This window comes from Dasypus novemcinctus, chromosome 3 (genome assembly GCF_030445035.2).
Source record: "Dasypus novemcinctus isolate mDasNov1 chromosome 3, mDasNov1.1.hap2, whole genome shotgun sequence".
NCBI lineage: Eukaryota > Metazoa > Chordata > Mammalia > Cingulata > Dasypodidae > Dasypus > Dasypus novemcinctus.
The window spans coordinates 156609511-156753689 of record NC_080675.1 but is presented as its reverse complement, the minus strand read 5'-3'; the positions used below and the strand labels follow the sequence as shown (position 1 = coordinate 156753689).

At 38.3% G+C, this 144179-nt stretch overlaps 2 protein-coding genes across 13 annotated transcripts; one reads left to right on the top strand and one right to left on the bottom strand.

Annotated features, from left to right (window-relative positions):
• Window positions 1-39318: 39318 nt before the first annotated feature.
• On the bottom strand, window positions 39319-68277 carry LINS1 (lines homolog 1). Of its 10 annotated transcripts, none has more exons than XM_058294622.2 (8): window positions 68050-68277; window positions 56875-58351; window positions 47343-47848; window positions 47164-47253; window positions 46139-46280; window positions 45120-45710; window positions 43755-43926; window positions 39319-41546 (listed from the first exon to the last, which is right to left on the bottom strand). In XM_058294622.2, exons 3-8 carry the CDS (start codon window positions 47739-47741, stop codon window positions 40667-40669), a joined length of 2274 nt encoding a protein of 757 aa, XP_058150605.1. In that variant the 5' UTR covers window positions 47742-47848; window positions 56875-58351; window positions 68050-68277; the 3' UTR covers window positions 39319-40666. The 10 variants fall into 10 exon arrangements, with proteins under 10 accessions (XP_058150605.1, XP_071070430.1, XP_071070431.1 ...); XM_071214329.1 differs by having other exon boundaries at window positions 47343-47629; window positions 68050-68132; XM_071214330.1 differs by having other exon boundaries at window positions 47343-47465; window positions 68050-68132.
• A 55-nt stretch (window positions 68278-68332) lies between these two features.
• On the top strand, window positions 68333-127699 carry ASB7 (ankyrin repeat and SOCS box containing 7). 3 transcript variants are annotated; one of them, XM_058294621.2, is made up of 8 exons: window positions 68368-68987; window positions 69170-69261; window positions 70463-70592; window positions 73883-73982; window positions 76707-76828; window positions 78652-78913; window positions 107176-107781; window positions 124342-127699. In XM_058294621.2, exons 6-8 carry the CDS (start codon window positions 78703-78705, stop codon window positions 124479-124481), a joined length of 957 nt encoding a protein of 318 aa, XP_058150604.1. In that variant the 5' UTR covers window positions 68368-68987; window positions 69170-69261; window positions 70463-70592; window positions 73883-73982; window positions 76707-76828; window positions 78652-78702; the 3' UTR covers window positions 124482-127699. The 3 variants fall into 3 exon arrangements, with proteins under 3 accessions (XP_058150603.1, XP_058150602.1, XP_058150604.1); XM_058294620.2 differs by lacking the exon at window positions 70463-70592 and having other exon boundaries at window positions 68333-68987; XM_058294619.2 differs by lacking the exons at window positions 70463-70592; window positions 73883-73982 and having other exon boundaries at window positions 68361-68987.
• Window positions 127700-144179: the final 16480 nt, after the last annotated feature.

Below are 144179 nucleotides of genomic sequence, written 5' to 3'. Positions count from 1 at the left end.
AAGGTCCCTCTGGTTTCTCAACTTCCCTCACTGAAGTCTATTTTCACATGGTGGAGCAAGATGGCTGCCGAAGTTTGCAAGGCTTCCTGGGTTACTCTGGGCTCAGCTCCTCTGTTTTCTCCACAAGGTCAGCTGTAGTCTATGAGGGTCTCTAAGCTTTGCCTCACTCCACAAGGTCAGCTGTAGACTATCAGGTGAACGGCTCTGTCTGTCTCTCTGGGGTTTCTGCTGTGTCTAAGGAGCTGTCTCTATTCCTCTGTATTCTTCTCCTGGCTAAGGTCCTCTCTTCCTGAGGCTTGCTTCTCTTTCCTCTGCATGCATTTTATTTATTTATTTTATTTTTAGGAGGTACCAGGGATTGAACATGGGAAACAGAAGCTCAACCACTGAGCTAAATCACTTCCCTCCCCTTCTCTTACTAAAGATGAATGCATATACATCTTCTGCTGCTGCCTTTCCTCATTTCAGTCATTCAATAACTATTTATTGGACAGCTCCTATGAGCCTGAAGTTAAGGATATCACAGTGAACAAAGCAGATATGGTCCCTCTTTTCAGCTATTTAGAGCCTGGAGCTTTGGCTGTGGCTAGAGAAAGCAAGCACATTCCTTAAATGTCAAGAGCTGCTGACTCTCCCTCTGTGGGAGACTATCAAAGAAAAATGAACTAAACAGCAAGTACTAGGTGTCCCATTCCTTGGATGGTTCAAAAGGGATATGAGTAAAACACCACACACCACATTGATTATAAAGTGTCCCTCACTGGCTTTTACAGAGATCTCAATTCAGGAAAAAAAAATCCTCCTCCCCCCCCACCCCCACACACCTCTGTTACATTATGCTAAGTTGTTTGTTTTTTCCTTTGGTTGTGCTTTGAATTAGAAATTCAGATATCACATAGCCCTTTTTACCATTGGGTGCTGTTTAAAGTATTATAAAGGACAGGATTATTTCCATTCTTATCTCTTTTCAGACAAATGCCACATAGCTTCTAAAAGTCAGCTGCTCATAAAAGAAGCCAGATGTAAAAAATAAGTTTCACTAAAAACTAATACATACCACTAATGTTTAAATATCTTATAACCTTCATTCAAACATTTATTAAGCTCCTATTATAGCAGTTATAAGAAAGTATGTTTAAAATAAAAATAGTTTAATTGATTACATTAAACTGTCTTCAAGGCCTATTTGCAAACTGGGAGGCTAACCATTCACAGACTAAATGTTTGACCTAGAAGTTGGAAGAGAAATGTTTGACCTAAAGAGTGGAAGATAAATAGTATGCTGGGAAATTATCTTCTAGAAATATAGTCCGCACTTCTACCTATTTAAATCCTTAAAATTAAAACCAACCAACCAACCAACAAATAAAAATATAAAATATTACAATTAGTGTTAAAAGCTTCAGATTTTATTTAAATTGATTTTCAGTCTTTTGTCAGACCCAAAATGAAAATTATCAGAACACAAATAATAAAACCCCTCCTGCCTTGGGAATTTTTTTTTTAAGGTAATAAAATTTCTGAGAAAATAACATAACTGGAACACACCACAGAACTCTCAGACTGTTAAACTTCTTAACCAGTATCAGAAGGAACAATGTAAAGCAAAGATCCTCAAATGGTCACACATGGCACTAGCAGCAGTAACCTATAAATCTTGCATATTTTCATGGTAACAACAATGGCTCATGGCTTCCACAATCAGCCACCACCAGAGTGACTGATCCCACATATTGGAACAATTCTGCTGTTCATTCCTCACACGTCAGCAATGGTCTATATTTAATGTGACGTGTCAGACACCCAAACCCATAATACTACGTAAAATAAATGTAAAACATGAAGCTAATTAGGGCAAAAATTCCATTCGACTCTTGTACAGCTCTAATCATGGAAACAATTAGTACTCAAGATAGATTATTTCTATTACAAGGGCACTTTCTATATACATAATATCCTGGTTCAAATCAGTGACTCATTTTTAAAATGTAATCCATAATAAATACATTTTACATCAAAACCCAACATATATATAAATATATATAACTGAAACCAAAGTTCCACAGAACAATACTTATCCTTTCTACTTATTATGTTCTCTATCATCTATTCTAGTCTAAACTAGACTATTTAATTTTTAAAATGCTGGTCTGGACCCACTAAATTGGTTTCTGGGCCCTTTAATGGATGGTGATGCACAATTTAAACATTACCCAATCCAACCTAATTGTATTTCTTTACATTCCCTACAACTTCACATATAACTTAGATTCTAGAGCCAAATCATTTTAGTGGATTTAGACATTTTCTGATGGGATAAAAGAAAAACGTGAGCAAGTATCAAGTATCAGGATGATTTAGGGCTCCAAACTATGACCTACAAAGAAAAAAGTCAGTGCCTTTTTCATCTTTGAAGTCTTAGCACCTCAAAGGGTTCTATGCAAATATTGAGACTTTGGTAATTTTTGTTGAATTTCAGGGAAAATAAAGTGGGTATTTTTGGTGTTTGTTTAAAATCATGGCATAGGGACAATAACTTTCAGGTGAGAAAAAACAAAGTCCACTCTAGGAGACTTTTTGGTTTAAATACGGCGTTGGTGGCATTTGGATTGAAGTCCAGGCCCTCAGCCAACTTGAAGACAGTCTGCAGGGCCGACCTCAGAACCCAGTGGAAATCTGGGCTAGATCTCTATTTACCAGGGTTAATATATTACCAGGTTAATGTCCAGAGAAGATGGAGCCAACACAGGAACCCTCTTGTCAATTCCAACCACAGACAAACATAAGGCAAAGGCCAAGATGGAAAACCTTCTGACCTGGGAGAATTATGCTACGGGGAGCCTCAAGACACTCCTAAAGATGTTGCAGGTTCGAGGGCACAGGGGGATGCCGTGAGATGGGGCGGCAATCCAGATTTAACCTGTGCCGGGACAGGGAGTGGCTTCAGCTTACTGCACTTATAGGGGAAGGTTGTGGTCTCCGTGGGGACAGACAAAGGGCCTCGGCCTGAGCTGGGACCAGCTCTCGGTCTGCGCGGGGACGGGGCCTAGGTGTGCGCGCGGACAGGGGAAAGGGAGCAGGGCCTTGGCCTGCGCGGGGACAGGGGACCGGGCTCGGCCTGCTTGGCGCGCACTTGGGCGGCGGAACCAGCCCGTGGCGCTCCCACCCAGCCCCCAGCCGGCGGCGGCGTCCTCCCCACGTACCTCCTTCCGCTCGGTCGTGAGGTCGGGAGCGCGTGGACGCCGGGGCGGCGGTGCATGCTGGGACCGGCTCTGGAGGCCGCGCGCGGCCGCAGCCCAACAGGCCCTCCGCGCGCAGCGCCCGGGCAGCAGCCCCTGGGGTGCGGTTTTCCGGCCCACGCTCTGCCTGCGCTACGCCTCTCTTAATGGGCACGTGGACCTTGTAACTCAGCGGTCACTAGCAGTTCAGAGGAACTAAGTATTTTGCCCAAGCTACATGCTAGTAAACGGCGCTGCTGGGATTTAAATCTGGGTCTTTTATGATTACAAATCCAGGGCTGGTTACTCCCGAAGACAACCTCTCCAGAGAGTAAATAACATTGTAACTGCTCTGTTACCATAGACTGTTCACAACCTCCGGTGGTTTAGGAGAGGAAGGGGAAACTGCTTCAAAAATAATTCCATATGTATCCCTGGGCTCTCAGTGGGCAAACCCAAGTCGTCAGTGATCTCTCATTTCAAGGATGATTAACAGGGATAGGTCCATAAATACAAGATAGAGGGAAACGGACTTTGGCCCAGTGGTTAGGGCGTCCGTCTACCACATGGGAGGTCCGCGGTTCAAACCCCGGGCCTCCTTGACCCGTGTGGAGCTGGCCATGCGCAGTGCTGATGCGCGCAAGGAGTGCCGTGCCACGCAAGGGTGTCCCCCGCGTGCGGGAGCCCCACGCGCAAAGGAGTGCGCCCGTGAGGAAAGCCGCCCAGCGTGAAAAGAAAGAGCAGCCTGCCCAGGAATGGCACCGCCCACACTTCCTGTGCCGCTGACGACAACAGAAGCGGACAAAGAAACAAGACGCAGCCAATAGACACCAAGAACAGACAACCAGGGGAGGGGGGGAAATTAAATAAATAAATAAATCTTTAAAAAAAAAAAAAAAAAAAATACAAGATAGATAAAACGAGGCAATGATAAACATCTCCAGCAAAAGAGAAAGTGGAGCATTATTTCTCTGAATACTTGATTGAAATATAAATCATTGAAAATCATTTATAAAGGAGATACTATAGCACAGTAGTAAGGGATATAGGCATTGGAGCCAGAAAGCCCTGGGTTTAACCTCTTTGCCCTTCCGTTTACTTACTTTGGCATTTGAGACCTATGGCTTTTTAATGTTTTTTAATAAGCCTTTTAAATGCTAATTTCCTCATAAGAAAATGAGGATAATTCCTCTTTGAAGGATGTCATGAGGATTATGAGATAATATTTATAATGTATTTAGCACAATACCTTATCAGATTAAGGGCTCAAAAAATATAACTATTTTTACTATTAAGAGTGTACAAAAATTTAGAAATTATCTGCTTCATATTCTTAATTATAAACAACTTAATAAGTATTAGGTCTTAATAACTTCTCAATAAAATAAGAACAAAAGACATTAAGAAGAGTTTGGGATGAGACAAAGAGATAAGGATTTAGGATATAGGTTGATATGGAAATACAGGCTGCTGAAAGGAGATTGCGAGGAAGTGGAAAATAATCAGATTTAAAGTCTCCTTTGGAGGTAATAATGAGTTGATTTGACATTGGAGAAAATCACATCAGGTATGAAGAAAGAAGTTCAGCTGTTCTCAGAATATACAGGAGAAAGAACAAAAAGATGAAAGTAAGTCATAACAGAATAAGCATGGAAAGTAGACAGCAGAAACTTCATCTACCAAGACTGTCTTAAATAATTGAAACAGATAATATTGAAGGAATGCAAAAGAAAACTTATAGAAAAAAAATGATACAGCATATAAAAGACTAATCATGCTCTAGGCAAGAATACTCAAAAGAGAACCAAATCTAGATATACATAATAAACTCAGGACATTTTTGATTTTCAAGGATGAGAAATTATTTTGGAAGTACCCAGCAGAAAACACAGTTAACCTAAAAATAATGAAGTGACAATGGTCTTAGCCTTCTCCTCCAAGGCAGCCAAGGCTCAGAAAACAATGGAAGCAAGCACCAGCTGGTGATATAAATAGAAAAAGACCTTGAATAAAAGGGTCAACTCACACCAGCAGACTATCTCAGCCCACATGTAGGATCGTCTGTTAAAAACTGCTTTTTGACCTTGAATAAAAGGGGAAATGGCAAAGTAAAAAAAAAAAAAAGAAAAAAAAAAACAATGGGGCAAAATGGAAGAATTTTGAAGAAGTAAAGGTTATGTTACAAAAAAATGATTCTCAGATAAGTTGTCATTCATATCAACACAATGAATGACAACCAAAAGACACACACTCTGATATACAAAGTATGGGAAACTTATCCCTCTTCCTAGGAAATTTGCTGCAAGGCATATCTTACTGAGCTATCTTTGGAAATATTACCTAAGAGAGGAGATAAAATTAAGACTAGGGCAGTAGGCAAATCATGAAACAGTTAAACAGAGTTAAGACTAAATAATAAATGCAATGATGATAGCAAAATGGAGTGTAAAAGGCAAAAATAAAATTTGAAGAGAAGCTATAGAATAGAAAAATGTACAGAAAATAACAATTTGGTTTGTAAGGCCACATGCAATTAACAATGGCCAGGGCTTCTGGGCAGATGGCAGACTAGAAAGACACAGAACTTTCTTCTCTCCCAGAAAAATAAGTAAAGGACAGGCAGAAATGACCTGGAAAAAAATCTTTTAGGGTTTAGGACACCAGGGGAAGGCTGAATACCTCTCAGAAGAGAGAGGGACAAAGGAAAAGAACCACGACTGCAAAACTGTGAGTTAAAAGCAGCAGCTGATGGAGACACACAGGTTCTATGATCATGACAGATGGCTCTGGAGTTCATTGCCTTGCCAGTGGGCCCTACTTTGGAATTTGTGCTCCTGAGTGTGATGGAGTTGGACTCAGATGTGACCTCTCTACACATGCCTCTTCTGTCACTTTTACTGAACCTGTGACTGGTGCTGGGGTTTGTGTATGCGCAGGAGACTTGAAAATCTGGACTGTCCATGTGCCAGCTGAACCCTGAGCCTCAGTGGAATTGCAACACCTACTCTCCAGTTCATTGGACTTAACCCAGGCCAGCTGACAGGGAGGTGAAAAGGTCAACCACCACACCAGGAATGGAAAGTGTCTACAACTGCAAGCAGGAGAATCACATCCATCAGTCATGTGGGATCTAAGCCCCTCTCAATTTAGAGGTGGAGTGGATGTTGCCATCCCAGGGTCCACAGGATGGAGGAATATAATATGGATTGGAGTGGATTTGCTGGTATTCTACTATAGAACTGTTGTGACTCTAGCAATGGAAGAAATTGTATCATTGATGTGGAGACAGTGGCCATGGGAGTTGCTGAGGGCAGGGAGAGGGAAGAAGAGATGTGATATGGGGGCATTTTCCAAACTTGGAGTTGTCCTGAATCATATTACAGGGACAGATGCAGGATATTGTATATCCTGCCATAACCCACTGGATGGACTGGGGGAGAGTTTGAACTACAATGTAAACTATGGTCCATGTGGTGTGGCAGTGCTCCAGTGTGTATTCACCAAATGCAACAAATGTGCTTTATTGATGAAAGTGGATGTTGATGTGGGAGGAATGGGGTGGGGAGTGGGGTACATGGGAACCTCTTGTTTTTTAATGTAACATTTTATGTGATCCATTTTTCTTTTTAAAAAGACAATTAAAAACAAACAAAAAAGCAGCAGCTGCTACCATTAACAATCTCCCCCACACTAAAAACACTTTTGAATACTCAGGCCTCAGGACCAGTGGCTACAGACAAAGGGGGCCCCAAGGACCTACCTCCTCAGGAAAGGGGAGAGAGAGGGACACAGCCAAAGGCTGACTCAGCATTCGACTTACAAATTTGATCTGCTGTGTCCCAGGAATGCTTCCAGGATGGGTGGGACCACACCATTGTTTACCGCAGGAGCCAGCAAGGGACCAGAGATCCGGAACTAAAGAGATCCAACCCTCTCCCTCTCCCTCTCCCTCTCTACTAACTGGGATTGTTTGTTGAGCACACAGAGGGGAATGGAATTATTTCCTATTGGGGAAAAGGGAGAGAGCTGCCACCAAAGGTTGGAGAACTGCCTCAGAGGAACTTGGAAATCAAGGTTTTTAGCCTCCAGGCAGGAACATCTATCACATCCATCTGGTCCACTGGCAGCAAACACACACTGACTAGGCATTGAATTGAGAGGGCTGCCAAAGATTGCCATCTACTGGCAGACCAAGGAAGTGCATGTGAGAAAATTAAAAGTAAGTTGGGAAGTGGCTGTGGCTCAATCAGTTGGGCTCCCATCTACCATATGGGAGGCCCTGGGTTTGCATCCTGGGGCCTCCTTGTGAAGGCAGGCTCACCTGCACACTGCGGAGATCTGCCAGCCCAGGTGCCATGGAGTGCCACTGGCCTGCAAGCACCATGGAGAGCCAACTTAGCAAGGTGATGCAACAAAAAGGGAGACAAACAAAAACAAAAAACAGAAGAGCATGCAGCAAATGGACACAGAGAACAGACAAGCAAGCTGCAAGGGGGGTATAAATAAATATAGACACAGAAGATGCACAGTGAATGGACATAGCCGACAGCAAGCAAAAAGCCATGGGGTGGGGGATAAGAAAAAAGTAAATAAGTTAAGAGAGGCTTTTTCTGGCCTTTACAGCCTCCCTCCCAAAGGCCCTAGGAAGTGGGTCTGCAACCCATTACTGGGTCCAGAGCCCAGTTTTGAGCAACTAACAAAACCAATCCTAAAGACCTAGAACAGGTTGAATGAAAAAGAAGAGCAGTAATACACAGCCTAAGGCTATTAAATCACTACAAAAGAGAGAGAAATAAGCATCTGAGCAAACACACCAACCTAATCAGATGCCTAAATAACAGCAAAAAATTACAAGTCATACTAAGAAAATGGAAGACATGGCCCAAGAAAAGGAGTGCGCCCGTGAGGAAAGCCGCCCAGCATGAAAAGAAAGTGCAGCCTGCCCAGGAATGGTGATGCCCACACTTCCCGTGCCGCTGACGACAACAGAAGCGGACAAAGAAACAAGAAGCAGCAAATAGACACCAAGAACAGACAACCAGGGGAGGGGGGAAATTAAATAAATAAATAAATCTTAAAAAAAAAAAAAACATTTAGAGGCATAAAAAAGCAGATGCAAAATGATATGAGAAAGAATAAGTGATACAGAAGATAAATCTGAAAATGAAGTAAAAGAAGAACAGAGAAAGAAAATAATGGAAAAAACTGAGCAAGTACTCAGGGAGTTGAATGACAACATGAAGTGCAACAACATACTTTGTTATGTCATATGAGTTCCAGAAGGAAAAGAGAAGGGAAAAGGGATAGAAAGAGTATTTGAGGAAATAATGACTGAAAATTTCTTGCCTCTTATGAAGGAAATAAAATTACATGTCCAAGAAGCACAGCATACTCCAGAATAAATCTGAACAGACCAACTTCAAGATGCATGCTACTCAGAATGTCAAATGTCATATATAAAGAGAAAATTCTGAGGGCAGCAAGGAAGAAAGAAACCATCACATAAAGCAACACCCAATAAGATTTAGTACAGATTTCACATCAGAAACCATAGAAGCAAGAAGACAGTGGCATGATACAATTAGGATACTGAAAGGAAAAACTGCCAGTCCAGAATTCTTTATCCAGCAAAACCATCATTCAGACATAAAGGTGAGTTTAAAAGAGTCACAAACAAAGAGAAACTAAGAGATTTGTGGAATATTATCTGACTTTGCAGGAAATAATTAAGAGAGCATTACAACCTGAAAGGAAAAGACAGGAGAGAGGGGCTTGGAGGTGAGTGTAGAAGGCAAGAATAGCAGAAAGGATAACAAAAAAAGTAAAAAGATAAACAAAAATAAGATATGACGTATGAAAACCAAAAAAATAAAATGGTGGAAGCAAATAATGTACTTACAGTAATACCATTGAGTTTGAATGGACTAAACTTCTCAATCAAAAGATAAAGGCTGACAGAATGGATTAAAAAACAGAAAACAACAAGTGCCTACAAGATATTGATACTGCCTACAAGAGACTCACCTTAGACCCAGTGATACAAACTGGCTGAAAGCGAAAGGTTGGAAAAAGATACTCCACACAAACAGTAACCAAAAAGAGCAGAAGTAGATACATTAATACCAGACAAAAAACAGACTTTAAATGCAAAAAAAGTTGTAAGAGATACAGAAGACCATTATATATTAATAAAAGGGATAATCCTCCAGAAAGAAATGACAGTCATAAATACCTATGCACCTAATTAGAGGCCCCAAAATACATGAGGCAAACTCTGGAAAAATTGAAGGGAGAAATAGACATCTCTACAAAAATAGTTGGAGACTTCAACACACCACTCACATCATATTAGATAGAACTAGACAGAAGATGAACAAGGAAACAGAGAAGTTGGACAAAATGATAAATGAGTTAGACATTACAGACTATATAGAATGTTGCATTCCAAATCAGTGGGCTATATACATTCTTCTCAAGTGCTCATGTATCTTTCTCCAGGATAGACCACAAGTTAGGTCACAAGGCAATAAATATAAAAAGATTGAAATTATACAAAGAACCTTCTCAGATCATAATAGAATGAAACTGGATATCAATTAATAGACAGGAAAGAAGTAAATTTGCAAATGTGTGGAGGCTAACATGCTCCTAAATAATCAGTGGATCAGAGAAGAAATTGCAAGTGAAATTAGTAAATATATTGAGTAGAATGAAAACAAGAACACAACTTACCAAAACTTATGGGATACAGTGAAGGCAGTCCTAGAGGGAAATTTATAGCCCTAAATGCCTATATTAAAAAATGAGCTAATTCAAATCTCTAGCTGAACAACTGGAGAGCATAGAAAAAGGACAGCAAACCACAACCAAGCAAGCAGAAGGGAAGAAATAATAAAGATTAGAGCAGAAATGAATGAGTTTGAGAACAGTAACAATAACAACAACAACAACAAAAACAATAGAGAAAATCAACAAAACCAAAGCTGGTTCTTTGAGAAATCAATAAAATTGACAAATCCCTAGCTAGACTAACAAAGAAAAAATGGAAATAAAATCAGAAATGAAAGGAGTAACGTTATGAATGACCACACAGAAATAAAAAGGATCATAAGATGATATTATATGACATGTATACCAACAAACTAGACAACCTAGATGAAGTAGGCAAGTTCCTAGAACTACACTGATGCTACAAGAAATACAAGAACTTAACAAACGAACTACATTTAAAGAGATTGAATCAGCCATCAAAAATCTCTCAACAAAGAAAAGTTCAGGACTGGACGGCTTCACAGGTGAATTCTACCAAGCATTTTGAGAAGAATTAACACCAATCCTGTTTAAACTCTTCCAAAAAATTGAAGAGAAGGGAAAATTACAAAAGCCAGTGTCTTTACACTATAAGAAAAGAAAATTATAGACCAATCTATCTAATGAACATGGATGCAAAAATTCTCAACAAAATATTTGCAAATGGAATCCAACAGCAGAGCAAAAGGTTTATACATCACAACAAAGTGGGATTTATTCCTGGCATGCAAGACTGGTTCAAGAGAGGAAAATAAATTAACATAATATACCACATTAGCAAATTGAAGGAAAAACACACATGATCATCTTGACTGATACAGAAAAGGCATTCAAGAAAATCCAGCATCCTTTCTTGATAAAAAACACTTTGAAAGATAAGAATAGAAGGAAAATACTTCAATATGATAAATGGCATATGTGAAAAATGCACAGTCAACATCATGCTTAATGGGGAAAGACTAGAAGATTTCTCTCTAAGATAGAGAACAAGACAAAGCTGCCCACTATCACCACCATTATTCAACATTGTGCTAGAAGTTCTAGCTAGAGCAATTAGACTAGAAAATAAACAAACAATAGGCATCCAAAAGAAAAAGAAGAGGTAACATTCTCACTATTCGTGGACGGCATGATTCTATACTTAGAAAATTCTGAAATGTCTATGACAAAACTACTTATGCTAATAAATGAGTTCAGCAAAGTGGAAGGATACAAGATCAACACCAAAAATCAGTAATGTTTCTGTACACTACTATTGAACAATCCGAGGATGAAGTAAGGGGAAAAATGCATTTACAAGAAGAACAAAAAGACTCAAATACCTAGGAATCAATTTAACCAAAGAAATACAGGACCTATATTTAGAAAACAACAAAAAAATGCTAAAAGAAATTTTAAAAGGAATTAAGCAAATGGAAAGACATTCCTTGTTCATGGAATTGAAGACTAAATATCATTAAGATGTCAGGTCTACCCAAACTGATTTATAAATTCAATGTGATACCTATCAAAATTCCAACGACCTATTTCAAAGAAATAGAAAAGGCAATTATAAAATTCATTTGGAAGGAAAAGTGCACCCAAATAGCCAAAAGCATTCTTAAAACAAGAAGAGCAACATGGGAGGACATTCCCTGCTTAACCTTAAAACATATGACAAAGCTACAGTGGTCAAAACAGAATGGTATTGGCATAAAGACAGACGCATTGATCACTGGAATAGAATTGAGAGTCCAGAAATAAACCTTCACCTCTACAGCCAATTGGTTTTCAATAAACCTACCAAAGCCATGTTAATGGGACAAAATAGTCTCTACAACAAATGGTGCTGGGAGAACTGGATACCCATAGCCAAAAGAATGAAAGAGTATCTCTATCTCACTCCTTATACAAGAATCAAAATGGACCAAAGACATATACATAAAAGCAAGGACTATAAAACTACTAGAAGAAAATGTAGGGAATCATCTTCGAGATCTTGTGATCGGTGGCAGTTTTTGGACTTTACACCCAAAGCATGAACAACAAAAGAAACAAAAGCTAAATGGGACCTCCTCAAAATTAAACACTTTTGTATCTCAAAAGACTTTGTCAAAAGGGAGAAAAGGTAGCTGACTCAATGGGAGAAAATATTTTGAAATTCTATATCTGATAAGGGTTTAATTTCCATTATCTATAAAGAGTTGCTACAACTGAACAATAAAAGGACAGACAACCCAATTAAAAAATGGGCAAATAGACATTTGTCCAAAGAAGAAATACAAATGCCAAAAACAATCTGAAAAAAGTTCAGCATCTCTAGCGATTAGGAAAATGCAAATCAAAACTACAATGAGATAGCATTTTGCACCTATTAGAATGGCCACTATGAAAATGATAGAGAACTACAAGTGCTAGAGAGGATGTGGAGAGATAGAAATACTTATTCACTGTTAGTGGGAATGTAGACTTGTACAGCCACTGTGGAGGACTGTTTGGTAGTTCCTAAGGAAGTTTAATACAGACTTGCCATATGACCCAGCAGTACCACTACTAGGTATATACCCAGAATAACTGAGAGGAGAGACATGAACAGACACCTACACACCAATGTTTACAGCAGTGTATTCACAATTGCCAAAAGATGGAAACAACCAGGTGTTCATCAGACAATGAATGGATAAGCAAATTGTGGTGTATACACATGATGGAATATTATGCAGTTCTGAGAATTGAAGTCATGAAGCATATGATGACATGGATGATCTGGAGAACATTATGTTGACTGAAGCAAGCCAGACACAAAAGCAATTCTGTATGGTTCTGCTACTATGAAATAAATATATTGCATAATCTCATGGAGTTAATAACTTGAATATGGGTCACTAGAAAATAGAATGAGGTTAGAGAATGGTTAAGTTGTGTTACCTTGTGCAGAATTGGTAAAAAGGATGTGTGTTAATCTTTGGAGCTTCACCTACCATATAGGAGGTCCAGGGTTTGATACGCAGGGCCTCCTGGCCCATGTGGTGAGCTGGCCCATGTGGCGTGCTGCTGTGCACAAGGAGTGTTGCCCCACACAGGGGTGCCCCCTGTGCAAGGAGTGGCCCCTACACAGGGAGTACAGCCCTGCACAGGAGGGCAAGACCACCCAGGAGTGGAGCCACCCACATGGAGAGCTGACGCAGCAAGATGACACAACACAAAAGAGACACAGAGAAGAGACAATATGATGCAGCAAACTAGGGAGCTGAGGTGGAGCAACAGAATGATTACCTCTCTCCCACTCCAGAAGGTCCCAGGATGGGTTCCCGGAACTGCCTAATGAGAATACAACAGACACAGAAGAACACAGAGCAAATGGACACAGAGGGCAGACAATGGGGCGGGGGGAAGAAATAAGGAAAAAAAAAAATGAATAGAAAAGCTGAAAGCCCAACATAATGTCTGAAATTAGCAGAGCTATTATGTGAATATGAAAGGGGTTTAAAAGTAATGTCTAAGGTCATGTATATTACTAAAAGGAAAGATAAAAAATATAACATGGAACAGTTTAGCAAAGTAAAACAAGATGTGAAATATGAATATGGGTAAAATTGCATATATAATAAGACTGTTTTTCTTTGAAATTGAAGAAATGTATGTTGGCAATATAAGATGTTACTACAGACAAAAAAAAAAATCATGCTAAATGAAAGAAACCAGCCACAAAGCACTATGTATTGTATGATTCCATTTATATAAAAAGCAAATATAAATCTATTTATAAAGATGAAGTTAGATTAGTGGTTATATACATACATCTAGGAAAGGATTGCTAAGGGGTGTGGAACATTTCTTTTTGGAGTAATGAAATTGTTCTAAAATCTTTTTTGGTGATGAATTGTGATTATGCTAAAAGCCATTGATTATACACTTTGGATCGAACATATGGTATATGACTATATCTCAATAAAACTGCTTAATAAATTAAAAACCAACAAACCAACCAAACAAAACAATAATAGCCAGGAAACTGGAGGGGGGAAGGCAGTGAAAGTGATCTAAATTCTACATATTGTGTAATCTATAGTTACCATTCAGTCTTGGCTTTGTTGACTAGAAAAAAGAATTTTCAAGCATGAATTTTTTTGTAATGCATAAAAAGGTAATGACTCCACCTGTATGATATTGTGGAAAAGGCAAAATAGAGACAGTAAAAAGATCAGGGGTTGCCAAGGGTTCAAGGAGAAGAGGTGACAGATGACTAGGTGGAACACAGAGCATTTAGAGCAGTGAAACTATTCTGTATGATATTGTAGATATATGACATTATGTATTCACCAAAACCCATAGAACTATACAACACAGTGAACCCTAACTGGACTTTAGTTCCTAATAATGTATCAATATTTATTTCCTCAATTATAACAAATATAACATATCAATACAAGATGCTAATAATAGGAAAAAACTTGATATGTGTGGGGTGGGGGTGCAGTATTAATTTGTAATACAACTCACCTGTATAATGAAAAACTGTTATGAATTGATTTTATTTTCCACTTCACTACTCATTGTCCTTTCCATGTAAATGTCAAATCATTTATTGTACGTATTAAAAGTAATGCGAACCACCAAGATGGTGGCAGGGTAAGGAGCTCCTAGAGTCAGCTCCTGCTACAGGGCAGTTAGCAAACACCCAGAGCTATCTGGAGCTAGCTGAAGCACCTGTCTGGGGGCTCCAGGAGACCAAAAGACCATCCCGCAACATCCTTGAAGGAATGGAAGGAGACTGCCCATCTGCAGAGAAGATTCATAAGTAGAGTGCTCCACACCATGGAGGCCATTGCCCATCCCCCACTGGAGGCACAGGCCAACTCGGGAGCTGTTCTGCAGCTGGAATTGAAAGTTCCACTTCCCAAAAATAGAGGAGGAAGAGACGGTTGGGTACCACCCTCAGCTACCAATGAGTAAACCCGGGGGGGCTAAAGTATAATCCTAAGAACAGCTAAAGTTTGAACCTATCCAAGTCAGAAAGAGGCTGGTAGCCACCATCTTAACTCTGAGCCTCGCACAAGGGGAAGTGGGTGGACTGAAAATCACAGTGCTGGTGGGGACCGGCTTCTTTCCATCCAGATCAGATTGCAGCTCTAGCCTAGGCCCCAGCCCCATCTCCAGCAGGGAGGAAGCTGTGGGGATCTATGCCAGCCCTTCTGGGAAATTACCATCCAAGCTGTGGAGGCTGATGAATGTCCTACATTGGCAGCACAGGCCACCCCAGTAGTTATTCTGTGGCTGGGACTAGAGGCTCCATTCCAAAAAACAGGGGAGGAAGAGATGGTTGGCCACCAATTTCAGCTACTGATTAGTAAATTCAGCTGGCTTAAGTATAACCCTAAGAACAGCTAAAATTTGAAACTGTCCAGGTCAGAAAGAGACTGGTACTCACCATTTTGACTGCCCCCGGCATGAGGGGAAGATTGGCTGACCAAAAACCACAGTAATGATAGGAACTGCTTTCTTTCACCCAGATGGGCCTGAAGCCCCAGCCTAGGCTTCAGCTCCACCTCTAGCAGGGAAGAGGCTAGCAAGACCTGCACTAGCCTATCCAGGTTACTGAAGGTACATTTGGCTGGCACAGACTGAATAATCGGAAGTCTACTGGCGCAACTGCAGTCATCTTGGACCTGCACTGCATAGATTGCTGCCCACACCTGGAGCTCCATCCCTACCCCAGGCAGGGGAGAAAGGGGCATGAAGTTTCATCAGTCTCTCTGGGCAACTACAGTCTAGGCCTGCACAACTTGGATTATCCACACAGCTGTGACTCTGTCCCTACTCCTGGCAAAGGAGAAAGTTGGAAGAAGCTTCATCAGTCTCTGGGGCAATGAGGGCAGCTTGAGCCTCCACAGCTTATAGCACCAACTACATCCTGGGCTCCTACTGCACAAACAGCAAAGAAGAAAGGGAACGAGGCCCTAAATTAAAGAGAGAAACGGCACCCAGAATAAATACTCTAGTAAGCCAGAACCAGGACACCAACAAAAAATTACAGTCCACACCAAGAAATAGGAAGATATGGCCCAGTTAAAGGAGAAAGATAAGCCTCCAGATGACATAAAAGAGTTGAGAAAACAAAGCATAGATGTTCAAACAAATCTCATTAATAAATTCAATGAGATGGCTAAAGAGATTAAGGATATTAAGAAGATATTGGATGAGCGCAAAGGAGAATTTGAAAGCAAACAGAGAAAAACATCTTATAGGAATGAAAGATGCAATAAATGAAATCTTAGAAACATTGCAATCAATATAATAGCAGATTTGAGAAGGCAGAAAAAAGGACTGGTGAGATTGAAGAAATGGCCTCTGAAAGGAAACATACAAAAGAAGAGATGAAGAAAAGAATGAAAAAATTTGAACAAGGGCTCAGGGAACTAAATGACAGCAAAAGACATGCAAACATATGTGTCATGGGTGTCACAGAAGGAGAAGAGAAAGGAAAAGTGGCAGAAGGAATATTTGAAGAAATAATGGTAGAAAATTTCCCAACCCTATTGCAGGACATAAATACCCATATCCAAGAAGCACAATGTACTCTATCCAAAAAAATACGAATAGACCAACTCCAAGACACATACTGTAAATCAGAATGTCAGATGCCAAAGAAAGAATTCTGAAAACAACAAGAGAAATGCAATATATAACATATAAAGACCCAGGAAGTGGATTTGGCTCAATGGATAGAGCATCTGCCTACCACATGGGAGGTCCAGGGTTCAAACCCAGGGCCTCCTGACCCATGTGATGAGCTTGCCAACTTGCAGTGCTGATGCGCACAAGGAGTGCTGTGCCATGCAGGGGTGTCCCCGCATAGGGGAGCCCCATGCACGAGAAGGGTGCCCCATAAGGAGAGCTGCCCAGGATGAAAAAAGTGCAGCCTGCCCAGGAGTGGCACTGCATACATGGAGAGCTGATGCAGCAAGATGACACAACAAAAAAAGGGACACAGATTCCTGGTGCCACTGACAAGAATATAAATGGACACAGAAGAACACACAGCAAATGGACCCAGAAAGCAGACAACTGGGGGAGGGGGGAGAGCAGGGAAGGGGAGAAAAAGGAATAAAAAATAAATAAATCTTAAAAAAAAAAGAGACTACCCAATAATATTAAGTGCTAATTTCTCACCAAAACCATGGAGGCAAGAAGACAGTGGTATGATATATTTAAGATGCTATGAGACAAAAACTTCCAGCCAAGAATCTTATATCTGGCAAGACTGACCTTCAAAAATGAGGGCAAGTTTAGAATATTCACAAATAAACAGAAACTAAGAAAATTTCTAACCAAGAGACCAGATTTTCAGGAACTACTAAAGGGTGTACTAGAGCCTGAAAAGAAAAGACAGGAGAGAGAGGCCTGCAAAAGAGTCTAGAAATGAAGATTTTATCAATAAAAGTAACTAAAAGTGTCAAAAGAGTGATGAAAATAAAATGACAGATGAAACTCAAATAGTCAGGAATAAACTTAACCAATGATGTAAAGCACTTGTATTCAGAAAACTGCAACTCAATGTTAAAAGAAATCAAAAAGGCCTAAAATAGTGGAAGAACATTTCATGCTCATGGATTGGAAGACTCAATATTATTAAGATGTCAGTTTTGCTCAAATTGATATACAGATTCAATGCAATCCTGAGAAACATTCCACCAGCATTTTTTAAATAAATTGAAAACACAATTATCAAATTTAGTTGGAAGGGTAAGGGGTCCTAAATAGCCAGAAACATCTTAAAAAGGAAAAGCAAAGTTGGAGGATTCTCATCTCCAGACTTTAAATCCTATTACCTGGCTACTGTGGTAAAAACAGCATGGTATTGGCACAAATACAGACACATAAACCAATGGAACCAAACTAATGGTTCAGAAACAGACATGTATGGTCAAGTGATTTTTGACTAGCCTGTCAAACCCACACAGCTTGGGCAGAACAGTCCATTCAAGAAATGGTGCTGAAAGAACTGGTTATCCATAACCAAGAGAAAATTAAAAAAAAAAAAAAAAAAAAAAAGGTAATGCACCCTTAAGAGGGCATATGCCATATTCAAGCAATAAATGCTACAAGACATCAACAATGATTTACTAGTCAAACAACCTAGTGGGGGAGACTTTTCCTTTTATTGTAGGGGAAAAAATCAGAAAAAAAGAAACCTAAAAAGACAAATTACAGAATAATTGACAAACCAAAATCTATTTCTGTTTTACACTAGTAAGTTATACCTTTCTTTTATGCTAGATGGGGGAAAAAAGTGAAAAATGCCATTGATTTAGAAATGGAAAATATACTTTTCTCTTCTTAGCAAATAATGTAGGTATGGGGAAACCTGCCCTTTCTGGTTATAATTTACTGAATAACTTACAAAATAAAGTCATATGCAATCAAAAAAGCATTGCTAGTGTGTTCCTCTATAGGTCTTAAGGAAGAAATGTACCTGACAGGAGATCTAAACTATTTGAAAACACACACACAGTCAGTATGCAGATGATTGCTATAGCCACTCCTATAAACTATTTTTTAATGTAAACCTATGTTTCTAAATTCTACAACACTCAATGATTATGTCAACTCTTGTCTCAAACCAGACCTAAAAATACTTGAACCTTTCTCACCGGAAATGAAATCTTGCCTTGATCGCATTCCATTTCTACATTTTTCCAAATATCAGAGAATTGTATTTTACAAAGCAAAAATCCTGAAAAGGAAAAACACAAGTGATGTAGGCTATGCACAAACATGCATTTTACTCAATGCAGTAAATAGCTGGACTCTGGTTTAGTAAAACTTGAGAAAGCTCAATGTCAACTGCAAATTTCAAAAGGGATCACTGTTTGCTTTTCTTCTGTATTAAAAACTATACTGGGGAAGCGGCTGTGGCTCAATCAGTTGGGCTCCTGTCTACCATATGGGAAGGCCTGAGTTTGTGTCCCAGGGCCTCCTTGTGAAGGCAGGCTCTCCCACAAGTGCCACCCAGCCCGCAAGCACCACGGAGAGCCAACTCAGCAAGGTGACACAATCAAAAAGAAAAAAGGGAGACACGCAAAAACACAGAAGAGCATGCAGTAAATGGACACAGAGTGCAGGTAGAAGCAAGCCACAAGGAGGAGGGGAAATAAAATAAATACAGACACAGAAGAACACAAAGTAAATGGACACAGAGAGCAGACCACACACAAAAGCCACAAGGTGGGGGGGGGGAACTATACTGGTGATATCTGCAACTAGGAGAGGCCACATGGCATTAACTATAAAGACATTGATCCAAGTTCAGTTCCACCTTCCTGAAAGTGAGCAGAAAAACTTAGAAAACATAAGCCAAAAAACTGCAAATGTAGTCAGAAAAGGCATTTTATCAACTCAAATTTCAATGGGCATTTTAATAAAGCAAGACACCTTTCTACACTTGTACAAATGACAATCAAGTCCAGTTAAAGTTTAATATTTAGGCCAAGTTTCCAAACATATGGGCAGTCCAAATGTGCTGAGTGAAATTTGAGTGGGCTGTGATATGCAGGGCAAGTGGGAGCTGGAAGGAGGAGGTAGGAGTAACAGCAGATTGAGCCTCATCTCCCATGAACACATGGTCCAATGAAAATTACCCTCTCAAACATCACTAACAACCTTCTAATGGTCAAAACACTCAGTTGTAACTTCTCAGATCTCATCCTTCTATTCCTCTCAGAGATAAATAACTCCATATACATTTTTCTTTTCAAAGCCCTATGGTATTTCTTATTATCCTACTTCTGGAATTTATTTCCCTCTTTTTCCTCTTCTATTCAGGCCTTTTTTTCTCTGTCCCCACTTTAATGGTAATTATATCTTCTCCCATAATTTTCATTAATATCTTTATGCAAATGTCTGCTATATTATGCCTTAAATCTGTCCTTTTAATTTCCAATACAGAATTTCCTGCTGTATGCTGGATGTCACTATGTGCTGATGATAGTGCCTAAAGTTACTCAAGTGAAAACTGAACTAATTTTCTTCCTCAATGACTTTCTAGCTCCCTATTTCAGTAAATAGCAGTAGTCATGCACGTGAAAAGAACTAAGCCTCTCAGGTTGATCCTCTTTCCCCTTTTTAAAATTGTTTCAGTTATACATTCACATATTGTTTAAAGTCTTTCAGTTCTGGGAATTTTATGTAAGTTTATTTACTACTTTCTCCTATTTCCTTTTTTCTCTTTCTGGAGTTTCTGTTAGTCAGTTTTTGAATCTTGTGAACTGATCCTTAAATTTTCTTATCATTTGTCTCTCCTATTTTCCAACTTCTTTGTCCCACAAGTATATTTACTAGGAAATTTTTTCAACTTAATTTTACTATGTTTCTGTTGAAGTTTTCATTTCTGCTAGCATATTATTGATTTTTAAGTGATCTTTTTTCCTCCAACTGAATTTTTTTTCTTTTTATGTAGTATTCTGTTCTTATTTCATAGATGTGCAATATATTCTCTTCTCTGGGGATAAAATTTTAATTCCAGATTAAAATTTTAATTCCTCCCTGCTTACATCATTTCTTTTTTGTTTTGGTCTCTGTTGTTCATGTTAGACTTTCCCCAAATGTCTGGTAATCCTTGGCTGTTCTCTCATATTTAAAAATGTGCACTTACATCCTAATGAACAGAGTGTCTGCAACCACAAGCAAGATAGTTCCATCCCTCTGCCCCATGGGCTTTAAGCCCCCTCTCAATTAATAACAAAATGGGCATCACAATCACAAACCTTCAATATTGGGAAATGAACAGTGTGGACTAAAATAGACTTATTATTATTCTATTACAGACATTATTAATCTAGCAATGGAAGAGCTTTTATCTGGTGGCAGTGGCCACTGGAGATTCTATGGGGAGAGAGCGGGAAGAATAGGTGTAATATGGGGGCATTTTTAGGACATTGAAATTGTCATGCATGACATTGCAATGATGGCTACAGGCCATTATACATTTTGTCATAACCTATAAAATTTTGCAGGGTAGAGTGTAAGCTATAATGTAAACTGTGATAAATAAAACAGAAATAAAAAAAGGCATAGAAAGAATTAATGAAACCAAAAGTTGGTTCTTTGCAAAGATCATTCAAACAGATAGACCTTGAGCTAAACTGATCAAAAAGGGGGGGGGGGGGGCGGAATGTAAATACATGAAATCAGAAATAAAGGGGGAACATTACTATAGACCCCAAGAAATAAAAAGGATTATAAGAGGATATTATGAACAAATGTAGCTAACAAATTAGATAATGTAGATGAAATGGACAAATTCCTAGAAAAGTGCAAACTACCTACAATGACTCTTAGGAAGAAACGGATGATCTCAACAGACCAATAACAAGTAAAGGGATTGAATCAGTCATCGAAAACTTCCCAAGTACTATTGTGATTAGTAAGGGAAGAAACTGTAGTAGTGATGTGGAGAGGGTGGCCATGGTGGCTGATGGTCAGAAGAATAAAGAAGAGATATGGTGTGGGGGCATTTTCAGGATTTGGAGTTGTCCTAGGTGGTGCTGCAGGGACAGATGCTGGACGTTGTGTGTCCTGTTGTGGCCCACTGGGTGGACGGGGGGAGAGTGTGGACTTCAATGTGGACCACTGTCCATGTGCTGCAGCGGTTCTTCAGAACGTATTTGCCGGGTGCAGTGGATGTGCCACAATGATGGAAGAGTTTGTTGATGTGGGAGGGGTGGCGTGGGTGGGGGGTATATGGGAACCTCATATTTTTTAAATGTAACATTTAAAAGAAAAAATTAATTAATTTTAAAAATAAAATAATTAGTTGAAAAAAAAAAAACTTCCCCCAAAATGAAAGTCTTAGGCCAGATGACTTCACTGCCTGAATTTTATGAATCATTTCAAGAAGAATTAACACCAATCCTTCTCAAACTCTTCCAAAAAGATAAAGATAAGGGAACACTACCTATCTCATTACTACCAAAGCCAGATAAAGATATCCCCCCAAATTTTATATAGCAACATCCCTTCTAAACACATATACATGCAAAAATCCTTAACAAAATACTAAATCCAAAAGAATTATACACCACAGTCAAATGGGATTTATCCCAGGTATGCAAGGGTTGTTCAATTTAAAAAAATTAATATAATATACCATATTAATAGAATGAAGGAAAAGAAGCACATGGTCATCTTGATTGAGACAGTAAAGGCATTTGACAAAATCCAGCATCCTTTCCTGAAAAAAACACTTAGAAAACTATGAATAGAAGGAAACCTCCTCAACATTTTAAAGGTAATATATGAAATCCCATAGCCAATATCATACTTAATGGTGAAAGACTGAAAGCTTTCCTTCTGGAAGAAGAGAAGCATGCCCACTGTCACCATTGTTACTTAACATTGTACTGGATGTTCTAGCCAGAACAGTTAGGCAAGGAAAAGAAATAAAAGGCATCCAAATTGGAAAAGAAGTAAAACTTTCATTATTTGCAGATGACATGAGGCTACATATAGAAACTCCCCCAAAATCTACAACAAAGATACCAGAGCTAATAAGTGAATTCAGAAAAGTGGTGGGATATAAGATCAACACACATGTGGCTGGCGCTGGGGTTGGTGTATGCTCAGACTTGAATCTCTAGCCTGTCCATGTGTCAACTGAGCCCTGAGCCTCAGAAGAGTTGCAACACCTACTCTCCATTCATTGGACTTACCCAGGTCAGCTAACCGGGAGGTGAGGATGGTCAACCACCACACCAGAGAACTGAGAGTGTCTATAACTGCAAGCAGGAGAATCATATCCATCAGCCATGTGGAATCTAAGCCCCCTCTTGATTTAGAGGTGGACATCACCATCCCAGAGTCCATAGGATGGAGGAATAAAATACGGATTTTTTTTTTAAGGTGTGCACTTTTATTGAACTGGTCCCAAGTCAGTGTACAGGTAAGCCCTGGCTGCCTCTGCAACACAACCAACTCCCAGGGAGACAAAAAGCCTTCATACATCTAAAGTTAGGGGACCAAAAGTGGGCCACGCCAGCTGACCACTCAAAAAAATTAAAGAACAAGTATTAAGGCAGAAGATTTAACAAAAAAAAAATTGGATGACACATAATTTACACGAAAGCAATGCTGTCACTTCCCGTGTTGTGACGGGGGCGAGGACCAGGCCCCCTTCTCCTTAGGGAGAAGCGGGCAGCTTTGGGGAAGGCAAGGAACTTCCTGCAACAATGCGACTCGTGTATTTGGAATGACTATTAAAACACACACACACACACAATGTACTACTGGTATTCTACTACAAAATTATTGTGACTCTAGCAAGGGAAGAAACTATATCATTGATGTGGAGACAGTGACCACAGGAGTTGCTGAAGGCAGGGAGAGAGAAGAGGTGTGATATGGGGGCATTTTCAGGACTTGGAGTTGTTCTGAATGATACTACAGGGACAGATGCACGACATTATATATCCTGCCAAAACCACTGAATGGACTGGGAGAGAGCGTAAACTACAATGTAAAGTATAATCCATGCTGTGTAGCAGTACTCCAAAATGTATTCATGAAATGCAATGAATGTGCCACCCTGATGAAAGAGGTTGTTGGTGTGGGAGGAGTGGGGGTGGGGTGGGGAGTGGGGGTGTATGGGAACCTCTTATATTTTTTAATGTAACATTTTTTTTGTGATCTATATACCTTTTAAAAAATACATAAAAATTTTAAAAAAATATCAACACACAAAAATCAGTATTATTTTTGTACACTAACAATGAACAATCTGAGGAGGAAATCAAGAAAAAAAATCCATTTAAAACAGCAACAAAAAGAATCAAATATTTAGAAATTTAACCAAAGATGTAAAGGACTTGTACACAAAAACTACAAAACATTTCTAAAAGAAATCAAAGAAGACTTAAATAAATGAAAGAACATTCCATGTCCACGAGTTGGAAGACTAAATATCATTCAGTTGACAATTCTACCCAAAATGATTTACAGATTTAACACAATCCCAAACAAAATGCAACAGCCTACTTTGAAGAAATGGAAAAGCTAATTATCAAATTTAGTTGGAAAGGTAAAGGGCCCCAAAAAGCCAAAAACATCTTTAAAAAAGAAGAACAAAATTGGAGGACTCACACTTCTGGAATTTAAAGCATATTATAGGACTTCCAGGAAGATGGCAGACTAGAAAGATATGGCACTCTTTCCTCTCCCAGAAAAATAGAGGACAAGGCAGAAATGGCTTGGAAAAAAATGTCCTGAAGATTAGGACACTAGGGGAAGACTAGACGCTGCCCAGGTGAAAGAGGGGCAAAGAAAAAGAATCTTGATGGCAAAACTGTGAGTTAAAGCTGCAGATACAGCTTTCAGTGCCCTGCCCCATCCTATAGAAAATTTTTAGTTCTCTGGCCTCAGGCCAGTGGCTACAGACAAAGGATACTACAGGAATCCACCCTCCTCCTCCAGGAAACAGGAAAGAGAGGGACACAGCCTAAAGTGACTCAACTTTTCACCCACACATTTATTCTGTTTTGTCCCATAGGCACTTTCAGCCTATGGGGTCATGCAATTGCTTGCCTTGGAAGCCAGAATAGGACTAAAGAGATCAGACCCTCTTGGTCACCCTCTCTACTAAACAGGATTGGTTGCTGAGGAAGCAGGGGGTAGAATTATTTCCTACTCAGGAAAAGAAAGGGAGCTGCCAGTAAAGGTTGGAGAACCACCTCTGAGAAAGTTTAAATTACAAGGCTCTTAGCCTCCAGACAGGATCCTTTATCATATTAATCAGGGTATGTTGTAGCAAACACACTCCAGCCAGGTTTCAATTTGAGAGGGCTGCCAAAGAGTGCTATCTGCCAAGGATATATGTACATGAGGAAACTAAATTAAACAAGCAAGAGAGGCTTTTCCCAGTCTTTACACCTAAATTCAAAGGCCCTTGGAAACAGGTCTGCAACCTTAACTGGGCCCAGGGCCCATATTTGATCAAATAACAGGGACAATCCAAAAGCCCCAGAACAGGTCGACCAAGAATCAAAGGACAACAGTAACACACAGCCTCCTACCAGTAACTTCCTACAAAAGAGAGAGAAATCAAGTGAGTAAATTCACCATCATAACCAGATGCCTACACATCAGCAAAAAGTTACAAGCCATACTAAGAAAATGGAAGAAATGACCCAAGAAAACAAATATAGCAAAGGCCCAGATGAGACACAGGATTTAAGACACTAATGAATGAAATGCATACAAATTTCCACAATCAAATTAATGAGTTGAAAGACAATATGGCTAAAGAGATAAACGTCAAGAAGACACTGAGTGAGAAAAAAGAATTTGAAAACCTGAAGAGAAAAGCAACAGCACTAATAGGAATGAAAGACACAATAGGTGAGATTAAAAAAAAAAAAAAAACCAACACAATAGAGGCATACAACAGCAGGCACAAAATGTTAGAAGAAAGAATAAGTGATACAGAAGACAGAACAGCCAAAATTGAAAAACAAGAAGAGAGAGAAAATAATGGAAAAAATTGAGCAGGGGCTCAGGAAGTTGAATGATAACATGAAACACAACAACATACACTGTTCTGTCATGTGAGTTACAGAAGGAAAAGAGAAGGAAAAGGGGTAGAAAGAGTACATGAGGAAATAATGGCTGAAAATTTCCCAACTTTTAAGAAAGGAATGAAATTACATGTCCAAAAAGTGAAGCATATTCTAATCAGAATAAATCCAAATAGACCTACTTCAAGACACATGCTACTCAGAATGTCAAAAGTCAAATATGAAGAGAAAATTCTGAGAGCAGCAAGGGAAGCAGCAAACCATCACATACAAGGGACACCCGATAAGACTTAGGTGGATTTCTCAACAGAAACCATGGAGGTGAAAAGACAGTGGTATGATACAATTAGAACAGATACTAAAAGGAAAAATTGCCAGGCAAGAAGTCTTTATCCAGCAAAACTGTCCTTCAAATATAAAAGTGAGTTTAAAATATTCACAAGCAAAGAGAAACTCAAGGAGTTTGCAAAAAAGAATCTCCCTTTGCAGGAAATATTAAAGGGAGTGTTACAACCTGAAAGAAAAAGACAGGAGAGAGAAGCTTGTAGGAGAATATAGAAGAAAGAATAGCAGAAAGGATAACCAAAAGAGTAAAAAACAGACAAAAATAAGAGATAACATATGAAAACCAGAAAATAAATTGGTGGAAGTAAATAATGCATTTACAGCAATATGACTGAGTTTGAATGGACTAAACTCTCCAATCAAAAGACTGACAGAATAGATTAAAACAAAAAACAAACAAACAAAAAACATCCAAATATGATCCATCCATATACTGCCTACAAGAGACTCACCTTAGACCCAGGGATACAAACTGAAAGTGAAAGGTTGGAAAAAGATACTCTGCACAAACAGTAACCAGAGAGAGTAGAAGTAGCTATAGTAATATCAGAAAAATAGATTTTAAATGCAAAAAAGTTGTAAGAGATACAGAAGGCCATTATATATTAAAAAGGGACAATCCACCAGGAAGAAATAACAGTCAAAAATATGTATGCACCTAACCATGGTGCCCCAAAATACATGAGGCAAACTCTGGAAAAACTGAAGGGAGAAATAGACATCTCAACAATAATAGTTGAAGACTTCAACACACCACTGACATCATTAGACAGAACAACTAGACAGAAGACCAACAAGGAAACAGAGAAGGAGAATATGATAAATGAGCTAGACCTAACAGACATATATAGAATGTTACATCCCAAATCAGCGGGTTATATATTCTTCTCAAGTGCTCATGCGTCTTTCTCCAGAATAGCCACATGTTAGGTTAGGTCACAAGGCAAGTCTCAATAAATATTAAAAAATTGAAATTATACAAAGCACCTTCTGAGATCATTATGGAATGAAACTGGAAAAGAATAATGGATGGGAAAAGGGAAAATGTGCAAATGTGTGGAAGATGAACAACGCACTCATAAATAATCAGTGGGTCAAAGAAGAAATTGTAAGTGAAATTAGTAAATACATCGAGATGAATGAAAACAAGAACACAACTTATCAACACTTATGGGATACAGTAAAGGCAGTGTTGAGAGGGAAAGTTATAGCCTGAAATGCCTCTATTAACAAAGAAGAACTAATAAAAAAAAAAAAGAGTGAGCAGATCAACTGGAGAAACTAGAAAAAGAATAGCAAACCATTTCCAAAGCAAGCAGAAGGAAAGAAATAATAAAGATTAGAGCAGAAACAAATGAAATTGAGAACAAAAAATCAACAAAACCAAAAGCTGTTCCTTTGAGAAGACCAATAAAATTGATGAACCTTTAGCTAGACTAACGAAGAAAAAAAGAGAGATAATCACATAAATAAAATCAGAAATGAAAAGGGGACATTATGAGTGACCCCAGAGAAATGAAAAGGATCAAAAGACGATATTATGAAGAACTGTATGCCAACAAACTAGACAGCCTATTTGAAATAGACAAATTTCTAGAAACACATAGACAACCTACATTGACTCTACAAGAAATACAGGAACTCAACAAACCACGCACATGTTAAGAGATGGAATCAGTCATCAAAAATCTCCCAACAAAGAAAATTCCAGGACCAGATGGCTTCACAGGTGAATTCTACCAAGCATTTTGAGAAAAATTAAAACCAATCCTGTTTAAACTCCAACATCATACTGATACCAAAGCCAGATAAAGATAAAAAAATTACAGACCAATCTCTCTATTGAACGAAAATGCAATAATTCTAACAAAATACTTACAAATAGAATCCAAGAGCATATCAAAAGACTTATACATCATGACCAAGTGAGATTTATCCCCAGTATGCATGGGTGGTTCAACATAAGAAAATTAATTAACATAATACACCACATTAACAATTTGAAGAAAAAAAAACCCACATGATCCTCTCAATCAATACAGAAAAGGCATTTGACAAAATCCAGCATCCTTTTTGATAAGAACACTTTGAAAGACAGGAATAGAAGCAAAATTCCTCAATATGATAAAGGGCATATATGAAATACCCAAAGCCAACATCTACTCAATGGGAAATGTTGAAAGCTTTCTCTTCAAGATCAGGAACAAGAAAAGGATGCCCATTGTCACCACTGTCATTCAACATTGTGCTAGATGTACTAGGTAGAGCCATTAGACAAGAAAAAAAAAAGGCATCCAACTAGGAAAAAGAGGAAGTAAACCTCTCACTATTCAGGGATGATATGATCCTATATTTAGAAAATTTTGAAATGTCTACGAGAAAGTTACTTGAGCTAGTAAATAAGTTCACTAAAGTGGCAGGATAGAAGATCAACATGCAAAAATCAGTAATGTTTCTATACACTAGTACTGAACAATCTAAGGATCAAGTCAGGGAAAAAATCCATTTACAAGAGCAATAAAAAGACTAAAATACCTAGGAATCAATTTAACCAAAAAAGTACAGGACATACATTCAGAAAACTACAAAACAATGCTAAAAGAAATTTTTAGAAGATCTAAACAAATGAAAAGACATTAGTTGTTCATGGATTGGAAGATTAAACAGTGTGATGATGTTAGTTCTACCCAAACTGATTTATAGATTCAGTGCAATACCAATCAAAATTCCAACAGCCTACTTTACAGAAATAGAAAAGTTAATATCAAAAATAGAAATACCAAGTTTATTTGGAAGGGAAAATGCACCCAAATAGTCAAAGGCATTCTAAAAAAGAGGAGCAATTTGGGACAATTTCATTGCCTGACCTTGAAATGTATTACAAAGCTGCAGTAGTCAAAATGGCATGGTATTGGCATACCACATTGTTCAGTGTAATAGAAGTGAGAGTCCAGAAATAGAACCTCACCCTAAGGCAAATCGTTTTTGACAAACCTCCCAGATTAATTTTAACAGGACAAAAGAATTTCTTCAAAAATGGTGATGGGAGAACTGGATATCCACAACCAAAAGAATAACAGAGGACCTCTATCTTACTCCCTATATAAGAATCTACTCAAAATGGATCAAAGACATAAATATAAAAGCCAGGACAATAAAGCTACTAGAAGAAAATGTAGGGAAATATCTTCAAGATCTTGTGATAGGGGTGGTTTTTTGGACCTCAAATCCAAACCACAAGAAAAAATAGATAAATGGGACCTCCTCAAAATTAAACACTTTCGCACCTTAACTGCCTTTGTCAAAAGTGATAAAAGGCAGCTGACTCAATGGAAAAAAATATTTAGAAATCACATATCCTGTAAGGGTTTAATTTCCATTATATACAAAGAAATGCTATAACTCAACAACAAAAAGACAAATGATCCAATTAAAAAATGGACAAAGGACTTGAATAGACATTTATCCAAAGAGGAAAAAAAGGTGAAAAAAATCCTGAAAAATGTTCAATATCACTAGCAATTAGGGAAATGCAAATGAAAGCTACAATGGGATATCATTTCACACCTATTAGAATGGCCACTACTAAAAAGATTGAGAACTACTATGTGTTGGAAAGGATGTGGAATGATAGGAATGCTTATTCACTGTTGGTAGGAATGTAGAATGTATAGCCACTGTGGAGAACTGTTTAGCAATTCCTAAAGAAGCTGAGAGATTTGTCACGTGAGAAGAGTGACATGAACAGACACCTACACACAGATGTTCATAGCAGCAATATTCACAATTGCAAAAAGATGGAAACAACCCAGGTGTCCATCAGCAAATGAATGGATAAACAAATTATGGTGTATACACATGATGGGATATTATGCAGCTGTAAGAAGAAATGAAATCGTAAAGCATATGACAACATGGATGAACCTGGAGGACATTACATCGAACAAAACAAGTCACACACAAAAGGATACTGTATGATTGTGCTATTATGAACAAAATATTAATATATTGTATAATCTCATGGAGTTAATAACTAGAATACAGGTCACCAGAAAATAAAATGGGGTTAGAAATAGAAAGCTGAGAATTAACCTGTGCATAATTGGTAAAAAGTTTTTTACTCTTTGGAAAGGAATAGGTGAAAGCACAACATACTGTCTGTTACTAGCAGTGCTATTATAATATTTAGGTATGGCAGTGGTTGAAAGGGAAAGTCTAAGGTCAAGTATATTACTAAAGTGAAAGCTAAAAAAATTGGACATGTGACTGTATAGCATAGCAAAACTTCATGTGAAATATGAATATGGGTAATATTGCATATATGACTGTTTTACTTTGAAATTGAACAAATGTATATTAATGTTACAAAAGTTAGTATCAGACAAAAGAAACGTTATTCTAAGTGAAAGAAACCAGATACAAAATACTACATACTTTATGATTTCATTTATATAAAATGTAAACATAAATTAATTTATAAAGGTTTCATTAGATTAGTGGTTATCTAGGGCAAGGGAAGGACAGAGGGATTAAGAGGTGACTGGTAATGGGTGTAGAGTTTTTCTTTTTGAGGTCAAGAAATTGTTCTAAAATTTTTGCGGTTATGAATGCACAACATTTTGATTATACTAAAAGTCATTGATTATACACTTTGAATAGACTGTGTGGTATATGAATATATCTCAATAAAACTCCTTTTAAAAATATATTTATTTTTAAATATAAATGTGCAAGAATAGCCTGAAATAGTAGCAAAGTACAGCAGGGGAAGTATGGAGAGATTGAGGTGATGAATTTTTTTGTTTTTGTTTATTATTATTGAAATAATGAAAATGCTCTAATAATGATCGAAGAGATAAATGCCCAACTATATGATTATACCCAATACCATTGATTGTACACTTTGGATGGATTGTATGCTTTATTAATATGTATCAATAAAACTGATTTGTTTATTAAAAAGTGGATGACAAAGCAACAGTGGTCAAAACAATATGATATTGGCAAAAGTATATATTAGTCAATGGAAACAAATTGAAAGATCAGAACTAGATCTCACATCTATGACCAAGTGATTTTTTATGACTGCTAAGTCCACTCAATGGGGAAAGAATTTTTCTTCAACAAATGGTGCTGGAAAAATTGGATATCCATTTGCAAATGAATGAAAGTGGACCTCTATCTCACATCACACACAAATATTTACTCAAAATGGATCAAAGGCCCAAATATAAGAACCAGGACTATAAAGCCCCTAGACAAAAACATAGGGAAGCATCTTCAGTACCTTGTGTTAGGCAATGGTTTCTTAGACTTTACATAAAAAGCTCAAGGAACAAAAGAAACAATACATATGGGACTTCACCAACTCAAAAACTTTTGGGCATCAAAAGACTTCTTTTATTAATTTTTTAATAAAAACTTTAAAGAAGCTTTAGATTGCATTAATGTTACATAAAAAACATGAGGGATCCTCATATGCCCCACTCTCCCCTGCACACTTTCCCACATTAACATCCTTCATTGTGTGGTATATTTCTTACAATTGATAAAATACATATTGAAGCATTGCTACTAACCATGGACTACAGTTTACATTAGAGTTTGTACTTTATCCCACACAATTTTGTAAGTTATGACAAAATATATAACGGCCTCTGTCACTGCAATGTCATGCAGGACAAATCCAATGTCCCAAAAATGACTGCATATTATACCTATTCTTCCTTCTTCCATCCCTCAGAACCTCTGGTGGCCACTGCCTTTATATCAATGATAAGAGATCTTCCATTGCTAGAATAATAAGTCTATAGTAGAATAATAAGTACTTTAGTCCATTGTTCATTCCCCAATCTTGGGGATTTGGGAATGGTGATGCCCACTTTGCTTCTAAATGAGAGGGAGTTTAGATCCCATGGGCAGATGGATGGGACTATCTTGCTAGCAGTTGAAGATGCTCTCTGTTCCTTGGGATGGTGGTTGTCCATTATCATCCCCTTTTTAGTTGTCCTGGGTGAGTCCAATGAACTAGAGTAGGTGTTACAACTCTGCTGAAATTCAGGGCTCAAAAGGCACATGCATGGACCAAAGATTTAAGTCTCTGGGGCATATATTTAACAAGTATGTGCTAATTATAGGTGAAAATAAAAGGGGCAGAAGAGCCATGTGTAGAGAACCTATAAATGAGTCTATTATACTAGGCAGCAAAAATTCCAAAGTAAGGCCCAATGACAGGGTGCTGAATTCCTGAGCTGTCTGCCCTGCTTATAGTTTCTGGATGTCTCTAGAGCCCTCAGAAACCCACTATTTGAGGCACTGTTTACTGTGGCAGTCAATGAGATCCTACTGAGCCTTGCATAAACATAACTTCTGGAATAACCTCCTGACTCACTTTGAAATCTTTTACCCATACAACTCATTTGTATTTAATATTTCCCCCTTTTGGTCAAGGTCCCCCTTTTCTGGATGCATTGCTAGTTAGTGCTTGGTAATAATTCCTTGGTGCCAGGGAGTCTCATCACTAGGATTCATGTCCTATGTTAGGGAGAAGGTAGTGCTTTCATAGGTCCCCCTTTTCTGGATGCATTGCTAGTTAGTGCTTGGTAATAATTCCTTGGTGCCAGGGAGTCTCATCCCTAGGATTCATGTCCTATATTAGGGAGAAGGTAGTGCATTCATAGGTTGAGTTTGGCTTACAGAGAAGGCACATTTGAGCAACAAGGAAGGTTTCAGGAGGTAACTCTTAGGCAGTATATAATACTAGTCTAAGTTTCAATTTCATAAGAAAAGGTTTGTAAGTACAATTGTATCAAGGGTTGGCATAATGGTCTGTTTTTCCTTCACTAGACACTGATGGTCCACTCGGGGGATTCTTGGTGCCCTATTAGAGAATGTGGCAGAACTCCTGGGATGGGAATTCAATATTCTTTCGGTTACTCTGTGGATTGTCACCCACCAAGACAATGTCCCATGAACACTTGAACATATTCATATGCCTTAGAGGTTTGCTCCAGGTGAAGCCCTTCCCATGTATCCCCCATCACTGACACCCTGCACCAGTGATCCTCCCCCACCACTGCTGTAACCCTTCTGTGATCCAAAGCCTTTCCAAAAATGAAGCCAACAAACTAACCAAGTAAAATTAATAATGAAATAATTTTTAAAATAGCCAATAACATACAAATTAAAAAAATTTTTTTTGAAATAAAAAAAACTGTTAGACATTGTCTTTCATCACTGTAAGATTTGTTGTCTTGTATGTATAGTGACATATTCTTCCAATTTGGCAGTTCCTCAGGAAATTAAACATAGAACTGCCATATGATCCAGCAATCCCACTGCTGGGTGTATACCCAGAAGAATTGAAAGCAGGAACATGAACAGATATATGCACACAAATGTTCATAGAAGCATTATTCACTATTGCCAAAAGTTGAAAGCAAACCCAAATGTCCATCAACAGATGAATGGATTAGCAAATTGGTACATACATACAATGGAATATTACTCAGCAATAAGAAGGAATGCAGTATTAATGGGAATGGGACAACATAGATGAAACTTGAAGACCTTATGTTGAGTGAAGTAAGCCAGGCACTGAAGAACAAATATACATGACCTCATTGATATGAACTAAGCAAATTGAGCAGATTCACAGTACTAGAGTCTGGAAGAGTTTGGCCTAGGAACTGCTAACGAATGTACAATGCAGTGGTGGTTCAAGAAGTTTTGCAAAGGACATGAGAGCCTTAAAGATGAGGAGCGTAGTAGCCGGCCTTTGGAAGTTGAAAACGACCAATTGAGAGCAATCATTGAAGCTGAACTTAATAACTACACAAAAGTTGCCGAAGAACTCAACGTCAACCATTCTATGGTCATTCAGCATTTAAAGCAAATTGGAAAGGTGAAAATAGCTTGGTGAGTGGGTGCGTCATGAGCTGACTGAAAACCAAAAAAATCGTCTTTTTGAAGTGTTGTCTTCTCTTATCCTATGTAACAAAATTGAACCATTTCTTGATCGGATTGTGATGTGCAATGAAAACTGGATTTTATACAACAGCTGGCAACAACCAGCTCAGTAGCTGGACCGGGAAGAAACGCACTCCCTAAAGCCAAACTTGCACTAAAAAAAGGTCATGGTCACTGTTTGGCAGTCTGCTGCCAGTCTGACCCACTACAGTTTTTTGGATCCCAGCAAAACCATTACATCTGAGAAATATGCTCAGCAAATCACTGAGATGCACCAAAACCAGTAATGCCTGCAGCTGGCATTTGTCAACAGAAAGGGCCCAATTCTTCTCCACAACAACGCCTGACTGCACGTCACACAACCAATGCTTCAAAAGTTAAACGAATTGGGCTACAAAGTTTTGCCTCATCCACTATATTCTCCTGAGCTCTCCCCAACCGACTACCACTTCTTCAAACATCTCGATAATTTTTTGCAGGGAAAACGTTTCCACAACCAGCAGGATGCAGAAAACATTTTCCAAGAGTTCGTTGAATCCCAAAGCATGGATTTTTATGACACAAGAATAAAAAACTAATTTCTTTAAAAATGTGTTTTTAATGGTTCCTATTTTGATTAATAAAGATGTGCTTGAGCCTAGTTATGATTTAAAATTCATGGTCCAAAACTGCAATTCCTTTTGCACCAACCTAATAGCAGGGGAGGATTACTGGTATAGGGTGTTGGATGTGGGAGGAGTATATGGAAGAGAGCGCACCTGGGGCAAGTGTCCTTAGAATATGTAAAGTTCATTTTGTTAGTGTGCTGTATCAATGGGTGGAGACCCACACAATAATTAAGGAAATAACAAACTCCCATCCTGGGGAGTCCTGTTATGTTCTCAGTTAGAGGGACAAGAATCCTTCCAGAACACAGATAGTGCCAATAAAAGCCCTCAATAATATTGCAAGTAACTATGAATCTTATTCTTCAAAAATGGAAACTTAGTGGTTAGCATAGGTCCTGGGGGTGGGGGTGGGGTGGGGTGGAGAATAGAATAGATGGAATGTAGGGCATTTTTAGTGCATGGGAATTTTTCAGCATCATCTTGCAATAATGGATACAGGCTACTTCACTTCAAATTTCATCAAAACCTATAAAAGTGTATAATCCAAAATGTAAACCATTGACCATGGTTAGTAGCAACGTTTCAATATATTTATATAAATTGTAACAAATGTACCAGCCACATATAAAATGTTATTAATAAGGAAGAGGGGAAAAAGGGGAAGAGCATTGTTTACATGGGAATCATCTGTATTCTCTGTGACTTTTCTGTGTCCTAAAGCTTCTTTGAAGATAAAATGAAGACGTCTTTATGAAAATAAAAACCTACAGTATGGGAGAATGTGGAAACCACGTATCTGATAAGGGTTTACTATCCAGAATATATAATGAAATCCTACAAGTCAACAACAAAAAGGCATACAACTCTAATTTAAAAATGGGCAAAAGACTGAGTTTAAATGTTTTTGACCTCTAATATACGGTGGCCAGAAAGGAAAACACACCTCAATTCCATATGTAGTTTATGAAAATAGGGGTAAAGCAGAATGGTGTTTTGGCCTAAGAAGTTGGAATGCAGGAGGGTATTTGGGGCACTATTTTGACAGCCTGCTCAGACATAATGTATATTTACTTTCTGATAAGCCCCTCCTTTCCTGCTCCATGTGATTACAAGGATATGACTCTGTGAAAACAACTGTATTTAGTGATTTCTCCCAATGCCTGCTGATGCTTTTGGGAAAGAAAAGCCTGCTGGGAAGGCAGGAAAGTGAATCCAGTTCTTCTTGCTGTGCTAGTCAGGGAACTTTGAGCCTAACTAGCAGACTAAAGACACCTATTTCTTCACCTGGCTGAAGTTATTAACAATGTGAGGATACATTTGAATGACTCTCTGTAATCAACTCATATGATTACTACTAACTGAAGAGATAATTAGTAGTAGACAAAGTGAGATCATAGTCAGGGAATGACTTCTAACCTCCAAGCCTTTTCAAAAGATCTTTGAGGGAGTTGATGTGGCTCAGGCAGTTGAGTGCCTGTTTCCCACATGGAAGGTCCCAGGTTCAGTCCTTGGTGCCTCCTAAAAAAAACAAAAACAAACAAGCAAAGAAAAAGAAAACAATTCAGGGGAGCCAATATGGCTTGGTGATTGAGTGCCAGCTTCCCACTTACGTGGCCCTGGGTTCAATCTCTGGCCCTGCTACCCCGCCTCCCCCGCCTCCCCCCCATATACACGCTTATATAAAATTTTTGAGTCAAGCCTGACTCTAAGGAGACTGAAATGAAAAATAAGAGAAAAGCAGTTACTGCCCTCAATTTCTTTCATTAATTTGCTTACCTTAAAAAGTAGAAATGACTGACAAAAATTATTTGTGAATGCTTTAGATTTTCTTACGTTTGTGTTTTGCTTTACTGTATTTGCTCCCTTAATGTCATAGTTTTCTGGTACAGCTAATAGTCCTTAATTTATGCACTAAAATCATTAAGATTACCAGGTTGCTGCCATTGCTTGTTCTTTTATGTACTGAGGATTTAAAAAAAGAAAATAAGCATATTAGTCTGCTAAAATCCACTAGAAGTTACTATATGTATATATATATATATATATATATTTTTTTGGTTTGAGAGATGTGACATTGTTTACTCTTTCCTAAAGATCCATACTTATGAGAACCTTTATCTGGGGGATGGATTATGGAACCATGTTACAAAGTAGATATCCTGATAGAAATCAACACACAGTGCTTAAGTATATTTGATAGGCTGAGTGCCTTAAAATATAGGATGTAGCTCTGATTACAGTAATGCATCTGAATGATCATAAAGGAAAAATATTTTCTGGTAGCAGGTACTTTGACAGCACCAGCAATTATTTAGCACTACTAAAATAGTAAACCTTGTTAAAACTCAAAATAAGCTGAATTTTGAGTTTTGAAACCATATACAAGCATACAATGATAGTAAGGGTAGGTGTTGTTAAAAAAATGGGCAAAAGACTTGAACAGACACCTCTCCAATGAAAATATACAAATGACCAATAAACACATGAAAAGCACTCAACATCATTAGTCATTTGGGAATTGCAAATCAAATCCACAATAGATGCCATTTTACACCCACTGGAATGGCTACTATTAAAAGAACAAAGTAGAGGAACAGGTATAGCTCAGTGGTTGAGTGCCTGCCTCACATGTACAAGATCCTGAGTTCAATCCCTGATACCTCCTGAAAAAGAAAACAAAGTAACATGTATCAGAGAGGATTAAGAAAGAAATAAGAACATTAAGTCATTACTGGTGGAAATGTAATATGGTATAGCTGCTGTGGAAAAATTTGTCATTTCCTTAGAGTAATGTACAGAATTATTACATGATTCAGCAATCCCATTTCTAGGTACATACCCAAAAGAAATGAAAGCAGGGCCTTGACCAGAGTTCATTAACAGATGAATGGATAAATAAAATGTAGTTTACAATACAATGGAATGCAATTCAGCTATAAAAAAGGAATGAAGTTCTATTACAGGTGACAACATGGACAAACCTTGAGGACATCATGTTGAGTGGAAAAGGCCAGCCACAAAAGAACAAAAATTTTATGAATTAACTGATATGAAATAATCAGAATAAGCAAACTCATAGAGTCAGCAACTAGAATACAGATTGGCAGGGGCCGGGGTGGAGCTAAAATGGAGGGTTAATACATCCTGTTTGAGGTGATGTAAGTTTTAGTAATTAATGGTGATAATGGTAGCAGAAAATTGTGAATTTAGTTGACACCACTGAATTGTATATTTGAATGTGGTTGAATGGGGGTTTTGTGAAAACGTTACTAGAATTAAGATTTAAAATAAACCATAGGACTCTACAACACAGTAGACTCTAATATAAACTATGAACTATAGTTAATAATGATATTGTTTTATCAGTTTTAACAAGATAACACACTAGTACAAAGTGTTAATAGGGAAAACTGTGAAAGGAATATATTGGGACTGTTTTCTGCATGATTTCTCTGTAAACTTACAACTTCTCTAGTAAAAATAAATTTTTTAAAATGTTACAAATGATACAATAAAGAACAAGATGCAGAGAATGCAAAGTTTATGAAAACTAATGAACCAGAAATGGGGGGATCCTTCACAGATCTTATATTTAAGATGAGGCTTAATGGATGAAGACGTTAAGGGTAAAAGTCTGTATAACTAGCAGTAGTGTGTAGGGAGAACCACAGGTGAGGCAAGAGTAGGTTTGGGCCAAATGCACAAGACCCTGCAAAACTGTTTTGACTAGTGTATCCCAGTTTCACCATTCTTGACATACTGGACATGCCAAAGACAATTCTGAGGAGCAGATGGTAATTTGTTCCTAATGGCCGAAATGCAACTGTTTGAAATTAACTTTTATAAATAAATTAGCACACACTTCCAAATAATGTTGAATGAAAAGGCAGACACAAAAGTATACATACCCTATGATTGCATTTACACAGAAGACAAAACTAGGCAATTTAATCTATGCTGTCTCAAATCAGGATGTGGTAACTTTCAGGGTGGCTGTATTGGAAGGGGACACAAAACATACTTCTAAAGTTGTTTCTTGATCTGGGTATTTATTACATGGGTTTTTTTTTTTTTTAATTCTTCAAGCTATATGCTTATATAAGCAGTTTTCCGTATCTGATAGACTTCAATTTTTTTTTTTAAGATTTATTTATTTCTCTCCCCTTCACCCCGGTTTTCTGTTCTCTGTGTCTATTTGCTGCATCTTTTTTGTCCGCTTCTGTTGTTGTCAGTGGCATGGGAATCTGCGTTTCTTTTTGCTGCGTCATCTTGTTGTGTCAGCTCTCCGTGTGTGCGGCACCATTCCTGGGCAGGCTGCACTTTCTTTCACGCTGGGTGGCTCTCCTTACAGGGCATACTCCTTGCGCGTGGGGCTCCCCTATGCGGGGGACACCCCTGCATGGCAGGGCACTCCTTGCGTGCATCAGCACTGCACATGGGTCACACGGGTCAAGGAGGCCTGGGGTTTGAACTGGGGACCTCCCATGTGGTAGACGGATGCCTTAACCACTGGGCATGAGTCTTTAAGTAGACTCATGACACTTCACACTAACTGTGATTCACATATGTACTTGGAGAAGGGCTGGGGTTAGATTGCTTGCTGGGGGTACGTTTGGAACTTAATGTACACACAAATACCACTAATTATGTGTACCTCCATGACCTAATTTTGAGAACAGCTCTTAGATACCCTGTAAGGCCAACACCTATCACTGTCACCATAGCAGGACTTGGTGAATATGGGACGAATAGACTTGTACCCAAGAGTCGATTATATATGTAGAGATTCTGAAATACCAACACTTAGCATATGTATAAGACTGCTTTTTCCTCATATTAGATATGCCAAGGGCTGATGGCTCTTTATTAACTTTACAGAGAAATACATTTGCATAAGCATATTAATGCATTCGATATTTATGAACACTGAAGGACATAAAGTTTTTTTTCTTTTCGTAAAAAGGATATTTTCATTGAAAAAAACATGTTCCCAATGAAAAACAAATAAGAGTACTAAAAGATATAGTAAAGTCAAATCTTCTATTTCAGACTTGTCTCCCAAAGCAACTAGTTGAATTTTTGTTTTAAACATCCTTCCATAAGTATTTTATGCATGCATAAAATCTTATGTAATGTGTATTATTCCTGTCCTTTAACAAATGGTCATCCAGTATAATCACTTTTGCATTTTACTGGAACAGTTTCATGTTATTCTTTTCACTGCTGTATAGTATTCCACTGTATATAAATGCTTTATTTAGCTACTATTTCTACTCTTTTCCTTTTACAATGTGTCACTGAATCTCCTACAGTATGCATTCTTTGTGCTCTTATGGGAATATTTCTCTAAGGGGAATTTCTCATCAAAGAGTACGTCGTTTTTAAATTATGGTAGAAAGTGCCCCAATGTATATCCCCACCAATAGTATGTTACCAACTTTTTCAACTTTGCATTTTTATTTGCTTAGCAATGGCATCTCAATGTTATTTTAATTAGCAATCCTCTTTTTGGCTGTACTGATCTTTCTATGTGAGTACTAAACTGTTTTGATTATCATAGCCTTAAAATATATCTTAATGTCTAGTAGTTTTTTTTTTCCTATTTCTCTACAGAAAGATCATTTTAAAAATATTTTAACAATAGCATTCAGTTTGCTTTAACGACAGACTCACCAGCACAATTGTTTCTCATATTAAACAAATTTTATAAGCATATGTACACTTGAATTTACCACTTCCCCCCAAAAGAATTCTTCATATCACAAAAATGTAATTAGGAAAATCACCTAGTGATTTAAATTTTTTAAAAAGGAACTCAATTTTCATAGACTAGACCATGTACATATAGCTATCACTTCTCTTTTAAAACTTACTAAGTTCTTAAATTTTTTACATATCGTAAGACATTTACATACTTCAGAGGGAGATAATAACCATTCCAAATTTTGTGTAAGTTCCAATTACCATAAATTTAAAGTGGCGTAAACCTGTATCAAATGACTTGTCATTTGATGGATCTTTTTCAATCATTAGGCTGCTTCCAATGAGACAAAAAGAAAGAATCTATAATTTCTAGAAAATCCTTTTAGCTAATTTTTTCTTTTATTATTAACTCATTGAGGCAAATGTGACATTAAAAGAAAACAGTTCCTGGAAGTAAAATGCCACTGTTTTACAACAGGCTCCCATTCTTATATATCACTTCAATATGTGCCAACAACTTCAAAAGTGCTGTTGGGTTATATGGGAAAAGACTTTTCTTCTGCAAACGGTTAACAGCTCTTTGTAGTTCTTCAAAGCATTTAACTGTTCTGTAGGATATTGCCATTTCAGAAGCAATGTTATTTGGGGCTACTTCACAGTCATTGGAGAAGTAGATATTCAAATCCTCTGGAAACAGAAGCCTTGACTCAGGCTTTAGTCTAAATTCTTTTTTATCCCTTCTTGACCCAGCTGTGTACCCAATCGTCTTAATTGCTTCTTGGTGTAAAGATGTCTGTTTACTATTTGCTAAATGCTCATCTGTGGATTCCACTTCAGAATCATCAGAGTTTTCATAATCCACCAGTCTTTGAGAAGTTTGGGGGCAAGTCAGACTATCAGGCTGGGGCACATTATGGGTCTCCTTGGAAGTCACAACCTGGTTCACTGGTTCAAAAGAAGCATCAGAAGCCGAGGAGACCCTAGCGTTTATGTGAACATCAAGAGCAGTGAAATAATGTGGTTCTGTTTGGTTGGTGCTCCTATCTTGGACAAGTGAGGGCATACAACCACAAATATTGAAGCTATCTTCAGATTCAGTTGCATCAAAGTACTTGCAAACGGTGAAAAAATGATCCCAGTCTTTTTGGAGTAATTTTAAATATCTAACAAAATATTCAAGAAAACAAGTTTCTGAGGAAATTAAAAAGTCAAGAAGAACGGTAAAATCAAATCCTATATTTTTTAAGAAGAATAAGAAAATACAGTGAGGATTATAGCCATTTTCGTGTGTGTGATGGTTCCACCTTACTTTTTCTTGGGTCAAGTTTTCAGTAGCTTTACAACATTCTCTGAAAATAAAAATGGAAAACCCAGATTAATTACTTAAAAAAAAAACAAACAGCTTTAGCAGATATAATTCACCCACTAGATTATGTTTTAATCTACTCGTTTAAAAGAACCGCTTTTGAAAATTCTTTTCAAAACCAATCCCTTTTCCTACAATATCTAAATAAATCTGATTCAATAAAACAAAGACTGCTGATTTTGGTAGGTCTAGTTTTTGTCTGTCCCTCTCCTGGTAACAGAATTTCTCCTTTTTCTATGTAACTAATTCTATGTGGTACAGTGGGGTTGAAAGTTAACCTCCTTCTTCCTTCCACACCCCCTCAACAGGGGTAGGCATGTGACCCAAAGTGGTCAATCAGGTGCCCTAGGTTCCTGGCCCTAGTAATTGGCTCCGACATGAATCTGTGATCCAAGCTGGTCTAATCACAACTTCCCTGGGATTTTTCCAGGAGCTATTAAAGATGATAACTGTAAAGCGGATGTAAGCCTAGACTCTGAGAATGAATTAATAGTTGAGAGATGGAAAAAGAGAGAAATAACCAATAATATGGCTGAACCTCTCTAGATAAAGTTATGTCCAATGCCAACATGAGACCCCTTTGGAATTCCCAAATTAAGAGCCAATAAACTCCTTTTTGTTCTGCTTAGACTAATTCGAGTGTATTTCTATCATTTATAATTTAAAAATTCTTAATACAACTATACTAAAAAAGAAAACACACAAACATGACACAAGTACATGCCTCTTTGGACATGCTAAACTAAAGTTCATAAAGTTAGAAATCCATACATAAAGTCAATATAATTCAGAGGCTTCCTCTTTCCTGAGGAATAAGAAGTCAACTTTGAATACAACTAAGATATAGTCTAATAAGTTTGTGCCTTTTCTTACTAAATTTGTTTTGACTATTTTTTTAGCCTAGTCCAAATCATATGTTACAAAAATTTTGTGTTCTTGATTAGAACTTTTTGAATATTGGCCCCCAACACTTACAGTCTGAAAGCAGCCACTGCCAGCAGTGTCATAATACAAGTAAGTACAGTCAGCAAAGTCCTGTACCACCAATCATTTGTAAGAAATCCCTTTTTCTAAGGTCAAGAAAGAAATGAAAATAAAGCAAATACTTTAGGGATTTAATAAAGCAGAAGCACAAATAGTGTAAAAGGTCATCAGTTAAGCTTCATAACCAATTACAGATATTTGTTACAAGAAGATACTATCCCATACATATCTATTTTAATAAAGCAGAAACAAGATCAATATAAAAGGTCATAATCAATTTGGGATATTTGCCTAAAACAAGATATCAGCCCCTATTCAATTATATATTAAAATGAAAATTTGGAAGTATGCCTTTGATTGTTTATAAGTGTACACTTGCCATAAAGGCAAATATCAAAATTAATGTTTATAAAAGTACAATATAGAAAAGTAAGTCTTAGAGGAGCAAAGAGTTCTTTTTTTTAATTTTTTATTTTTTTAAAGATTTATTTATTTTTATTTATTTCTCTCCACTTCCCCTTCCGCCCCCACCCCAGTTGTCTGTTCTCTGTCTATTTGCTGTGTCTTCTTTGTCCGCTTCTGTTGTTGTCAGTGGCATGGGAATCGGTGTTTCTTCTTGTTGCATCATCTTCCTCCGTCAATCCTCCGTGTGTGCAGCACCATTCCTGGGCAGGCTGCACTTTGTTTCGCGCTGGGCGGCTCTCCTTACCGGGCACACTCCTTGCGCGTGGGGCTCCCCTATGCAGGGGACACCCCTGCGTGGCAGGACACTCCTTGCGTGCATCAGCATTGTGCATGGGCCAGTTCCACACGGGTCAAGGAGGCCCGGGGTTTGAACCGTGGACCTCCCATGTGGTAGATGGACACCCTAACTACTGGGCCAAGTCCACCACAGAAGTACTTGTGGTACTGAGCACACAGGTAAAACAGAGGCAGAGTATAAACCAGAACCCATGTTTTCTGATTCTACTATCCCAAGTTTGCCCAGTCTGCTGAGATTTCACAATGAGAGCTCAAATGTCATCTCATATTCATGTAGGCAGGGTTAGAGAAAGGAAGTGGAACATATGAGGAAACCACAATAATTTTAAGAATTTTTTCCCCTTCCAACAATGGAAAGTATATAGTATGCCCAGAACATTATCATAAAGGTTTTTGCTTTTCTGGCATGTAGGCAGTATGACAACTACTTTAAAAATATACCAACCTGCTGAACTTGAGGTAGATGCCCAGGGATGCCTTGGCAGCCTCCAGCATGTCATCATCTTGTTCTATGAAGATCCTGGAGAGCCACTCACAGGGATCATGTAATTGCAGAGAGGGCTGAAGATGAGGCTTTAAGAAGGTAAATAACTCAGACATGAATCTCTGCAAGTCAACTTCAAAAAATGCAAATTTCAAAATGTTAGCAACAATATATACCAATAACACCTTGCTTATATATAAAATGGGAGTGTCTAATGTACCTTAAAATGATTACAGTTCACAGTTTTGAAAAGGCCTGAGTTAGGGATTTTCTCTACATTGCAAAGGAGGAAACTTCATGATGCCCAGAGAAGAAAAGTGACTTGCCCAAGAGCACATGGTTAAAAAGGACAATCACACAATTTGCTACAGAAGCCAAAAAACTAATTATCTCTGAGAAAAAAAAAGTATCACTCATTATATAAATTCTTGCTAAAGGCATATAGATAAATGAGTAGACACTGGCAATCACTGCACTGGATGCTACAACTGTTACTAGAAGCAATAATGTAACCAAACGTAATTTTGCCTTAAAACAATGGAAAAGTTTTCTGTTTGCTCAGTTGTTTAAAGCCTTACAAAGAAAATACCACCATTAAGATATGGACACAAAAAAACAAAAAAGGTTTTGGGGGATTTTAACTGCAAATTTAAAACTTTAAATTACTTAACACATGCCACCTAGTGTTGTAAATTATAACTGCACAGAATTATAATGTAGTTACTACTAAAAGCTACATTATATACAAAGCAATTCAGGAAAGTCATTGTTTACAATTCATGCAAACTTTACATTGAATATGTTGGGACATTACTCTTCTTTTTTCTCAGATGAAATGGAGAACATATCTTCCCCAACACCTAAATTGAATAATATTATATTTTAAATGGCTCTCTTTCAACTCTAAATTAATATCCCGGAAATTATATGCAACAATTTCTTTGCCAATGTAACCTGTCACGCATTAGTTACAATTCAATTTCTAATTATCAATAATCTATATTACCAGGCATACTAATTTTATGAAGGTCAATATGAATAAAATACAAAAATCTGAGTATGAATTGATTTACATCACTTTCTCTGAGGTGACTCAAGAGCAATTCCTTTTTTTTCCTAACCTACATCATTCACAAATGCAGATTAGCCCAGAAAAGGAGGACATGTTTCTTAAGGTAATTCTATTCTTTATCAATTTTTTCTTTTTGAAGAAAATTTAATAAATTATAAATAGGATAACACAGAGTTTAAAACAAATTAGTGGCTTTTACACTTGTCCTGAGATTTGATAATCATGAATTATTTTACTTGAGTTTGGACAATTACCTTTCATTTCATTTGCTGAAGTACAATTTTGAAACTTGATTTCTAAGGATTTAATTAAAACTAAGCTCACTGCTCTAAGGATTGCTTGATCTGGACCAGAGATACTTCCACATCCAGGCTGAACTTCATTGCCTCCAAAGTAGGAAGGTTTTCCATGAATAGATAATGTCCTCAACATCCCCAAATTCACAGCATGTAAAATGGCATTAGCTAAAGCCAACATATCCACTTCTAAATGATTATCTGGTAGCATTAAGGCAGGGACAGATCCAGGAAAGAGGTCTTCACCCACTTTACAGAGAAGGCACTTTTTAACAAATACGATGAACTTCTTTTTGACGAAAGCCTGAGTGGGCCAGGTAATAATGTCTAGCACACAAGAAGGTCTCAAAAATAAAATCCTCTGGCAAGTGAAATGTAACTTTAGGTAGATTCTGGTGGCTATAAGAAGTTCAAGCAATTCCAGGAAACTCATCAAGCTGTTTATTATTTTAGAAGTATCACGGCAGTTTTCAAAATGCTGAGAAAATAAGGAGTTGTAAAATACTTCAAAAGTAGTGTCAAAAGGAGCCAGGAACTGCTTTAGAATTTCTGGAATTATAAACAACAGAGAAAGCTAAGTCTTCTTAAAACACAATTTTATACTCTAATTTTTATAAATATTACCACTTTACAAGATGAAAAAATAAGATTTGGATTGTTTACCTCTAACATGAACAAGTAAGGATACAAAGACTAACTGCTAATAACTGCTATAAATATCAATTTTTACAAATATAAATACCATCAAATTATGCAACAGACATATATATATATAAAATAATGAAAAGCTTTAATTTTTTCCCTAATAACATTTTTTCTTTTAAAAGGGTATCTTCAATTAACAAAAGAAGGGGAGAGATTCTATTATGACAGACCAGATGTTAGAAAATAAATTTTATCCTTCATTATAAATATAATGAAGATAATTATAATGGTAGATAATGGTAGCTATTTATAGGGGAATAAATAATTCCTACCTGGTTTTTGCGAACATGTATCTTTAAGGATTTCTTTTATTACAACTGTAAGAGTGCAGAGACAGCAAGCTATCTTATCACTTTCAGGGTACTCAGAAAGATTTTTCTGACAAAAAGCAATCCAGGAATTACTTAATGTTATCTACAAGTGAGAAAATAAAAGAGGTAGTAAGTTAAGATACAATATTTTCTTTACAATTACAAATTAGCTATTATACACAATACGACTCTATATGACAATGTTTGTATAACAGCACAGTTGCAAAAACAGGCATGATTCATTTTAGTGAAACAAGAACAGAAATATAATATTCTTTAAGTCAGGAAATTCAGTGTACCTATGAAATGAATCAGAAGAAAACACAAAAATATTGGCAGTGTTTATCTGTAGGTGGTAGAATGATGTATAATTTTTATTTTATTCTTATAGCTTTTCCCATTTTTTGAATTTCTACTATAAATAGCACTATATTCAGGAAGAAAGTTACTTTAAAAAAGAGACAAGAAATTATAACTGAAAGAAGCCAGAAAATGCTTAGATTTGTTTATTAACTAATTTAGAGGTAAGAGAAAAATCTGATGCTGAATTTATTCATAATGTTTTTCATTAAGCTGAAGGCCATTTTTAGAATTTATTCATATTAAATCTGTGAAAATGATTTTGGTCTCAAGCAGGAGAGCTACACTTTTTTTTTTTTTTGGTGGGACTGGGAGTGCTCCCCAGTCCTTTGAGAATCTAAAGAAAGTCACAAACTCTGCCTTAAACACATGTACTGCTCCCCTGAAACCCATCCCTTGGGTTAAGAATCTGACTTACAATGATTTACAAAATATTTAAGATTCTAACCCTTGATACCATTACATTGTTTCTTTTTTCCACTTCTGAGGACTTACATATGTATTATGTGGGTAAAACATTCTATTATTACAAGCACTGGAAATATAAAGTCAAATGCCAAAAAGCAATTCTTAAAAAAAGAAACCATAAAAAATAATTAACACCATTTGATTTTTACTTAACTTACCTTCTCCCTCAGTTGGAAATACAGAAGCAATGCGAGGCACTTTGCAGCCATGTGAGATACCAATTTATCTGAATTCTGGAACATAGAGATCTGTGGGAAAGCATATATTTAACTACTGCTGACTCTTTTTAAAACTCTCATTTCAAAAAAACAAAAAACAAAGGAAGCAAATGGCTTACTAATTTAGAATCCACTTCAGATGATTTTAAAAGAATTTTAATGATATCACTGTATTTCTCCTTTGCATGGAACTCAGTTTTGCTAGACAATATTCTGGTCATCATCACTTTGATCACTGTCAACTGAAGCAGAGTTATTTCTTGGGCACTGCTTATCTGAAAGCGTTGCTTCAAACACTCTGGTGTGATAGAAATGTTAGCCAAATAGGCAGGGCATGTCTGGTTTTCGCCCTGGACACCATGGGTGTTTGACCATTCCAGGGAGGTGGCTGTACAGAAATCTTGATCTGAAAATGTGGGGTTGAGATAGAAGATATAATCGTGGCTGTCTTTTTCAAGAGAGGTTCCAAGTAGTACTTTTTTGTATAACTGCTCTAAAACGTCACAGAAAGTTTTCATTCTGTCTTCTAAAATATATCTTTTATAAGAGGTCTGACAACTCCAAATTTTAAGTATTATGATTCTTGGAAATGAGATGACTCTCTAGGATAGTTCTTCAGTAAAACCTAAAACAGGAAAAAATACTTTTAAAATTATAAGTGTTATTCATATTACAAATTAAAGGTAACCATTTCTACTTAATCACTTAGTCCCTTAAGTTAAAAGTAATGCTGATTGTTTAATTTATAAAATGGAAAACTGGTCATAAGAACATTATTTTAAGAACATAAAAATGGTACATATGCTTTCCATACAGATTTAAGAATGTAAAGTTACTTTTCATTTTATCACAACAGAAACTTCAGCCTTCATCTTTCAATGAGGTTATCAGGGTTTCTCAAACTTGGCACTATTAACATTTTGGACTGGATGAATCTTCATGGTGGGGGACAGTCCTGTGCAGCCTCCTAGCCTCTCCTTTCTACATGCAGGTAGCACTCCTGACCTCTCCTCTCCCCCAACCCCCACCAGGTGTGAAGACCAAAAATGTCTGCATCACTATCAAATATTCCCTGGGTCAAAAATTATCCCTGGTTGGGAGCCACTCTAATTCATTAACCTTTACCTCCTATTTATAAACTTAAGGTTTATATTGCTATGTGGTCAAAGGTATAAACTTCCAAGGATATAATTATATTATGGCTACTACTGATTAATTTCCAGTTAAAAATTATACAATAGAAAGAATCCAAGGTTATCATCTCTATTTAGAATTAAAATTTACAAAATGTCACCCCAAGAAAAAGACAAGTTGTTAAGCAAAAACAATCCAAATATCAGCAAAGGGCACTGGTAGCTGACTGCGAATTTAGGCAATCTGGTTATCCTGTACTCCTTGGATATGGTGGGGACCAAGAAGAGTAGGGAGAAGGGAAAGAACATTTAGAGTCAGACATTTTTTTAAAGCAAACAATACAGGCAATCAACTAATACAGACCAGTATCAGAGGAAACATGTCAAGGAAAAATCTTAAGACTTTGGAATGAGAAGAAGATTACTGGATATCCTTTCAAAGGAATGCTGGAGCCTCAGAGAAGTACCTGCTTCTACAGGGCTGGGCTCTATTATTGCCTTAGCTATTTTACAGCTCCAGCAAATTGTAGACAGTTCAAAGCAGTGCAAATAAGTTTTGTTTAAAGATACGCAAATACATTGTCTAGTGTAGGGATAATCAGCCCCTCTGTGGAAAAAGCCAGTTTTGCTTCCATTTGTAAATTATCTCAGCATTCCATTATTCCATATAAGTCTACAGTTTTTTTAACTTCTCTTTTGAAAAGGTTGTGACATTTGCCTGGTTACCTCATTAATTAATGAGTCAGGTATGGTACCTGATATGTACTCATTTTAAGAGCCAAGATTTTTTGTCCTTTTAAAATTTATCCCATAACAACTTTTTATGACCCATTTACAAATGCCGGGCCCATCTTTAACTTCCTTCCTCACAGAAATAGAGGTGAGAGGGCAATCTTCTACTGGGTCTCATTTCTACAACAATGGCCAATTAACCTTGCCTTGGTCTTTAACCTCTTCCAACTGGCCTCCTCTTTTTTAGCTTCTAAAGAATTTCAAATTACTGATCACCATAACAACATAATGCTGTCCTGTCTCAATAACCTAGTACAGAAACAGAAAACCTACAAGATTTTTATTCAAAGTTATGAATGAACCTCTTGGTAGCTATTCTCTAAATCCTCTTTTCTTTTTTTCTTTAAAAGAAGCTTTAGATTACATAAATGTTACATCAAAAATATAGGGGATTCCCATATGCCCTACCCCTCCCCCACTTTCCCAAATTAATGAACACATATTGAAGCACACTACTAACCATAGACTATAGTTTACATTATAGCTTATACTCTATCCCACACAATTTTGTAGGTTATGACAAAATATATAATAGCCTGTTATCTGTCACTGCAATGTCATGCACGACAATCCCAATGTACAGAAATGACCCCATATTACACCTATTCTTCCCTCTCCCTCCCCTCCGAACCTCTGGTGGCTACTGCCTTTATATGAATGATAAAAGCTCCTCCACTGTTAGAATAATACAAAAGTCTATAATAGAACACTAATAAGTCTATTTTACTCCATTTTTCATTCCCCAATCTTGAGGATTTTGGGATGGTGATGCCCACTGTTTCTGAGAATGGCTTAGTTCCATGCAGCAGATAGATGGACCTATCTTCTTTGCAGTTACAGACACTCTATGTTCTTTGGGATGGGCATTATCCATCATTATCTGTTTGTTCGTTGTCCTGGATAAGTCCAATGAACTGGACAGTAGGTGTCTTGCTGAGATTCAGGGCTCAACTAGCACATGAACTGACCAAAGATTTAAGTTTCTGGTACATATATTTAAAAAGTATAGTGCTAATTATAGGTGACAATAAAAGGGGCAGAAGAGCCATGCATAGGGAAAACTATAAATGAGTCTAAATCTGTTTATACTGAGGAACATAAATTCCAAAGTAAGGTCCACTGATAGGGTGCCAAATTCCTGACCCTGTCTACTCTGCTTATAGTGTCTAGATGTTTCCAGAGCCCTCAGGAGCCTGGCTGCTTGAGGCATTGTTTACTGTGGCAGTCAATGAGTTCCTGCTGAGATGTGCATTAAGTGTAACCTCTGGATTGACCTCCCAACTCACTTTAAAATCTCTTAGCCATTAAACACTCATTTGTTTAAAAACAAAAACAAAAGCAAAAACTCATTTGTATTTAATATTTCCCCCTTTTGGTCAAGGTTTTTTCCAGATACATTGCTAGTTGCCACTTGGTAAAAATTCCTCAGTGTCAGGGAGGCTCATCCCCGGGAGAATGTAGCAGGACTCCCCATGATAGGAACTCAATATTCTTTCCGGTATTGGGTGGGTCTCCACCAACTGAGACAATGCCCCATGAACACCTAAATTCTAGGGCATATTCATATGCCTTAGAGGCATGCCTCAGATGTACCCCTCCCCACACATCCCCCATCACAGACACACTGCATCAATGATCCTTGCATCACATATGTGTTATGAGCATCAATAAACACCACTGGTAACCTTGTTCCATCTGACAATATTGAACTTTATCTGAGTCCAGTGCTCTCAGGGATGGTTAAGAAATCCCTGTTCTTTTGTGGTCCAACAAAGGGCTAACACAAAGGACCAGCTGGCCCTCCACATTCTCAATGACTCCTTTGTTTTATAAAACTCTAACTTTTCTCTTTGGAAGTTTCTCCTTAATAGGTATTCTCCCTATTGCAGGAGTTTGAATAAAACCATCTCTTTAACTGTTTGCTATATTTGGTCTCCCACAATTTTGATGTCCTGACTCAGATAAGATTGGACTTTGCCTCTGGATCTTTACTTACTCCCACCCAGGTAAAGAGGTCTCTTGGAGTCCATTTCTGACTGGCAAACCCAAAACCCAATGATTGCATCCAATTCTTGTTCCTGTGCTTTGGATTCATGTCCATTGATAGTACGGTAGGGATTTGATTTTCATTCTTTTTGAGTATTTTTGTGATTTTTGGTCAGCATCTTTTGGTTTTATGGTCTATTTGATGATTTCTGTGAATGTATTAATAGGTAATCTTGTCTCTGTTGAGTGAAACAGGACAGAGAATTTGGATTGTTAGCCTATTGTCTATTTTGAGCTAATATCCATGAAAAACTTCAAGCTCATTAAGAGCTGTGTATTTCCACGTTTATGCTTAACTCACGGCTGAAACTTTAGAATTGAAGCAAATAAGCTCTCTATCTGCTTTACTTTTCATTGTGTGAATGTATTGTATTTTCCTACCTCTGGATGGCATTAGCAAATTAGATTATAAAAATTTCTTAAAGGAGCTATATTTTAATTGGCTTACAGATAAATAAGCAGACATATAAATTAATTTCCCAGAAACTAAAGACATTGACTCTAATACTTTCAATGTGAAAATGGGAAAAGAGGTAGTTGTATAAAAATTAACTCAGAAATGTTTTAAGAATTAATTTCACATAATTTAGATAAATGCTTGGCAAAAAAAGACTAGTTTAATAAAAACTGTATGCCTTTGATTTATCAGTGTTAAATAAAATAGACATATAAATTTTCATTTTATCTGGGTATGTTCTTCCTAAACTTATATATAATTACTGATCTAAATAGGATTACTTTTACTTAATGTTTAAGTTTATAAAAAAAATGTAAATTTGTGTTTTGCCAAAGTGAAACATTATTCTGAAATCTGTTTTTCAACAGTGATTATGTCAGCTTGAAAATAATTTCCAAGATATTTATATAACTTAAAACCTCAGCCTGGGGGAGAAGGTGTAGCTCAGTAGTTGAGTGACTCCCATGTATGAGGTCCCAGGTTCAATCCCTGGTAACTTGTAAAAAAAACAAAAGAACAAACAAATATAACATCTTTGACAAATACTAAATTGGGTGAATTAGTGGATATTCTAGATAATTAGATCATTTCTAAATAAGATAGAATACCTACACACTGATTAGTAAACATGATTTAAGTTTATACATTTATTTTTATGTTACACAGCAAAGTCATCTATTTCAGTCTGTTATTGAACATGTTCATTTTTTCCACTTTAGGAAGTTGTGTTATAAAGGATGTGAGTGGTTACAGAAATCTATGAGGTGTTTGAGCTTTGCTAGCCTGCTGCAAACACTGGTGTTTGACAGTTCACAATTACCAACCTCCTAGTTACTATGAAATAGAAGTTAATATGGTTACAAATTATAATCAATATACGTGAATGACAAATTATAATCAATATATGTGAATGAGACTCTACAAGGAGCAATGGTGGTGCACAGATACAACTGTGTACGCAAGGTATGCAGGACTATTTATTAAAGGAAAAAAGCTTCTAAGGTTTATGTTGATATTGTGCGTCAAATCTGACAACTTTTGATATTTTGCCTTCCCAAAATCAAATCCTAAATGATATCTTCTACACCTAAAACTGTCTTTGAGATTTTCCAGAGTGTTCTGGAAAATCAGAAGGGATTTGTTCCTTTACTTTTGAGAGGTGCTAGAAATAACCAGGTGTACTTGATATACGACATGAGAAAAGTAGTCAAAGTAAAAGAGATAATCAGCTTTCTTTAGGTTAAATTTGTATGGATAAACATGTTAAAAAAAGTAAATATTCCAGAAATTGTGTGCTGTCTGAGAAGTTCCTAGAGAACTGCTACTACTGCCCTTGCTGCCTGTGATTCATCAGAGTCCTGATACTATTGTCTGGTAACAGACAACAGGTGCATCAATCATAATGATCCATTATCATCATAATCTCAGTTACTTTACTTTAAATTGAATCTTGCATTTCCTAGGGCAGTGGTTTTCAAATGGGGAAAACTCCAGTGGTAGGCTAAAGCTTTAATATAAGATGTTTAGGACTTACTCCAGACTTAGAATATTTACTCAATATTCTTTCATATTCTAATCAGATGCTTGGTCTAGTCATGGTATATTATTCTAGGATTATATGTTAATCTGAAGATTTTTTTCCTTTGTAAAGATTATGTTCATCCATTTTTGTAAATTAAATGTAATAGCCATTCTTTGAAAATAGGGTTAATCATTATGCATACAGATATTATATCTCTTATATATTACACATACACATGTTTACAGATATTTTGTCTACAACTTTAATTGACTTCTATCTTGTTTTGCATGCCACAGAAACAACTAAATTTTCTTTTCAGTTGCATTATGCTTGTAATGAACTCTCATCAGATCTTTCACCTTTGAGAATTATCAGTAATAGATTAACCACACCCATTAAAAGTCTTTTGTCATTTACAGATAATTTTTGTTTTATTTTACTCTGAAGCACCTGCAATCTCCTACACGTCCGTCTTCAACAATGGCCTGTCTTAAGAGCCCTGTGGAGAAGGACCAGGCTGGTTTGAGTACAGCCTTCTGATGGCTTCTACTAGCTCTGTTCATTGTCTGTGAGCTACTTTTCTGCTCTTTGTGAATTATGGGTAACTGGCAGATATGCAATCTGACTTGTCGGGTGGAGATTTAATTGACTTCTTCCCTCCTCTGCCTCTCTGAAAAACCAGTTTTGTTATCGACCTTCTAATTGGACCGGATCCTGTTACTGTGCAAAACTGCCAATCCTTACCAAATTTTCAACTCTTCTCAAAGTTTTCTTTAATATTTGGCTACAATCTTCTAAACTAATTTTTCCAATTTTTCTCTCTCCAACCTGATATCTAAAACCTAACTGTCTAGACTCCAGGTTGCCTTGCAGCTGGTCTTTTCCCCCAGGATCTGAAGCAAAAGCTTGATGGCTTGACATAAAATGTAGTATGCAGATTATGAATGGGCCAAATGTCTCCCTGGACATGATGCTGTCTGGACCACTAAAGGAGTTAGGCAAAACGTGGCTCATGATGTCCTTATCCAAGAGTTAGTAACAACTGTGGATAATATTACCAAACACATCAACATCCAGTTCAAGAGCTTCAAGAAATTCAAGGAGCAATGCTGCTGTCTAACCAAAAGATTATCCTTCTCCTAGACTCTACAGGACTAAATACCCTCAGAGTTTGAGGCCTTTTAAATTAACATTTCTCTTTTTCATTTCTAGCATCTCCCTTTAAAGATGACTGATATCCCTAAAATGACTCATCTTTGCCACCACCTCTCAAAGGAGGGCTCATCTGGTTTTTCAGAACAGCTCCAATAAGAAACCTCGAGACAGAAAGTCTGAGGCTCTGCTTCACCCCACTGAGGAGGTTTTTGCTCACTTATCCACTGTTCGGGAAGGAATATATTCTCCTTGAACAAAAGAACACCCGAGACAGTGCAAAGGACAATTCTGTTCTCCCATATGCTGAAGTAAGACCCATCTCTCCATCCCGTCCTCAATGACTTCATTCTTATATAAAACCTCAAGTTTTCTCCCTTTACTTTGAGGGGTTCCTCATTAACAAACACCCCTTGCCCCCATTCCAACAGTCTGAATAAAAAACACCTTAGCTGTATGGCATATTTTTTCTTTCATATACCAGAAATTAGTTTTTCTATTCTGCTTCAAAGTCTATATTCCCTTTTATTTATTTCACTTTGTATTTTAGTTATAACAGTAACATTTCCTCCCAATAAAACTACTGATGTTGTAACTTCCAACAATAAATTTTTCTTTTAATGCTACAGCAATAAAACATACTTCCTATATTTCTATCATTCATAAGTTCTTAAATTTTACCAAGAATGAGAATGAGATCTATTAGGGTTGAGCTATTTAAAACTATTATTTGACATGCAAAAAGGGTAATTTCATATGGTTCAACTATTTCCACAAACTAAAGTGAATGTTAATATATATCTCAGGGAAAGAATGGGCTCTCCTTGACCACATTAGGACCCAGAATAAGAGTAACTGGTGAGTAATCAGATTGAAAGGCCACAGATTATACACTAAGAAATGCAGATCCAGAATGACCCATTACAGAGAGTTAAAAACAGAAGCATAAACTTGGGGTCACAAACACATACAGGGGCCAGGCAGGTAACAACTGGATGAGGGCACTACAGACCTAGCATAACGTCCCCAATTATGCTGTGTTTTAAAATATTTATGCTGGTCAAAGAAACCTTCAGTGAATCACATGTCTATGGGTAGTCTGGTTGAGAATTTAGAAGTGTAATTTTTTTTGTTTTGTTTTGAAAAGCTGCTGGGTGTGGGGAACGGGAGGAAGAGATGAGATGTGGAGGCGTTTTTGGGACGTGGAGTTGTCCTGGATAGTGCTTCACGGACAATTACGGGACATTATAGATCCCCCCAGGGCCCACTGGATGGAACGTGAGAGAGTCTGGGCTATGATGTGGACCATTGACTATGGGGTGCAGTGATGCTCAGAGATGAACTTACCAGGTGCAATGGATGTGTCATGATGATGGGAGAAAGTGTTGCTGTGGGGGAAGTGGGGGGTGGGGGCGGTGGGGTTGAATGGGACCTCATATTTTTCATAATGTAATTAAAAAATAAATAATTAATTAAAAAAATAATTAAAAAAAAAAAGAAAAGCAATGACAATGTTAAAGGGATAAATCTTAAATGAAAACAAAACAAAATAAAACAAAACTAGGGATTTAATTAACCACATTTTTTTTTTCTTAAATGGCTGCTACAAGGTTGGTACAATCTCAGGCTGCATTACCATCCAGCACTGGAGGAAGGTGTAGCTTGCAGACATCAAAATTTCAGGAGACAATGACATAGTAGAGTGTCTGGGGAAGGGTGGTCAGGATGCTGACAAGTTTTTAAAGCCACTGTACTGGAGAAGTGAATGTGTGGTGCTACTCTTAGTATTTTCAGAAAATGCCCCTTGGCAGGAGAGTGAACTCACATACTAGGTAGCCTAGCCTCAGCTATTTGAATTACGCATTCTATTCCATTAATAGAGCCATGTGAATCTTAATATAAAAATAGCATATTTCTTATCCATCCTTACATAAAACTGATGAATTAGGGATAATAATGGCTAAAATTTACTGAGTGCCTACTATGCAGATATTACTCTAAGTTACAGTGTCACAATAATCTCATGAGTGGGTATTACTATCATAACTATTTTACAGACAAGGAAACTGAGGCACAGAGAGGTTAAGTCACAGAGCTAGTTAAGTGGCAGAGTCAGAATTTGAACTCAGAGTCTAATATCAGAGCCTGTGCCTTAAACCTTTCTGCTGTGGTGCTCCTCAAATTTCTTCTGGGCCTCCAAGTCTCAGGATAATGGTTGAATAGAAACCTCTAATACTAACTTCCCATGTCTAAGTAGTAACTCAGCCAAATCTTTCACACTTTCTGTACCTACTCCCAGAATATGTAAAACAGAATACTGATGCTCAGAATCATTTTCACCTGCTATACAAAATCTAAAATCAAGAAGATCAAGTAACACTCAACTTCCTAACTATGCAACTTCCCAATTCAAATCAGGATTATTTTTTCAAAAGATACTCAGTGACCAAAGGCTGAACATTAGTCAGGGCACTCACCTAATTGAATTTTATTATAAATTGCTTTTTTTTTTTTTAAAGATTTATCGTATTTCTCTCCCCTCCCCTTACCGTTGTCTGCTCTTGGTGTCCACTCGCTGTGTGGTTCTTCTGTGTCTGCTTGCACCCTCAGTGGCACTGGGAAACTTCATCTCTTTTTTGTTGCGTCTTCTTGCTGCATAAGCTCTGTGCATGTGGCACCACTCCTGGGCAGGCTGTGCTTTTTTCACACAGGACACACTCCTTGCGTGTGGGACACCCCCACACAGGGGTGCCCCTACATGGCAGGGCACTCCTTGCATGCGGCAGCTCTCCGCGTGGGCCAGCTCACCACACAGGTCAGGAGGCCCTGGGTATCTAACCCTGGACCCTCCCATATGGTAGGTGGATGCTCTATTAGTTGAGCCATGTCTGCTTCCCCATAAATTGCTTTTAATACTACACAAAACCAAGCAACTCATGAAAAACCAAACTAGCCATGCCTTGATAATCAATTCATCAACAGTTTTGAGGGACAAGACCCTGATTTTACTTCATATAAAATGATTTCAACCCTATGTAAAAATTCTCTCAAAATGGACATAAACTTAAAATTAAAATTTTTAGAAATAATGTAGAAGAAAATCTGTGGGAGTTCTTAGATTTGATGCTAAAAACAGGATCCAGAAAAGGAAAAACTGATAAATTGGACTTCATCAAAAAGAGTAACTTTTGCTCTATGAAAGGCCCTCTTAAGACGATGAAAAGACAAGCTACAAAAAGTAAATATTTGCATTGCAAACCATATATCTGACAGGGGTTAGTGTCTAGAACATATAAAGAATTCTCAAAACTAAATGGTAAAAAACAGCATTATCTTATTTGAAACTGGACAAAAGAATTGAAGAGAATTTCCCTGAAGAGGGTATAGGGATAGCACATAAGCACATGAAAAGATATCATTAGCTATGGGGGAAATGCAAATTAAAATCACAATCAGATACCACTATAACATCTATCAAAATAGCTAAAATAAAAAATGGTGAAGGGAAATGGCTGTTGCTAGAGCCAGATCTTTTGCCACTGTAACCTCCAGAGCCCTAGGGTAGCCACTGCATGGCCCTCACCCCACTATGTGATCTGAGAAGAACTTCAAGCAGCGCCACACTCATCTGAGGACATTATCCTCCCCAAGTACCAGTGACAATAGAAAGATACAAGGGTGAGAAGCTTCCCGTTTGGGATAAAATCAAGTTCCTTGTACCAGATCATGTCAACAAGAGTGAACTAGGGAAGCGGATGTGGCTCAGTCGACTGAGTTCCCACCTACCACATGAGAAATCCAGGTTTGGTTCCCTGTGCCTCCTGCAGAAGTCTTGGAAGACAGTAAGTTGACGAAATGGGCTGGTGCGGTGAGCTGAATCGACAAGATGATGCACTGAGATGCCACAACCAAGAGACAGTGAGGAAACACAATGAGAGATTCAACAAAGTAGGGAGCGGAAGTGGCTCAGGCAATTAGTGCCTCCCTCCCACGTGGGAGATCCCTGGGTTCAGGTCCTGGTGCCTCCTAGAAAGAGACCAGAACACAACAAACAGTGACAGCAAATGCAAACAATAATGGGAGCAGGGAGAAATAAATAAATCTTTAAAAAAAAAAGAGCAAATAAATTAGAAGACCCTTGCAGCTGAATGCCAATCAAGCTTCCTTCCAATGGTAAAAGAAAACAAATGGTGTTTCCACACCCATTTCTGAAGCATATGAAAGCGAGAAGAATGAACATGGGTTCCTGTACATGGTGTATACCTCTATGGAGATATTTGAAATGAAATTGCTGGTATAAAGCTAGCAGATGCATCTACTCTAGAACTGCTAAAGCCCTACACAGAGGAAAATAAAAAAAAAAGGTGGGGGGTGTGTTACAACTGAGCTTGATCAGTCATCTAATCACAGGTCATCAAACAGTAGTGTTCCCACCTGGGACCTTTAGGAAGTTTTTTTGTATTTCAAGCAGAAAAACTGAGCTCCAAATGGGCACATTCAACTTTGGAAAACTGTATTATATAACCTAGAGCATCTTGTTTCTAAATTTTAGAAGTTTTCAAATAAAAGACTTTGCAATAAAGTTGCCAATAAAATAGAACTTTGAGTTATTTTAATGCACTTTTTTTACCTAATAGGAACTTGCAATTCAAAAAGTAACTTATAGCCATTAAGAGATAACTGTCTTCTCCAGGAACACAGAACCTGCCAACTTTTCAGAGAAGGGTTTCTATTTAGCTGTAGAAATCTCCATGGGAGGATCCTGAAGCTTGTGTTGTCAAGGTTAAGTCCCCAGAAAATCACTTGCCATAATAGTTTTGCAGAGCAGGGTACATGGGGGTATAGAAAAACCACTCTGAGCCTGAGCTGCAGTCCCATGGCCCTGATTCCTAGTAAGTCAGATACCAAGTCAGGGCTCAGGCAGCATGAATAAGTTTATAAAACAACTAGCTGCTGCCTTGGTTTGCAGAAAAAATGCCACAGCTTTGTAGGAATCTTGAGTAATTTAGAATTTTGGTCTATCTTTTAAAAAGGTCCGAGAGAGAAAAAAGGAGTGGCATTTCTTAGTTTGGATTTTCTCTGAGAACTCAACTAGTACCTGATTTAGTAAATGAACAAGCAGTTGCATTTCTTTCATTAGGACAGTGGTAGAAACTAAAACTCAGATGGATTTCCTTTCACCTTCTGGCTTAAATAGGTAATTCATGTTATCTGTTAAGTGTACAATTAAAATGTTAAGTATTTCTCACATTTTTAAGAGTACTTATTGAAGCAGGCTAGTTTAGGAAATAAAAAGATGAATCTGGAACCTAGCAAAAACAAAACAAAACAAAACACACGGCTGTGGAACACGTGGCCATGGACCCCTCCCTGGAAGGACTTTGGGAGAATTTCCCGTCTGGATTAAGATCATCCAGGATCAAGGAAAAGCCCCAGACATTATCAAGGATTGACTGGAGGGGTAATCAATCAAAAGAGCAAACAACTGGAATTCCTCTCCATTAGCATAGGGGCAGAATAATTAATGGTTTAAAAAACAAGCTCCAGAGGCTAGATTGGCCCTTTTTTGTCCTTTTTTCCCTCTCTCTGCCTGGACCAGCCCAGAAGTATATCTGGAACCCATAATCTGTTATTTCCTTTCTCTTCTCTCATTTTCTTATAAACTAATGGCCTAACTAAACTGGCATGTTCTTAAATTCTTTTTTGTAACACAGCCAAGAACCTTGAAAAAATCCAGCAAACATCAAAATTCCCCCACTCTTCAATGCATGTCAATTCTGAAGGAAATCTGGAAAAGGAGACATAGTTTTTAAAAAAATATTAATGTCAAGAATTAAACCTCTTCAAAATTCCATCCAGAATAAATGAGCTGATGATTTCTGCTACGTGCATGGGGTTCACTGTTTACTATTTTGTGGGAAAAGCACAGAAAGAGCAGAGTTATGCCAGTTTAGACCGTCCATGTACAGGTCAGCACTTCCTCTATATATTTAGATGTGTGTGCTCAGCCTACATCTCTAGTGGGCGTGGCCTGCTGTCATGGCAGGGAAGCAGTCTTGCTCCCATGGATGCTCCTGCCCAGCCAGGAAGGGATCTGCAGCCTCCTTGACTCCTCCCTCAGCATGCCTCTGTCTATTAATGTTGCTGACTTTAAATATGTGTATTTTTACCACATTATGTAAATTCTTAACCAGCCTATTTTGTTTAGACTGTGTACATCATTATATCTGACACTCTTGTAAAGTACTGTGTGATCACTAAGATTCCTATAAGAAATACTGCTGGAAAACAAAACAAAACAAAACCAAAAAATAAACCAAAAAATGGTGACACCAAATGCTGATGAGGATGCAGAGAAACTGGATCACTCATATATTGTTGTTGGGAATGTGAAATGGTACAGTCACTGGAAAAAAGTTTGGCAGTTTAAAAAGTCAATGTGCATCTACCATATAGCCCAACAATTCCATTCCTGAGTGTTTATCCCAGAGAAATGAAAACGTATGTTCTCACAAAAACCTGCTGATGAATGTTCACAGAAGGTTTATTCATAATAGCCAAAACTGGAACCAAGCCAGATGTCTTTCAATGGGTGAACTGTTATGCCCATACCACAGAATACTAGTCAGCAACAAAAAGGCAAGGACTTGGATGGATCTCAAAGGAATTATGCTGAGTGAAAAAAGTCAAATCCAAAAGGTAAGATACTGTATGATCCCATGTTTAAACATTCTTGAAATGACAAAATTAGACAGATGGAGAGCAGATTAGTTGGCACAGTTTAGTTTTAAAGGGCAGCACCAGGGACCCTACTGGTTACAAAACTGTTCCGTATCTTGATTCGTGGTGGGCATTTTAACTTACCCATGTGATAAAACTGTATGGAACTAAATAAACACACTTGTAAATGTATACAGGTAAAACTGGGGACATCTGAATACGATCAGTGCATTGTATCAGTGTCAATATCCTGGTTGCGATCTTGTTCCAGTTTTACAAGATGCTACCATTGGGGGAAATTGGGGAAAAAATACAGTGGATCTCTTCTGTATTGTTTCCTCCAACTGCCTGTTACTGTACCATTTTCTCAAAATAAAAAGTTTAATGGAAAAAATCATTTCAGCTAGATTTTAGATAGCATCATTAAATGTTAAAATGCACAGGACTTCACTAAGATCAAGTAAAATGTAAACATGAACATATTAGAATTTTGACTTTAAAACTCTGGTCAAAAACTGAAAAGAATGGTAATTTAAGAATACGTTAAAAATGTTTTTCTTGGGGAAACGGACTTGGCCCAGTGGTTAGGGCATCCGTCTACCACATGGGAGGTCCACGGTTCAAACCCCGGGCCTCCTTGACCCGTGTAGAGCTGGCCCATGCGCAGGGCTGATGCGCGCAAGGAGTGCTGTGCCACAAAGGGGTGTCCCCCGCGTAGGGGAGCCCCACGCGCAAGGAGTGCGCCCTGCAAGGAGAGCTGCCCAGTGTGAAAGCAAGTGCAGCCTGCCCAGGAATGGCGCCATCCACACTTCCCGTGCCGCTGATGACAACAGAAGCAGACAAAGAAACAAGACGCAGCACACAGACACAGAGAACAGACAACCGGGGGGGGGATTAAATAAATAAATAAATCTTTAAAAAAAAAGTTTTTCTTAAAACATACTTCTAAGTAAGAAAGGAGAACTTCTAACTTCAAAATTATCAAAAAACAAGCTGTTAATAATTTAATCTTTCTTTCAATGTTATAAAAAAAGACTTTTTTAGGAGGGTTTCTTTAGATAACCTCTATACTTAAATTCAGGATACAGAAAAATAACTCCCTTCATGATATAATATTTTATACGGTGAATAAATTGCTTTTCTTTAAATGAATTAGCTCCTAGAGTTTGCTAACAAATTGGGAAACTCTCAATTTTGGGCTTTAGCCTCATTCAACAATAACTTCAAATCTGACCCCAGCCCAAGAGGCTAATCAATTTTGCTCCATTAACGAGAATGTGGTAATACTGGAGGCAGAGGTTGAGGCACTCACTTCCTTCGCCCTGCCAGTTCCACTCTTCTCTCCACCCCTAAAAGGATCCAACAGGAAATGGGAGGAAGGAGGGTGGGTCACCTTTGCTCTCTTGAGTTGCAGAACTGTCTTCTCTCCATACCAACAGTCTCAGACCACCCCATGTTGATTTCCTTCAAGCAGTGATGCTCAAACTTTAGTTACAATCACCTGGGGCTGGTACAAACAAGTTGCAAGACCCAGCCTCAGGAGTTTCGAAAGCAGTAGTTCCAGGATGCAGCCCAGTAATTTGTACTTTAAACAAGTTCCCAGGTTACCACTGAGACACTGAGAACATTTAAACCCTGCCACTGTAAATTGTCCTGATTAAGGTAGGATTCTGATACAGGCCCGAAATTCCTTTTGGCAAGAAGGAAAAGCCTGTTAATTAACAATTATAAACAAAGTGGTTATCAGATTCTTAATAAGGAATGAAATAAGAACCAGCTAACAAATACAGGGCCACTGAAGAGGGTGGGGAGGGCAGAGGAGTAAGGCATGGTCACAAAGATGAAAAAAGTGCAAAAGTAAAAGGTCCCACTAAGTCCAACAAGTAGACAATTTGGGGTCATCTCAGTTTCCTTTACATTGGGTAGGATATGCAAATATCAACAAATGCAGCACTGCTTGACAGATTCATGAAGAGCCTGAATTAGTTTAGACACGCCCTGAACTCATTTTGTTCTCAGAAGACTGAAATAATTGAGGGATCTTAACATTGAACATAAACCTGAGCAAAAGAAAATACCCACATGTATCCTTCCCAGATGGCACTACTAAGTTGACCACTCCCCAAGGGCACACTTTTTTTTTCACATAGAACCAATTGTTGTTGGACAGGAGAATCATAGCCATGTAGTACCAGAAGACATCTCAGAGATGACCTAGACCAGAATACAGATGCCTAGGCCCTCTCCCCAGAGATTCTGATTCGGCATGAATCAGAGAATTGGACTCTGGATCTGAGAATTGGACTGGGAATGAACTTTGAGAATCACTGCCCGATCTACCCAATTTTATTGATAAGGAATCTGAGTTCATTAGGATTATATTGTATTATTCTAATGCTAAGCCTTTTTTTAAAAATGGAAAACCTCTGGTCGATTAATATAAAACTTTTTTTACCCTTAGTTGCTAAAATACAGTTCCATGCTTCAAAACGAAATGTTTAATTGAAAAGCTTTCTTTAATCACTCCTCCTCACCATCTATTCCCTGCCCCACTGTATCCTGTCCCTCTACCTCCACTATTTCAAGTATCTGCCACTGTGACTAAGTATACCCAGATTTTACCAAACAAATCCGAATTCTGTACACACAACCAGACAACAAGACTTGATTATCAGTTCAGAAAATAAGGTCAGCTACCCTACCTAAAAAAATAGTAGCACACTCTCAAAGATTTGTAAAAAAGTAAAAGGCTCATACGGTGCAACACACTTCTACAAACTCAAGCAGGAGGAGACCAATATTCCTTTATTGAGTCATCTTGAAAGGCTCCTTCCTGACCTCAAGCCTTGGCATGATGTTCCCTCCAGTTAGAAAGTCCTTCTACCCACTTTTCCTTTTGGTTTAAGCTTATATATGACTTTCTCACTTTCTCATAAGCCTTCCTGTGATACACTTGATTTCTGGATCTCACAATGCAGTGCTTTATCTTACAGAACATGTCACAACTGTAATTCAGCACAACTGAAATCCCTGGGGCACTTGGAAAATCTCACTGAGCTTGGAATGCAGGAGACCAATGGAATCAGAAGCTCTGAGGTGGAGTATTTTTCCAACATTAAAGTCTCTTTCTCTCAGGACATAAACTCGATTCTGGTGGAGGCAGGGTTTTATGAATTCAAACTCAATAAATATTTATGCTGAATTACTTTGTGCATGTGTTGTAAAATTAGTGTTTCCATTTTTGTGGTTTTGAGATTTACCTTAAAGAGGGGGAATGAAGTATGTCCTAATCAATTTTAACTTGTTAAAAACTATTCTGCAATCTAAACTGTTTTTAAAGAAATGAAAAGTTAAAATTAAGAATGATCAAATTTAACAGCATCAATTCAATAAAACAATTTAGAATTATCTAGCAGCACATCCTACTAAATTTCGGCAATCAGATGTTCCTGATTATGAACATCCTGGTCATTTAATAAATTGTTTTAACTTGAACAAAGGATTTCACATGTAAAACTAATAGCCAGAGATTTTGAAGAGTTGGGAATTAGGCAACAACTCTCCGTTTTCTCACTCAGAAGCCCTGGGACCCTAATCTCTTGGCCAAACCAGCATTTAGCAAACCGACCATCTGAACTGACTGGGTGCTTAGTTGCTGTAAGTCTGAAAATGTTCTCTCCTTATTTGTTTCTCTCCTTCAGTTTTTTTTTGAGTTCAAAATAACCTGGTTCTATAATTAGTAAATGTTATAAAACTGAACTTGTAGGTTAAACACATGCTAATAAAATACTACTTTTAATCTGTTTTTTACACTTGATTCTCATTGCTAAGGAAATTTGAAAATCGCTGGCCTAGATAAATCTTAAAGCCCCTTGTAACTCTGTAATTCATAACGTTAAGAAGAATGGAGATTGGATGTGGTCAAGGAAAGAAGGAATTGATTAAGGTAGAATCAATTACTTAAGGTGAAACAGGTAAGTCTAGGAAAAAAAACAATATACAACGTATGGTTGCAGCAACTTTGTGTAATGTGTTTAACGAAAAAAAGATGTGCAAAAACGAAAGTGGCAATTGTATTATAGGTGTTTTCCAAACTTTCTGTCATGTTATTTTCTTTTGATAATAAACCAGGGAGAAATCATGGTAGAGATGAAAAATCAAAAGCTCCTAAAATATATAATATTTAAAATTATTGAATATAATTGATTTCTGATTATAATTCTGCTATATACTTGGAGGAGAACAGGACATTTAGGAGTTAATAGGAAGTGATTGCTTAGAAGTGTAATGGGATAAAAACAAAATAGCTAATTTAAAAAAATAGTACATACAAAAATATGTGGTATCTTTCAAAGTAGTTTCTTTAGGCAGAGTTACTTTATTCGAAATTACAGTACCATTGTTCTGAACTCTTGTTGAAACTTCTTTTGAAGCTGCTGAGGCTAACATTCATTCTTTTGAATATGCAGTTTGATAATTACACATTCTAGATAGATTTAGCTTATAGAAATAGCCAGAATCGATTACAAACTTTTATTTTATGGTTTGCCATCTAGCTCTAAATAAAACAAAACTTTTTTTCCACTAATCCAAGCAAATGCTCAGTAAGAATATTCTTTTAAGCATTTTTACACAGAACAAGGGAAAGAAACTTTTGGAGCTCACGAGATGGTAGAATATTACTTTATTCATTAACCCACAATGTTCATATGCCTTCTCTACAGTAAGGGTTCAGACTTTAAAATGCTACCTTTTCATTCTCCTTCCTCCTACAGCCTTTTTTCTTTTTTCTTAAAAGATGCTTCCACTTACAATATCATCAGTAGAAATGCTGACCAAAATAAAAAATTTTCTAAAGGAAGAATAGGCATTTGTTCATATAGGTAATTATCTAGTCTTCCCATTGAAAACGTTTCTGCCTTTTTTTAAGCGCACATTAACACCAAGGAACTCTCTTAGTATTCCTTCTTCTCTGGAGGTTTCTTCTCAAGTCACCCTTGCTGGATCTTCTGCCTCTTCTAGTCTCTTAAATGTTGGGACCTTTAAGTATCCAGTCCTCTTTATCCTTAGAGCAATTTCACTAACTCTTAATGTCTTCAAATACTATCTCCACACCAACGCCTGCAGAATTCACAGTTACAGTCTATCTCTCTCTATTCTTGGCTCTGTAAGTATCTGAAGGTCACCTGGAAAACTCCATTGGGAGTCCACAGGAACCTATTGTATCCCCCCTCACATTGCTTTCTCTTATACTCACCATCTCAGTATGTGGTGTCTATATCTCCTAGTTACCCAGGCTAGGAACCTGGGCCTCTTCATAGACCCTTTCTCACCCCACCTCTCTCCATCCTCACTCCACTATCATGGTACATCTCTTCTGCCCTGGACAGCTGCACCATTCCTAAGTGGTTGTTTCTTGCCCCCTCCTATACCCACTTCTTTCTGAAAAACCTCTCCATTTATTTAGGATCAAGTCCAAACCCCTAGACATGGCTTATCAGGCCCTTCAACATCTGATTCTTGCAGTCTTCTCACCTCTGTTACCTTCACAAAATAAGCTCCAGGTTTTCTCTTGGGCGCATGGAAGATCTGGGTTCTTTAAAGACTCCCAGCCTTTGTGATGGCCACTCTGTGGGACTATATGCAATCTTCTCCTTTTCTCCCTCAACCTTCAACATGGAAACCTCTATCCCCAGAAAGCTTTCCACATATACAAGACAGGATTAGGGGGCCTTGCCAAGTGCTCCCTCAGAGACGAATATCAGAGTACTGATCTCACCACACTGTCCCTAATCATTTTCTAGTTTTGATTCCCCCACATTCAACTATGAGTTCTCTTGGACTGAATCTAGTGTACCTACATTAGACAATAAGTAGAGTGTATGGAAGGCACCAGACAAGTAGTCTTGAATAAATGAATGATAATGTAAAGGAAAATGTCATGGGGAAAAGTCACCCACTCCCCCTAAAACGTCTTAATATACTTGAACTACTATATAAAAGTAGTTGATATAATCAAATTTTTAAAAATATACAATTAGGTAGGCCTTTCATCAAAGACGCTAGTAGGAGACAAATGTCTACTCTGTTGGGAAACTTACAGAAGAGGATGTTATCTGGCCTGGACTACTGCAACTTCCCATGCTTCCATTAGCTCTGCTTCTCCCTAGAGTCTTTTCCACTGAGCAGCCAGGGGAGTTTTCAAAAGTAAATAAGATAATAAAACTCCCCTCTCATGGCTTAGAAAGTCCTACAGTATTGCAGCCAACCTCATTGTCAATCATTCCCCCCCTTACTCTGCTTCCGCAACACTAGCCTTCTTTCTTGCAGTTTCTGTAAACAGCCAAACCTATTCTAGCATCAGAACCTTCAAACTTTTGATTCGCTCTGCTTGGAAAATTCTTCCCCTAGATCTTGGCGTAAGTGGCTCCTCCTCTTTCAGATCGCTGCTCAAATGTCCCTTCCTCAGAGACGTTTCCTGCCTATCAAAAGCTTTCACCTCCTAGCCAAACTATCCCATTATTTCTGCATTACTTTCTTCAACCTGACCTAATAATTTGTCTAGTGATTGCATCTGTTGTTTCATCTGTTATCTTCCCAACGACTAGAACAGTATTTGGACACTCAACACTCATTAAGTAAATAAATGCACGTATTAAACCCTGTCTTAACACGTCCATCTGGCAATTTCCCCACTCCTCCTTTCTCTTCATTCACGAGAATCTGTGATGGTTGCTGTCCTTGAACGAGCACCACCATCAGAGAATCCTCTCTTTCAATGCTAAGCCAGGCATCCCCAGCCTGGTCCCTAGCTTGGCCTTAGAGACCGACAAACACGCGGCAGGACCGGACACTAGCTCGAGAGAAGCGCTGAGGTGGAGAGGAGTAACACGGTGCTCTTTTCCAAACGCCTTCCCCTCCCAACCTTAAGTCCTTGGACCCGTCTCTCAGTCTCCTGCACACACGCCTACCCCGCCGCCGAGGTCAGCGGCCATACTCATTACCTTCCATGGATCTGGCGGGCCCAGGCCACTAGCTCTTTGTACCGCCATTCCGACGAAGACCTACCCCCTCTGGGCCACCGTAGTTCACGGAACATACAAGGCGCCCTCCTCCTCCCGCATGCGCAGTGACCCCGTTTAGCATACGACGTCTCTTAGCAACAGCTCGGAGTCCCTCCGCCGGGGGTGGAGCCGCAGAAACCAAGTGGGGAAGCCTGGGGCGGGGAAAGCGAGTGAGGCCAATTGGAGAAGAATCCTAACCCGATCGGGCACGCCTGCTCTAACTGTCGCGAATGCGCTGGCGGCTTTACGGCAGGCAGGGGGTGAGAGCTCGTGAGGGACAGGAGGGGAGAAGGAAGCAAGCAACCAACCAAGTCGTCCCCACCCCCCACCTCCACCCACCCCAGACCTGGTTTACGGCTTGGGGCTCAGACTCGAGTGCGGCCGCTGATTGGCTGTTGAAGGCTTGGTCCCACCCCAGTGACCCCAAAGTGCTGGAGGGAGGGGGCGGGGGTGGCCCAGTGCAAAGTGCATCCTGAAAGCCCCCCGCCCAGAATCCCCGCGACTGGCACTTCGGACACTGTATGACCCGGAACCTCGCTGACCCTAGACTGCTTGAGTACTGCTATACTGGGAACCTCCGACAGGCAGAGCGACAGCCTCTGCTCAGAGACCCCGGACCAGGACTGTTACCCCCCCCCACCCCCCACCGAGCCGGGACTTCCTCCCTGCACCCCTGCCCTAAGTCTGCCCGGCCTCCGGGACAGTCCGCTCCAGCCTGCTTGGCTGTCTTGAATGCTCTGCTGGCTGGGGCCGTGAGGCGCCCGAGAAAAATCAGGAATACCTGTGTCCGGCCCTGCCTGTGGTGTTTCTTCAATGGAGAAGTTGGTGAGTGTGGAGAAGGCTGAAAGGAGGAAGAGAAACAGTAACTGAGGACACAGGTAAAGTCAGTTACCTCCCTCGAGGGGAAGGGGCTAGCTGGAAGGGTGGGAGGGAGGAGAATCATTGCTCCTTCCTTCCTGCCCTTGCCACTCTAAAACCCCTTCCTCTGCTGGCCCCTTCTCAGAAACCCCTCCTCCTCGCCCCTGGGGTACTGCACCACTTACTCAGTTCTGTGTTCCAGGTTTAAACTGGCTGGAGGAGACGAGAGAGCAGGAAGAGCTCTGCCCACTCACCGGAGTAGTAGAGTTCCTCTGACCAGCATCTTCTATAAAGGTAATGAATACAGCACTCCCTTCCCCCATTGTTTATTTCTGGCCCCTATCTCATTAAGCAGTGCTTCATTTTCAGAGTGGTTGCCTGGGAAGGCACCCTTTCCATTCCCCCGTTTTTTAGCAAAAACAACACTGCCAGTGCCCTGATCCTTATCATCGAATAACTTCTCTACCCCTGAGACATATTTTTCCCCTTCCTCTCAGCACACTGCGTTTCCGTGCTTTGCATTATTTTGTGGTACACGGTGTCATTTACCTTGCTCTGAGGCTTTTGAGACCTTTTTCGAGTTCCCTCCTCCCCCACTTACTCCCTTAGGAATACCACAATTCCTGGTTAATTGCTTGTTAATTCTGAATGACTCTGCTTTTTAATTAAACTACAATTTACTGTTTTCTCCCTTCTTTCCTCCTATCACCTTTCCTCTCCCATTAGAAAATCTTTGAATTACTTAACTGATAAGGATTTGGTAGGGGAAGATAAAGTAATGGCTTGGAATTTATGAGTTTCAGGGAAAAAAAAATGTTTTTCCAGTAAACCGTAAATCTCTGTGTCTGGTATGAAGGTAGTATCCACCCCTGAAGCAGTTAAATATAATTAACTGTTGGAGTGTTTTATGTGTTTGTGTATGACAGATGTGGATGGACTCTGAAAGATTTTCTAGAAGAACTTATAAAAATTTACGCACTGTTTTGCCAACAATCATTTACACCACTCAAGAATTTAAAACAAAGGATGCTTTGATACGTTTGGAAATCTGGGCCTTTTTTAGGTAGCCTTCATAAATAAGATTGCTTATTTCAAAACTCTTACAGAGAATTTGTTAGAATAAAATGAAGTGACTAATTCATGTGGTTACCTTTCTACCATATTTTTTCTTGACTCTGAAAGTGCAGTAAAGGTAAGTTGAGGATATAGATGTATTTCCTAAAGAGGGGGTATGAGGAGGGAAATGATACAAGAGTTAATGCGGAAATTGTTCAAATGACTGACTCGTTTAACGTCCAAGTGACCTGAGATTTTAAAGTGATTTACTAATCTCAGGGTTATTTTAATATCTTAGTTTAGGAAATTTTAGCAACAAAGATGCACTTAAAATAACAAGTTGTTAAGTCTTTGATTTACTCAGTTCCACTGGACTTTCTACCTTCCACCAAAAAGAAATTAATACCTTTATTGATCCTTCTCATTCTCTTTGACACAGCTAAAGACACTTTTAAGGGGATTCTCATCTGAGGGCTTGCATATTCTGAGACCTGGAACTGGGCAACAAAGGGAACTTGTATACTACTGAATGGAATTTAGAATAAACATCTGCCAGTGATTCTTGCAAGGTGAAAATTTAGAGCAGCCTTTGTATGTATGTATGTATAAGAATCAGAGGTAATTGACCACTTTAGTAAATGCTAGGCAGAAGTTAAAGACTGAATTTCATTATTTAAGTATGGAAACTACCAGACTGATACCTAATGATTACCTTAGGACTTTTAAAAAATGCTAAAATACTTGAAATTTGCTTTTTTGATCAAAATAAAATATGTATTTTTTATTTAAGCCTTGTCAGGTAAATATTTTTTTCAGATGTAGATATAACCCCAGGGTGTTTACATTTCTGAAGAGTATTTTCACCCCAGATGGTAAGGGTTCGTGGTTAAGAGCCAAGCATGTGGAATAAAGAGAGGACACTGTTATCCCCTGGTTTCCAACCAGTTCATTCATATTGCTTAAATAATATATCATTGATCCTCTCAACCTTTTAATAGTTTTTCTAAGGTTAGGGAGTATATATAAATTGTCAGCACATGTATATTCCTAGTATTAGCATGATTCAGAGTGCTCGGTACAGGTTTTGCCAAACATTTAGAATATTGACTTTGTATATTTATTTGCTAACATAGGTTGTTTGTATTTTTCAGTCTGGCTCTTAACTTTGTGTTAATTGTATTACCAGTCACATGGTTTTGAAAAAAAAATCTGATCAATTTGGTCACCAAATTTTATGGTCACATAGGGAGAAGAATTTATTTTAATTGATGATATCAGTGATGCATCTTTAGTATTCTATGCCAATACTTAATTTCTTTACACCTAAGTAATGAAATCAATTATCTAATATTATTGAATGTTCAGTATCTCTATTTTGTTCGCATTTAACTTTGGTACCACCAAGATTATATACCACCTGCAAAAAGTCTAAAGTAAAAAACAGTTTATATAAACTCATCTGTATTAGTCAGGGTTCTCTAGGGAAACAACAAGAAATATCTGTCAGTAGCGTGTGATTTTATAAGAGTCTCGCATAATGGTGGGGATGCACAAGTCCAGGTTCCACAGGCAGGCTGCTACCAGGGGCTCCAATGAAAGTCCAGTAAAGGTTTTTGATGAGTTTTGGGAGACTTTGACTGCCCTAAGACGAGCTAGGAAATTCTCACTCAATGCTGGAATCACTTCTCCTTTTAAGGCATTCACCTGACTGGATAAAGCATCACTCATTGCTGATGGCAGTCTCCCTGATTGATGTAATTGTAATCTGCTATCTACTATTTACCACTGCAGTAAAATCAGTGGTGACTAAAGTCCATAACGCCCTTGTATTACAGTTAGCCTAGTGCTTGCTTGACCAAACAACTGGGCAAAATTGCCTGGCCAAATTGACATGTTCGCCTAACCATCACAATATCTGATACCTGACTTTCACTGAATGCACTGCCTAAGTAGAATGATTACTCTTTTCTAGCAAACTTTCTAGGCACTGACAAATAAGGCTACTAAAATGCCTTCAGATGTAGGTTAATAGGATGCTATTGACAAGATCTCCTCATTTATGATACTCATGATTTAAACTTGGAGTTTAGGTCTATATAAGTAAATTATAAAATTTCCTCTATTGCCTTACCCACATTTCATGAAAATTGTTTTTTCTTGAGTTATATGTGAGTTAGAGATAAGCTGTGCATGATGATAAATCTTTATGTAATATAAAGGCCCAGTAATTTGGAGGAAATAACAATGCCCGTATTTGTTTTAGAATATAAACATGTTGACGATGTTGAGTGATACCAAAATAGCACTTTTAATTTTTGGGGGGTCCTAGGCTCTTAATTGTACAAATAGGGCTCATACTCACATATATTAGATATCTTGCACCCTTTGATTCCGCCTTTATAGTGGTTTTACATCAGTCTTTTTTTTCTTAGGACTTGTGAGCCTTTGGTGGTTTAAAAAAAAAATTTTTTTTTTCAGAACCAATATTATTGGAGTTGCTGATTTTATTTCCTTACCATCCTGTATCTTTATTTACTTTTCAAAGAAATGCTTATTTCTTTTTTGTTTGTTTTTCTTTTATGTGTGTGTATATATTTTTTTTTGTCTGCTTTTTTCTTTTTTTGAGTGCAAGCTGTTACCTTGTTTCTAGTTTGTGGGAAATCAGAAAGCATAGTTCTAATTTACATCACTTAATAAAAAATGTATGTACTTTTGTTGAAAATATGCATAACACCATCAATGAATAATCACTTTTGCCAAATGTAAATTTTGGTGTGAATTAGGTGATCATTTGTTTTATTTCCTAAATAAATATATTTCTAGTAGGATCAGCAGTATAAAAGCTTAGAAGCCTAGATATTCTCTTGATACCCACATTAGAGTAGAAAAGATGAATTCGCAAAATTTAAAAACAGTATTAACATTCGACTAAATGATCTCCCCACATAGGAATAACAGATATTTTTCTTGACTGTGAAACCTGCAGTGAAATTTGTAGAGATTGCCCTCTCAAGAGTGTCAGTAGTTCTGAATCTATAAGTCATCATTATTTTAATATAATTTACATTGAACAAATATTATTTAGGAAATTACCTTCTTTGCCATATTCCTTTATTTTATAGGTGATTATTATCAACTATCAAATTTTAGACTTGCATTCCCTGAGGGGAAATAGGCTTTTTCCTTTCTCATCTCTGTAATTTCTCTGTGGTTTTCAATAGGCACCTCTATCACTGTACATTGTGTTTGCTTTTCAAGTTCAATAGGTTTTTCTTTCATATTTGTACATACACAAATAACTATACATTGTTTAGGTACAGTACTTATAAAAGAACACCAAGAAAAATTAATTTGGTCTCCTGGGATATTTCGATAATAAAACATTGTCCTTTATTATTAAAGATGTTATAGCTGGTGAGGATCGTGTGTATGGTTGTATGTGTGTATGTGATTTTTTCCTATAAAGATTCATGCACCAGGGACATGTAAGGAGTGCTTTTTTTGTTTTTGTTTAGACCATTGGTTGTTATTTATAGCAGCTGGTGGTTTCAGAAAGGGGCAAAAAAATAAATCTTATAATTTCTAGGATTATTTTATTTAAGTATGCAGAACTTTATTAAAATACCAAGCACTGGTCCTGCCTTTGGCCAAGTTCTAGCACTGGGCCAACCACATGCCAGGCCTTCAGTAGGATTTGAATGTCTGACTGAAGTAGCGCATGTGGAATTATCATAGGTTGCTATAGTTTGTACCTCTTTCTCGTGGGAAGAAATAACTTTGGCACGTCATTATTAAATAAAATACCTTTTCTTGATATTATGATAAATTAATACCATTTTATATTCTCCTCAACTCTCAGCTCTTGGGCCCTCCTCCCTGCCACCCCAATCGCCCCCATGGAAGCCGTGATAGGTAGAGGGAAACCACCTCGAACAAGGATTCTTAAAGGCTCGAAACATGTGAGGTCATTTCCGCTTCTCTTGGGAGCAGGGGATACTGAGGACATGCTTAGAAATAAGGCATCCAGTGCTGTTCATTCTCGAGATGCACATATAGCTCATGTGAAAAATGATCACAAGTTCTGGTGGAATTGCTTGCAGTGCATCATTGGAAGTAGTGGCTTACATTTTTAAAATAAGCTTTATTTGTGAATAGTTTTAGATTTACAGAAAAATTGCAATGATAGTACAGAGAGTTCTCATATACCCCCACCCCCAATTTCCCCTCTTACTTACATCTTACATTGATAAATATTTTATCACAGTTAATGAACCCATATTTATACATTATTATTAACTATATAGTCCAGACCTTTTCTCATGATTAGCCCCAAATTATATAGGTTTAGGGAAGGAAGACCACAGAGGTAAAGCATCCTTCTCATCACATCATATTGATTCAACTTACCTATCTGAGGTAGTGTTTTCAATTTCTTCATTGTAAAGTTCTTCTTTTCTCCTTTCCTTGCTGTATTCTTTGGAAAGAAGTCGCTTCATACCATCCACACTTAGGGATTGGAGAATTACGAGCTACCTCCTAGAGGAGAAAGTTATCTACATCAATTATACGGAATTCTTCCTTATAAGAGAGTTGCCTTCTCTTATTTATTTGATTATTTTTTCAATGTGGATTCACTGATACTTATTTTATACTTTGGGTTGTAATCCAGTATTACTTTATTTAATTGCTCAAATTATTCCTTTTTTGGCCATTGAGAACTTTTTCATTGGTTCCTCTGTCAAATTGACATATCCCCATCATTGTGTTTTGGCCTGATAACCTCTGTACTTTGTGGCATCACAAAATAAACAGGTTCATGTTGCATATTTCCTGCCCCAGTCTTAGAATTTGTCATGTCTATATGGGTGGTTCTGTACTTTTTTACAGCTTGCCCTATAGAAGTTGTTCTGTTCTTGGCTAAATCATTTGTTTAGAAATAGTTTTAATTCAAATTTTACATCCAAGCAAAAGTTGGCAAAGGATTTGCCTTCTTTGAAGAAATTTGACAAAGAAAAATAAGGTGTTAAAGAAAGGGTAGGAATGAAGTATGGTCGTTTGAATAGGTTGAAAATTCTGCTGTGTAGCCAGCAGCACCCTGTGACTACCCCTGTTGCCCATAGCACATCAGGTTGACAGAAGGCTGTATGTTTCCTTGTCTGAAGATTTGTATGGTGGTCACACCTACAACTGACAGAATGGGTGACAGTTTCTCCCTTATTTATTCTCCCATTAAGTAATTCTTCGAGTGATTCTGATGTAAGTTGTGGAAGTCAGTTTCTTTTTATGAGTCTTTAAACTTAATGGAATTCACAGAGCTTGGACTTAATTGATCTAGAGAAGGAAGTTTTTTTCAGAACTGATATGGGGAAACTGGTTAGACTGTTGCTGATATTTTACATAGTTTGCTGTGTGCATAACAGTTTCAAAATGATTAACATAAGCACCAGCATTTAAAGACATAATTTCCTTTTAGTCTTGGCACTGACCACCTACTGTATTGAATGCACACAAATTCTCACTTTAGTCTTGTTTAGAAAGAGCAAATGACAGTCAGTAGTAGTTCAAAGGAAGCAATCTGAAAATATATTCTGAATAGAGGAAAGGGGAGAATCTGCTTGCATTCACATTTCAAATGTGTGATTTATTCTTTTCTTTATATACTCATTTTTAAAAAATGACCGGTTCAGAAAATAATTCCTTTCCTGAAAAGAAATCATGTTAGATACCACCTTGGAGATTAAAGTAGATAATGAGGTAATTTTCTTTAAGGTTTGATCTGAGTTCTTTTTCTACTCTGGATATATAGAGAGTAGATAAATATATATATATTTTTAGGAGGTACCAGTTAATGAACCCAGGACCTCATACATGGAAAGCAGGCTCTTAGCCACTGAGCTACATCCATCTGGTCAGCAATAAGAGTTGGATTTTTTGTTGGTTTGCTTGTTTTTAGGATTGAACCCAGAACCTCACACATGGGAAACAGGCACTAAACCACTTGAGCTATTTTTTAGGACGTACCAGGGATTAAACCCAGGACCTTGTACGTGAGAAGCAGGCACTCAACCACTGAGCTGCATCTGCTCCCCAATGAAAGTTGGTTTTTTCCTTTGTTTATTTTCAGGAGGGATGGGGTATCAAACCCAGGATCTCATACATGAGAAGCAGGCACTCAACCACTTGAGCTACATCCAAATCCCTAGATATATACATATATATTTATATATATATATTTTTTAGATTTACTTTCCCCTCCCCCCATTGGTGGTTACTGTCTACTCTGTCCATTTGCTGTGCTCTCTGTGTCTGCTTCTCTAGCCAAACCGGTACCTCTCAAGTGGAAGAGAGGTGCGCAATCACCTGAGCCACCTCAGCTCCCTAGTTTATTGGTCTCTCATTGTCTCTCCTCTTTGTGTCTCTTTTGTTGCATCATCTTGTTGTGTCAGCTTGCCACACCTGCCTGTCGCGCCAGCTCACCTTCTCCAGGAGGCACTGGGAACCGAACCTAGGACCTCCCATGTGGTAGGCGGAAGCCCAATTGCTTGAGACACATCCGCTTCCCTGTATATATTTTTAGTGCTGCAATTTAAGCTCATCAAATGGTAGATTAGGCAAGGAACTATGGTTCTTTATTTTTGTTTAGGAGTTTTCTTATGATTGTTACTTAATTTTTTTGTCTTTAGGTTAAGAAAGCTCATTTGCTTGGCAGCCTGGACACACACTAATCCCCCTCCTCATGATGCTGTATGTACACCATGGTTATTAGACAATCCATATATCAAGAGAAGGGGCACTCTTCTGTAAGGTAAGTATCAGAGCTGGACTTGGAGTCATCTCATCTGTTCTGAGGGGAAACCCACTTAACTTTACTTTCTTCCTTTAAGTCAGCGGATATATACTACCTACAGCACTCGCTAAAAGAAAATCCAGGTTTGTTTTGACATTGTCTGAATACTTTGCTTGCATGGTAGATCTCATTTAAGAGCTGTTAAAAAATTATGTGAAAGAATAATTGTTAGGATACCCATTCCAAAAAGATTCTTGGTTTTAAAATTTCTAAGATAAGAGACTTAAATTTAGTGGCAGTTGAAAAAATAATTAAGTGGAGAGATGGGGGAAATCGTGTTTATTAAGAAAACAAATTGTCAGGAAATCTCTCATTTCCCAATTTTCTCTGAGGTAATAGCTATTTGTAGCAGTTAGACTGTTATTTCTTAATTATATTACTTAACAGTGATACTTATAAATTCATAATGATATTCTTATATATGCATAAAACAACTCGGACATTAAAATCCTATGCCATGATGATTTGCCTTAAACCAGGCTTGGTACGATCTATAATGAGAATTTTTACAAGATAAATTATTATTGGTAACAAGATTTTCCCAAGATGTCTAACCTACATATGAGAATAAAATGTCTTTAAGGAGCTTTATCATATAAATTTTTTTATTTTTAGAAAAGGAAGCTACTAATTAAGAGAGGAATCTAATCTATTCCTTAAAATTAGCCCAGATGGAATGGCTTCCTAAAAGCTTATTAGTTTAAGTTTCTGATTGTACTTAAAAGCTTAAAAATGCACTAAAAAAGTGTTTACACATGGACACACACACGAGATACACATTTTCACCAGTTTAATTTGGACTTTTCCAGTTCACTTGAAAGGTCTCCTTTTATATTGGGTTTGAGAACACACCTCTTATGTAATCTATTAGAGACTGTAGGAATTCAGTGCAGTACTTTTCCTTTACAATTATTTTTTTCATGTGGTTGTTTTGATTCTTAAGAGTTTTATTTAAAATATGGTCTCAACAATTTGAATATTTATATTGTGAAATTTTGGAAAGCCAGAAATTAGAAAAGTGAAAAAGAGGATTTGGCAACAAAAGAGGGATAGTAAATTGTGCTTCAAGTGTCATAAAGTGGAGAAGGACAGAGAGGAGCAGAAATAAAAAAATTGAAACTGTAATCCAAACATTTAACTCTAATAAACTAATCCCCTCAACTTTCTTCTTTTCCCTGTCAAACCTTTCATCCTTGGACCAAAATAAAATATTGTTGAATTATTTCAGGGAATCAGCCTAAAGTTCTTTGCCTTTTTTTTTTTAACTGCTTCTCATAATGAAAGGTCTTTAAATTTCATAGTCTATGAGTTGTGCAACTGATCTTCTATATTTAATAACTTCGATCTCTGATAGGATCCTTGAATGGTTTATTACTTGTGGTGCATCACGTGAAATCAGAACTTCTAAAAATGGAATTCACCTGACCCCCCTCCATTGCATCCCATCTGTTGAGTGCCTGGCCTTTTTTACCTAAAATCATCCTATTATGTTCATATATCATTTGCTTTGAGATTCAAAGCAGGTGCAAAAAAAATGTCTTCTTTCAGAGTTTTGGGATTTATGCCTGGTTTTGTTTTTTGCAATTCTTTAATATCTTAGGGAAGTTACTGAGAGTTTTGGTCTTAGACACGTTTTAAAATTAATACAACTATTAATTACTTGTGGTATAAACTGGTCTGACTAGGGTTTACATGATTTGGCGATGGCAAAATCTGTGATATTTAATGGACTCAGTATCAGGAACCAACTGTTTTAAATTTCATGCATTCTACCTTCAAAGGCTGATCCCTGTGACCTAATGAATCCTTTGTAAAAAGTGGACTCAGCTAGGATGTTACACCACCATTGTCGAAGGAACCCTGAACTCCAGGAGGAATTGCAGATTCAGGCTGCAGTGGCTGCTGGGGATGTTCACACAGTACGGAAGATGTTAGAACAAGGCTATTCTCCAAATGGCCGAGATGCTAATGGATGGACCCTGCTTCATTTCTCTGCAGCAAGAGGAAAGGAGCGATGTGTTCGAGTATTTCTAGAACACGGAGGTGAGTTTAATAGAAGGAAACCTTTTCTCTCAAGTAGAAACTTAAACTGAAATTATATTTAGTTTAATGTGTATGTATATGGAATTTTTTATGCTTCTCTTTCATTAATACGTAGCATCTTATTCTCTCATCTTTGTGAAGATTTGCTATAATTATCCTGAGTTTTGTTAAAACCAGACTGTTTCAAAGATTTATTCAGTGAGTGTTCTTTTTTTTTGCAACTGAAGTTTATATCCAGCCAGGTTTTTCTTCCTTATTCCAACTGAACCACCCTTCTTAGATTTGTCTAGTTGCTTTTACTTCAAAAGCAGAAGTGACTCTGGTACCCACAATTAGAGAATTGGACAAGTTTCTCCCTATTGACAGTTGCTCAAGCAGATAGACCTAAGACAGGTCCTTTTAAACATTATAGGCTAATGACCCTATCCTTGAAATTTACCTCTTTTTTATTAAGGCCTCCTTTTATTATTATTACTATTATTATTATTATTATTTTAGAGCACAACCAACTTTTACAGAATTGTACAAAGGCTGTCTGAGGTCTAATTTTGTATAAATTTATGCACTTGGAAACATCATTTGATGTTTGATTTTGCTTGGAAAAACCCTATTCCCATAAATTCTTTAAATGGTAATTTGTCCTAACCTTTTCCACTTTGAATTTCAACTTTCTTTTCTGAAAGATGAATTATACATATCATCTCTACTCACATTTTCTTTCTAAGTTGTGGTATTGAGCAGCTTTGTTGAGTTTGCATTATACCTGTGCCATTCTAGGGCCTGAATTGATCATTAGCTGTAATTCATTTTCATTTCTAGGGTGTACTTTGTTACAAGAACAGCCATACTTCAGGGAACTTTGTTACAAGAATAGCCAAACTTCCTTGAAGTACATAAAATGTTAGAAGTTGCACAGCTTTTAGGACGGCCATATAAATTATATGAACATATGAATACTGTGGTTGTGAGCATGGACTAATTTCAGGGTGGTGCTCAACTTGAGACTAGGAATAGGCAAATGGCTGGGGGGCCCTGAGATGAGACTCATATATATGCCAGAGATAGTTGGTTTTTGCCATGCCCTAGCCATCTGCTGGATTGTGTCCTCTTTGTAGCTGTCTTCTATCCCTTCCGGCCACTCTAGCTCATACTTCATTTTACCTTACCTTAAAACTCACGCTATCATCAACCCCAGTTTTCTGACTTTAATTAAGATGAAATATAAGAGAATGCCTGGAAAAAAAATTTTTTGAACCCTGAAAGGTGGGTCTAGGGTTAGCTTAAACTTCTAGCATTGCTTAGTAAAATTAAGAGCAAGATCAGAACTCAGATTTTTTTGCACCTAATCCTGTCACTCTTCCCTTCTGCCAGCCTCACTTAAAAAAAAATAATAAAAATAAATGCTAAGTTACTCAGGTAATACATGAATATTGTCTCCCTAAAACAAAACAGATCCTTAAAAAATTCGAAATAAAGCCAAAGTCTCCTTTGACCATCTCCCAATCCTGGTCCTCCTGGCCCTGCCTAGAAGCATCCATGGTTATGAATTTGGTTTGTGTTTGTCCTTCTAGATCATCTAATACTATTTTCATGTACTCATAGAAAAGATGAGGTATTGTGTTGTGTGTGTGTGTTTTTAACATGAATGTTACCATATTGACCATGTTATCCTTCAACTTTTGTTTTTTACTTTACTTTAGACTTGAAGATAATTTTTGTATTTGGGATTGGCAAACTTTTTCTGTCCAGATAGAAAATATTTTAAGCTTTGCTGGCCAGGATGGTCTCTGTCACAACTATTCTACTCTGTAGTTGTATGGTGAAAGCAGGCACAGGCAATATGCAAACAAATGGGTATGACTGTGTTCCAGTTAATACTTTATTTACAAAAACAAATGCAGGGCCAGATTTAGCTTCTGGACCACAATTTGCTATTCTCTACATCTATATTCCAAGTATTATTTCTGTGTTAGTTGCTTAAACAAGTCCTTACGCAGTCATAATAACTAATTTGTTTTTTTTCTCTTTATTCATTTTTTAATATTGCATTAAAAAAATATGACGTCCCCATATACCCCCCACCCCCCTCACCCCACTACTCCCCCCATAGCAACATTCTCCTCCATCATCATGAGACATTCATTGCATTTGGTGAATACATCTCAGAGCATCGCTGCACCTCATGGTCAATGGTCCACATCATAGCCCACGCTCTCCCACGTTCCATCCAGTGGGCCATGGGAGGACCTACAATGTCCGGTAATTGTCCCTGCAGCACCACCCAGGACAACTCCAAGTCCCGAAAATACCTCCACATCTCATCTCTTCCTCCCATTCCCCACACCCAGCAGCCACCATGGCCACTTTCTCCACACCAATGCCACATTTTCTTCCATTACAAATCACAGTAGTTCATGAATAGAATATCAGTAAGTCCACTCTAATCCATATTCTATTCCTCCATCCTATGGACCTTGGATTGGTTGTGTCCATTCCACATCTATATCAAGAGGGGGCTTAGATTCCACATGGATACTGGATGCAATCCTCCTGCTTTCAGTTGTATGCACTCTTGGCTCCATGGTGTGGTAGTTGACCTTCTTCAACTCCATGTTCGCTGAGTGGGGTAAGTCCAATAAACCAGAGTGTAGGAGCTGAAGTCTGTTGAGGCTTAGGGCCTGGCTATCATATGGCCAGTCCAGAGATTCAGATCCCCTGGGTATATATTAAACCCCAGCACCAACTACAATTATGGTAAAGTAACAGGAAAGGCTTGTGAACAAAGATCACATCTGAGTCCAGCTCCATCACACAGAAACACCAACTCCAAAGAAGGACCAACTGACATGGCAGTGAACTCCATCTGCCATGACCATAAAACCTGTGGGTCTCTGTAGCCCTCAGAAGAACTAATACCTGGGGTTGTATCTACTTTGTCTGTCTCTGGGACTCTGCTCAGGTGTGCATAAGGGCAACCCCTCTGATAACCTCCCGGCCCTTTTGTAGAGACTCATAGCCATATAAACTCATTTGTCCTTTCCATTTCCCCCTTGATTTAGGTCAAAAAGCATTTTTAACTCCTGTTATTATATGTAGACATATATTATATTCTGCTGGTCCGAGTTGAACCTTTTATTCAAGGTCATTTTCTAGTTACATCATCAGCTGGTACTTGGTAGTAATCCCTTGGTGCCAGGGAGGCTCATCCCTGGAAGTTATGTCCCACGCTGGGGGGAAGGCAACACATTTACATGCTGAGTTTGGCTTCGTGACTGACCACATTTGAGCAACACGGAGGCTCTCACGAGGTAACTCTTAGGCACACTGCTGCTCTAGGCCTTGTTCTTATTTCAGGTGCACAGGCTCACAAGCATAGTCATTAGTATCAGGGGCTCATTGTTGGACCTTCATTCTTTTTTGGTCTTTGCCATTGCACTTGGGGGATTGTTGCTGTTCCTTTAGAGACTGTGATAGAACTCCCCTGGCTAGGAACTCAGCACTCCCTCAGTTGTTGTTTTTCATTGTTTCCACTATGAAAATATCCAAACATTTTTATGTACCCTGGATATATGCCCTGTAGAACTCCCTGCCAGCCATGTGTCCCCTGTCAATAACATCCCACACCAGTATTCCTCCGCTGCCATTGTTAAACCTCTCTCTGATCCAAAACTTCCTGAAAAGTGAAACCCAATATATTGCCACGTTCCCTTAATAGTAAAATGGAATATAGCGATGAGTTTAAAGGTTAGATATAGAATACATATTAACTTGGAAAAATTCTACATCCTGTCTTTTTCTTTTCTTTTTTCTAATTATTAAGCTTATCTTCACAAGAGTTTTAGATCATAGTAACTCATATATACAGTATACAGTACTCCCACATATCCAACATAGAAACTTTTCCCTTCCACAGCAATAATCTTTTAACATATTCATACCATATTTACTGAAACTGATGTACGGATATTGAGACAATAGCTTTCAAACAAGGTAACATTTGTGTTTACATTGCGGTTTTATATTTTAGACTATACAATTTTCTAAAATTTTAGATACCTTATTTTTACATTATGATTTACATTTTAACCTATCAGCCCCTATATATTTTTGGTGTAATTTTACATGTCTTATGTCCATCCTTCCATACTCTTGTGAAACACTTCAATTGCCCACACAGTTACTTTGGTTCCATCTATTCAGTACCTATTTCCCCCTCCCCTTAGGGCCCACAGTGACTGTCAGTCTTCATTTCTTGGAGAGTCATGTTCAGAGATACTTGAAACAGTGTTGAGGGCTTGACCTGCTCAACTACCCTAATGCCCTGGGAGCCACCATTTCTCTTGAGAGATACAGTTCCCTCTATTTGATGGCATCAGTCCTCCCCAGGATGTGGGCATACCTTCACTCTCATTGTATGGGTCTCTACCAATGATATAACCCAATATGGCAAAATGAGCATTCACATATTCCCTAGGAGTCTGTCCTGCGTCAGATTATCCCCTTTAAGTATCTTAAACAGATAACTTTCCTTATTATATTTTTGAAAAGGTTTTCTCAGCATTATACTCTCAACGAACACCTGACAATCTCCTATGTTCGTATGTTGCTCCACCCTCCCCCCAATTTCTTGGGCAGTATTACCCATCCTCCCATCCCTAGCCCCCCTCAAGCCCGCAAAGCCCCACCCAAAGGTAACCCTATGCACCCATTTTATCCCTTCCTTGTACACATACTTACCTCCAGCTTATCATAGATTCCACCCATGTAGATGTCAGCTTACATCCTTCCTCTACCCCCCGATTTCCTGTAAGCCTATCTTCCAGTCTCTAGTTCTCTGAGGCAGCTTGCTTATTTCATATCATTGAGGTCATGTAGTATTTGTCCTTCAATGCCTGGGTTGCTTCACTCAACATAAGGTTCTCAAGATTCATCCATGTTATCACGTGTGTTTGTAGAGTATTTGTTCTTAAAGCCGAGAAGTATTCCATTGTATGTATATACCACATTTTATTGATCCACTCATCTGTTGATGGGCATTTGGGTTGATTCCAGCTTTTGGTGATAGTGAACAATGCTGCTATGAACATTGGTGAGCATATAACGGTTTGTGTCCTTGTTTTCAGTTCTGCTGGGTATATACCCAGGAGTGGAATTGCTGGGTCATATGGCAAATCTATGGTTAGTTTTTTGAGAAACCGCCAAACTGTCCTCCAGAATGGTTGGTTCCTTCTGCATTCCCACCAGCAGTGGATGAGTGTTCCCATTCCTCCACATCCTCTCCAGCATTTGTAGTCTTCTGTTTTTTTCATAGCTGCCAATCTTATGGGAGTAAGATGGTATCTCATTGTAGTTTTGATTTGCATTTCCCTGATAGCTAGAGATTTGGAGCATTTTTTCATGTGCTTTTTAGCCATTTGTATTTCTTCTTTGGAGAAGTGTCTGTTTAAATCTTTTTCCCATTTTTTAAATGGGTTGTTTATCTTTTTATTTTCAAGATATAGGTGTTCTTTATATATGCAAGTTATAAGTCTCCTATCCAATATGTGGTTACCAAATATTTTCTCCCATTGTGTAGGCTCCCTTTTCACTTTCTTCACAAACTTCTTTGAGGTGCAGAAGGCTTTAATTTTGAGGAGGTCCCATTTATCTATTTTTTCTTTTGCTGCTCATGCTTTTGGTGTGAAGTTCATGAAGTCATTTCCTATTACAAGGTCTTGTATATGCTTCCCTACACTGCTTTCCAAAGTCTTTATGGTCTTGGCTCTTATATTTAGGTCTTTGAGCCATCTTGAGTTGATTTTTGTATAAGGTGTGAGATGGTAATCCTCTTTCATTCTTTTACATATGGATATCCAGTTCTCCAGGCACCATTTGTTGAATAGGCCATTCTCTCCCAGTTGAGAGGGTTTGGTGGCTTTATCAAATATTATATGGCTGTATATATGAGGATCTGTATCAGAACTCGCAATTCAGTTCCATTGGTCTGTGTGTCTCTCCTTATGCAAGTACCATGCTGTTTTCACTACTGTAGCTTTGTAGTATGTTTTGAAGACAGGTAGTGTGATTCCTCCAGTTTCATTTTTCTTTTTCAGTATGTCTTTGGCTATTTGGGTCCTCTTTCCTTTCCAAATAAATTTCATAGTTAGTTTTTCTAGTTCCTTAAAGAATGCTGTGTCTATTTTTATTGGGATTGCATTGAATGTGTAGATCAGTTTTGATAGGATAGACATCTTAATAATATTTAGTCTTCCTATTCATGAACAGGGAATATTCTTCCATTTATTTAGATCTTCTTTGATTTCCTTGAACAATCTTGTGTAGTTCTCTGTGTATAAGTTTTTTACATCTTTAGTTAAATTTATTCCTAAGTATTTGATTTTTTTATTGACTATTGTAAATGGTATTTGTTTCTTGATTTCCTCCTGAGCTTGCTCATTATTGGTGTACAGAAATGCTACTGATTTTTGCGCATTTATCTTATAATCTGCGACTTTACTAAACTCATTTATGAGTTCTAGAAGCTTTGTTGTAGACCTCTCAGGGTTTTTTCTATGTATAGGATCATGTCATCTGCAAATAATGAAATTTTGACTTCTTCCTTTCCAATTTGAATGCCTTTCATATCTGGTTCTTGCCTCAGTGCTCGAGCAAGTACTTCTAAGACAATGTTAAATAGAAGGGGTGAGAGTGGGCATCCTTGTCTTGTTCCTGATCTTAGAGGGAAGGATTTTAGGATTTCACCATTGTAAACGATGTTGGCTGTGGGTTTTCATATATACTCTTTATCATGTTCAAAAAATTTCCTTGTATTCCAATCTTTTGGAGTGTTTTTATCAAGAAAGGGATCTGTATTTTGTCAAATGCTTTTTCTGCATCTATAGATATAATCATGTGATTTTTTTTCCTTCAATCTGTTTATATGGTGTATTACATTGATTGATTTTCTTATGTTGAACCATCCTTGCATACCCGGAATGAATCCCACTTGGTCATGGTGTATAATTCGTTTAATGTGTTGTTGAATATGGTTAGCAAGTATTTTGTTGATTTTTGCATCTAGGTTCATAAGAGAAATTGGTCTGTAATTTTCCTTTCTTGTGGTGTCTTTGTTTGGCTTTGGTACTAGGATAATGTTGGCATCATAGAATGAGTTCAGTAATGTTCCTTCTGTTTCGATGTTTTGGAAGAGTTTCAGCAGGATTGGTGTTAGTTCTTTCTGGAATGTTTTATAGAATTCACCTGTGAAGCCATGTGGCCCTGGGTTCTTCTTATTTGGGAGGTTTTTAATGACTGATTCTCTTTACTTGTGATTGGTTTGTTGAGATCATCAATTTCTTCTTTGGTCAATATAGGCTGCTTATGTGTTTCTAGGAATTTGTGCATTTCCTCTGAATTGTCATTTTTGTTGGAATATAGTTTTTCAAAGTATCCTCTTATGATAGTCTTTATTTCTGTGGGGTCAGTGGTGATATCTCCTTTCTCATTTCTTATTTTGTATATTTGCATCTTCTCTCTTTTTTTCTTTGTTAGTCTCGCTAAGGGTTTGTCAATTTTATTGATCTTCTCAAAGAACCAGCTCTTGGTCTTGTTTATCTTTTCAAATGCTTTCTTATTTTCTATTTCATTTAGTTGTGCTCTTATCTTTGTTATTTCTTTCTTTCTTCTTCCTGTGGGGTTACTTTGTTGTTTTTTTACTGATTCCTCCAAATGTGTACTTTGTTCTTCAATTTTTGCTCTTCTTTTTTGATGTAGGAATTTATAGCTCTAAATTTTCCTCTCAGTACTGCTTTTGGTACATCCCTTAAGTTTTGGTATGTTGTGTTATCGTTATCATTAGTTTCAAGGTACTTATTAATTTCTTTTGAGATTTCCTCTTTGACCCACTGTTTTTCTAAGAGTGTGCTGTTTAATTTCCATATCTTGGTGTGAAATCTGGTCCTCTGGCCCTTGCAGATTTCCAGCTTCACTACACTGTAGTCAGAGATATTATTTTATATGATTTCCATCTTTCTGAATTCATTGAGCCTTTCTTTGTGGCTTAGCATATGGTCTGTCTTGGAGAATGATCCATGTGCACTTGAGAAAAATGTATATCCTGCTGTATTCGGGTGTAATGATCTGTATATATGTATTAGATCCAGCTCCTCTAATATACTGTTCAAATATTTTGTTTCTTTAGTGATTCTCTTTTGAGATGTTCTGTCCAAAGTTGATAGTGGTGTATTAAAATCTCCCACTATAATGGTAGAGGTATCTATTCTTTCACTTAGTTTTTCCAGTGTTTGCCTCACATATTTGCAGGCACCCGTGTTAGGAGCATAAATATTTATGATTGTTCGTTCTTCTTGAGAGATTTGTCCCTTTCACTAATATGTAGTATCCTTCTTTGTCTCTCACAATTGTTTTGCATTTAAAGTCTATTTTGTCTGATATTAATATAGCTACTTCTGCCTTTTTTGGTTATTGTTTGCTTGTAAGATTGTTTTCCAACCATTCACTTTCAGCCTCCATGAATCCCTGGGTCTAAGCTGTGTTTCTTGTAGACAGCATATAGATGGATCATATTTCCTTATCCAGTGTCCCAGTCTGAATCTTTTGATAGGTGAGTTTAATCCATTGACATTCAGTGTTATTACTTTCAAGGAATTATTTATGTTAGCCATATTTTGATTGGACTTGTGTTTGTCATATTTTGTTTGGGTTTTTTTCCTTCTCTTTTTGTCTTTTTTGTTGCTCTTTCACTCTCCTCCAACTCTGCCTCTCCTGTTTTTTCCTTTCTTCCTGCAGAACTCCCTTTAGTATTTCTTGAAGGGGAGGTTTCTTATTGGCATACTCTTTCAATTTCTGTTTATCTGTGAATATTTTGAACTCTCCATCATTTTTGAATGCTAGTTTAGCTGGATAGAGTATTCTTGGTTGGAAATTTTTTTCCTTTAGTACCTTGACTATATCATACCACTGCCTTCTTGCCTTAATGGTTTCAGATGAGAAATCAGCACTTAATCTTATGGAGCCTCCCTTGTATGTGATGGTTTTCTTTTCTCTTGCAGCTTTTAGAATTTTCTCTTTGTCTTGCGCATTGGATAATTTGACAAGTATATGTCTTGGGGTGGGCCTGTTAGGATTTATGATGTTTGGGTGTGTTGTGCTTCCTGGACATGTACATCTGTCTCTCAGTAGATCTGGGAAGTTTTCAGCCATTATTTCCTGTAACACCCCTTCTGTACCCTTTCTCTTCTCTTTTCCTTCTGGGATGCCTATAATCTGTATGTTTGTGCATTTTGCATTGTCATTCAGGTCCCTGAGTCCTAGCTGGATTTTTTCTGTCTTTTTATTGATCAATTCTACTATCTGTTTGATTTCAGATTTGCTGTCTTCCACGTCACTAATTCTCTCCTCTGCCTCTTCTAATCTGCTGCTGTTTGCTGCGAGTGTATTTTTGATTTCTCGAACTGTGGTGTTCATTCCTATCATATGTTATCTTTTTGAGTATGTCTGCAATTTCCTCTCCAAGCGTTTTCTTCATATTGTTAAACTCTTCCTTTACTTCATTAAGTTGTTCTCTAATATATGTTTTGAGATCTTTAATTACTTGTCTGATGTTCTGCTCCTCTTCCTGGTTTTTAGTTTGTTCATTGGATTCAGCCATGTTTTCCTGATTATTGGTTTGGTTTGTAGTTTTTTGTTGCTGTCTGGTCATCATTTTATCTTGACAGGTTTAATCAGTTCCTTAGCTTCTTTGTCTAGTCTTGGGGATTAATTAGTTGTTGTTCTTGCATAAGTGTTATGTTTTCTGTTTGTCACTTTGTTTTTCTTACACTAATTTCTTGTTGCTGGCTAAGTTCACTTTGAAAGAAAATATTAGGGCCAGGGAAAGGAAATTGTGTAAGAAAAGAAAATGTGTGAAGTAGTATTGGTAATAAATGTTAATAGAGCAACAATGTGAGATCTGGGAGAATGGATATTAGACTCATGTAAGTTGTGTAGAGTTATAGCAGTAAGTAGAGTACCTATAATGAGACAGTCAACTGAATATGGGGAGGAATATAGTATGAATTAAAAAGCCAGTGTTTCCATGAGATAGGGAAAGAGAAAAGAAAGACAATGATATCAAAAGTGGATAAAAGACAGAAAATAGAACAAAGGTATTAGAAATTAAAAGTTAAACAATTTGGGCACCAAAGAAAGGGAGGTGGAATATAAGAGAGACAGTAGATGATGGAGGATGGCAAGATGTGGGGTAAAGGGAATAGTGTAGGTGGCCAAAATCAATTCACACAGAAACGAGGAAATGGAGGATGAGGAAACACAGCAAATGTGAGGGGCTCCCTGCAGCACCTATTGTATAAATAAAATAAAATAAGAAGAAAAAGAGAGAAAAGAAAAAAGAAGAAAAACTGGGGGGTGGGCAAAGAAAAGGGAGGGAAACAAGCAAGAAAAAGAAAAGAAGAAAAAAAACCCTACATAAACAAAAAAGGACCTTAGGGGGATACAATGGGAGAAAAGACCAGGAGGTAATGCAGTATTAGCAACCAAGACAGTAAAAAACAGAAAAAAATGAAAAAGAAAACAAACAAACACCGAGGGCTAGGACAATCAAGGACCTCACATGGACCTCAGAGCATGGTGGATTCAGAGATGGGAAGTCTGTGATATTGCAGACTCAAGAGGTGTGAGTCTCTGGAGTGTGGGCCACCAGGGTTTAGGGGACACAGACCTGGGAACAACGCATCCAGTTAACAGGGACCCTGGGAGCACCGCAGCGCAACACAGCCTTCAGGGATCCCCACAGCTGGGCGCCAGCCCTAGGGGGAGGGGTCACACCTGCAAACTCTGACCTCTGTGTCAGAAACCCAAAATTCCACCTTTCACAAGAGTCTCTTCTGTCACTGTCTCGCCAAGTTGACTTCAAGACACCTCCTGCCTTGCAAGCCCCCGAAACAGCCTGTTGGGGGTGCCACTGCACTACAGTCAATTCAGGGACCGCCGCAGATGGGCTGCCAGTCCTAGGGGGAGGGGCTCCAGCCAGAAGCTCTGACCTCCGTGTCAGAAAGCCAAAATTCCATGTCTCAAAAGAATCTCGTCCGTCACTGTCTCACCAAATCGACTTCCAGCCACCTCCTGCCCTGCAAGCCCTTGAAACAGCCTGCTGGGGGCGCTGCTGTACTATAAACAATTCAGGGACCGCCGCAGCTGGGCTGCCAGCCCTAGGGGAGGGGCTCTAGCCGGAAGCTCTTACCTCCGTGTCAGAAACCCAAAATTCCACGTCTCGCAAGAATCTCCTCTCACTGTCTCACCAAATCGACTTCCAGATACTTCCCACCCTGCAAGCCCCCACATCGCCCACTTAGGGCTTGGGAACGCCCCAGGGGCAAGCATCCTGTGCGCAGCCCCGATCTCCATGAAAGAGACCCAAAATTCTACCTTTTAAAAGAATGTTCTCTGTCATTGTCCCACTAAATCAACGTCCAGACACCTCCTGCCCTGCAAACACCCGAAACAGCCCGGCCCAGCAGGATTCCAACCCTACTCAGCCACTTCTTTTCAGGAGAGATTATAAGGTGCACTCACTCAGACGCCATCTTCAAGGAACTGTCACTAATTTGTAATTTGTTAAGTGCTGCCTTCTCATTAAGTGCATTCAGGGTCTGCTGATGTTTTGCCATTTTAGCTTTTTGAAGGTACTTGCCAATCTCATTAAGAATATCTTGTAAATGTATGTGTATGCATATATGTGTACATACATATGTTTAACAGCTTTATTAAGACATAATTTACATAAAATAGTGTACCCATTAAAGTATACAATTCACTGTCTTTTAGTATATTCAGAGTTGGGCATCCATTATTCTACTTGATTTTAGAACATTTTCATCATTCTAAAAAGAAATGTTGTACCTGTTCTGTATTAATATATGTAGATCTACCCCATTCTTTTAAAATGCTAAACATTATATTTATTATTAGTATAGGTATACTACTCTCTATACTATCATCTGTTTAACCATTCTCTTTTTTTTTTTGATACCTGAAATTCTCTTAGATGATTTTTATTTTGTTTTTTGAAAAGGTTATTCATATATAACTGCTTAAAAAAAAATGTGTCATAAACTGTTTAGTGAAGGGAAAAGGGAAAAGATCTGCTTTTTGGCTCCAGTTCCTAAGTCCCTTTCCCAGAGGCAGTAACTTTTATTAGTTTCTTTTGTATCTCTTCTATGCCTGTAAGCTTATATATTTTTCTATCCTCTACCTCCCCCCCCCCTTTTTAATGTTCTGTTCTGCACCTTTATTTTTTTTTCTTTTTTCACATAACAGTTCAGTATAATGATAGCTTTTTGTCGGTGTAGGAGTATATCTCAGATTACACTGTATGGGTGTAATGTATTTTATTTTAACCATTCCCCTATTGTTGGACATTTAGGTTGGTTTCATTTTTCTGCTACTAGAAACAGTATTACAGAGAACATCCTTGACTTTCCATCTTTTTACATATGCCAGTTTGTCTCTTGGATAATTCCAAGAAGTACGATTGCCAAGTTAAAGAGATGTAAAATTCTTTTTGATGGATATTGACAAATTGTCCTCCATACAAGCTGTGTAATGTTTATGTCCTTAATAACTAGGCACGGGTGTGTAATTAGATGATTTGCCCTTCTTCTGTTGTGATATGCTTTCTGCTCTTTCTCACTTTTTTTTCCCCAAAAAAATGATACATAGAAGTAACAAGACATTGCAAGACAGTGGGAATGGTTTGTATATTTTCTTTTGTTACTTATCTATTGGAACAGTCTTCCAGTTTTTAACTTTTTCAGTCTTGATATGTTTTTTATGGCTGAGCAGAAATGTACATTTTAATGAGGATCAATTTCATTATTCGTTTGCTTTCTGGTTTGTGTTTTTGGTGCCTTGTTTAAGAAATCTGTCATACCCCCAAGATCATTATTTGCCTATATTTTTTCCTAAAAAGTTTTGTAGCATTTAGGTCTTTATCCAGAATGGAATTTTGTGTATAATGTGAAGTGATAGGAGTACAATTTCACTTTTTTTCTATAAGGATACCCTAAATCTTCCCTTCTTCCCTCACTGTTAGGCACTACTGACTCACATACCAACTTGTCATACATGCACAGTGTATTTAGTCAGCCAAATGGGGTGCTGATTCAAAGTACCAGAAATATGTTAGCTTTTATAAAGGGTATTTATTTAGGGTAAAGTCTTATAGTTACAAGCCATAAAGAGTCCAACTCCAAGTTACTTCCTCATCCAAGTCTGTTGCCATGTGTTGAAGCAATATAGCAGGCAACCTCTGCCTGGTCTCTCCTTCCTTCTTCTTAAGGCTCCCATGGACCCAGCTTCTTCCGGTCTCATCTGTAGGCTGGTATAGGGCTCGTCTCTCTTCCTGTGGCTTTAGCTGTAGAGTCTCTTCCTTTCTGTCACATGGTGGGACCGAAATGACCAAGTTCCCTCTTCCATATCTTGTTCTGTATGTCTTTTGGAGTGAATGTCTGTTTCTATCCACCCACGAAGGGTGCCAGGACTTAACCTTGAGTCATACCCTACTGATGTGGTCAAATCTTCATTTAATCAAGTAAACATAAAACATTTGAATTTAGTACAATCAAAGGGTATATTACTCCCAGGGGAACAGACCAGTTTACAGACATAATCATTATCTTTTTGGAGTTCATAAATAATATTAAACTGCTACACACAGTTACTTGTCTGGGTTCCTCATTTCTTTCCCTCATCTGTTGGTGTATCCCTGGCTCAGAATAATATCATCTTAACTATACTGCTCTGCAACAAGTTTTGATATGTGGTGGGCAAACCCCACCTTCCACCTTAAGGATGTCTTGTCTATTCTTGTCCCTTCACATGTCCATGTACACTTTTTTCCCCATTTTTAGAAATTTTTTAAAAGTTGTGTTATAGTATACATAAAAATCATTTAACCATTTTAAAAGTACAATTCTGGAACATTAAGTACATTGACTCTTGTGTAACTTTAAGCACTATCTATCCATATGCATCTTTAAAACAACAATTTAAAACATTCCAGAGAAGCCCTACATTTATTGTGTATAGCATCTTTTACTTGCTTCCCTAACTCTTGTTGAATAAGTGTTTCAAGGGATATTTTTCCTAACACATTCCGGAAAAGTCAGCAAGACAGAAAACCTCTTCTTCCACCACTACCCCATGGCCATGTGTGATCCTTAGACTCATTCTGTATTGAGTCTCAGAGCTGTCTTCTGATCTCTAGACCAGCTATCTATACAACCACTCTACTCTCCTAGCTCATGGACATCACAAGCACAGTACCCAACTGCTCCTTTTGCAGTGTTCTTTCTCAAGTAAATGGCACCACCATCTCAGAATCCCATGCCAGAAATCTAGAACCCATACTTACACCTTCTTTCTCACCCCCTCCTAAATAAGCCTCACATCTTACCACCTCTTATCCTTGGTGACAACACCCCCCACCTTGTGCAAGGTGACATCACACCTCCCTGCATCCAGTCTGACTTCCTCCTAGCTGATCTCAAATCATGTTGTCTTTTTAATATGAAAATTAAAATATTTCCTTTTAAAAATCCACCAAAGTCCTTAATGCCATCTACAAGGCCCTACAGTGGCTCGTCCCCTCTTACTTTTTCTTCTTCAAAGATATCAGAGCTGCAGTCCCCCTGGCATTCTTTCCAACTCCCTGAGCTCAGGAGCTTTTGCCTAGGACCTGACTTGGTCCACTTATGCTCACCCCTTCCCTGCCCCCTCTGCCATGCCTTTTGTGCCTTGCCCATGGCTACTCTTCCCTCATGTCTCACTTATACTTTCTTCAGAGAAGTTTTCTCTTACCACCTGGACTAGGACAAATCCTTCTGTTCTAGGATATTAGTGTTCCTTTTTGTTTGAACACCTTTCGCAAGCATAATGAGTTTTCTTGTTAGTCTTCAATTTAATATCTTTGTCTCATGAAGCTTCATGAGGGTAGAGCCCATACCTGTTTTGTTCCCAATGAGTGAGTGTGTGAGAAAGAGAGAAGAGAGAAAAAGAACATGTATCTATATTTATCTTAGAATATTATCTAAGATCATTGCTCCCAGCCTTATAGAAATGAGACTGCTCCTTTCTTTTATGCAATAATGATTGCAAATGAGTCAGTCTTATGGTAGGATTAAAAAGGTGCCTGAATTCATAACATCTGCTCTTCTAAAACCATCTAGTTTCTGTAAGAGTTTTATAAACTTCCAGTCAGATTGCTTCACCTGTTCATAAGCTTATTATATGACTGACAGTAAACTGAAATGAAGACAAAGATACAAATAGAGGAGAATGAGCAAAATAACCCAAGAAACAAGGGTTCATACCTTCCTTCCTTGCTCTTATTTTATTTCTTCCTTTCTTTCTTTTTCTCCTTCTTTCCTTCTTTCTTTCTTCTCTCTCTGTATCTGTGTGTGCATGTATGAGAGAGGTAAAAAATGAGAGAATTCATAGAGATAGTTAGATGGGGTGGCAAATGGTCTTCTATAAATAATTTATTCATGTCTTCATCCAGCAGACATTTATTGAGCACTTAATATATGCTGGGCTCTGGTCTAGCCGCTGAGATACAGAAGTGAACAGACTAACATGGTACCAGCCTTCTGGCACTTCACAGTCCAGTGGGTAGATCGATTTATAGCCAACATTTGTTAAGCATTTAATATATATGTAATTCTTCACAGTAAGTCTTTGAGGGTAGGGGTTATCACTTTTCCCACCTTACAACTGAGAAAACTGAAGCACAGAAAATTGAATAATTTTATTAGCCCAAGACCATTCACCTTGTGAATGGTGAAACTAGGATCCAAACCCTTTTCCTAACCATGATTCTATATTGCCTGTCAGAAACAAGGTAATTCGAACAGAGTGAGATAAGTGCCATGTATCATAAAAACCCCAATTATTACCTGCTTGGGGTGGGGGGTTGACACGGAAACCTTCCTAGAAAAAGCAAGTTTGAGTTGAGATCTTGAAGGGTGAGGCAGGGCTGGAGGGCTGAAAAGATAAAGTTGTGGAATTATTCCAAGCCGAGAGCATACTGAATGTGAAGGGTTATAGGAGACAAGAAACATGATTAGTTTTAGGAACTCAAAAATGCTCAATATGGTAGGAGCGCATCCAGTGATTTATTCTGGAAATAGTGATGAGCCCTTGAAGCATTAGTAAGACAGGGATGGAGAAAACAGCCTTGTGTTTTAGGAAATTGACTCATTCTAATATGTGACTACTGAAAAGGTCCAAAACCTAAGGCAAGAGGAACAGGATGGGAGTCTGATGAAGACTGTGGTCTCATCTCTCTACACCTCACCATAAATCCATCTTTACTGAGCACCTAATATGGATGGGCCAGGCACTGTTCTTAGGCTGGGGAGTGTAGTAACAAAATAAAGTCCTGCTCTCATGGCACTTCCACTTCTATTTGGGAGAGACAGACAGTAAACACAAAAATGATGTTAAGTGGTGATAAGCACTATGAAAAAAATGAAGCAGGGAAAGGGGATAAAGAGGCAATGACTGCTATATTAAATAAGGTATTCAGGGAAGATGTCAAATGTGACATTTGTGCTGTGACCTTAAAGAAATGGAGACCAAGAAACCATGCGAATATCTGGCAGAAAAGTGTTAGAGTTAAAGGGATCAGCACGTGCTGCAAAGGCCCTAGGAGGGGATCATGTTTGGTTCTTTCAAGAAAGAGCAAGGAAAACAGTGTGGCTAGAGCAGAAAGTTGGGGTGAGGGGAAATTTAGATTCAGGGGATAATCAGTGGCACGTTATTTAGATACTTGAATACTCAGCTAAAGATTTCAGACTTATGTCCTGAGTGATACTGGGAAGCCATTGAATTACTTTCAACCAAAGAATGATGGGAACTTTTTAAAAAAAGGCTCACGTTGGCTACTTGGAGGAAAAGAGATTGTAGGGGAACAAAAGAAAAATAGGAAGACCTTTAGGAAGCTTTAGAATAGTCCAGTGAGGGACGATGGTGGTTTGGTCTTGATGAAAGCAGGGGATAGAGAAGTGTTTGTGAGTCAGATTCTGGTTATATTTTTAAAGTAGAGCCAGCAGGATTTGCTGATAGATTGGCTATGAGATGGGAGTGAGGGAAATCAAGAATAACTTTTGAGATTTTTGACCTGAGAGTCAGGAGGAAAAGAGCTGCCATTTACTAAAGTGGTAAATATTAGGAAAGAAGCGGGTTTAGAGAGGAAAGTTAGCCAAATGCAATTTTAAAAATGAAAGATCGATGTTTGGTCCAGACAGCCAGCGAGAAATTAGTTATCACGAATATACTACAGGGTAAGATTTTATGACTTGCCGCAGTCATGCCACACAGTTGGGCGATCACAGAGCTAACAAAACTCAGAGCTGAGAGGCTGCCTGTGACTTTGCACTGTTCTCTGAGTGGTGACAATAATGGAGCCACAGTAGAACCTGGTGGGGGAGCAGCTTTGTGAAGCCATACTTGATGCTGCTCTGAGAAAAAGCAAGAACAGTTTCACTGAGAAGATGAGTGAGTTTGTGTTGGATAACCAGTACTATTCTGGGAAAAAAGTGAAGCACTCTCTCTGGTTTAATCTAAACACACGCATGTGTGTAAATTTAAATTCAAATTGCAACGAAGTTAATGAAAAAGTTCAGTTCTTTGATCACACAAACCACATTTCAGGTGCTTACTAGCCACACATGACCACAAATATAAAACTCTCCCATCATTGCAGAACATTCAGTTGGTCCACGCTGATCAATGAGAGTAGACTCTATTTTCAAACATCCTGCTCCCAAAGGATAACAACTTTTAGGGTTTGTAGTGTCTATGAATATTTTAGATTTTAAATACAAATAGGATTCCTATTTCTGTATTTGTACCTGTGTACAAATCCTGGTAATGTTTCTGACCAGGACAGTGTGCTATTGGCGTTATCGGGGGAGAGTCTCTAAGGATGGGAATTACAAGAAATTCATTGTTTTCCCATTTTATCTTTCTGAAAATTCTAAGACCATTTATTGAGCTTTTATTGGACTTTTCAAGAAAATAACATGAGGAGACTATTATCTTGGTGCTTTTGTTTATCTTCAGATTCCGTTAATATGCAAGTTGACCTGGAGTGCAGTTGGCTGAGCTCTCAAGGCTACATTTGTATAGGAAATCCCCATAGGAACCCAACAAAACCACCTCAGGTTTCATCTCGATAAAGTAGATGAAATCCTTTTGGTGGAGCACATGTACATAATTAAAAGAGATAAGGGAGTAATCAAAGAAACCCAAAGCAGAATGGTGATAAGCTATATTTGATTTTTCGAAGATAAAATATTGTGCATATAACAGTCCAATATGTGGTGAAGCAGGCAATTTGATGGTGAGAATTTATGAGAGCACTTTTGGAAAACTGTTTGATAGTATGTTTTAAAGTCCTTAACATGGTAGATCTTTTGACCCAATAATCCACTTCTATTAATCTCTCCAAAGGAAAGAGACTTTTTTATAATGAACAAAATTTTAATGGTGAAAGACTAAAAGCTTTCCTTCTAGATAAGGAACAAGACAAGGATGACCACTGTCCCCACTCTTAGTCAACATTGTACTGAAGTTCTTGCCAGAGCAATTAGGCTTCCAAATTGGAAAGAAAGAAGTGAAACTTTCCCAATTTGCAGATGATTTGATCCTATATACAGAAAATCCTGAAAAACCCACAACAAAGTTCCTAGAGCTAATAAATGAATTTAGCAAAGTGGCCAGGTACAAGATTAACACTGAAAAATCAGTAGGGTTTCTATACACAGGTAATGAACAATAAGGACAAGAAATGAAGGAAAAAATGCCATTCACAATAGCAATAAAAAGAATCAAATATCGAGGAATAAATCTAATCGAGGATGTAAAGGACTTGTACATGGAAAACTACAAAACACTGGTAAAAGAAATTAAAAGAGATCTGTATAAATGGAAGGATATTCCATGTTCATGAATTGGAAGATGAAGGATCATTAAGATGTGAGTACTACATAAAGCAATTTATAGATTCAATATAATCCCAGTCAATATTCTAACAACCTTCTTTGCAGAAATGGAAAAGCCAGTCATCAAATTTACGTAAGGGTCCCCAAATAACTAAAGCCATCTTGAAAAAGAAGAATGAAGTTGGAGAACTCAATTCCTAATTTTCAAGCTTACTACAATGCCACAGTAATCAAAAGACCATGGGGCTGGCATTAGGACAGGCATATAGACCAATGGAATTGAATTGAATTCAGAGATCAACCCTCACATATATGGTCAACTGCATTTTTGACAAAGTGACAAAGACTACTTAATTGGGAAAGAATAATCTCTTCCATAAATGGTGCTGGGAAAACTGCATTCCATTTGCACACACACGCACACAAAAAGAGGAGGAACCCTACCTCATACCATATGCAAAACTCAACTGTAATCAAAGAACTAAATATAAAAGTTAGAGCTATCACATGCCTAGGAGAGAACGTAGGGAAGCATTGTGTTAAGCGGTGGTTTCTTAGATTTTACAAGCAACAAAAGAAAAGATAGATAAATGAGACCTCATCAAAATAAAAAGCTTGTTCCTCAAAGGACTTTATCATGAAATTGAAAAGACAATAGGAGGAAATATTTGGGAACCACATAGCCGATAAAGGAATAAAGGATTAATATCCCAGTATATGTAAAAAAAATTCTTCAACTTATCAACAAAAAGACATTATTCCCATTTAAAAAATGAGTAAGAATCTTGAATAGACATTTCTCCAAAGAAGATATCCAAATGACATCATTAGTCCTCAGAGTAACACAAATCAAAGCCACAACGAGATACCATTTCACACCTATTAGAATGGCTACTATTTAAATAACAGACAACTACAAGTGTTGGAGAGGATATACAGACATAGAAAACTCATTTGTTGCTGGTGGCAATTTAAAATGGTGAAGCAGCTATGGGAGACAGTTTGGCAATTCCTCAGAAAACTGAGTATAGAACCTACCATATGACCTGGCAATCCCACTACTAGGTGTATATCCAAAAGAATTGATAGCAGGGGTGTGAACAGATATTTGCAAACTAATGTTCAGAGGTGGCATTATTCACAATTGCTGAAAGATGGAAGTAGTCCAAGTGTCCACCAACCTAAAGCGGATAATGAAAAATGTGATATATCCATACAGTGGAATATCATTTAGCAGTAAAAAGAAATGAAGCCCTGATACATGTGACAACATGGGTGAACCTTGAAGATATCATGTTGAGTGAAATAAGCTAAACTTAAAAGGACAAATATTGCATGACCTCACTAGGTCAAAATAAGCAAACCCAGAGAGTCAGAATTTATAATGTAGGTTACTAGAGGATGATGTGGCGATAGGGAGTGGGAAGTTAAGGCTTAAAATTTACAGGGTTACTATTTGGAAAGAGGGAAATGTTTTGGTAATGGCTGTTGGTGATCGTAGCACCAACATTGTGAATGCAATTAAAAACACTGACATGTATCTGAATATGGTTAAAAGAAATGTTAGATTGTACATATTGTAATAATAAAAATTTATAAACATATCCAAGAAACTACACTATACAGTGAACCCCAAGCTAAACCATGGACTTTAATTAATAGCACGATTATAAAAATGTGCTCTCATTAATTGTAACAGATGTTCCATGCTAATGCAAGATGTTGGTGTTAAGGTAGTACATGGGAATCTTGTATTTTATGCATGATTGTTCTGTAAGCCCATGAATTCTCTAATAAAGGGGGGTGGTGTGGAGAACTGATGATTTCACCTGTTAGAAGAGAGCATTTCTAGCACTGCTTCAGCCATACACGTTCTGGGGAATTCATCCAGAAACCTTCATTGGAGTTCCTAGTTTGTGACTTGCTCTACAGAATTTGGACTTGCCTGTCGCCACAGTCACAGGGACAATTCTTTTATTTAGATACATATAATATACATCTATATGTAACATACTTTAAGCCTATAATATATTTATGTATAATATAGATACACCTATATTTACTGTTGGTTCTGTTTCCTTAGAGAACCTTGACAGATACAATTAAAATTGGTAAATATCTGGGTAAGCATAAGAGACAATACTTTCTGTAAGGGTATAAGCCTTACTAGCTCAAGATGCTGAAGCACAACCCATAACCAGCCATTGTCTAAATATGTTATGCTGACCAGGAGGGACCCATAAGAAGACATGGTTTAATAATAATAACTGAGCAGTCATAATTGGCTGAGATACAATATGGAATTAGTCAGACAACTTACTAAAACAAACAGCAGCTACCCAAAGGGTTGGGAGGAGAGATCAGATCAAAATTCAGAGTTGCCACAATATGTTACCTAAAATCTCCACTTTTTGATAAAAATTATGAGACATGCAAAGATAAGGGTAAGTGTTGCTTATACACAGAGGAAAAAATCAATAGAAACTGTTTCTGAGGGGACCCAGATGTTGGTCTTAATAAACAAAGAATTCAATGCAGCTTTTGTAACTATGTTTAAACAACTGTGGAAACTGTGTTCAAAGAATTAAAGGAAAACATGATGGCAATTATTCACCAAAGAGAGAATGTCAATAATAAAATAGAAATTTGAAGAAAAAAAAAGAAAGAACCAAATCAAAATTCTGGAATTGAAAATTACAGTATCTGAAATGAAAAATTCATTAGAGTGCTTCAGTACCAGATATTCTTTGGCAGAAGAATGAGTCAGCAAACTTTAAAGTAAATCAACAGAGATTATCTAGTCTGAGGAACAAATAGAAAAAAAGGATAAAAATGAAGAGTATCAGAAACCTGTGGGATACCAGCAACCAACATTTGCATGATGGGAGTCCAGATAAGAGTGGACTCAAAAAAAAATACTTGATGAAATAATGGCTGAAAACATCATTCATTTGATGAAAACTTTTAAACTAGACATCTAAGAAAAACAACAAACTCCAGCCTTGCTAAATTCACCTACATACGGCATACTCATACTATTAAAAGACAAAGGGAAAATCTTCAAAGCTGTAAGAGGAAAGTGAGTCATGACATAAAAGGGATTCTCAATAAAGATTAACAGTGGATTCTCGGAAACAACAGAAGCCAGGAGGTAGTGGGTTGATATAGCCCTCTTACTAAAGGCCGGAGTGGGGGGGGGGGGGGGGGGGGGGGGAGGAATTCTGTCAACTAATAATTCTATATCCAGCAAAATTGTTCAAAAATGAAAGTCCATAGAACCAATAAATCTCTAGTATCTTTCACTGATGAAGAAAACCAGAGAAAAGACACAATTACCAGCATTAAAAATGAAAGAAAAAAGAGTTCTGTCACTACAGACCCTATGTATATTAAAATTATAATAAGGGATATAGTAACTGTCTTTAAGTCATTTAAATGAAATGGACAAATTTCCTTAAAGACAGTTATCCAAAGCTGACTGTTTTCGTTTTCTGGGCTGCTAAGATCAATACCATGCAGTGGCTTGTCTTAAACAATGGGAATTTACTGGCTTACAGTTTTGAGGCTAAGACAAGCCCAAAATCAAGGCCAAAGGTAGGTGATGCTTTCTCCTCAAAGTCTGTAATATTCTGGTGCTGGCTGGCAGTATTCCTTGGCTTGCATTTCTGCTTCCTGACAGTGCTCTCTCCTTTCAATTCCATGTTCCTTTGACTGGTTCTGACTCCTCCCCATGGATTTTTCTCACTATGCTTGATTTTCTTCTGCTTACAAAGGACTCCAGTAGTCCAGATAGTGATCTATCTGCATTCATTGGACCACATCTTAACTAATACAATATCTTTAAGGGATCTTCTTTACAGTGGGTTCACATCCACAGGAATGTGGACTAAATTAAGAACATGCCTAAATTGGAGTAGAAGATTCAATCTACCACACCAACTTAAGAAAAATAGAAAATTTAATAGTCCTGTAAGTATTTAAGAGATTTAATTTGCAATTGAAACTTTCCATAAGAACACTTGAGCCTACCTGCTTTCATTGGTAAATTATTTCAAATATTAAAAAGAATAAATATTTGTAAGCCCACAACTTCTCTAATTAAAATATGTTTAAAAACAACAACAAAATAATCCTATACAAACTCTTTGGAAAAATACAGGCAGGAACACTTTTTGAGGTGACTTAACAAGAAAACTACAAACCAATATCCTTGATGAAAGCAGGTAAAAAAATCCTTAGCAAAATATTAGCAAATTCGATCCTCAGTATATAAAAAGGGTATTATTGCATCATGGCCAAGTAGTGTTTATCCCAGGAATCCAGCATTTGCTTAAGATCTGCAAATCAATATGGTGAGTAATTTACCAGGTTAGTAGAATGAAGGCTAAGTTTTTTTTTTTTTTTAAAGATTTATTTTTCATTTATTTCTCTCCCTTTCCCCACTCACCCCCCCCCCCCCCACCTGTCTGCTCTGTGTCCATTAGCTGTGTGTTCTTCTTTGTCCACTTGTATTGTTGTCAGTGGCACTAGGAATCTGCTCTTTTTGCTGCGTCATCTTGCTGTGTCAGTTCTCCTTGTGTGCGGCACCACTTCTGGGCAGGCTGCACTTTTTTCGCGCTGGGCGGCTCTCCTTACGGGACGCACTCCTTGTGCATGGGGCTCCCCTACGCGGGGAACATCCCTGCGTGGCATGGCACTCCTTGTGCATTAGCACTGCATGTGGGCCAACTCATCACACGGGTCAGGAGACCCTGGATTTGAACCCTGAATCTCCCATGTGGTAGGCGTTGTTCTATCCGTTGAGCCAAATCTGCTTCCTGAAGGCTAAATATTAATTCTTTCAATAGATACAGAAAATGTATGTGACAAAATTAAACACCAATTTATTATAAAGACTTGCAGCAAGCCAGAAGTAGAAGGTAACTTCTAAAACCTCAGAGACCATCTATGAAAAACTATAGCTTATATCATACTCAGTGGCAATAATTCAGGAACAAGACAAGGTTTTATGCTTTAACCACTTTTATTCAGTATTCTATTGGAAGTCTTGGCCATTGAAATAAGGGAAGAATAATAAATAAAAAGCATATGGATTAGAAATGAAGAATTAATACTGTATTTGCAGAGAACATAATTATGTGTATATAGAAAATGGTAAGAAATCTAAAAAAATGTGCTCATACTAAAAAGAGTTTAGCAAGAGTGCAACACACATGGGTCAGTATACAAAAATCAATTTAATTTCCCTATACCAGTAATGGATAATTGGAAAATGAAATTGCAAAACAACTTACTTGGAGCAGTTGTAGCTCAGTGGTTGAGCATGTGGTTCACATGTACAAGGCCCTTGGTTCAATCCCTGGTATCTCCTAAAAAAACAAGCAAACAGAAAAACAACTTAATTCAGTAGCAGTGGAAATTAAAATCTTTTAATAATAGGCTTAATAAAAGATGTGCAAGAGCTGAACACTGAAACTTATAAAATATTACTGAAGGAAATTAAAGAATACCTAAATAAATGGAGGAATGTTCCATATTGGAACAATCAACCACTGAGGGAAGGTTAATCTTTTTAACCAGTATTCTGGAACAACTAGATAATCTTTATGGGAAATAATGAACCCTGACCTTAACTCATACCATATACAAAAATTAACTAGCAGTGGACTCTTAACCTAAATATAAGAGCTACACGTGCCTGAAATGTCTAAAAGAAAACATAGAAAATGTTTGTGACATTGTGTTGGGCAAAGATTTTTTAAACCAAACACAAAAGTCACAAACCAAAGAACAAACTGCTAATGGATTTCACCAAAATTTAAAACTTTGCTTGTCAAAGGACAGTTTAAAAAACAAAAAGGCAAGCCAGAGACTAGGAAAAAATATTTGCAAAACACTACTGACAACAGGTCTATATCCAGAATTTTTAAAAAATTCTTACAATTCAGTAATAGACAATCCATGAAAACAGATAAAGGATTTGAACAGATGTGTCACACAAGAAGGTATACAAATAAGCCTTATGCTACCCATGATCTAAGAAATTAAAGCCACAATAAGTGTCTATTTCACACTCCTTAGAATGGCTACAATTGGAATTACTGATGATGTCAAGAATTGGTGAAAATGTGGAACAACTGGAACTCTTGTATGTTGCTGGTGAAAATGTAAAATTGTGTAACTACTTGGGAAAACAGGCAGTTGCTTCTAAATAGCTGGATTTTAACAAACATATGATCCAGCAGTTCTCTCGTAGGTATTTACCCACTTGAAATGTAAACAAATGTCCACATATAGACTTGTACGTGAATGTTCATAGTGGTGTTATTTGTAATAGCCTCACTGGCAAAAATTGAAATGTCCATTAGCTGATGAATGTAATGTTGTATATCCATATTAGGAAACATTATTCAATACACAAGTATGAACTATGCACAATATGGATGAATTTCAAAAACACAAACATCTACACACCAGAGATTCCATTTAATGTTAAATTCTAGAAGAGGCAAAAGTTCAGTGGTTAGTGGATTAGTGGTTACCTGGGGCCACCAATGCTACTTTTTGAGGTGATAGAAATGTTCTGTTTCATGATAGTGGTGGTAGTTACACAACTGTCAAAGATCATCAACCTCTATACATTGGGTCAATTCTATACCTCAGTAAAGCTGTTAAGAAAAAAAACCATATTCATAGAATATGTTTCTTTGGTGGTTTTTAATACATTTTCAGAATTTTCAATAGTTTTACATAGGTTTGTTGAAATTATGCTTCAATTTGTTTAAAAGAGGTTGCTCCTGGGGAAGAAATGTTTGCTAAGGGGAAAAAGGAATGGAGTTGGTGGGGGATTTTCTGAGAAGGGAACATTTGAGCAGACATGTCTAGAATGGGTGAAGCTCAGTCAAAGAAGTTGTCATATGTATCTTGCACATTTCTTACTGAATTTATATCAGGTGTTTTGAAGTTTCTGTTGCTATTAAAAATGGGGTCTTTTTCTTGTCTTTCTGTGTTGTCTTAAGAATAATTCTTAATGTTTATTTGCATTTTAATTTGCCTTATATCTCGTTTTGTTGTCCATATCTTGAGGACAATATTTATACACATTAAGCATTTTAAACCCAACTGTTAATTCTGTGCTATGTACCCAGCATTTGTTCAATTAATGCATTTTAATGTTTTTTACTAAAGAGCCCATTGCTGTGTGTGTGTGTTTGACACACTCTTTTACCCACCTCATTATATCACCAAATTGTAAGTAGAAGTAAGACCTGAAGTGGAAAACTAGAGTTGTAAGTGCAATTTCATGTAATGTGGTGGTGGTTCTACTGCCAAATGAGATTACTATAGGATGCACATAAAGATGTTTGCTGACATCTTTAATGACACCCCTGGTGGATCAAAGAAATGGGGGAAGTGGAATAAGGTATTCTTGAATTTCACTAACAGATATAGAGAGGCAATGCCTGGAAACAATGGATTGGCCAGATATCCATTAGTAATGGTCTTCTTGGCAGAATTTACTGTTTCATTTGAATTGGAGGGGTCTTTTAGATTTTGTGCCTGTTTTCACTTAGCTTAAGATAAGTGAGAATTGTGAGACAGATTTGACTTATTTGAGGGCTGAGTGAGCATCCTCACTCATAGTGGAACCATTATAGCTCATGTTCATGACTTGCCAGTAGATGGCAGCAAAATTCTTAAAATGTGTTTGCCTTTTTTGTTTAAATTGCATCTTTAATAGGTATTATATATTTTTTACTTAAAACTAAGGCAGATATGATACTTTCATTTTCTTTAAATAGTCATTTTATCATTGTTTATGTAAATTTATATTTCATGTTTTTAGAAACTCACTAATCTAGCTTCCCTAAAATGTTAGTTTTTGTTAGCAACTACTGCTTTTTTTAATGTATTTTTATTACAGAAGTTGTAAACTTACAAAACAATCATGCACATGTGTGGAATTCCCATACAACACCCTTTCACCAATACACTGCAACATTGTGGATTGTCAAACTTTGTTACAGATTATAAGACTATTGCCACTAATTATGGCCCATAGCATACATTTGGCTCTCTTTTCCCCATATCCCCCTATTATTAAAGCAACTACTTCTTAACTGAAATTTTTATTTGTTATTGATATTGTTAATATTTTAAACATTTTACTAGCCAACACATATTTAATCACATAATTTTGAAGACTTTTAATTTTTAATTCATGGTTTTTCTTTTTTCATGAACAAACAAAAACTTAAGGGCATATTTTATGGAAAGAAAATATTTTAGTCCTAGGTAGTTAGGTTTGATTGGTTTATCTTCTACATCAAATTGCTGTCCAAGAAGTGACCTAGATGACATGGGAAGCGATTCTTACCCCTGGTCCATCCATGTCCAGGGATTGCCAGTGGACCTAAGATAAAGACCTGATGCGCAGCTTATGGAAAGATGGGGGTGGGGATGGGGTGACAAAAATCGGTCACTTGAGTCATATAGTAGGTAGATTATTGTAGTTTCTTTTTCCTTCTCTCCCCCACTGCCCCAGAAATCAGTTAATTTAGGAAAGATTTTTGGAAGAATTTTAGAAAATAATATTTATGCAGTCCCGAGGTTTCTTCCATTTTTTTTTCACATAATGTGCTGGCTAATTCCTGTGAATTCCACAGCTTTTATAAAACTAATCATTTGGAATAGACTTTTATTTTATGAAAACAAGCTTTATCAGGATCACATAAACTTATATCTTACATATTTTGGAGCAGACACGGAAAAACTTTTTTTTCCCCTAATGCACTCTAAAAGAACACAGTCTGCCAGACCACAGTACATCTGTAATTTAGAGCAGCCGATGTTGTTACACATGCTTCTCTTTAAGACCACGAAACAGCACAAGAGAAAATAAAAACAAAACGTTCAAAATATGAAGAACAATACAGAGTTGAGGGAGTCTACTAGCCCAGAGCAGTTAGTTAACTTAGCAAAGAGAGACGGCGATCAGAAGTATATATTTGTGTATGTAACTTTCAAACACTTTGTAAGCCATTCTCATTCTGTTCACTCAGGCTTGATAACCTTTTACTAAAGTATATATTTTCCATTAGAACTAAGCTTCAAATCAGCTGAAGAATGAAGTTCTTGCTGCTCATTATTTGATTATTTTAAGTTTTATATGACAGTTGGCTACGATGTGCTGTGACATGGTGAATTTTGTTGTTCTTGTCTTAGAGTCTGCTAATGTTTTCATTTTGGTTTTAACTCTAGCTGATCCCACAGTTAAGGACTTAATCGGAGGCTTCACTGCTCTTCATTATGCAGCCATGCATGGCCGGGCCCGGATTGCACGTTTGATGTTAGAATCTGACTACAGGAGTGACATCATTAATGCAAAAAGCAATGATGGCTGGACTCCCCTCCATGTGGCAGCTCACTATGGTAGGGACTCATTTGTCCGACTCCTTCTAGAGTTCAAGGCTGAGGTCGACCCACTCAGTGATAAAGGTACAACACCGCTTCAGCTAGCCATTATCCGAGAGCGGTCAAGCTGTGTGAAAATTCTCCTGGACCACAATGCTAATATCGACATTCAGAATGGTTTCCTGCTACGATATGCTGTGATCAAAAGCAATCACTCTTATTGCCGAATGTTCCTTCAGAGAGGAGCAGATACAAACTTGGGTCGCTTAGAAGATGGACAGACTCCTCTACACTTGTCTGCCCTTAGGGATGATGTGCTTTGTGCACGGATGTTATATAATTATGGAGCGGACATGAACACGAGGAACTATGAAGGACAGACCCCACTGGCTGTTTCAATAAGTATTTCTGGAAGTAGTCGACCGTGTTTGGATTTCTTACAAGAAGTAACAAGTATGTAATATAATTATTACTATTATTGCATTTTTAAAAATTCGCATCTTCTGAGGAGCTTAGGGTGTTTTTATAACTTACGATGACTAGACATCATATAAACACTGCTTGGTAAGTAATGTCATATCCAAATTACAGAAAATTCTACTACATCACAAGATTTCATAGAAAAATGAATTTGTGTTCCCAAAAATAGTAGTGGTTGACGGTAAAGGTGAGGAAAAAAATGGAGGAAAGGGCAGAAAGAGGAAAATTTTAAAATGAATAAAAGATCTGTCTGAGAGTAAGGGAGATCCCCTTGGTCATAAGGATAATCTTTCTTGTCTGACATGGATTTCATTTTGAAGAATTAGAAGATAGACTTTGAGATGTGCTAAGCTCTTCTCACATTTCTCCTGGTTTTTCTCTTGAACTGAAACAGTAGTGCTGCTTCTTTAAGTATCCTAGTAATGGAGATTAAGGAGTCTAGAAATGGCTGTAAGAAAAGATTTGCTGTCAGTGAGAAGTTTGACTCTGCTGTTCCTGGTCCATATGACTTCATTGTATCTTGTAAGCGTTTGACCCTCCTTGTGTAGTTAGTGCATGTATTTATACTGTCTTCCTGATAGGGGTAATTTGTTGGCATGGATGTGAGCCACACTGTCTTGTCAGTCTTGAAACCATTTGAAGATGTGTCCCAGAGCTTAACATCCCACATGGAGCTAAAGTCTGTAAACAAAAAAACTGGAGATTTCTGTTTGCTGCACTTTTAATTGAATTTCTTTTTTCTCTCCTGACTTTTAACTTTTGGTCATTATTATGAAAGAAGAAATATTGTTCTGGATACCAGATATAGAAGTACAAGTGGTTTAATTGGCCTGCTTAAAAATTAACTACTCTAACCCTCAGAATTGAATTTTGGAGTAAAAATTGACTTTCCGAAGAAATGAAAGAGAGTTTGAATTTTGTGTATTCATAAGGGAGTGAAGAAAAAATTATTACCACTTCAAGTTAAAGCATAAAAGGAAATGATGGTCAGGGTCCAATTTGGTGTTGTCCAATAGACCTCTCTGTGATGAAGGAAATGGTCTCTCCCTGCACTGGCCAGTAGGGTAGCCACTAGCCCCATGTGGCTGTTGACCACTTGATATGTGGCTGATGTGACAGGAACTGAATTTTACAGTTATCCCTTCCACATCATGACAATTGCCTCCAGCAATTTGTCAAAATTATCACAGTTTTGATATACCTCAGGTCAATGTAAGAAATCAAATGGGAGTTTTGGGGGTGTTTTGTGGAAGCCACAGATAACATGCAAAGGCCAGCGGATGACACAGAAAAGGTTTAGAAACTCAGATATGCATAAAATAAATGTATAATATTTGAATGATATCCACATATTTTATCTTTTAATACCATAAATAAGCCCAAATTTTACAATAAGGTATTCCGAATACCCCATAAAAGAAAAAGAAAAAAATCCAGACTTCTTCTCTGGTACAATGGAAGGGCCAAAAACATTTTACGTGAATTTTCCAGATTGCAGGGGTGCTTGTCCCCTAACCCCTGCAAGAGGAAGGGGTAATTCTATTTCATTGTAATTCATTTAAATTTAGACAGTTACAAGTAGCTGGTGGCTTCTGTATTGGACAGCACAGATCTGTCTACCTTGGGTGCGGTATTTTGGACTATCTGATAGGAGGTCCCTTGTTGAAAGCTTTTGTGCCCGCAGAGAAGTAGCCAAGCATGGAAGGATGTTGTACATATGGGGCTGCCCCTGCCTGCTTACCCCAGCTCTTCAGATCTGCATTTTAGGAAAAGCCTAGAATGAAAGTTCACATGCTGATTCTCCTAGATTTTCTAGCAGTCTTCATTTATAGCACTGGTAGGGATATTGGTATTACTCTTGCAAATGAAGTTAGTAATCTGTCCTGGAATATGTCTTATAAAGCATATCTTATTCTTAATAAGTTCTACATGTCTTCTTCTTCTTGTTTTAACTTCCGCACCAAAGACTCTTTGTTCAGTTATTGGGACCACCTTCAGGAAGGTATGTTACCTGCTCACAGAAATGCCTCAGCCCCTCTTGGTAATATTTTGCTCAGTGGCTGATGGCATGGACCAGAGCTAGATTGCCCAAGTTGAAACCTTAATATTACCATGTACCAGCTATGACTGTGAACAGGTCACCTAACCTTTCTGTACTTTCATATCCACATCTTAAAATTAGAATAGTAGCAGTATCTTATAGGCTTATTATGATGATTAAATAGGTTGATTAAATGGGTTAATATGATGCACTTAGAACAGTGTGTGGTACATTTTAAGTGCTGTGTAAATATTCTTTAAAATAAAATATTTTATAAAATGAGGGTGGATGAACATCAAGGGCTGGCTTGCTCCCAAGAGAGTGAATTTCTTAGACTCTTACTCTACCAGAACCTTTTTTCTTTTTCTTTTTTTTTTTTTTAAACCCTGCAGACTATCGTGCAGAGTCTGCATCATAGAGCAGTCTGGAAACAGGCAGCCAGTTGGATCTGAATTGCCACCAGATATGAAAAGCAAGTAGGCAGTTTCCCCTTTACCACTAAGCCCTGGGATCTTTGAGTTCAACCACAGTACTATGGCTTGGGAGTGAGAATATTGAGTTTTTGAAAAAATGCTCACATTTCCTTTAAAATTGGGGGGCAGACAGAAAAAATGGAGAGGGCCAACCTCTTTGTGTTTGTGTTCTCCATTGCATATAGAGCATAGCCTTGCTTCTAGCAGGGCCTCCATAAGTCTGGGTCAGCTGATGTGCTGCATTCAGAAAGGCTGGTGACTGTGAGTAAACATGGGATGCTTCTCAGAAGTGAGGGACTACCTATCTTTTTAAGTCCAAAGTTATCCTTTGTCTTCAAGTGCCTCACCTCAACATCATTCATTACTTGGTGACACTGCTCTTGTTTCCTGCCAAAAGCAATTTGAGTGTTTCTCCTTCACTTGTTGCATTATTTGACTCTAATAGATTTTTTTCCGCTAGTAAACTGTTACATGCTAGAAGGACCACCTGTAGCTGATACTCTTTGGCGCTCTCCACAAAGCTCTCTGGAAACCAGAATGGAAGAAAGCTGGATAGTTCAGGGAGCAGGAAGCCAAATCTGTGAGCTTCTTCCAGCCTCTGGAACGCCGAGGACCTGAATTCTGGGTACTGAGCTATTGTCTTATAATCTGAGAACTCAAGCTCCCAAGGTGTATGGACAGCAGAGCTTCTACTTGGTGGTCTTTATTCAGTACCATTTTACTATTCATTGTACCATGTTGGCTGGAAGCATAGTGTTTAAATTGGAAGAGATCAAGATAATCATAATCCCAGAATTTAAAAACTTTCTAAGGCTTTTGGAAAAATTACCATAAAAATTCTGAAAATAGGAATTTCAGAGGAAGCAAAGCTGATAACACACTGCATAAAAACTGAGCAAATCAAATGTCTTAGTAACAAAATAGAGGTGAGAGAAGCCTTCCTGGTCACTTATAAGCTGCCCAGGCTGTCCAGAATAATATGTATTATGATGTTCGCACAAACACCACAGTGGACCTGAGAGTATCCTGCAAGCTCTGTCATATAGAAATTTTCAAAGTCCTCTAGTGAAGGTCAAAAGCAGGAGGTTATGGGAATGTTTGCCCAATTCACAAGAGAAAATATTTAAGCACAAGAAAACATTGTTAAAGAGGTACAGTATTATAACTTCATAAAAGAATTTTATGAATTAAAGCTTAACCTAAAGATATGCTTAGATAGTAATATAACTCATCCTGAAGAATCAAGTTATAATTTGATTCTTTTTTCATCAACTCCCTGCTCCACAATGTAAACTCCTCTATTCAATGTGTGGATCAAGTTGATATTCAGAATATGAACTTCTTTGAAGAGACAAGCTGCATGAGAAAGCTGAACCATCAGACAATGACAGTGACTAGCAAGAACTTTGAATCTTTTCTAAGACAAAAAGGAGGAAAAAAGGCAGGGGAATTTTAATGATCTGCTACCTGGAATTTTGTTGAATGAAAAGTATTGAATAATTTACAGGTTTGGGGGAGAGTCCATCTTTGAATTCAGAAGCACAAATTGTGGATGTAGTTAGGTAAGAACTACTCTTTACCAGACCATTTCTGTGGGTAAACGGGAAGAATTCAAAGAGCTGGTACCTACAGTTCCTTATGTAAATGTATGGAAATCAGAAGGAAGTTTTAGATAATACATGAGTCAGAAGTTGAGATAACAGTAAATGAGAATGCCACTTGAAGACATCTTCCATGTTTGATCAGCTACTTAATTTGTAGAAAAGGTGCCATGTTTCACTGCTTAACTTAGGAAATCCTTTAATTTTAGGGCTTTACTTTTTTTCTTTTTTTTTTTTAAGTCTTTGCCTTTTACATAGAGGAGGGGAAATACTCAAAAACAAAGTAGAATCAAAGATGTGTTTAAGCAAACAAAGTCCACAGCTCTTGGAGGAATCAGTTTGTTAACCCTTCCTCCCTTCACATGCTGAGGCATCTGCATCCATACTCACTGTTTGGAAACTTGACCTCTGTGGAGCTGCTGTTTCATTAAGGCATTAGGTAGCCAAAATTTTACTATTAACATTTAACATTTTGTTTGTTTTAACATACTAATCATAGTTCTTTTAAACTTCCTGTCTGATAATTCTAATCTTTGTCATACCTGATCTAGTTCGATGCTTGCTTTGTCTCTTCAGACTTTTTTCTTCTCTTTTAGCATGCCTTGTAGTTTTTTGGGTTTTTATGCAATTGAAAGCTAGACATGATATATTGAGTAATAGGAACTGAAGTAAAAAGCCTTTAAATGTGAAGTTTTACAATACTCTGACTAGATGCTGAGTTGCATTTAATGTTTGTAGTAGCTGTAGGTACGAGAGGTTTCCAGTTCCTCTGGTGTCCTTGTTTTTGAATTCCCTCTTGACTTTAGACTTCCCTAGGAACTCCTCCTTAGAGAGAATCTGTATCTTGCAGATTTTTCGACTGTAATCTACTGTTATTGTACAGGAGCCCAGTTGATATCATGATTAGGTGTAAGGAAGGGAACTATTCCATATTTCTGTGGTTAAATCTCAGTCTTTTAGTGGACCCGTGTCCCTGGATTGTGACTTTCACAGTGTTTCTTAACTCCCTGCTCCCCCTTCCTTGGTGAGACAAGAAGACTTAGTGGATCCTAGAGTCTGAGAAATGTCCTTTCCCCAGGTGGGATAAAACTGGTAAAGTCTTTCCCCTGGAGGGTAGGCCTCTGTGATGGAGAAGGCTCTGGGTGTATTTCACAATGTTTACCCTTTCCCTACCCCTGCAAGAGCTACAAGGTGATCTTACTTGACTCTCAAGTAAGGGAACATGGTGGGGTTCCTGGAGGTCTGACACAAACACTTGGAGACCCACTAAGACTGAGGCGCTCACTCTTGGGCTACTCCATACGTAGCCTCCAGTAATTTGTCAAAATTATCATTTAAGTGTGCCTACCAGTATACTGCTGCAGAGTGCCTGCTCCAGTTTAGTAGATCTGGGCTGTGATTCTCTGGATTGGTCCAGCCTCTCTCTCCAGATTTTGGAGTAGTGGTATGCCCTGCCACCTAAATTTTCTTATGGGTCTGAGATAAGGCATTGATTTTTCAGTTTGTTATTTTTTTTTCTTGTTGTAAGGAATGGAGTGACGAACTCACAGCTCTTTACATTTTGGAGCGGAAACCAGAAATCTTTTCATTAGTTTTATCCTTTTTACTTACAATGTTAAAAAAAACACTTCTGTTCATGTTCCATTGAGTTATGTAGTATTTTGCCCACTGGGACTTAAGAGGTACATGTCTCCCATGTATCATCCTGAAGATCTCTCAGGTGTACCTATTTAGGAGGTGATATCCAATCAGCAGGGTGGGATGGTGGAGAAGAGCAGCTAATAAGCTCTTGACACAGTGTGACTCATTTTATAAACTTAGGCAAGCTGATTATCCCCCAGGAATTAGACCACAGCCTCCAAAGTCCCTTTCCTTTTTACATTTCTTGCCAGGAACCACCAATAAAGGGAATGATTTCCTTCTGCTTGTGATTTTTTGTTGTTGTTGTTAATTCATTCAGAACAGAGTTTCGAAGTATGGACTCCTGAGGGATCCTCAAGACCATTTAAGTACATGTGAGGTCAAAACTAATTTCATAATAATGTTAAGATGTCATTTGCCTTTTTCACCTTGTTGGATCCTACTGCTTAGGAGCTGTGCAGCTCAATGTCCTGATGGTGTAAGAGCATTGGTGAGTAGAACATTGGTGCCTTGGCATCAAGCAAGACAGTGGCACTAAATGATACAGTCATCATGTTCTTTACCACCAGGCACTCTTGGGAAAAAGTATTCCAGTTCCCTGTAAGAATGTTTTTGGTAAAGTCGGGGAAATTAATTTGATTAAATCTCATTCCTTTGAGAATATACCTTTTTAATATTCTGGGTAATGGAAGTGGAAGGTATTCCTAGTGGATACCGAAGTGCCACAGTTGAATTGAGGAAAGGCCCTTTGTGATTTTTTTTTTCAGGCTGAACTGGCAGCATTTTTCATAAAGCCTTATTTTTACTTGACAGATTGATGGCTAGATGATAGCTATTTCATCTTGGGTATTATTTGCCACACATTTTCTGGAAATGAATGAAGTTGTTACTTTAAGGAAAACAATTACTAATTTTTGTGGTCGTAGAATTTGAACTTACACATGAAAATTATGATTTTGGAAAACTTCTGTTTGCTCCTGTGAGACTAACAAGTTGTCCAACAGGTAAAGACTTTTCTGAGGAGATAAAGTGATTTTTTTAATATCATATAATGAAATGGGTAAATATTTGTAAGATCTGTATAACAGTGAACCAATATTTTCCAAATGATTAATGCATAACATTAAAAACCACACTGTAAAAAATATCCAGCTGCACAATAGACCAGTGAATTTTAATGATTTGGTTTCACATTCCACCTTGCAAGTAACCTTTTAGAAACCATCACTTGCCAAGTTTTGGTGGAGTATCAAAGATGACCCACAATTATCTGAAAAAGTCTATTAAAATACTCTTTCCTTTTCTATCTGACTATCTGAGGGGAGTCTGGATTTTCTTGTAACAGATGGAATGCAGAGAATCTTAACTGTCTTTTGTGACACTAGACATTAAAGAGATTTGCAAAAATACTATTTGAAAAACAAGTCTTTAATTAAAATTTGATATTTTAACTGATAGTGAATTTATTACTATTATTTTTAATGAATAAATATTTTAAAAATGTCTCCATTTTAGTTTCTAAATACAATAAATATAGGTAGGTATAACCCATATAAATAAAAATTCTTTGAGGTCCTGCAATTATTAGACTATATAAGAGATCCTAAAATGAAAAAGTTGAGACATACTTATGTGAACTTTCTACATTCAGATTTTTGAGGACACTCTGTTAACCTCGTATTTTAGAATTTGTTGAATCTCTTACATATTTATACTATTTTACAGTTAGAATCTGTGGATAAAAATTAAAAGTTTAAAAATTTTTCTTACCCTATACTCTAGCATATTTACTACCTAGGCATCTGTAGAGATTAGTAATTCCTGAATGGTGTCTATAAAATTGTGGCCCACCAGATGCTGTGGGATAAAATGGATTCATTATTCAAATCTATTTGGGAGGCTAGTATCCTAGATCCTAGATCCTAGTTTTAGAGAGTCACAGTGCACAACAGCGTTTTAAAGAATCCAAGAAGTTTCAAGATAAATAAACTGTTGAACTTTGTAGACTAGTGTGAAGAACTTACTTTTACGGCTTACATTTACACAGCGTCTTTTCTCTGGCAAACTCTGATTTAGGTTATCCTTAAGGCAGAGAAAATGCTAGTTGGATTTGTGTTTAATATCTGAAGGAGTTTCAATTGATGCAGTAATTTGTGTTTCTAGCAGACACTATTCAAAGACTTGAAGCATTCACTTAGTGCGCTTCAGTGGTGTGTTAAAGGTAGGGCAGTTTGGTATTTTGTATGTTTTAAGGAATTAAGTGGCTCATATTTCTAAAAGAAAAAGATTAGGTAGATAGGAACTTATTTGCCTAAATTGTTTTGTGTGAGTCAGCCTGTCAAGTACTTATGCCAGTTTCTTTCTGGAGCATTGATTGCAGGTGTTTAAAAATACAATTTCATAAATACTGGAGTAAGTTGAAATATCTTTTTGTTTAAATTGCAGCAGTAGTCAAGCGCTGTGTTTTAGCTACAAAAGTAAAACTTTGAAACAAGGTTGTAAACTTCTTTGAAAATGAAAGAAAAATAAGTAATAAAAATCATGACATCCTTTTTTAATTTTAAGAAAATGAAAATTTTCTTAAAGGTTGTAGCTTTCTCTGCTAAGTCTAATACAGAGACAGGTGTGTAAGCCTTACCTCAAGTGCCTTAACTCCTGCACTCCTTTCAAATGCTTCTTTGATCAATTTCTTTAATTTTTGTAGGATGATATCTAAGAACAGTGTTACATAGTATAACTCCTTGGAGAAGTAATTTGTGTTACACAGTTTAGGTTCTAATGTTTGATTATTGATTTTTTAAAATAAGTTGGGTATTTTGCCAGACATCTACATTGTATTCCTATTAGATTTTTCAGCATCAAGTAATAAAATTACTTTTAGAAATAAATAAGTAAATAGTAGAGATCTTTTAGTCAAATTATATCACATTTTCAATAGGAAATGTTACCTTATTTTGTACTTTTTTTGTAGTATTTATATTTTCATTTTGTAGTGTAGGCATAAAGAAGTTTCTTGTCTTTTGTTGGGGAAATCCTATATGATTTTATTTGGTTTAGGTGCAGATGGAAACTATGGGTCAGAGTTCATTTGCCTATGAAAAAAATGTAACCAATGGACAAATGTTATTAAGGTTGGTATTTTATATATTTGGATTCTAGTTAACAGTTAAATCAGAGGCATCTTTTATTTTAGAACACCATGATTTTTATTTTAAGGGGAACCTTTGTCTTAGAATAAGGTTTATTTAACATGTTTCATACTAAGGGCTTGTGAAGGAAATTCTGAGGCAAGAGCAAAGGAATAAAATTTGTTTATGGTAGGGTTTTTAAGTGGGAAACTGAGATAAAGTATTAGGAGACCATTCCAGAAGTTGACCTAAGATGCAGAAGGCTCTGGAAGGAACTGTAGTCAAATTATATAAAGCAATCCAGAGGAGGCTTAGTCTTTCTCTTTTTACTTCCTTCACACTCCTCTGGTTCCCAACCTTTACCCCCTCCAATCCAAAAAGCAAACAAACAAACAAGCCTAAAGCCTTGTTTTTGCTTTCTTATGTTCACTATTTCTTTGTTTCTTATGTTCACTATTTCTAAATGTTTTCCTTCTCTGTCTACCTCTGTGAATCCAGATATTTTTATCTAAGTAAATAATTTCAGCCTGTCATAAATATGGTAGTAGCAATGTTCAAGGGAGATGATTTAGGATATTTAGTTTTCTAAGCTGTACTGCTGGCCCTGGTTTTGGAGTTAATATTAGAAAAGCTGATTTCCTGTTTTATACCAGCCCATTTATTATTAATAATGGGCTTCTCTGCAAAATGAGAGGACTAATAACCCTTTGAACTAATAGGTAATTCCATTCAAATTAATTACTATGAATACCTTGTAGTTCTTTTGCATCCACCCCAAATACAAATGTTTTTAATTCCCTAAATTATATTCTTTTGTGAGGTGTTCCCCCAAGTTTCTCCTGTTATAAACCCATAGCCAAGGCAATTGTTATTTAACAATGTAGGAATTAATTTTCTAAGCCACTTAGTAAACAGTGTATACATTTTTGTTACTTTTAAAATTTCGTTCACTTTATTCTCTCCCTCTGCCTTCTCTCCTGCTGCTGCTGCCACCTCCTCTTCCCTTGGCCCTTTAATCTCCAGGACAGGGCACTATTGAGTATCATAGTAGGTGCTTGGTAAATTTTTGTTTTGTTTTGTTCTGTTTTTATATATTTTTCCCTCCCTGAGATGGCTCCTTTGTCTGTTTGTTGTTTTTGCTTAGTGTCTGGTCATTATCTGTTCATTGTTTGTCCTCTTTAGGAGGCACTGGGAAGTGAACCTGGGACCTCCATGTTTGGGCACTCAACTGCTTGAGCTACATCTGCTCCTTGGTAAACTTTTGTTTTTTTTTTACAGTAATACCTACTTTTTTTTTTAAAGATTTATTTATTTAATTTCTCTCCCCTTCCCCCCCATCCCCCAGTTGTCTGTTCTCTGTGTCTATTGGTTGCATGTTCTTCTTTGTCTGCTTCTGTTGTTGCCAGCAGCACGGGAATCTGTGTTTCTTTTTTTGTTGCGTCATCTTGCTGCGTCAACTCTCTGCATGGGCCGTGCCATTCCTGGGCAGGCTGAACTTCCTTTCCCACTGGGCGGCTCATCATATGGGGCGCACTCCTTGCATGTGGTGCTCCCTTACGTGGGGACACTCACGCGTGGCAGGGCACTCCTTGTGCACATCAGCACTGCACGTGGATCAGCTCTACAGGGGTCAAGGAAGCCCAGGGTTTGAACCGCGGACCTCCCATGTGGTAGACGGATGCCCTAACCTCTGGGCCAAGTCCACTTCCCCTTGGTAAACTTTTTGAGTATTGTGTTGACAGGAAAACAAGTACTCGTCTTTCATTCATAACCTTCTGTTCCTAAAATAGTATTCCTGGAAAAATAGCTCATAGACATTACAATGAGTAGTCCTTATTATTACTCTTTATGGTCATTAGCCAGCTTTTCACTCAACAATGCCAATATACAGCAAGATGAGGAATTACTGACATCACTCACTTCATCACTGCACATCTTTTTATACAGGTAAAAGTTCTGATGTCTTAGCCTGATTCAGTCGTACAGTGAGTAATTTCAAGAATGTAACTTCCATTAATTTGCTCAGGACTGAACTGATTCCCAGTAATATATTATGAATTGCTCCTTCACTGTTAAGCTTTTAAACTAATTTGTGACCTTAAGCAGCTAGACAGTCTTTGTGAGTCTGTTTCTTCCCTTGTTAAATTAAGGTCCTATTCTACCCTTCTTAGCATCCTTTTGGTCTGGAACAGGAAAGTGCTTTGTCATATTGGCCACTTGGCCACACCACCTGAGGTGAATGTCCTTGCAATCACTTTCCTTTCTGTTCTTTGATTTTCTTCTTAGGAAGATAATTGCATGTGCAAAACATTTTGAATCATGTATTTTATGCAGTGAAATGAAAGTTCTCACCGAAAGTTTTATGACATTTTTACCTAATAGTGTATTCGTTTGTCTGTTGTCTTGCTGATACTATCCCTGTGCCAGTGTGGTCAGAAACTCCAGTCTTCAAGCAGGCACTCCTGCTTCCCTCTATGGGACTTTTAACAATTGATAATTTTTTTCTTTGGTTCCTCATCTTTTAAAAAAAGAAGAGGTTAGAAACCAACCACCTCAGAAGTCTGTTGTCAGATTAATTTGTAATTTGGAAATCAAAGAATGTTATTAACATGAAAATTTTCTTACTATTTTAACACCAGGAAAATGGAGACTCTACCTTCCAAGAAGGGACCATCTGCTTTTCTGGCAAAGAGAAATGAACTTGATCCTTACTAGGACTTAAAATTAATATTTTAAAATTTATTTACCACATACTTCTGTAGCTTTTATTATGTGTGCTATCTTAAGTACTGTATAGAAATTAACTTCTAATGCTTGTAAAACTTATGAGGTGCATATTATCATTATCCTCCATTCATAGATGAGAAAACTGAGGCAGGAATGGCTTGCCCAAGATCATATGGATGTGAGTAAGTGGTGGAGCCTGGATTTAGGCCCAGGCAGACTGGCTCCAGAGTTGATGCTTTTAACTACTATGATAGGCCCATCATAAAAGATAATTCTATAGACAGAGATTGTGCATTGTCAGGAAATCTTTAAAAGATCAGATTCTCCCAAAATATTAAAGGACTGCCACAAAGCACTGCTCAAGGAGAAGAAAAATCAATAGCAAATTGAGTAAAACTTTCCAATAGTATTTAGGCCTAGAAAGTACAGTTTTCTCTGGATAAGGCCCATATAGAGATAAATAACTTCTGAGGGTGGTAGTATTTCTGTGGCTGCTTCCTGTGAATTAAAGTTGTATCAATTTAATTTCATGTACCATCTTTTCCATATTTAATAACTTGGTCTTTTATTATTTCAAATTATTTCTGATACAAGCAAAGGGGCTTTTCAGATTCTGGGATTTTGTGTGTGTGTGTGTGTGAGAGAGAGACAGAAATGCCTTTTTGATCTTTGGTTTTGTTTTATTTTTAATAGTGCATTAAGGTTAAATACTCATTTAAAATCTTTTCCAAAAGTGAAAAAATGTAGTCAACATTTCTTTTACCAGTTTCTGCAGATGTTCTATGTTTGCTAACATAAGAGTTCCCCAATGTTGGTCTGTAATCCTTTTCCCCTTTTATTTTGGATGCAACCAAGAGTGCATAAATGATCTGACCATCTCTAACATGACCAAAAGCCACCTGAGGTAGGAAGCAGGGCCTAACACTGGAAATAACTCTTTTGTTAGCTCCTTTTGAGAAAGTACTCCTGAAGAGAAGTATATGATGTTTGAAATAGTGTCTTTGGAAATTCTTCAAACAGTACCATTGCCTCCTTGACGGTGATACCTAATCCATTCATTGTCTCATCCCCAAAGAAATCACAAGATATGGATTAATATTTGATTCTAAAATAATACTTCTCACCTTGAGTAGAGGCATATGGATACAGGATTTTCAACTCATGAAACTTTAACTCACTTCAGCCAAGCAGTCTAAAACAAGTTTGGTCCTTACCTTGATGTATTTTTAAAAAACGTTTAGCTGTGAGGATTTAGCAATTAAATATTTCAGAGCCTTTTAAACAACAATAACAAATTCATTGTTTTAAGAAGCTGACTAATAGTCCCAGTTAAAATTAATTCCAGGTGTTAAATATTCCTGTTACCTGATGCTGCATAAGAAATCATCCTAAAAGTTAGTGGCTTAAAACAGCAACAATCATTATTTTGCTCAGGAGTCTATAATTTTGGTAGAGGTAAATGGGGACAGCTTCTCTTTGCAATTGTGGTATCAGCTAGGGTAACTCACCTGGAGGCTGAAGAATCCACTTTGAAGGTGTGGCTGGCATTTGGTCCTGCCTGTTGGCTGGAAGCACTCGATCTATGTGCCAGGCCATGGCTCCTTTCTAGGTGGGCCTTTCTGTAGGCTGCTTGGTCTTCTTCATGATATAGTGACTGTGTTTCAATAGTGAGTGTCCCAAGAGAGCCACCTTTTATGAATTAATCTTGTAAGTCATAGAGGTATCACTTTTTGCCATAATTGCCCAGATTCAAGGGGAAGAAGTAATAGACTCCATTCTTCAGTAGGGGAAATGTCAATCACATTGTAATAAGAGCGTATGGGGTGGGAGGTGATGTTGTGGCCATCTTTAGAAAGTACAAGCTGCCACAATTCACCTCTAACCATAACAACTTTTTCCATGTGCAAAGTACACTGATCTTCTCACCCAAGACCCTCAGTCTCATTGCAGTAAGGTATAAGCTTAAATTCAGGCTCTCACCATTTTAATTAGTCCAGATATGGATGAGGTTTCTTGGGTATAATTCTCTAAAAACAGCTCCTTGAATACTATTCCTCTCAGTCTGAAGAGCTGTGAACCAAACAGGCAACTTGTCTTTCCCCCATCCACTGAAAATATAACGGTGGACAGGCATAGAGTAACCACTATAGACATTCCTGTTTAAAAAGGGGAAAATGGGAAACTTACAGCAGGACTAGTCCATAGTAATTTTGAAATCCAGTTGGGTACATTTTGCCAGTTTCTTTTTTCTTTTAAAGATTTATTTATTTATTTCTCTCCCCTCCCCCCCCCCCCCCCGCCCCAGTTGTCTGTTCTCTGTGTCTATTTGCTGTGTGTTCTTTCTTCATCCACTTCTGTTGTTGTCAGTGGCATGGGAATCTTTGTTTCTTTTTGTTTGCGTCATCTTGCTGTGTCAGCTCTCCGTGTGTGGGGCACCATTCCTGGGCAGGCTGCACTCTCCTTCACGGTGGGCAGCTCTCCCTACCGGGTACACTCCTTGTGCATGGGGCTCCCCTCCCCCACACGGGGGATACCCCTGCGTGTCACGACACTCCCTGCACGCATCAGCACTGCGCATGGGCCAGCTCCACACGGGTCAAGGAGGCCTGGGGTTTGAACCGCAGACCTCCCATGTGGTAGACGAACACCCTAACCACTGGGCCAAGTCTGCTTCCTGCCAGTTTCTTGATTGACACTCTCTCTTCTGGGAGTTCTCTGTAGTTCTTTTTGCTGCAAATATGTAACCCATATTTTCAATTGAGTAGTTTTCTCAGCCTACTTTCTGCCCATAGATCTTTGGGGAACCAGAAGTCTCTTCATTTTGTACTGTCTCAGTTCCTTTTAATCTAAGCTTATTTTTAAAAAATTTTAGGTTTGTGTGTGTTGTGTCAATTCATAATATACTCAGATTAGACAAAAGTCCTTCTCTATATTTGGCTCCTGTGAGACTGCTGTGGTACAGTGCTCTTAATATTCTTAAAAGCCCTTCTGTTTAATGAAGAGGATGTGTTGGCATGTCCTGAAGATCCTTAGAGGGCCTTTTAGCAGTCTGTAGGCTCTAATGAGGTACCCTTTCAGATCTTTCTGAGATCTTAACGAAGGATCTTATGGACCACTCTGGATTTGATCTTTGGCTGGAAGCCTTTCCTTAGTTTGAGAATCATTTGCCAACCAGAAAGACTGGAAACAAAAACCAGTTCTACTTTTGAATTCAGAAAGTCCGGGTTCTTTCTTATTCAACAGTTTGTTATTTTAGCTCATCTTTGACCTCTTGTTTTTATCATGGACAGTGAGAAGAAGCCAGTAATACTTTTAACATTCTAAACTTGTGGCAACACCCCACTCCCAGGTCCCAAAATCTTACTCAGTTACTAATGCTGCAAATTTAGTGGCTTGCAACAACAATCATCATTTTACTCATATATAAAGTTAGGTCAAGCCTGAGTGAGGATAGCTCATCTCTGCTCCATGTAGGGCCATCTGGGGCATCTTGACTGGGGGTAGTACACTAAAAATGGCTCACACCGATGGCTGGCAAATTGGTGCTGGCTCAATTCCACTGTCCTCAGTCCCTTGTTATAGGCTATTTCAGCTTCCTCATGTATGATGGCTGTAAAGAGTGAATGTTCCAGGAACCAGGTAAAAGCTGCATCACCTTTTTCGACTAATCCACAGTAGTCCCGTATCATCACTTCTACCTCAGTCACAGGCCTTCCCAGTTTCAAGGGGAGAGAATCTAGACCCTGTAGCTTAGTTATAGGAATGGTCAGTTATATTTTAAAAAGAACATGGGGCTTGGGAGATATTTTCCTGGTTATTTTTGGAGAGTACAATGTGCTCAATAAAACAAGACTGTATCAGATCTCCCACTGGTAACCTTTTGTATTAATCCTGTCTTTTTTACTTCAGCTAAGCCAATTCCGGTAATTTAGTTTTCACTACTTGGATATGTTTTAAGTATCCACATATACTTATATTTCAACTTTATCCTCATCTGTCTTTGGCCTGAATAAGTTGTGATTTTTCTTTTTATTAAAATAATACTTGTAAAGAACATGCCATCTATTAGGAAAACTAAATTCTTTACTTTGGAAAAAATAAGGATTCACCTTGAATTCATATTCCAGTTTACATTTGCAGGTCAAATAACAGAAGCATTTATGGAAAAATGGCAGTGATAATTTACTGTCTTCAGAAAGATAGTCCCTGAATGGTGATGAACCAGAATTCTAAACAATTAGAAAAGCAATTCAGTGTTGACATAGATGTGTTTGGCAATGAGCTGACAATTTTATACTTTAAAGGACAAGCCTATCTACTATTCATATTTGTGAACTATGAGTGAATAGTTCATATTCATTGAACTGGTTCCTGTGTCAGTCATTGGATTTGCACTGGTAGACGGAGCCAAAAGCAGTTCTGCCTTCGTGGAGCATGGCGTATAATGGAAGACGCACATTAAGACATAATCACCAATAAAGATGGCATCACAGCCTTGTTAAGTGCTAGAGCAGAAAGGAGTCCTGAGAGTGTCTGATGGGGAACCTGACCTGATCTCCCCTGATGAAGTGTGACTTCAGCAGAGATCTGAAAGATGGAAGAAGAGAGAGTCATACCAAGGGATGCCTGTGTGTGGATCCTTGCCCAGACACCTATAGGTAACAGACATTTCTAGGAAGGTAATAGTTTCTGTTGCAGTTCTGTAAAGAGACTACGTGCCAAGGTTGTGAAAGGATCAAATGAGACATCCCATGGAGGGAACTAGGATGAGACTTCCTTTTAGTTGATATCTTTCTAATCTTTTGCATGTAAAGTCATTAGATACATACTTCTTAGTGAAATAATTATTTTTAGAACCTAAAACCCGCCTTAAATATTCTGCTTTGTAGCTTTGTAACATTTTCTTTTTTCTGTCTTTTTAGGGCAACCCAGAAACTTGCAGGACCTGTGCCGAATTAAAATTCGACAATGTATAGGCCTTCAAAACCTAAAGCTACTTGATGAACTACCAATTGCCAAGGTCATGAAAGACTACTTAAAACACAAATTTGATGACATCTGATATCCACAGAACTGTGAGCGAGATTAGGAGTTATATTCCAGAAACTTAAAAGGCTTTTTAAGCCTTGCACAAAGTATATCCTATGCAATTTCTGATTTGCTGTGAAGTCAGAAAGCAGGTATACACTTTTAGGTTTTATTTTGTTTGTCGGTTTGGTTTTCATTGTAGGGGAGGGATTTTTATATATATAAACACACACACCACATGCTTGAAGGTCTTACTTTGGTTTCTTGGTCCAAGTTTAAGAGGTCCAAGCTTTCTATATGATACTGCATTTAGAAAAAAAATTGTTTTTCTAAAATGAAGCAGGCAGGTTTGGAGTGGAGAATTTACCCTTTCCAAATTGTTTATGGTTTCACTGGCATGCACGATATTATAAGCCAGGAGAGCACTTGTTAAAGTAAGGTTTGGAGGCACAGTGTCACCCAGGGGGTCCTGGGTTATGCTGGAAAATGCCCAGAGAAATTTTAAAAGTAATGCTGTCACCTCATTCATTTTTAATGACTACAAATTGGCTGATTCAAACTGTTCTTTTCCTAATTAATGTAGCTTTCAGATGACACAAAGCCAGTACCTCTGCTTTCCTGTCGGCGTGCTCTTGTTTTTAACTTATTTTTTTTAACAACTGTAGTACACTACCCAGAGACACTGTGTCTCAAACTCTGTCCCTAGCTGAATTGTGCTCTTAAAAAGCGTTGATGGGAAAGAAAATAACTTCATTAAGCCAGTGTATTCTGTTTTTAAAACAGTGCCTCCAGTGCAATATGCTTTCTGGTATATTTTATCCATTATTTCACTTGATGTTCATCATCATTCCACAGCCAGCTTTGGCATGCCCATGAGAACAGGAACCGCCACTTTAATTTTCATTGCAGAACCATGGTATGTCAGTTGCAATTTCCATTTTAAGCTTTGTCTTTTACTTCACTTTGAACAGAAAGTTTTATATCCTGGTGGTAAAGTATTCCCTAAAAATCGCCCACAATATTGTTCAACCATTTGGCTTTGATGGTTAAACAATTTGGGGTGGTTTCATGGTGTTTTGGGTTTTTTTTCCCTTCCCTGTTATTAAAAAAAAAAAGCTCTAAAGGATAAAATTTCTAATGGGTGCACATTTGTAAGCCAGGTTAGATCCTAATATTGCTAATTCAACGTTTCCTATTTATTTTAAGGTTGTATGCAGCAAAGCTCTTCAGGAGAGTTATATTATTTTCTGGGTTGATTGGGTATGTTTGCAGTGTAAACGTGAATATGATAAAGTATCTGTGACAACAGAAGAGTTTCTAGAGGCATCAGAGGATCTAAGAGGATAGCCTCGGAAGTGGTTTCCTATGCTCAATTTGGCATTATATTAATTTCAGAAGAACCTTTTCCAATATTCAGTATTGTTCTTAGTGTTTGGAGAAACTTCAAAATAATTACACGCTAGTAGTAAATTTGTCATCAGCAGTTTACAACCTGAAAACCTTCTCTTTTCTTCTCTGAATTTCTAGTTTCAAGTCATTGATAGAAAACTTTTAACTCAGAAGCATAACTGAGATCAAAATTAGGAGCCTACTCTGGCTTCACACTTCTTCAGAGCCAGCAGTGATGTTTTCTCAAGCACAGGGTTTGTTGTCTTGGATGCAAAGTGGCTTTGGCATTGGACTTTCTCTTCTGCTCGTGCCTAGGCAGGGTTTCTGAAGAACGGTCAGCTTTGGAAAAAGGGTGGTCTGGGACATGTACATAGACTCCCTTCCAGGCAGCCAGGAAGAGTCTAGCCAGATTCCTAACCATCCCCAAACTAACTTGAGCCTAACGGAATTGGTCTATCCTTTTCCCAGTAAAAATATCTCCAAAATGTTATCACCCAAGAGAGTTCCTTGTGAAGGTAAGCACTGAACTATGTTCTTATTCATTAAACCAATTCTCAGGCCAGGGCTAAGACAGGGCAGTGTCAGGGACATGACGTGGCTGAAAATGAATTGAGTGTCACTTCTTCCTAAAACCCCAGGCCCAGGGAAATGAGGAGACCTGCATTCTGAGCAGTAATGTTGATGTTACAATAGCACATTAAGGCTCATTTCCCTCATAGGTGTGTATTAATTTATTCAGTTAGTTTAAAATGATTTTCTCTCCCCAACCATTCAAAGGTTTCCAAACTAAGTTAGCCACTGAGTTTGAGTCAGGGAATTCCAAGAGAAAAGATCAGATTAAGGTAAATTCTTTTTTCTGTATTGCTGCTGTGACCTCCGAAAAATTATGAGAGTTCTTCCTGGAATTGAAATTTCTATTTAATGAAGAAGTGTATAATTCCATTATTTATTGTTGGAAGATTTGATTTATTTGGAAACTTAAAAAGAATGCTTTATTTTTTGTTGTTAGTACATTGAACAAGATCTAAAATGTCTCCAAGTTGGTAACTGGTGGATTATAGTGCTGCTTGTATAGGTCTATATTTGAACTTGATAGAGAAGCATTCTGTGGTCACATAATGACTAGAAAGAACAAACATTTTCAGAAAATTAACTAATTGGGTTTTCCAGAATCTTGACTAAAATGTGCATGACATATCAAATTTGTCACTGATCCTTCTATATTTCTTTTGAAATTTTTCAGTTAAGCCTGTTCCTAAACTTTTATAAAAGTATATTTGGCAAGTACACCAAAGAAACCAGCTCATAAAAGATTAATGATCATTAATGAATTGCAACCTCATCTTTTGAAAACAGAGTTGTTTTGTAAATATTTGTGTTTATAAATGTACAGCAGAGTTAAGAGTGTTTTTTAGATTATTTAATTCCCATATTTCTAAACTATTTACTACAGAATAATCCATGCCTTGTTAGTTTGGAAGATTTGACTGTTTTGTTTTTTAATTCATTATCAGTCATGCTTGGAACAACATTTCCACTAGAGAATTCAGTGTTCTGGCAGTCGTAAGAGTACACAGCTGCAGCGTGAGGGAGACTAGCTTGGTTTGTCAGATGCACACCCTAAGAGACAAGAATGTGTAGTATATTTACCAGAATGGACCATATGAAAATTGAGATTCTAACTTTCCTGCATAATTGCTCATTAGCCCAGAATGTGATTGCGATGAGGACGTTTGCCCACAAATTTAGCTCTCATGTAACTCCTAGTGTGTTATTATCATAATGTATTTTGTTCTTCCTTTGTATTGTATGTTTTGCTTTGGGTCAATTTGAATTAAAAAAAAATTTAAATCTGGTTTAAAACATACTGGAATGGTGTCTTATTTCTAGTTTGCCTTAACTCTTAAAATCTTTACAGCCACTTGGTGAAAGGGAACAAAGAGTCCATCCATCATTCATCGGCATTTTAATTTTAGATCATTGAAAATTGTGTACAAATGTGATTCAGAAAGCATCACTGCTTTAGATAGTCATTGGAGAAGTCAATCCTTACCCTTCAAGTTTTTTTTTTTTTTAATGCATTCTGCAAATACCAATCAACAAAAGACCATTGCACTCTTGAGACAACTCAGTGTTGATCCAGCCCCTGAGCCTTTTGTGCGGTCTTCACCTCCTGCCTTGTGCATTCCACACCTTGACTGAGGACGGGGTTTAAATCACAGGGTTTCTTAACCCAGAAGAGTAAATATAGTCAAAGCAATTAATTGGAGGTAGTTTATTAGCCTGCAGGAAATAGAAGCGAAATAACTTTAATTTCACACTTCCTGTATATAATAACATAAACGCATCTTGCTTTGGGAGAGACTTCAAAACTCACATGAATGATGGGTGTTAAGAGAAATTCCACATATTGGAATTTTAACCTTGTCACAAACTTGTCCACAGTTTGGCACAGATAAAGGCCTAGGATGGGACATTTGAAACTATTTTTAATGATCACCAGGGGAGTTCAGATTTGAAAAATAGCTGTGTTGCTTGGAAATCTTGAGGTCATTCCTTTTCCAACATGATTTAAGTAGTATATTGTTTTTTCAGCTGAAAGACAGTTTACAAAACTGTTTACTAGATATTGACAAAACAGGTTATGTACTTGATAAAGATTTCCAGGGAAGCAGACTTGGCCCAATGGATAGGGCGTCCGCCTACCACATGGGAGGTCTGCAGTTCAAACCCGGGCCTCCTTGACCCGTGAGGAGCTGGCCCATGCACAGTGCTGATGCATGCAGGGAGTGACGTGCCATGCAGGGGTATCCCCCATGTGGGGGAGCCCCACGCGCGGGCAGTGCACCCTGTAAGGAGAGCTGCCCGGCGCGAGAGAGCAGCCTGCCCAGGAGTGGCACCACACATACACAGAGCTGACACAACAAGATGATGCAACAAAAAGAAATACAGATTCCAGGTGCCACTGATAGGGATGGGGGCGGTCACGGAGGAGTGCGCAGCGGGTGGACACGGAGAGCAGACAACTGGGCGGGGGGCAGAAATAAATCTTTTTTAAAAAAAGATTTCTATATCCTATGTAGTTGGGTATCAAAGATGAAAGAAAGGGATTTGTATTATGTGCTTGTATTTGAATAACTATATAACTGTATGTCCTCTTTAGTGTGAGAAGTGTAGTTTTGCAAATCTTGATTTTAAATTTATATTAGCTAAATACCAACAAAGGTTTTAAACATTGACTACCAGATTCTGAAATGTAAGCCTGAGTTGCTGTAGACTCTTAGAATCCAAAGGAATTTTTCTTTATTCTATCATTAGCTATTCTTTCATTACCTGTTGAGTTTCTTAAGTCTTGGATAATCAAAACAAAGGTTCAGCCAGCATGTGTATGGCACTCTTGGTTCCCATGTCTTTCCCTATACATTGGTAAATAGTGTTCAATGTTTTGTCATAGATTTCTTGAAAATCTTGGTGCATTTAATAGATATTTCATTCATCTTCCAGAAGAATTCTGTCATTCTTTTTTTTCCCCTAAGCTTTAAAAAATTTTTTTAATTTAATTGCCTTTTTTATAAAAAGATACATAGATCACAAAAAAATATTACATTAAAAAAATATGAGGTTCCCATATACCCCACAACCCACCCCATTCCTCCCACATCAACAACCTCTTTCATCATTGTGGCACATTCATTACATTTGGTGAAAACATTTTGGAGCACTGCTGAACCGCATGGATTATAGTTTACATTGTAGCACACTCTCCCCCAGTATATTCAGTCGGGACTGGTGTGGGGTGTTACTGATGGGGGACACATGGTTGGGAGGGGGTTCTCTAGGGCATGTATATAGGGTATATGATTCTTGACAGTTAACATTCTGCATCACATTTGAAAAGACTGAGGCAATGTGCACTTGATCCTGTGAGAAACCAGTGCAGGAATAAAACCTTGATCTCCTAAGCCCCAGTGGTTTCTTACTGCCCTGAACAAGTGTCTTACGCATATGTATTCAGGTGTGTTCTTAGGTTCAGTCATTCAGCTATGCCCAGATTATCTTGAATATACCTTATACTGGGTTCTTAGTCATTATTTTAGATCAATTATGAATCCCATAAATGAAGTTATTTATCATTTCCAAAGACCCATTAAGTTAAAATTATTTTCCTTCTGTCAGAGATAAGGCCTTTTTGAAAAAACCATGTAATTTTGATTGTAAATATACTTTAAATTCAATCTTGGGCTTTTTCCTGTGTCTTAAAAATCACACTTTAACCCTTTTTTTTTTTTAAAGATTTATTTATTTTTATTTCTCTCCCCTTCCCCCCCACCCCCTGCCCCAGTTGTCTCTTCTCTGTGTCTATCTGCTCCGTGTTCTTTGTCCGCTTCTGTTGTTGTCAGCAGCACAGGAATCTGTGTTTCTTCTTGTTGCGTCATCTTGTTGTGTCAGCTCTCCCTGTGTGTGGCATCATTTCTGGGCAGGCTGAACTTTCTTTTGCGCTGGGCGGCTCTCCTTACAGGGCACACTCCTTGCGCGTGGGGCTCCCCTACATGGGGGGCACCGCTGCGTGGCAGGGCACTCCTGCGTGGCACGGCACCCCTTGCACTCATCAGCACTGCGCATGGGCCAGCTGCACACAGGTCAGGGAGGCCCGGGATTTGAATCGCAGACCTCCCATGTGGTAGACAGATGCCCTAACCACTGGGCCAGGTCCGCTTTCCTGGAACCCTTTTTTTAAGCCTCCAAAATGTACTTTTAATTAGGGAATTTTATTAATTAATATAATTTGTTTTCTACTAAGTAGACATGAAATGATTCAGTTTTATGTAAAATAGCATTTTATGAATCAGAAAAAAGATGGCCGAATTTGAAAAGTGGGATTCAGTTGCAGTTGAAACTGGGTTATGTGATAAGTAGACTGACACTTTGTGACTGACAACAGATATTTCCTATTTTATCTGGCAAACGGAGTCATTTTTTTCCTGCTCTGTCTTGAGCTAGTGTTACTTTTCTTCCTCTCTGATAGTTTTTAGTGAGCTCACTGCTCAGTTCTCTTTCTTTACCAGAAAAAAAGAATATTTGTAGGGAATGGACTTAACATAAATGACTATTTCAGATTTCTCTAAAGGTTTTCTAAGTTTTCCCTTTCTTAATTCAGGTCTCTTAACCCTTTAGTGAAGTACATAGTTGTGCTCAAAGTACACACTCTACCTCACAAAGTTGCTTTAGTGTGCCAGCTTTTGAGTTCCTGAATTGCTTGCTTTCCTTTGCCTTACCTGGATAGAGATATAGTTCAATATCATTTTGAAAGGATGTATAGGAAATTAGCCCTGGCTACATCCATTTTTCACTTTGGGTAGCACCAGAAAGAAATGGTGCATTTCTTCCTAATTTATGACCAATGTTCTTAAGAAATAATGTGCTGTGAGTCCACTAGGCTGTGAGCTCCTTGAGGACAGTCCCTTGGCCTTTCTCATCCATCGGTCAAACAGTTTTTGCCGAAAGAATTGGTTATCCATGGCTTTGGCTGCATATGGCAGCCAACCCAACTTTGTTCCTTCAAACCTTCAAGGAACCTAGGGGTCAACTGGATGACAGCATCAGCATTTCATTCCCTTCTGCATCACAGGTAAGTATCTTTTTTAATGTCTGCTGGCATTGCCTTTTGCTATTCCTTCTTCCCTCTGCTCTTTCCCCTCCTCACTCCCCAGACCCTCGATCACCTGACATATTGGCACTGGGATGGCAACTTACAAAGCAGTGACCAGCAAACTCTGGTTGCCAGGAATTTTAGCAGTCAGGAGTCTCCCTCTCTGAGCTCCTATAATGCTTCCGGTCTTTCAAGGGAATAATTATAGTCCACCTTGATTCCTGTGGATGTCAAAGCTAAGCTTCCTGTGCCTCACCGGTGTGTCGCTTGAGTATTACAGCTATGCCTCCACAGAACTCTCCTCAGTTCTCAGGGCAGCTGGGTAGGGCCTGAGGCAAGGGGAGTTCCTGGCCCATCACCACCCCACAGACTCTTTCCCACATACTCCACAAATGTTAATCATTTTTATGTGTTAGGGAAACACTGGCATGGTTTGTTCTGAATTTCTATTATTAACGTCCTGTGGAAACACATTTTCTTTATCCTTTCTTGTTTTCCATAACCCTCTTCCCTCCTACACCCCCAGCACAGTACCTTTCATATAGTGGGTGCTCAGTCATTATTGATCAAATGAATAATCTAATCCAGACCCTTCATTTACAGGTGAAGAAGCCAAGCAATTGAGAATTGAAGGATTTAGTGACTATGTCTCTGCTTTTCATAACTGGTAGTGTCAGATCTAGAAGAAACTGGACCTCCTTAAACTTGTAATGTTCTCTAGCCATCCCTGGATTAGTGTGGCTCTGCTCCTGAGTGTATCAAGTGTCTTCCATGGAACAGAAGTCAACCCACTGATAACAGCAATAATGGAATCAGATACACTTTGGCCAGAGTTGGCAGGGCTTAGGGTATCATGTTTAGTGTACTTTCTGGACTTAGGGTCCACACATCCACAAAACTTCCTGTAATTTTTCTTAGAGTTCCATTTTCGCCTCCACCATGCTTTTTTGTTTTTTGCTCTCAATTAAAAGCAAGTGTTTATTTTGTATGGAAAAAATTACAGAATATTGATCAAAGGAACAATTTGCCAGTTGTGCTGAGTAATTGTTGTTCATATACTATAATGTTATTTTACATTTATCTGGTCTACTCCAACTCCTTTTGGTTACTATTTGCATGGAATACCTTTTTCCAACTTTTCACTTTTAACCTGGTTGTGTCCTTCTGTTTGTGGTGGGTCCCTTGTAGACAATATGTAGACAGCTCATGTATATTTATCCATTCTATCAGTCTATATTTTTGATTCGGGAGCTTAAGCCATTAACAGTCAATGTTATTACTGTAAAGGCATTACTTACTTACTTTTGTCCTTTGGCTTTCTGTTGTAATATTGTTCTGTTGTCTGTCTTCTTACCCTTTAGTTGACCCTCCCTAATATCTTCATTTCTACCCTCTTCTCCAAATGTCTCGCCCTTGTTTTTTTCCTTTCAGGCTGCAGCACATCCTTTAGTATCTCTTGTAATTCTGGTCTTTTGGTAACATATTCTTTCAGCTTTTGTTTGTCCGGAAAGACTTTGAACTCTCCCTCATTTTTGAAAGACAGCTTTGCTGGATACAGAATTCTTGGCTGGCAGATTTTCTCTTTCAGTACCTTAGCTACATCATACCACTTTCTTCTCACCTCCATGGTTTCTGATGAGAAGTTGGCACTTACTCTTAACGAGTTTCCCTTGTATGTAATGCTTTCACTGTTTCTTGCTGCTCTAAGAAGCTTCTCTTTATCTCTGATATTTGTCATTCTGAATGTGTCTCAGGGTAGGTCTATTCAGATTTATTCTGTTTGGTGTGCATTGTCCTTCTTACATATTGATATTTATGTCCTTCATAATACTTGGGAAGTTTTAGGTCATTATTTCCTCAAATATTCTTTCTGCCCCTTTTCCATTCTTTTCTCCTTGTGGAACACCAATAATGTGAATGTTTGTGCACTTCGCATTGTTATTCAATTCCCTGAGACTCTACTCTGTTCCATTTTTTCCCATTCTTTTCTCTTTCTGTTCTCCTATCTTTTCCAGTTCAGATATTCTGTGTTCAAAATCACTGATTCTGTCTTTGAGCAATTCAAATCTGCTCTTATGTACCTCTAAAATGTATTTTTTATTTTTTTATTTTTTAAAGATACTTAGATTATACAAATGTCGCATAAAAAATATAGGGGATTCCCATTTGTCCCACTCCCCACAACTCCCACATTTCCCATAATGTATTTTTAATCTCATCCATGGTATCTTTCATCCCTATAAGGCTGGTTTCCTTTCTTTGCACTTTCAAATTGTTCTTAATGTTCTCCCAATGTCTTCTTAATATTCTTTATTTCTTTAGTCATATTTTCTTTAAGTTCTTTGAAATAATTTAGGAGAGTTATGTGATTATCACTGATTAATTTTATTAAATCATGTATCTCTTGGGATATTTGGTTTGTTCTTTTGGCTGGGCCATCTCTTCCTGTTTCATAGTTTGGCTTATAATTTTTTGCTGATGTCTAGGCATCTGAATATGTTGGTGAATTTACTCTGATGGTTATTTTCTCTCTCTGCCTATTTTTTTTGTTTGTTTGTTTTCACAGCTCTTCTTTGTTATTTGGTCTAACTCATTCTCAGTCTTTAAAACTGCCCTGCTTAAATTTTCAAAATTGGGCCAGGGACTGGCTAGTGGGGCTAGTGAGTCAGAGACTCTCCCAGAGGTTGGATACAAAGAGTGCAGTTTTTTGTCCATACAGTTTCTTTTTTTTTTTTTTTTTTAAAGATTTATTTATTTATTTAATTCCCCCCCCTCCCTTGGTTGTCTGTTCTTGGTGTCTATTTGCTGCGTCTTGTTTCTTTGTCCGCTTCTGTTCCCGTCAGCGGCATGGGAAGTGTGGGCGGCGCCATTCCTGGGCAGGCTGCACTTTCTTTTCACGCTGGGCGGCTTTCCTCACGGGCGCACTCCTTGCGCGTGGGGCTCCCCCACGCGGGGGACACCCTTGCGTGGCACGGCACTCCTTGCGCGCATCAGCACTGCGCATGGCCAGCTCCACACGAGTCAAGGAGGCCCGGGGTTTGAACCATGAACCTCCCATATGGTAGACGGATGCCCTAACCACTGGGCCAAAGTCCGTTTCCCATGTCCATACAGTTTCCAAACCTACCAGCAGATGGTGCTAGTCAGCGCACCTTTCCACAGAGGTGTTTCAGTCTGGGCTTTCCTGTGTTCCTGAGGTTGAATCTCCAGAGCGGAGATTCAAAGTGGGCTCTGTTGACTGAATTCACTGAAGAAAACCACCCCAACCTCCCCTCTTCCCTTGAAACACCTGACAGGGAGGAAGATGGCTGTTCCCCTCTTTTGGCTGCAGTGACCCAGGGGTTTTACCCCAGCTTAATATCTTGAGGATGGGGGAGGAGAGCCCTTCCTGGCTGCCATGAGGGCTTGGTAACTCGTGTTTGTCATTTCAGCTTCTTTTTCTTTCTATCCCTCACCTTCCTGGAAGTTGTGTAGCATTGTCCTGGTCTGCTGACCCCCAAAGCAGGTGCCTTGGGCAGCTTTTGGCTCTTTCTCTGTTGTTGTTGTGAGAGCATTCAGCTCTGCCTGTTAGTTCGTTGCCATTTTCCCATAATCCTCTCTCCACTGTGCCTTTTTGAATAATCTTGGCAAAGAAAACAGCTTGGACTCCTGGGGCTCCATGAGGACCTACACATGCTGTTGTCCATTCTTGTGAGTGTGGCAATAAGAATTACTTCCTATTACATTGGTTTTTTTTGCTTTACACTGTGTTTGTTTATAAGATGGATTGTTTATCCCAGTATATGTGTCTGTACAAAAATGTCAGTGGCATTCATACTTAGCTTTGTTTTTCTTTCAGCTCTAATTGCAGGAGCTAAGAGATCGATATACCACTATCCTTTTGTCGTTTTGTATGATCCCTCACATTTGTAGTATTTACTTATGTTGAGAGTTAACAAGACTTGGGGGGAGGGGAGGAACAGAAAGTTTGTCTTAGAAATAAATTTTAATTAAAATAAATATCCTTGTATTAAATGACAGCTGCTTATTTGTTAGGTACACTTTAAAATTGACATTTATTTATCTGGAGCCTTCTCCTGAAGCTTATATAAATAGCACTTAAACTAATCTACCAGTTTATTAGACCTTTAGGTCATCTGATAAGTAAAAATGAAGACCCTAGTTGAGATGTGGTTGCTTGAGTGTCATTACTGACCTAGAGAATGGAAAGTTGTTAGAGTACACCCTAATTTAGCTGCCTTTGAGACTAAGGTATTAATGTTCTATTTCAGAAGATACCATTGGCTCACATGTACTATCTGTAGAGTATTTTGAGGTCCATGGTTAAAATCACAATGGACATGCCACTAACAGGAAGTTATTTCTCTTCTGACTTCCTATAAATCCAACACATGGTAGATTTGAAAGTTCTTTGTTTCCATTCCCACCCAGACTGGGCTTGAGAAGTCGTGGTTCAGGGTCTTTCACCTGCTGGGATAATAATAGTGGGAGAGAGATCTCAGTCCCTTGCCTCATGCCACTCCTTGATGAGAGATCCAGCCCCGAGAGGAAGCGCCGTGGACACAGGGCTGGGGTCTGAAGACTCTGAGGGGCCACCTGGAGCCTAGAAATGAGGCTGAGGCAGAATCAGGAACAGAGACCTTCCCTCTGAGGCCCTCAAAGGATTGGGCAGTGCCTTCCTTTGAGCCAGAAGTGTTGTCCTACACCCCTTGTGGGCCTGGAAAGAAGTGTCTTCTTTGCAGTAGCCTATTCAGCTTACTCAGGTTTATTCCCCATTCCTATTAAACCTGTCCTCAGGCTTAGCCTGTAAGGTGTCCATGACAGATGAGTGTCATCTGAAAACAAATGGGTTTATTTCAGTAATACTGAAATAAAGCCTTATATAAAGAGGATGAAGAACCAATAAATATGTCCCTCCCTGTGGAGGTGAAGCCGGGCTGGTGGGCACTGCTCCAGAGAGACCAGGTAGGATTGTGTGTAACCAGGAAGGCTTCAGTATTGGAGGCCTGTGGAATTACAGCAATGTGATGGGTTCATCAAGTCCATAATGAGAAAGAAAGCAGTGTAAGGCAGGAGGCCCTCAAGGGGGTTGGTGCTAAGGCTAGAGTATGACCTAATAGTTCTGTGGGGCAAGGCAAGAGGTTCCCCCTCCTGCTGCTCACTCAACACTTCTTACCAAGGGACTATCTTGCGACAGCTTCTCAAAGGCAGTCCTAATCCAGTCACTAGAAAGCCGATTCCTTCCAGGTTCTTATTCCTCAGTCCTGTCAGTGTCCTTTAGAAAGCCCTGGGTAAACAGAGTTCCTCTTTCTGATGGGAAAACTGGGTTCCATGTCTGCTCCACCCACGACACTTTAAGCCTCTTGAAGGAACCTGGTCTTGGGCTTTATGGACCATTGGGCCGAGAACAAGGCCTCTGGCATTGCCAGCTTGTCAGATGTTTGGCAAGTAAGGGAATGGGCATGACCTTGCCCACAGCCCTGGAACCAGAGAAGAAAACTGAAAGGGAACCAGCACTTGGACTTGTTTAAGTGCCTGCCTTGTTCAGCTCTTTTGTATTTCTTCATATTTAATTTTCACCACCTGCTTCCCCACTCCAGCTCTACATGTCACACTCCCCTCTCCCTGTCCCACCCCACCCTTTCAGTGACTTCTCACCAGGAAGGCTTCTACCAGCCTCTGAGGTGGAATTACTCACCCTTCCCTAGGTTCCCACAGACTTCCTTTATCACCTCTATTAAGACATGTATCACCCAGTCTTGTCCTTTATGTGTACTGGCATTCCTCAGGGTTTTAATTCAGCCTGGGAACCCCTCAGCTAGGTGCAGGATTTTCATATACACACACGTGCGACTTTTCCTGGAAAGGATTTGTGGCATTCTCCAGCTGTCAAAGGGGTGGGCAATCGCAGTGATATTAGGAAGCAGCACCTTAAGTGATTCATTCCACAGTCACTGAGCATGTGTCTTCTCTGTGGGGCCCAGTGCTTGAGGGCAGGATGCAGATGTATACTAGGCCTCCCTACTGCATGCAAGGCCTCGAATCAGCGTGAGTGTGTGCACACAGCCTCCTGCACCTGCTGAAACCCTGACTTGGAGTTTGCTCCCTCGTTTCCTACTCCCTCTCCCCCCACACACATGCCTTTCTTTTCATTTCCTCAAGTATTTCTACACAGGCCATTAATGTCTATCAAATAGAAGGGTCTTAGGGAGCAAAGACAGTTTTTAAATGATTAGAGACATTAAACTATAAGGGACTTCAGGGTATCCTGCTGCTGTGTTTTAGTGGAAAGTACACCAAGGCTAGAAGACGTTAGAGGGGCTTACAGCCCTTCTCAGCTGTGATGGCGCTGGGCCAGCTTTGGGCCTCTTAGTGGCCCATCCACAGTTTTCCTTTGCCCAGCTTCTTGCAGGCTCTCATGTTACAACACCCAGCCTCCTTCCCTATGCAGAAAGTTACTTATCTGCTCCATTTGATGGAGAAAAGGGGCTTCAAAGAAAGACTCTCAGAGCTTCCAGGTTGCATATCCCAGATGATGGGCTAGCGTTTCCTGCCTGTGAGTGTCCTACCTGCTTGCGTGCCTCCCTGGGAAGATCCCTGTTCTGTGGAACAAGGGAGGCTCCTGCAGGAGCTATGACCAGGCAGGCTGGGAATGTCAGCAGCTGAGTTCACAGCCCCTCAGTTGCCTCATCACTGGGCCAGGCTAGCTCCCGAGGGTGTTTAACTCCTCCTTGCATTCTCTTCTGGCACCTTTGTGCATAAAGATAAAAGGACTCATATATAGGCTCCATTGCAGAACATCTAAACCCTGTATTATCCAAGGATCTTGATAATTCCCTTGAGAATTCTATAGAAGCACTTTGGCTGGCTTCATGGAAATGCCTGATGTTTAGGAAGTTATTAGGCAATCCAAAATAAAAAATAAAAAACCTAACCTGAGATTAATCAATACCATTCATTTCCTACTCCATTTAATGTTTTTTTAAAATTAAAAAGTACTTTAATTTAAAAAGTGCTTTAATCACATTCTGTCTTAATGGACAATAATAAAATGCCTGCTTAGTACAAGATTATCTTTGCATGACATATCAGCCGTGATAGCTCTTGGGTCAGAGTCTGTCCCCTGAAAACAATGTAAGAAAGGTCCTAAGAGGAGTCCCTTTGTCTTAACACAAACAGAACCCCAGTTTAATTATGCATGGGGAGATTCCTGATATCTTCCACAGACTCCAAACTTGTGTGCTCTTCTCTTGGACAAATTTAGAATTGGTCCTGCCATAACCCACTGAATGTACTGGGGGAGAGTGTAAACTACAATGTAAACTATAATCCATGTGGTGCAGCAGTGCCCCAAAATGTATTCACCAAATGCAATGAATGTGCCACAATGATGAAAGAGGTTGTTGATGTGGGAGGAGTGAGTGGATGGAGTGAGGGGTATGTGGGAACCTCATAGTTTTTAATGTAACATTTTTTGTGATCTATGTATCTTTAAAAAAAAAAAAAAAGACAATTTAATAAAGAAGTAAAAATAAAGAAATGGTCCAGTTGAGGATTGCTTACTCTTTGGATACATATTTTTATTGAGTGCCTATGATGAGAGATCAGAATAGTGGCAGCGTTCAGGAACTAACCTGGAGTAAAGAGAGTGGGTAGGTGTAACAGGGAGACTGCACTGTGCAGAAATCAGGGATGGGGTTGTGTGCAGCCAAGGACACCAACTTCCAAGATCAAAACGTACACAGGTCCTGGAGTGTAGAGTTACTATGCTGTGTATACATTAGAGCAGTGGGTCTCAAACGTCAGGGAGCATCAGAAGTCCTTGGAGGGCTTTTTAAAACAGATTGCTGGGCCCCATCCCTAAAGTTTCCGGTCAGTCTGGGATGGGGCCTGAGAATTTGCATTTCTGAGAAGTGCCTAGGTGATGCTGACACTGCTAGCCTGGGGGACCCCACTTGGTTAGGATATTTGAGGTCTACCATGGCAAAATTGGAAAAAAGGAAAAAAAAAAAGAAAGAAGAGAGGGAAAGAAAGAAATCCCGTAACTTTGAAATGTTACAGAAACCTCCTACTTGTTGACCTCGAATTGTGAATAAAAGAAGTTCTAATGATCTTCAGCACCCACAGGTTACGAGTCTTCTTATTTTATGGGCCAGCCTTGAATGGTCCTGTATGTGTTATGGTAAAGAATACAAATGTCTTCTGCCCCATTACAAGCTGACTTTATGATTAGGCCTTCATGTCTCCAGTTATTTTTTGCAACCACTTGATTTAAGTTGGATGTAGGAAAAACCAGTAACCTGTAGTTCTGTTATCCTACTGTTACTGTTCTCCAGCCTAGTTGAGTAGCTTGTAAATAGTATGTCTGCTAAGCATTAATAATGACAGCTGTCACCTCGTTTCCTCGGGATGGGAGAGACAATGACACTAGCTGCTTCAGCCAGCATATGCATTGACACTGTTCAGGAGGCAGGCTGCCAACAGCATGTCCCTAAGATGGTAAGAGGAGCTGGCATTGCCCCTAGTCTGATAGAAGATAGAGAACACCTTGCCAGATAGACAAAGGATTTGAAGCTGGATGCAACCTGAGCTCCCAAGAGCAGCCAAAATGGAACCATAGCACCCACCCAGTCCTTTCCCAGTTCCTGGATGCAGCCTGGGGCCTAAGCTGGTGTCACCTGGCTTGCAGGAAAAAACCTGCGATTAAACATAAAAATAAAACAAGTCAGGTCCAGGAGCCACTTGGAGAACCTCTGACACAGTAATCTCTGGATGGGATATGCCTGTTAAAAGGAAGAACCTGTTCTTACTTGTGGAAGAACAGGCAACTTGTAGGAAAGGGGATGTCCAAAATTGCTCCTCAAAGTATACCTCCAACCCATGGCCCTGCCAATTCCAGGACCTACAACAAGTCACAAGTAGCATCTCAAGACTCCAGACTAAAGGTGGCTTGGGGGGCAGGAGGGAAAAGCAGGTTGGGACACATGTGATAGGGGCAGTAATGGTGTTTTCAAAGGTCCCAGGGGAAGTCCGGTCGACCCCTCACTCCAAAGCCTGGTCAGGTAAGTCTCCAGGCCAGTGCCTGTGGTCTCCATGCAGCACATATCACTTTTGCAGCCTTCTCCTAACAGCCCTTCTGTGACTTAGGTAGAGAAGAGATTGGAAATCACTCATCAGGGAAAGGTGCTCAATAAAATGTTTAGGATCTTTGTTTTAGACTTTTGATGGTGACAGTCCTATTCTCCAGCCCCTATATCCCCTACCTTGCCCAATTATATACATTTCCAAAGGGAAAAACGTGATTAAATTCCTGGTCTAGAGGTCTGGGATCACCACATATTCCTGGCCTGCTGTAGTATTTATGGCCTTTATTTGGGGTTGGAAGGGGCAAGGTGACTGACAGAATAGACACCTGGGTCATGAGCAGATGGGTGTCTGTGCTATTACCCCTCTGTACCTTTATTTTAATTTTATTCCCAAAAACTAAAAGAAAAATTGTCTTCTGGATTCTAGCAAATTTGCAAACATCCCTTCAAGACTTGGAAGTTTTACTTTCTTCAGTTTTTTCCTAAGGAAACCAACTAGTTTATCAGTTTCTCAGTTAGCCTGGTTATTAATGCAGAGCTATTTCTCTTTCATGCAACACAATTGCATTCAGTGTACCCCAGGCATCTTGGATAAATGAGAAAACGAAAAGGGCCACAAAAGACTTAACAGATAAAGGGCTGCTGCAGACCACTCATTTGGGCTCCCAACATCCGGCTCCCATTTTCTTTCTGATTAGCTTGCAAAAAACAAAACAGATCAGTGACTTGGGCATCACAGGCCGGGGGTTAAATCTGACTTTGCCACTCACTGGCAGTGTGACTCAGGGCAGGTCATTTGCCAAGAGTTAGAAGGGCTCCTCAACCCATAATACTGAATGATTCTGATGTTATCATAAGCCAGGAGAGGGAATAGAGGGCACCCTGAGCAAAAGAGCAAGGGGCACCCCTAATTGCAGTTGTTTACCTTCTCCCCTCCCCGCCCCACCCGTCCCATTACCACAGCTTATTAGCAGAGTTTTATGAAAAGACTATAATCCATGCTTCTGGGCCTTGGTTGCTCGGATGGAGGGCTTAGAACCAGAAAACTCACTTTGTACAAGTGCAGCAGCTGTGATAAATAAGCTTAAGTCTCCATAATCAGTTTTTCACTTTTACCAATTACGCTAGACTGCTTCGTGACAGAAGTTAAGACCAAGGAAGAATTTTAAAGAAGCCTCATTTTCCTTGTCTAATTCAATTAAATACTTGAAAGGTGATTCACATTTTGGTTTCCCCCCTATTAGTCAACTGAAAATTACAGGGTGTTTTAGGAGTTCAGGTCACATGATTTGTCCTTCTTGAGGGGCCCTGGCAATCTGCTGCCCACAAGGCCCCAGGGGGCCCTCACCCAGGCACTCCCCTGCCAGCATCCCACCCATGGCTTTCTGCACACGGTAGTCCATGATGGGACTCCGGGGCCAAGATGATTCTCTTCTAAGACTTCCACAAAGGTCTGTAAAAGATGCCTTTGTTTTCTGGTTTCTAATATTCCCAGTGGGAAGCAGGTTTTGTTTTTGTTTGGAGGAACAAAAAGGAGAGCTAGCCTCATCTTTTCTTTTTGTTATAAGCCATTAACAAACTTCACCTGCACTGAAAGTTAACCTTCACACAGCATTTCCAGGGCACCCCTCCTGATACGCATAGTCATTTTTTACATCATTTGAAAAGTCCTTTATACTTCAAAATGAGTAGATACCCTTAAAATGTAGACCAAAAAACACAGGCATACTTTTCTTTATTGCACTTCACAGGTATTGTATTTTTTGCAAATCCAAGTTTTGTGGCAACCCTGTTTCGAGGAAGTCTTTTGGCGTTGTGTTTCCAACAGCATGTGCTCACTTCAATCGTCATTTTAACGAAGGGGTGTAAATTGCTTTTTTAGGCATAGTGCACTTAATAGACCACAGTATGATATAAACATAATTTTTATGCACCCTGGGAAACCAAAAATGTGTGTGATTTGCTTTATTGCGATATTTGCTTGATTGCAATATTCGCTTTATTATAGTGATCTGGCACCAAATCCTCAATATCTCCAAGGTATGCCTGTATATTCAGTAAAGAGTGAAAGTTCCCTTCTTGGCTCTTGGTGTTAAACATGTAGTGTGGATCTTTCTTGTGTTTTCTTTATATATCTATAAACTTGTTTTATTTTTACAAAAATGATCTCTCTGCAGCTCACTTGTCTCTACTCATGCTACCCCATGTAGATATACCTAATTCTTATTCATGACTGAATAATATTCCACATCATCCTTCCCCCCCCCTTTCAACTGACATATATTAAGCACCTCAGGTAGCCTGGTGCTTCTCTGGGAACTGGGAATGTAGAAATAACCAGTTCTTTTTAGTTTGTCTTTCTCTTGTTTTCTTTTGAGAATCTAAACCAGGCATTCTTAATCAGGGGTCCGTGAGCTTGAATTGAAATTCAAAAAAGCATTATTTTTATAGGGACTTGTTAGTGCGGGTGTGATGTATTTATTGAATAGTACACAGTATAGTATGGACTTAGTAAGGGGTCCGTGGTTTTCACCTAACTGGCAAAGGGGTCCATAGAAGAAAAAAGGTTAAGGATTCTGGATCTAATGTATCACCCTGCTTCTCAGTTTCCATTTCATTAGGAGCTCTTTCTTCTTTTCTCAGGTTGAAATTTGCTTGATTCCTATTTGTTTATTGTCTGTCTATATTGAAATACAGACTCCATGAGATCTGTGACTTTGCCTGTCTTCTGCACCGATTTATCCCCAGCTGTACAGCAGGATTTGGTACATATTAGGGGTGCAACTAATATTAGGTACATATTAGGGGTGCACAGATGGATGGATGGATGGATGGAGATTGGAGGATGGATCCTGCATTGCACATGGATAAAGGGAGCTTGGAAAGAAGTAGAATTACTCATTGATGACTTTGACTGGGTTTCCTTAAACTTCCACCTTGATCTTAGCTATTTTAGAAAGTTAAATAGAGACATGATTTACTCTTATTTGTATTAATTATATCTTTATGCAGACATGTGTTTATACATTCTTTAGTTAAAATTTTGAAATACTTCCATAAAGGTGGGTAAATAGGCACTACTCAGTACCCTTCTTTGCCCCCTGCCCCTACTGCCCAAGCCTACCTTGACTTCGGGGTCGCCCCTCACTGCCTCATCCCCATCCAGCAGCTAGAGGATTCACCACTGCCCCAAGAGGGGTGCTCCAGCACCCAGCTCTTCTGAGTGTCCCAGTGTCATCCCTGTCTGGCCAGAGCCTATGTCTTTTAAGTAGCTCAGTATTTTAAAAATTATTTCTACCTTCATCATATAACCAGAATAATGGTCTGGCTTGCTTTTTCAAGAATAGTGCTCAGTTGTTATTCCTGAAAAACACAAATGAGGTATGTCACGTCCTGGCTGAAAACCCACTGATTGCTTCCAGCCCACCAAATGTGACGTGTTTACCATGGCTTCCAAACCCTCTCTGACCTATAGCTCATCTCCCCCTGGCACTTCACTTGAGCTGCTCAGCCCCCTTGCTGTTCCTCAGACACACAAAACATACCTGCCCTTCTGACTCCTCTGTCTGGAACACACACACATAGTTGCCCCCCCCCCCCCAAACAC

Excerpts from the sequence above, each read along its gene's own strand:
- ASB7 (XM_058294620.2), top strand. The coding sequence starts at position 78,703 with ATGTTACACCACCATTGTCGAAGGAACCCTGAACTCCAGGAGGAATTG. Across the intron at positions 78,914-107,175 it reads AGTATTTCTAGAACACGGAG|CTGATCCCACAGTTAAGGAC; the intron begins GTGAGTTTAATA and ends TTTTAACTCTAG. Across the intron at positions 107,782-124,341 it reads TTTCTTACAAGAAGTAACAA|GGCAACCCAGAAACTTGCAG; the intron begins GTATGTAATATA and ends CTGTCTTTTTAG.
- LINS1 (XM_058294622.2), bottom strand. The coding sequence starts at position 47,741 with ATGAAAACTTTCTGTGACGTTTTAGAGCAGTTATACAAAAAAGTACTA. Across the intron at positions 45,711-46,138 it reads TACATGTTCGCAAAAACCAG|AAATTCTAAAGCAGTTCCTG; the intron begins GTAGGAATTATT and ends TTATAATTCCAG. Across the intron at positions 43,927-45,119 it reads TTCAGCAAATGAAATGAAAG|TTGACTTGCAGAGATTCATG; the intron begins GTAATTGTCCAA and ends CATTTTTTGAAG.